General features: G+C 45.1%; 1 protein-coding gene and 1 long non-coding RNA gene across 3 annotated transcripts; one reads left to right on the top strand and one right to left on the bottom strand.

Moving 5' to 3' along the window:
- Positions 1–41653: 41653 nt before the first annotated feature.
- AHDC1 (AT-hook DNA binding motif containing 1) lies at positions 41654–125359 on the top strand. 2 transcript variants are annotated; one of them, XR_005777549.1, is made up of 5 exons: positions 41654–42098; positions 90736–90868; positions 91953–91999; positions 94301–99117; positions 124813–125359. XR_005777549.1 is itself a non-coding variant. In XM_040424273.1 (5 exons), exons 1-4 carry the CDS (start codon positions 42032–42034, stop codon positions 99064–99066), a joined length of 5013 nt encoding a protein of 1670 aa, XP_040280207.1. In that variant the 5' UTR covers positions 41654–42031; the 3' UTR covers positions 99067–99112; positions 124813–125359. The 2 variants fall into 2 exon arrangements, 1 of the variants encoding a protein (XP_040280207.1); XM_040424273.1 differs by having other exon boundaries at positions 94301–99112.
- LOC120995219 lies at positions 60257–64714 on the bottom strand. Its single transcript, XR_005777550.1, has 3 exons — positions 63957–64714; positions 62671–62797; positions 60257–60428 (listed from the first exon to the last, which is right to left on the bottom strand). It is a non-coding gene; the product is annotated as an uncharacterized LOC120995219 (long non-coding RNA).
- Positions 125360–144179: the final 18820 nt, after the last annotated feature.

Below are 144179 nucleotides of genomic sequence, written 5' to 3'. Positions count from 1 at the left end.
GCAGAGGCGAAGTCAAACAAGCAATAAGTCCGGCAGGCGGCACAGGTACAGGTCAGGTAATCCGGTTGGCAACAGGAGAGTCAAGGCAAGCAGGCAGGGATCAAACAGGTAGCGGAGTCCAGAAAGACAAGCTCGAGTCAGGTACACAGGAACACAAGCAGAGATAACAGCAACCTTAGCAGGACACAAGGACCTTGATGCTGAGGCCTCTGGGAAGGGGGCTGAACCAATTATATATGTGCAGGAGGGCTAGGACTGTTCAGCAAGGTCACATAATCTAAACCATAAAGCACAGGAAGTGACGAGTGTCCACCCTTAAGGAAGTGCTGCAGGGAACAAGCAGCAAGCGTACTGTGGCCAGGGCTGAAAATAAACTGTGGATCGATCCCAGAACAACAGTACCTACACAGACAGGGCCTAGGACTGCAGCGGTGAATGGGGAAGCACTGGCAGAACAGATCACCACTGAACACGGTGCCTGGGACCGCGGCGGTAAGCAGGGTAACAGCGGCTCACAGCAGCCACTGTTACAGTGCCCCCCCCCCCTTATGCCCCCACTTCTTGAGTCCACAACGTGACATAAACCTTTTTACCAAGTTTGAAACATGAATGTTCTCCTCTGGTTCCCAAGACCTCTCCTCAGGACCAAAGGCTTTCTAGTCCACAAGATAGTAGGTCTTCTTGCCACGCTTCTTGATGTCCAGGATGTCTTTGGCCCTTAAATATCTTGTCAGAATCTCCAGATACCAGAGTTGGAGTAGAAAGAGCCGTCGAGAAGCGATTAAGAACTACTGGTTTTAGTAAGGACACGTGGAAGGCATTAGGAATACGCAGAGATAGAGTCAGACGTAACTTATAAGTCACTTTGTTGATCCTCTTCAATACTTCAAAGGGTCCAAGGAACCTAGGCGCAAACTTGAAACTGGGAACCCTTAAGCGGATAATTTTAGAGGACAGCCATACCTTATCTCCTGAGGAGAACTGAGGCGGTTTTCTTCTTCTCTTGTCTGCATTTGTTTTCATGCGAATCACCGCTTTCTTGATGAAGTCCTTAGTGTCACGCCAAATCTTAAAAAAATCCCTAAAAGAGGAGTCCGCAGCTGGTACCCCAGAAGGTGTAGGAACAGGGAGAGGATTACAAGGGTGTTGTTCATAAACGACAAAGAATGGAGAGGATCCAGTAGACTCACTAGAGTGGTTGTGTCACGGATGATGTTGCAGATAGCTGGAGGTTATGGATAAACATCCGACTGGCTTGATCCCAAACTAAGGAGCATAAAGGTGACCCCTATAAAACCCTAAAAGCTCACCCTGACTGCTAAGCACATACAAGGGTCTCAGAGGTAGACGATTGCATGCCCTCCTACCTAGACTGTGTGACACCTGAAAACCCTATAATAGTGAGGGAACAAGACCACCGGCTCCCTGCACTTAATACTGAGGCAGTCAGGGTCACCTAGAATTAAGCCAGCAAGGAAATACAAAACATGAAAGGACTTATCTGAACAAGCAGCAACAGAAGTCTCCAGCAGTGGCCACTTCAATCCAGGAAGTAGTATAAACCGCAAAGTGAGGCAGTATGGGAGGGAATATAAAGGAAAGAGGATTAGTCTAAATAGGTGACACCTGGGAGAAGGAAATGAGATGACAAAGTGAAACCAAAACAAAGAACATCATGCAAGAGGTAGAAAAGGACGTCTGTCAGACCTTCTCACAGAAGTGGCGGTGACAGGTTGTTATAGGAGAACTCAGCCCAAGGTAGCAATTGTACCCAGTTGTCGTGTTGGGCTGAAACAAAATGCCAGGGATAGTTCTCTAATATTTGATTGACCCGCTCTACTTGCCGATTGGTCTGGGGATGATAACCGGAAGAGAAGTCCAGCTCAATTTTGAGCAGCTGGCAAAGAGCTCCCCAGAGCGATCGGAAACAATATGCCAATGTAGACCATGAAAGCGGAATATGTGTTTCATGAACAGTTTAGCAAGTTCAGCAGCCGAGGGCAGTCCAGCCAAGGGAAGGAAGTGCACCATCTTGGAGAACCGGTCCACGATCACCCAAATAGCTGTACATCCGGCAGAAGAGGGCAGATCCGTAACAAAGTCCATGGCAATCAGGAACAGGAAAAGGTAACAACAGCCCAGGTGGTTTGGTCCTGGAGACTTTATTCTGAGCAAAGACAGTGCAGGCAGACACAAAATCACGCACATCCTTAGACAGTGTGGGCCACCAGCAGTGGCGAGACAAAAGTTCAGAGGTCTTGCCGATCCCTGGGTGACCAGCCAGTTTGGAGTTTTCCCGGGAGGGATGTCTTTTACCAGGACAGGAGCCACTGTGATCAAGCGAGCAGGATCTACAATGTACTGGGGCTCCTCCTGCTGGTCGGAGAAGTCAAATGACCGAGACAGACCATCCACCTTGATGTTCTTCTTGGCCGGGCAAAAGTAAAGCTCAAAATCAAAATGGGAAAAGAAGAGTGCGCATCTGGCTTGGCGAGGGTTCAGACACTGGGCCGTCTGCAGATATATAAGGTTCTTGTGGTCGGTGAGGATTATCACCGGATGCTGGGCCCCTCCAATAGATAACGCCATTCCTCCAAGGCAATTTTTATGGCCAGAAGAGGTGTGGAACCAGGCAGAAGGTCAATCGGACAATCATATGGACGATGAGGAGGCAGGGTCTCGGCCTCTTTCTTATTGAAGACATCTGCAAAACTGGCATACTGCTGCAGAAGTCCAGGCAGGTCTACAGGTACAGTAGACAAGGAAGCAGGTCAGACCTCCGATAAGCAGGTGGACTGACAAGATGATCCCCACCGCAGAATCTGACCGGAGTGCCAGTCCAGAACTGTAGTGTCCTGACGCAGCCAGGGAAGACCAAGGATAACCAGATTCACGGACGCTGGCAGCACATAGAAGGAGATCATCTCTGAATGCAGAACCCCTATTTGCAACTTAAGGGGCATAGTAACAGAAAGCACAGGTTCAGGAAGTTGCAGTTGATTTACGAAAGCCACTGACAGAGGCCTTTCTAGATGGATGGTAGGGAGCCGGTACTGATGGACCAGAGCTTGCTGAATGAAGTTACCGGCTGACCCAGAGTCCAAAAGTGCAGGCACAGACAGTGTGACTCTCTTGTGAGAGAGAGTTACCGGAACTGAAAGTTTTGTAGAGGACTTCTCCTTGTCTAGGACCCCCTCTCCAACTGATCCTAGACATTGACGTTTCCCGAGTTCTGTGGACAATTATGCACAAAGTGGGCCTTGCCTCCACAATACAGACACAGGTTCTCTGCTTTGCGGCATAAACGTTCCTGGTCAGACAATAGAAGGCGCTCTATTTGCATGGGCTCTTCAGATGGGGTGGACACTAAAGGAAGAACCGGCCTCTGGAAGGATGGAGCCAAACGAGGTGGTCTTCTGGTGCCTGCGATCTCCTTAGAACGTTCCCTGAAACGCATATCTATGCTTGTGGCCAAGGTCATCAGGTCATTCAGAGTAGACGGACGGTCGTGACCAGCTAATTCATTCTTAAGCTATGGGTAAAGAACAGCGGCTCACCACAAACACTCCCAAAAGACCAGGTGCTCACTCCACGGATCCACCCGAATCCAGAGAAAATGGTGCAAAAAATATATAAACAATAGGAGGGCACTAAAATATCTGTCACGGATGGTGTTGCAGAAAGCTGGAACTTATAAATAAACATCCGACTGGCTTGATCACAAACTAAGGAGCATAAAGGTGACCCCTATAAAACCCTAAGAGATCACCCTGACTGCTAAGCACATACAAGGGTCTCAGAGGTAGACGATTGCATGCCCTCCTACCGAGACTGTGTGACACCTGAAAACCCTATAATAGTGAGGGGACACGACCACCGGCTCCCTGCACTTAATACGGAGGGAGTCAGGGTCACCTAGAATCAAGCCAGCAAGGAAACACAAATAAAGGAAAAGGACTTATCTGAGGAATCAGCAGTAGCAGCCTCCAGCAGTGAACAACTCATCCAGGAAGAAGTATAAACCGCAAAGTGAGGCAGTATGGGAGGGAATATAAAGGGAGACAATTAGTGTAAATAGGTGACAGCTGGGAGAAGGAAAGGAGATGACAAAGTGAAACCAAAACAAAGAACCTCATGCAAGAGGTAGAGAAGAACGTCTAACAGACCTTCTCACAGAACTGGCGGTGACAATATCCGGGACCACCAAAGACAATTGCCTATGACCACATTTAATATAAAAAGTTAATTACATAAAATTGTACATACATGAGATAAAATATAATATAATACAGTACAAGTGTGGTATAAATGTGCCCTCTTGGGCATAAAACGCCTGGACGGCACCAAGCAAACAATGTGGTGGTACCAAACAGGTAATGTAGTAGCCGCTCTTGCAAACTGAGGGCTTGATCCTAGGCAAGCACTCTGAGTCCCAATGTAATGTCCTCTGGTAATCTACACTGGTGTTGATCTACCGTATTGTTCGCCCCATAAGACGCACTTTTTCCCCCCCAAAAAATGGGGGGGAAATGCCCCTGCGTCTTATGGGGCGAATGCTGACATTTTAACATGGCAGTCTACGATGTACGGATTGTACGAACGAGCGGGGGAGGGACTGGGAGGAGGAGCTGGGGGCCGGCAATAGCGGCGGGGCGGTGCAGTCACTGTACTATAGCCCCGCCCCTCCAGTGCTTCACAAATATAATATGTCTTATTGAATTAAAAGGTATTACACATGCCCCCCAAATCCTGTAGTACCGTACATCCTAATAGCTTCTGTACAATGCCGGCAGGCAGGCCGGGCGGGCGGCAGCGTAACTCCCTGATGTCACGTGCCTGCGCCGCCTACTTTATGAATGAAGCAGGCGGCGCAGGCAAGTGACGTCATTGAGTGACGCGCCGGCTGCCCGGCCTTCCTACCTGCATTGTACAGAAGCTATTAGAAAGGATGTACGGTACCATTAGGAGTTGGGGGGCATGTGTAATAACTTTTGTAATAACTTTTAATTGAATAAGACATTTTATATTTGTATACTGGGGCGGCGGGGGGGGATCTGTGGATAACATCCGTGGATGGCACAGTTAAGGGGTGGGGCTCTGTGGATGGCACTGTTATGGGCTGAAGGGGGGGGGGTCTGTGGATGGCACTGTTATGGGCTGGGGGGGGTCTGTGGATGGCATTGTTATGGGGTGGGGGGTCTGTGGATGGCACATATATAACAGTGCCACCCACAGATCCCTCCTGTAACAGTGCCAGCCACAGATCCCCCCTGTAACAGTGCCAGTCACAGATCCCCCCTGTAACAGTGTCCATCATCCACAGATCCCCCCATAACAGTGTCCGTCATCCACAGATCCCCCCATAACAGTGTCTGTCATCCACAGATCCCCCATAACAGTGTCCGTCATCCACAGATCCCCCCATAACAGTGTCCGTCATCCACAGATCCCCCCATAACAGTGTCCGTCATCCATAGATCCCCCCATAACAGTGTCCGTCATCCACAGATCCCCCCATAACAGTGTCCGTCATCCACAGATCCCCCCATAACAGTGTCCGTCATCCACAGATCCCCAGTAATAGTGCCATCCACAGACCACCATTAGTTCCAAACCTACCAAAAGCACACCTTTTGGTTAAAAATATATTTTTTCTTATTTTCCTCCCCAAAAACCTAGGTGCGTCTTATGGGCCGGTGCGTCTTATAGGGCGAAAAATACGGTATATATTAGACCGCACTGCCATAAGTAACGTAACGATGGTATATCGATGAGTATAGCCCCATGGGGCAAGGTACATTACCCCTCTTCTTTTGCTTGGCAGAGATGGAAAGCAGTCTTTGCTTCGCCGCCCGGACTCACCTCGGCGTCCCGTGTGGTCTCTAGGTCTAATACGCGGCGTCCCACGTGACCTGGCGGCACACCACGTGATACACGCGGCTCGTTGGGAAACAGCTCGATTAGTGCTATGTTGGGTCCTAAGGTCCGGACCATGCAGTTATCCACCACTCCAGTCAATAGAGATCCAGGGGGCTACCTATTGGTATCGGCACCTCAGGAACTCGACAGGGGGACTTGAAAGAAGAAGAAGAAACTAGCTGTCTCGAACCGGACGCGTTTCAGGGATCACACCCTTTCCTCAGCGGTAATCATTAGGTTCAGGAAGCCACAACAGGTTTTTGGATCTCCACCATAGGGTAATGGCAGAGGGAGTTGCACACCGGCGACACACAAATCCGGATTCACCGGTGTGGGTATTGTAGGGGTAGCAGCAACTGGCGAACTCAAAGTAGCTGGAGAAGAGATGGCATCCAGACGAGCAGCAACATTTTGCATGAACTGCATCATGAAATCCTGACGTTCACTCTGACGCCTCACTTCATGTAACAATTCCTGAACAACAGGCTTGGGGTGACCAACTCGGTCCATGGCCTCTGTGTACTGTCACGAACTAGCGGGAGTGAACCCACTATGCCACGTGTCTTACTTCCTCTAAGGGCGTTGTTTACGTGAACCCCTCGATCTTCACAGTACCCCTGATAGTGGGGATAGACTTTCCCAAGGGGAACACCAGGTTGCTACCTCTTGAGGAGGTTTGGCACACGAGGCAGCTGGTCCAGGCGGACCAGGAGGTACCTGAGCTAGGTACCAGAGGTACAGATGTAGTCAGCAGGCCGAGTCATAAGCAAGAGCAACAGTGCAGGACCGAAGTATGAGGCAGAGGCGAAGTCAAACAAGTAGGGATGAGCAGACCCAAACTTGACCCGAACTCGAACCCGAACCCCATTGAGGTCAATGGGGACTCGAACTCTGATGCACTAAAATGGCTGTAAAATAGTCGTGGTAAGGGCTAGAGGGCTGCAAAAGGAAGCAAAATGGGGGTTAGAGCAGGACAATTGCCCTGCAAACAAATGTGGATAAGGAAATGACTAAAAATAACATGGAATAGAAAAAAATAAAAAATTATAATCTTGAACTAGGAGGCAGATGTCAAAGTGGAGTAGGAGGTTAAGGAGGCGGTGGATGTGGCAGTGTAGGTGGAAGCGGTGGTGGAGGAGGAGGAGGTAGACAACACTGTTTTTGCTATTATTTTTTATTTTATTTCCCTTTATTTATTTTTTATAAATATGGGAAGACCCCAAAACATTGGGAAATAGAAAAGAGAATGCAAAGAGAAAGTGTGCTGGAGTATAACAATGGCTGGGTGCGGTCGGTATATTTATCTACTCAGCACAAGGTACGGACAAGTCCTGTGGGATCCATGCCTGGTTCATTTTAATGAACGTGAGCTTGTCCATGTTGGCTGTGGACAGGCAGCTGCGCTTGTCTGTGTTTAACCCCCCCCCCCCCCCTGATGTGCTAAACACACATTCGGACAATGCACTTTCTGCAGGGCAGGCCAGCACCTCCAAGGCGTAAAGGACAAGCTCAGGCCATGTGCCCAATTTGGAGACCCAGAAGTTGAAGGGGGCAGACCCATCAGTCAGTATGTGTAGGCATGTGTGTACTGTTCCACTATGTTGCTGAGATGCTGCCTCCTGCTAATACGTTCCGTATCAGCTGGTGGTGCTGGTTGTTGTGACGTGCTGACAAAACTTTTCCACATTTCAGCCATGCTAACCCTCCCTTCTGAGGTGCTGGCTGTGCCCCAGCTGCATTGGCGATTTCTTCCTCTTTCTTCTCTGCCTTCGCCTTGTGCTTCTACTGAGCCCCGACTGTTAGGTGTGAATGAGCAGCGCATCTACCAGCGTGCGCTTGTACTTGCGCATCTTCCGATCACACTCCAGTGACGGAATTAAGGACAGCACGTTGTCCTTGAAGCGGGGATCCAGCGGGGTGGCAACCCAGTAATCAGCATCAAAATATGGGCAACTTGGCGGTCGTTGCGCAGGCACTGCAGCATGTAGTTGCTCATGTGTGCCAGACTGCCCAGAGGCAACGGCAAGCTGTGCTCTGTGGGAGGTGTATTGTTTGTGTCCTCTGTATCCCCCCAGTCACATTCCATTGATGCCTATAAGCTGCTTTGGGTGCCACGCTGCTGTGAACATGGTTCCTCCTCCTCATCATCCTCCTCCTCCTCATCCTGCAGAACTGTGCCCTGGCTGGACAGTTGTGTACCTGGCCTCTGTTGGTGCAGGAACCCACCCTCCGAGCCACTTGTGAATGACTGGCCTGATAACCGTGGAAATGATCCCTCTTCCTCTTCTTCCTGTGCCACATCCTCTTTCATCATCGCCCAAAGTGTTTTTTCAAGGAGACATAGAAGTAACGCTAAGGACTGCGTCATCGGCACTGATCATGTTGGTGGAGTACTCGAAACACGGCACACACGTCCCGAATGGAGGCCCACTCGTTGGTGGTTAAGTGGTTCTGTTCCACAGAGAGCCTCACCCGTGTGTGCTGCAGCTGAAACTCCTTGCACAGTCTCTCCAGCATGTGCAAGGTGGAGTTCCACTTTGTGGGTATGTCACATATGAGACGGTAAGCAGGAAGGCCGAAGTTACGCTGCAGCACAGACAGGGGTTGAGAAAGCCGAAAACGGGCACAGACGGCCCGCACTTTCTGCAGCATATCGGGGTACTTTTTCAGGAACCTCTGCACCACCAAATTCAGCATATGCGCCAGGCAAGGGATGTGCATCAAACTGGCTAGCCCTAGAGCTGCTACGAGATTTCACCCGTTATCGCACAACACCAGGCGAGGCTTGAGGCTCAGCGGCTCCAACCACTCATCGGTCTGTTGTTCCATGCCTGTTCACAGCTCCTGCGCGGTGTGGGATTTCCCCCCCCCCCCCCCCAAACAGATGAATTTCAAAACAGCCTGCTGTCATTTACCCCTGGCTGTGCTGAAGTTGGTGGTGAAGGTTTTTACGCTGACCAGATGAGGAGGTGGTAGAGGAGGAAGCGGAGTAGGAGGAGGAGGCAACGAGAAATGTCCTGCAATCCCCGTGGCGGCCACAGATGGCGTTGCGCAGTGCACACCTGATTTTGTCCACCACTTGGTTGTTCAGGGCAGGGATGGCTCGCCTGGAAAAGTAATGGCAGCTTGGAACCACGTACTGTGGGACAGCCACCGCCATAAGGTTTTTAAAAGTCTCTGTGTCCATCAGACGGAATGACAGCATTTCAAAGGCCAGGAGTTTTGAAATGCTGGCATTCAGGGCCAGGGATCGCAGGTGGGTAGGGGGGTACGTCCTCTTTCTCTCCAGTGTTTGGGGGATGGACAGCTGAACACTTCCATGGGACAGTGAGGACATGCTGGGTGACGGTGGTGGAGGTGGTGGTGTTGCTGCCACATCATCTGCTTGTGGGGTGGAGGAGGAATAGACCGAGACCGCAGCAAAAGAGGGAGCAAGAGGAGACTGAGATCTTTGTGGTTTTTCAGGTGTGTACTCCACTGCAGCTCGTGCTTTGCATTTAGATGTCTGGTCATGCAGGTAGTGCTCAGGTTTAGAACATATATGCTTCGCTTCAGGCTCTGATTGCACAGCGTGCAAACCACTTGCGTCTTGTGGTCAGCACATTGTCTGAAGAACTGCCACGCCAGGGAACTCTTTGGAGCTGGCTTTAGTGTGCTCAGTCCCTGGGTGCGGTGGGCAGTAGCAGGCATACTGGCTAAGGGACGATCACTCTGCTTTTGCACCCTGCTCGCTCTTTTGCTGTGCGGCTGGCGCTGTGTGACCACCACCTCTTCCTCCGAACTGCACATGACACTCGCATGGCCTTGATTCCATGTGGGGTCTAGGACCTCATCATCCTCCACATCATCATCCACCCACTCTTCACCCCTGCCCTCCTTGTCGGTCTGCACATGGCAGAAAGCCGCAACAGTTGGCACCTTTGTTTCGTCATCATCATCAGAGACGTGCTGCGGTGGTCCTCCCATGTCCACATCCTGAAACATAAGTGGTTGGGCATCAGTGCACTCAATCTCTTCCACTTCTGGGGCAGGGCTAGGTGGATGGCCCACAGAAACCCCGCCAGCAGAGTCATCAAAAAGCATAAGACACTGCTGCATGACTTGGGGCTCAGACTGCTTGGCTCATTTGCAAGGGGGTGAGGTGAAAGACAGATGCCCATAGGCTGCAGGTGCCAACTCTGCGGTTTCAGCAGGGGACTGGGTGGGAGACAATGTGAAGGAACTGGAGGCACTGTCAGCCACCCAATCTATTACCGCCTCTACTTGTTCTGGCCTCACCATTCATATACTGGTATTTGGGCTTACAAAATGATGCTGAACGTCCTGTCGCCTACGTGCATCTGAGGAAGGTGTTTCACCAGGAACTCCACCAGCACCAGCAGAACCACGACCAGGGCCACACACCTTATTTGATGCTCTCCTCATTCTTTGAGGTCACCCACCGAACTAACAGACAGATTAACTATATTAATTTCCCTGTCACAGATGCAGTGCAGGTGTACCTCACACCAAAAATGGGAATATGTCACCCACTGAACTAACAGATGGATTAACTATATTAATTTCCCTGTCACATATGCAGTGCAAGTGTATCTCACACCAAAAACGGGTATATGTTACCAGCCGAACTAACAGTCAGATTAACTATATTAATTTCCCTGTCACATACAAAGTGCACATGTATCTCACACCAAAAATGGAAATTTGTCACCCACCGAACTAACAGACGGAATAACTATATTAATTTCCCTGTCACATATGTAGTGCACATGTATCTCACACCAAAAATAGGTATATGTCAACACTTACCTTTACAGCTTTAGAAAAAGTGAAGAAACATTGGAGGGGAGGAGACCATATAGCATCTATGTCAAGAAGGGAATCCAGGAGAATTTTTGAGTTTGATACTATAATTGGGATGGGTGCTACATCAAGGTCAGGCTGTTTACCAGCACCTTGATCTCGCCTCCGTGGAAGGCCCCCATCCCCAATCTTCCTTCACGAGAAAAAGTTCCCTCTAGAAAAGAAAAGAATAAAAAAGGAGAAGAGAATGAAAAAGAAATGAAATAAAAATATAAGCAGAAAATAAAGAATAAAATAGATAGAAAAGAAAGGAGAACAATATTAAATGAAGGTGTTCTTCCTGTGGGAAGTCAGAAATGTTAACTTTATGTTGCTCATATAATTATTCAGTCATAGCAGTGTGAAATGTCCTTATTATATGCTCTTAAGAATTAGAATAGGTAAATCACCCATTTTTTTTATATGAAAAACGCATCAAAAACACATCAAAAAAGCATGTGCGTTTTTTGATATATAATGTGTTTTTTTGAAACGTGTTTTTTTTATATTTGATGCTGATGGGTGCCATAAAATTGGGAAGTATTATATAAACGATTAATGAATGATCCAATTAAAATATAATCTGAAGGAGAATATTGATAATATTTTATGTTTTATGTTGTATATTATTGTTTTACAGAGGTGCACTATCACTACTTGTTTAAAAAACACTGGATACTTCCTACTGACTTATTATGGGCAATGATTATATACAGGCAGTGCAGAATTATTAGGCAAGTTGTATTTTTGAGGATTAATTTTATTATTGAACAACAACCATGTTCTCAATGAACCCAAAAAACTCATTAATATCAAAGCTGAATATTTTTGGAAGTAGTTTTTAGTTTGTCTTTAGTTTTAGCTATTTTAGGGGGATATCTGTGTGTGCAGGTGACTATTACTGTGCATCATTATTAGGCAACTTAACAAAAAACAAATATATACCCATTTCAATTATTTATTTTTACCAGTGAAACCAATATAACATCTCAACATTCACAAATATACATTTCTGACATTCAAAAACAAAACAAAAACAAATCAGTGACCAATATAGCCACCTTTCTTTGCAAGGACACTCAAAAGCCTGCCATCCATGGATTCTGTCAGTGTTTTGATCTGTTCACCATCAACATTGCGTGCAGCAGCAACCACAGCCTCCCAGACACTGTTCAGAGAGGTGTACTGTTTTCCCTCCTTGTAAATCTCACATTTGATGATGGACCACAGGTTCTCAATGGGGTTCAGATCAGGTGAACAAGGAGGCCATGTCATTAGATTTTCTTCTTTTATACCCTTTCTTGCCAGCCACGCTGTGGAGTACTTGGACGCGTGTGATGGAGCATTGTCCTGCATGAAAATCATGTTTTTCTTGAAGGATGCAGACTTCTTCCTGTACCACTGCTTGAAGAAGGTGTCTTCCAGAAACTGGCAGTAGGACTGGGAGTTGAGCTTGACTCCATCCTCAACCCGAAAAGGCCCCACAAGCTCATCTTTGATGATACCAGCCCAAACCAGTACTCCACCTCCACCTTGCTGGCGTCTGAGTCGGACTGGAGCTCTCTGCCCTTTACCAATCCAGCCACGGGCCCATCCATCTGGCCCATCAAGACTCACTCTCATTTCATCAGTCCATAAAACCTTAGAAAAATCAGTCTTGAGATATTTCTTGGCCCAGTCTTGACGTTTCAGCTTGTGTGTCTTGTTCAGTGGTGGTCGTCTTTCAGCCTTTCTTACCTTGGCCATGTCTCTGAGTATTGCACACCTTGTGCTTTTGGGCACTCCAGTTATGTTGCAGCTCTGAAATATGGCCAAACTGGTGGCAAGTGGCATCTTGGCAGCTGCACGCTTGACTTTTCTCAGTTCATGGGCAGTTATTTTGCGCCTTGGTTTTTCCACACGCTTCTTGCGACCCTGTTGACTATTTTGAATGAAACGCTTGATTGTTCGATGATCACGCTTCAGAAGCTTTGCAATTTTAAGAGTGCTGCATCCCTCTGCAAGATATCTCACTATTTTTGACTTTTCTGAGCCTGTCAAGTCCTTCTTTTGACCCATTTTGCCAAAGGAAAGGAAGTTGCCTAATAATTATGCACACCTAATATAGGGTGTTGATGTCATTAGACCACACCCCTTCTCATTACAGAGATGCACATCACCAAATATGCTTAATTGGTAGTAGGCTTTCGAGCCTATACAGCTTGGAGTAAGACAACATGCATAAAGAGGATGATGTGGTCAAAATACTCATTTGCCTAATAATTCTGCACGCAGTGTAAGTTACCATACACTGTATATAGGATGTGAAAGTGAAGCTCCATGCCAGTTTTTAACAGAATCCCAAAGAGGAATTAAACCTACCCATTTTCAGGGTATAAATTGCCCCAACATAAGGATTACTAGTAGGAGCCACTGAAGAAGGAGCTTGTTGCTCCGAAACGCGTTTGGTACTACTGTAATCCAGAGAGACCCCGGCCGAACTACTATGTACTGTTCGATACAACAGCGCAACCTTTGAACCTCTATGAATATCCAAAGCTTACAGCACGATACATCGGAGATCAAACACAGTGCGACCACGTGGGACGCTGAACAGAGATACGTACCAGTTATACTAAGGAGAGTCAGAAGATCTTGCTTGTGAATGGAATATCGCTAAAGTAAAAGGCGTATTCCAGAGCAATCAACAATGTGGTAACATTTTATTTCTTACAACAAAGAAAGTGAGATAATACATAAAATATAGCAACAAAAACAGATCAAGTTAATATCCATACTGCCACCCACATTGAATAAGGAATATGATACATATACTGTATACTGATCAACTATACCCAGATTATGTTATTGAATTATGAGATATACAGATTTATGAATGAAATCGAACACTTTCTATTTTCTAATAATAATCATGGACATTAATTTTTCATTTTTCCACTGATAATCATGTGCATTGATTCATAAATGTTTGGACTTTATTAACTATACAATTGCGTCCATTGATTAGAAATTTTAAGGGAATCATGAAATACTGACATCGTTGTGCAATATTGATGACTATTGTATATCAAGTTTCTTTAAAAAGGATTAATTTCAGTATATTTTTCTAGACTAAATAATAGTGATAGGAGTATATAAGCTCCCTACCCTCTGGATTTAATAACAGGGCGCACATTTGATGTGGTGGGTTCCTGTCCTCCTTGGCCATATTGTCATTTTCTCAGCAAATACCACCCATAATGAGTTGGACAGGAAAACATAATATCAATATGTGTATGGTATTCCTTTGATAAAGGATATATTGTTTTGATGTACATATTTGCTGGAAGAAAGAAGAACGGCTTCCTCTCTTGGACTCACTAACAGTGTGGATAAATGAGATGAGTTCCTGTCCTCCTCAGTTATAAAAGCCATTTCACTGAATTGAACAGGAAAACACAAAATCATCTTGTGTGTCGATTTTAATAGTATATATATTTTATATTGCTACCGTTTTTTTATTTTAATTTATATATATTTTTTATTTTCTTATTTTATATATTTTTTGTTTGGATATTTGTGCAGAAACTGATATGTTTATATGTATTTGGATATAATAAACATTTGTCCTTGGTTCAGTTCCCGGTGATTGAGTGCCTGTTAGCTTATTCAATATACAGGGTGGGCCATTTATATGGATACACCTTAATAAAATGGGAATGGTTGGTGATATTAACTTCCTCTTTGTGGCACATTAGTATATGTGAGGGGGGAAACTTTTTAAGATGGGTGGTGACCATGGCGGCCATTTTGAAGTCGGCCATTTTGAATCCAACTTTAGTTTTTTCAAGAGGGTCATGTGACACATCAAACTTATTGGGAATTTCACAGGAAAAACAATGGTGTGCTTGGTTTTAACGTAACTTTATTCTTTCATGAGTTATTTACAAGTTTCTCTTTGTTTACAGCCATTGACATGTCGCTGAGGTTAACACGTGAGGAGCGGATAGAAATTGTGTTGATGTCTGGTGAATGCAGTAACCGGGTCATTGCAGCAGATTTCAATGCAAGACACCCTACGAGACCACCCATCTCCCATGCTACAGTTAGCAAACTGCTTGCTAAGTTTCGTGAAACTGGTTCAGTGTTGGATTTGCCAAAATGTGGACGCATGAAATCTGTCTCTAATGAAGAAACATCAGTGGCTGTCCTAGCTTCATTCAGCAAGAGCCCACAGCGTAGCACTCGCTGCATGTCACTAGAGTGGCATTAGTCGAACATCCCTTCGGCGGATATTAGCTACTCACAAATGGCACCCTTACAAACTCCAGCTACTGCAGCATCTCAACGAGGATGACCCAGATCGGCGCACTGAATTTGCAGAATGGGCAAAACAAAAATTGGAACAGGACCCTCAGATTACGCAGAAGATTTTGTTCAGTGATGAGGCAAACTTTTATGTGAATGGTGAAGTTAACAAACAAAACCACCGCTATTTGTCTGACACTAACCCACATTGGATAGATCCCTCCAAGACTGTTGGAACAAAAAAATTTATGGTATGGTGTGGTATATGGGGTACAAAGATAGTGGGGCCATTCATCATCAATGGAAACCTCAAGGCCACTGGATATGCGAAATTGCTACATGATGATGTGTTTCCCTCTTTATGCACTGAAGTTGGCACGTTCCCTGAGTTTTTCCAGCAAGATGGTGCACCACCACATTATGGGTGTCAGGTCCGAGCATTCCTAGATGAACAGTTTCCTGGAAAGTGGATTGGCCATCGTGGGCCAGTTGAATGGCCCCCCAAGGTCTCCCGATCTGACCCCCTTAGACTTTTATCTTTGGGGTCATCTGAAGGCAATTGTCTATGCTGTGAAGATACGAGATGTGCAGCACCTGAAACTACGGATACTGGAAGCCTGTGCTAGCATTTCTCCTGCGGTGTTGCTATCAGTGTGTGAAGAGTGGGAGAAGAGGGTTGCATTGACAATCCAACACAATGGGCAGCACATTGAACACATTTTATAAGTGGTCAGAAACTTGTAAATAACTCATGAAAGAATAAAGTTACGTTAAAACCAAGGACACCATTGTTTTTCTTGCGAAATTCCCAATAAGTTTGATGTGTCACATGACCCTCTTCCTATTAAAAAAACAAAAGTTGGATTCAAAATGTCCGACTTAAAAATGGCCGCCATGGTCACCACCCATCTTGAAACGTTTTCCCCCTCACATATACTAATGTGCCACAAACAGGAAGTTAATATCACCAACCATTCCCATTTTATTAAGGTGTATCCATATAAATGGCCCACCCTGTATATTAATTTCCCTGTCACATATGCAGTGCACGTGTGTCTCACACCAAAAATGGGTATATGTCACCGGCCGAACTAACAGTCAGATTAACTATATTAATTTCCCTCTCACGTATAAAGTGCATGTGTATCTCACACTAAAAATGGGTATATGTCACCAACCAAACTAACAGACGGATTAACTATATTAATTTCCCTGTCATGTATGCAGTGCAGGTGTACCTCACACCAAAAATGGGAATATGTCACCCATCGAACTAACAGACGGATTAACTATATTAACTTCCCTGTCACATATGCAGTGCACGTGTATCTCACACCAAAAATGGGAATATGTCAATGGCCGAACTAACAGACAGATTATTATATTAATTTGCCTGTCAAGTATAAAGTGCATGTGTATCCCACACCAAAAATGGGTATATGTCACCCACCAAACTAACAGACAGATTAACTATATTAATTTCCCTGTCAAGCATAACGTGCACGTGTATCCCACACCAAAAATGGGAATATGTCACCCACCGAACTAACAGACAGATTAACTATATTAATTTCCCTGTCACATATGCATTGCATGCGTATCTCACACCAAAAATGGGTATATGTCACCCACCGAACTAACAGACAGATTAACTATATTAATTTCCCTGTCACATATGCATTGCATGCGTATCTCACACCAAAAATGGGTATATGTCACCGGCCTAACTAACAGTCAGATTAAAGAGGACCTTTCATGGGTCCTTTCATACCAGGCGGGAGAATTTAACAGGACACAGCGGGTGAACGGAGCGGCGCCCAAGAAAAATAGTAAGCACTATTAGATCCCTGCTTTATGCCTTACATAACGTGCTACTTATTTAATAATGTCTGGACCCATGAAAGGTCTAACAATATTAATTTCCCTGTCACGTATAAAGTGCACGTGTTTATCACACCAAAAATAGGTATATGTAACCCATCGAACTAACAGACAGATTATCTAATATATTTTTGTGTCAGGGGTACAAAAATGGTGCATTGCACCCACAAAAAAATCGCTGTAGGTCACCCACAGAATTAACAGCCAGAAAAAGCTGGTGTATTGCACCCACAAAAAATCATTATAGGTCACCCACAAAACAAATAGCCAGATTCCTAACACTCTCGCTTCAGCTGCCTGCTTCCTGTTCCTGCACTACTCAGAGCTGATGGGCGGTGCTACACTTGATCCAGCTTGTATAGAGGCTGGGACACTTGATGCACCGGCCAATCACAGCCATGCCATTACTAGGCATGGCTGTGATGGCTTCTAAGTGCCCACAGCCTAAAAGCTTGTTGATTGGCTGCCCTGCAGCCTTTCAAAAGTTTTATTAAATGCCTGAACGAAGCTCTTCTTTCAGTTTTTCCGGGCAGAATCAAGAGAGTCAGAAAGGGCATCCTTAGATTTTTTGTCATAGCAATGCGTCAAATAATTCCTCGAGCCTGGCGCTTATCAGATAGCCCCCTCAGAGTCACTTGGGTTGGTGCTTTGGATTCCCTGGCACGACTGGAAGAGCTGGGTGCTGAAGATCAGGGTCTTGGAGTTGCTCACTCTAAACAATGGGAGGCCTGGTACCAGTTCCGTACGTCAGCAGGTTTCTCGGCTTGGTTGTCCTCAGGTTCTACTACTTAATGTACTCTGTCTAATCTGGATGCAAATAAATCTTGTCTGGACTACTAGTCCAATCCCTCCCTCCTCCTCCCCTCCTTGCCCTCTCCCCTTGATTCTTTGTCTTGTCTCCCCCCCCCCTTCTCCTTTCATCTGGTATTGATGATAGTTGACTTTATCTCTGTATGCCGATTTGATATGTAATTTTGTAACTTTCTCATATTGCATATACTCAATTGTATTTGGTTTTCAATAAAAACAAATTGAACCATAAATGCCCGAACGAACTCGAACCCAAACCTTTCCGGCAAAGTTCGGGCTTGGGTCCGGGTACCTGAACTCACAAAGTTTGGTATGGACCCGAACGTTGCAGTTTGAATTCGATCAAAACTACAAACAAGCAATAGGTCCAGGCAGGCGGCACAGGTACAGGTCAGGCAATCCAGCTCGGCAAAAGGGGAGTCAAGCAGTCAGAGATCAAACAGGTAGCGGAGTCCAGAAACACAAGCATGAGTCAGGTACACAGGAACACAAGCAGAGATAACAGCAATGTTAGCAGAACACAAGGACCTTGACGCTGAGGCATGATCTAACCCATAAAGCACAGGAAGTGACGCGTGCCGGCCCTTAAGGAAGTGCTACAGGGAAGAAGCAGCAAGCATACTGTGGCCAGGGCTGAAAAGAAACTGTGGAGCGGATCCCAGAACAACAGTACCTACACAGGACTGCAGCGGTGAATGGGGAAGCACTGGCAGCAGATCACCACTGAACATGGCGCCCAGGACCGCGGCGGTAAGCAGGGGAACAGCGGCGCACAGCAGCTGCTATTACACAAATGACCAGAGATAACAGTAGCATCACTGGATGACCAATTACTGCAAAGCTTGCTGACCTATATATTTTTACATTTAAAGGGGTCTCATGAACTGGTACACAACCAAGCAGCTGCATCTTCCAGTTCTTGTTAACCTCTTCTCCCATCTTCTTCCCCTGCATTGAACATACTCCCTAACACACAGCACCACAAATTCCACTAATACAAAGCAATAATGTATGCAATGGCCCCCAACTTCCTAATATACAGTAGATATAGATATATATATATATATATATATATATACACTCACCTAAAGAATTATTAGGAACACCTGTTCTATTTCTCATTAATGCAATTATCTAGTCAACCAATCACATGGCAGTTGCTTCAATGCATTTAGGGGGGTGGTCCTGGTCAAGACAATCTTCTGAACTCCAAACTGAATGTCAGAATGGGAAAGAAAGGTGATTTAAGCAATTTTGAGTGTGGCATGGTTGTTGGTGCCAGACGGGCCGGTCTGAGTATTTCACAATCTGCTCAGTTACTGGGATTTTCACGCACAACCATTTCTAGGGTTTACAAAGAATGGTGTGAAAAGGGAAAAACATCCAGTATGCGGCAGTCCTGTGGGCAAAAATGCCTTGTGGATGCTAGAGGTCAGAGGAGAATGGGCCGACTGATTCAAGTTGATAGAAGAGCAACGTTGACTGATATAACCACTCGTTACAACCGAGGTATGCAGCAACATGCACAACCTTGAGGCAGATGGGCTACAACAGCAGAAGACCCCACCGGGTACCACTCATCTCCACTACAAATAGGAAAAAGAGGCTACAATTTGCATGAGCTCACCAAAATTGGACTGTTGAAGACTGGAAAAATGTTGCCTGGTCTGATGAGTCTCTATTTCTGTTGAGACATTCAAATGGTAGAGTCCGAATTTGGCGTAAACAGAATGATAACGTGTATCCATCCTCTGATGGCTACTTCCAGCAGGATAATGCACCATGTCACAAAGCTCAAATCATTTCAAATTGGTTTCTTGAACATGACAATGAGTTCACTGTACTAAAATGACCCCCACAGTCACTAGATCTCAACCCAATAGAGCATCTTTGGGATGTGGAGGAACGGGAACTTTGTGCCCTGGATGTGCATCCCTCAAATCTCCATCAACTGCAAGATGCTATCCTATCAATATGGGCCAACATTTATAAAGAATGCTATCAGCACCTTGTTGAATCAATGCCACGTAGAATTAAGGCAGTTCTGAAGGCAAAAGGGGGTCCAACACCGTATTTGTCACGGCCACGGTTTTGGCCGTGACTCCTTGGGAGCTGCATACAGTTGCCCGCGGTTTGGGTTGTTGTTTCAACCGCAGCTTGAGGCTTGATGTCGTTTGCCTCAAGTGCGGTTGCCGCGGACAACAGGTATGTGTGCGGTCCCTTTGGAGTTTGTGTGCGTGTATGTATGCACTGTCGTTTGTCTGTGTGCACTCTGTGTAGTGTGTGGTGTGCACGGACACCTTTCCTGCACTGTGGTTGCCCGTGGCAACGTTTGGTTGTAGTGTGTACATGTGGTGGCAGTGTCCCGGCCTTCGGGCTGACTCCCAGGACATGGTTGCCACCCATGTTGTTGCCTGCGGCAACAGCCACAGTGTGTTACTGAGTTGGACACTTTCCCTTTTAATTTATGTTTCCCTTCCCTGGTGCTGGAAGGGTTAACTCCCTTCCCAGTGTGTCTGTGAGTCACTGGGTGTGTCCGACTGTTGGGTGTGGCTTCTTGGCCTATATAGCCTCACTGTTATCCCAGGTCTGGAGGTTGCTTCAACCATGCTTAGCTGGAGCAGCCTCCTGTTGTATTCTACCTGCCAGTGAGAGCCACCTTTGTGGTCATAAATATTATGTCACATTAAGTTTATGTGTGATGTCTATGTGATGGTCTGTTGGGATTTTCCTATGTTGTTTAGTGCAGCTTATGGATCTGGATTCCTGTTTGCACAGGGATCCAGTCAGCAAGGCTGTGGCAGGTAGGTGGAACTCGGATAGTTCACCTGCCTGTCACGGAACCATGAACCAGACGTACAACAAGGGATAAGTGAAAATAAGAAGGCTTTATTGAATATAAAGCTGTAAAGCAAAAGTCCAAACGGATGGTGAAACCGAGCAGAGTCTTTGCGAAGCCAGAGGTCAGGAACCAGAAGGGTAGTCAGACGAAGCCAGGATCAGGAACCAGCAGGGTAGTCAGACGAAGCCAGGATCAGGAACCAGCAGGGTAGTCAGACGAAGCCAGGATCAGGAACCAGCAGGGTAGTCAGACGAAGCCAGGATCAGGAACCAGCAGGGTAGTCAGACGAAGCCAGGATCAGGAACCAGAAGCAGCAGCAGTCTTAGAAGCATGTGAACACAAGAGGACCAAGCAAGGAACTGAAGCCACAGACCTCCTATATATATGAGCTAGGCATCCAGCTCCTCCCAGGGGAAGGAGGAGCCGCAGGGTGGAAGGCTACAAGAAACCCAGAAACCAAGATGGCCGCCAGCACATGTCAAACGAAGGAGAGCAGCAAGCAGGTAAGACCATGACAGTACCTCCCCCTCAAGGGCCCCTCCTCCGCGGAGCCCAAAACGGTTTCTGAGGGAAGCGTGCGTGGAAGGCTCGGAGCAAGGCAGGAGCATGGACATCTGCGGAGGGAACCCAGGAACGCTCCTCTGGACCATAACCACGCCAATGGACCAAAAACTGCAACCGACCGCGGACCAGGCGTGAGTCCAGGATATTGCTCACCTCATATTCCTCACGATTGCCCACTTGGACCGGACGAGGCCGAGGAACCGAGGAAGTGAAACGATTACACACCAGTGGCTTCAACAGGGAGACATGAAACACGTTGGAGATCCGCATGCCAGGAGGAAGCGCAAGGGCATAGGCTACCGGGTTTACCCTGCGAAGCACTCGGAAGGGACCAACAAAGCGAGGCGCCAGCTTGGGAGTGGGCACTCGAAGGTTGAGGTTGCGGGTGGACAACCATACACGATCTCCGACCTGGTAGGAAGGAGCAGGCGCTCGTCTGCGATCAGCCTGGAGTCTCTGGCGCTGCGCAGAGACCTCAAGGGACTTCTGGATCTGTACCCAAGAAGCACGTAGGACGGAAAGGTGATCCTCCACAGCCGGAATATCCTAGGGAGAGAATACCTCCGGTAACACGGCAGGTTGGAACCCATAATTGGCCATGAAGGGAGACGTCCCAGAGGAAGAGTTCACCGCCGTGTTCCTGGCAAACTCAGCCCAAGGCAGGAGGTCAACCCAATTGTCTTGGTGATCGGAGACATAGCAACGAAGTAATTGCTCCAAGGCCTGATTGGATCGTTCTGCGGCCCCATTGGACTGAGGGTGGTAGGCCGAGGAGAAGGAGAGATGAATCCCCAACTGGGAGCAAAAGGCGCGCCAGAACCTGGACACAAACTGACTCCCCCGATCCGACACAATCTCCTTGGGCAAACCGTGCAACCGGAAGACCTCCCTGGCAAAAATCGTGGCCAACTCTTGTGCAGAGGGTAACTTCTTGAGAGGAACACAGTGGCACATTTTGGAAAACCGATCCACAATCATGAGAATGACCGTATGGCCTCGGGATGCAGGGAGGTCCACAATGAAATCCATCCCCAGGTGTGACCATGGGCGCTCCCCGGTGGCTATGGGTTGCAGAAGGCCCAACGGAAGGTGCCGAGGGGACTTACTCTGGGCACAAACGGAGCATGCCGCTACATATGCGGCGATGTCGGAACGTAGGGAAGGCCACCAGAACAGACGTGAAACAGCCCAGGACAGCTGATTCTTTCCAGGATGCCCCGCGGTCTTGGAGTTATGGTAGGTTCGCAACAACCGAGTGCGCAACTCCTCAGGCACAAAACATCTGCCGTTGGGTCTCCCAGAGGGAGCACCAGATTGAGCCGCCAAAATCTGCTCACCCAGGGGAGAGGTCAGGCTGGTGCGAATGGCGGCCAGGATCTGATTCGGAGGTATGACCGAAGTTGGAATCGACTCCTCCCTGGACAGCTCGGAGTACTGCCGTGATAAGGCATCCGCCCTGATGTTCTTGGAACCGGGTAGGTAGGAGACCACGTAATTAAAACGTGACAAGAACAGAGCCCATCTGGCCTGATGTGGTGTCAATCTCTTGGCCTCAGAAAGGTAGGTCAGATTCTTGTGGTCCGTCAGGATGAGAACCGGAACCACCGAACCCTCGAGCAAGTGCCTCCATTCTTTAAGGGCCTGCACGATGGCCAATAACTCCCTGTCACCAATCTGATAGTTGCACTCCGCGGAAGACAGTTTCCGGGAGTAAAACCCACAAGGAAGCAGAGGACCCTCTGGTGTTCTACGCTGAGACAGAAGGGCGCCTACTCCCGTCTCAGACGCGTCCACCTCGAGGACAAAGGGCAACCCAGGGTTGGGATGCGACAGAATCGGAGCCGACACAAAGGCGGACTTTAGGGCCTCAAAAGCTCGGATGGCCTCGAGCGGCCAGACCTGGGAATTACTGCCCTTCCTGGTCAGATCCGTGAGAGGCTTGGCCAGCATGGAAAAGTCCCTGATGAACTTCCGATAATAATTGGCGAAGCCCAAAAAGCGCTGCAGGGAACGAAGACCACTGGGCTGGGGCCACTGTAAGACAGCCGAAACCTTCTCAGGATCCATGGAGAACCCCTCAGCGGAAATGATGTAACCTAAGAAGGTTACCTGGGATCGGTGAAATTCGCATTTCTCAAGCTTACCGAACAGCTTGTTCTCTCGTAACCGTTGCAACACTCGTCTGACATCCAGAATGTGGGCCTCCATGGATTCAGAATATACCAAGATGTCATCCAAATAGACTACCACACACTGCTGCAACAGGTCACGGAAAACATCGTTGATGAATTCCTGAAAGACTGCGGGCGCATTGCACAACCCAAAGGGCATAACCAAGGATTCGTAATGACCGGTCCTGGTGTTAAACGCGGTCTTCCACTCATCGCCCGCCTTGATCCTTACCAGGTTATATGCCGCCCTCAGGTCGAGTTTGGTAAAGACCGTGGCCCCTTTAAGGCGATCGAACAGCTCGGAAATCAAGGGTATCGGGTAAGCGTTCTTGATCGTGATGCGATTGAGACCCCTGTAATCGATGCAAGGCCTCAACTCACCGCCCTTCTTTTTCACAAAGAAAAATCCAGCCCCTGCCGGGGACGAAGATTTGCGAATGTGTCCGCGTGAAAGCGCCTCCCTCACGTACTCCTCCATGGCCTCATTCTCCGCTACCGACAGTGGATAGACTTTGCCACGAGGAGGAACGGCACCAGATTGTAACTCTATGGCACAATCGTATGGGCGGTGCGGAGGTAGGGCAACCGCGCGCACCTTATCGAATACATCCCGGTACTCCTCGTATTCAGGAGGCAACAGAGAGTCTGAGGAAGTACACAGCAACTTGACAGACCCATGGATGCAACTAGCCCCACACTGCGGTGACCACGAGAGGATCTCGACCGATCTCCAATCGAAAGTCGGATTATGCTTCTGGAGCCAGGGGTACCCCAAGACCACCGAGTAGTGTGGAGACGAAATAACCTGGAGGCAGACCGACTCTCTGTGAACGGCACCAATGGCTATCCCCACTGGAAGGGTCTCATGAGTCACGTGTGGCGGCAGAAGGGGTCTGCCATCTATCGCCTCAAGAGCCAGTGGGGAACCTCGAGCCTGCAGAGGAATGGAATTGGCGGCAGCGAACACACTATCAATGAACAAACCACCAGCACCAGAGTCCACCAACGCCTGGGTCGTCACCGAGCCCCCGACCCAGGAGAGGACAACAGTGATCAGTGGTTTGTCAACACGGGAAACCGGGGACGAGGAGACTCCACCCAAGATCTGCCCCCGACAGGATCTCAGGGTACGAGCGTTTCCCGGACGGTTCGGACATGCCAACCGAAAATGCCCACCGAGACCACAGTACCTGCATCGGCCCTCGCGTCTCCGGAGTGCCCTCTCCCCCTCGGACAGGCGAGCAAACCCCAGCTGCATGGGTTCACCCCCAGACAAGTCATCCCCAGGAGGCGTGGGAGGAGAGGGAGGCACGGGTGGGACAGCAAACGTAGGCACCAATCTTTTAGAAGACCTCCGCAGGTTCTCCTTAGAGGAAGGTCTCTCCCTGAGTCTGGTGTCAATCAAAATCAGGAAAGAAATAAGAGACTCGAGCTCAACTGGTAGGTCCTTAGCTGCAACCTCATCCTTCAAGGCATCCGAGAGACCATGAGAGAAAGCAGCGACCAGAGCCTCATTATTCCAGCCCACCTCTGCTGCCAGGGTACGAAACTCAATGGCGTATTCAGCTACGGATCGTGAACCCTGTCTGATGGACATAAGGAGCTTCGCAGCAGAGGCAGCACGAGCCGGCACATCGAATACCTTCCGAAGAGAAGCAACAAAACCGGAAAACTCGGCAACCACCGGATTGTTGTTCTCCCATAAAGGGCTGGCCCAGGCCAAGGCCTTGTCCGAGAGCAGCGAGATCAAGAAGCCCACCTTTGATCTCTCAGTAGGAAAGGCATGTGGCAGCAACTCAAAATAAATGCCCACCTGGTTAAGGAAACCTCGGCACTGAGTTGGCTCTCCCCCAAAGCGCTGTGGAAGAGGGGCAGAACCGGTCATACCCCGAAACACCGCAGGCGCAACAACAGGTGTCTGGGTAGACTCTGGCGCAACAACCGGAGCGGCAGTAGGAGCGAGCCCAGGAGCGACAACCGACCCATCGGCAACGGGAGCGAAATGAGCCGTGCGTTCAAGCAGGGTTTGCAACGCCACAGCGAACCGACCCAACAGGTGATCCTGCTGATCAAGTCTGGCAACCAGCGTGGGTAGCGAGGATGGCCCTGTACCGTCAGAATTCATCGCTTGGTCCTAATGTCACGGAACCATGAACCAGACGTACAACAAGGGATAAGTGAAAATAAGAAGGCTTTATTGAATATAAAGCTGTAAAGCAAAAGTCCAAACGGATGGTGAAACCGAGCAGAGTCTTTGCGAAGCCAGAGGTCAGGAACCAGAAGGGTAGTCAGACGAAGCCAGGATCAGGAACCAGCAGGGTAGTCAGACGAAGCCAGGATCAGGAACCAGCAGGGTAGTCAGACGAAGCCAGGATCAGGAACCAGCAGGGTAGTCAGACGAAGCCAGGATCAGGAACCAGCAGGGTAGTCAGACGAAGCCAGGATCAGGAACCAGAAGCAGCAGCAGTCTTAGAAGCATGTGAACACAAGAGGACCAAGCAAGGAACTGAAGCCACAGACCTCCTATATATATGAGCTAGGCATCCAGCTCCTCCCAGGGGAAGGAGGAGCCGCAGGGTGGAAGGCTACAAGAAACCCAGAAACCAAGATGGCCGCCAGCACATGTCAAACGAAGGAGAGCAGCAAGCAGGTAAGACCATGACACTGCCATATCCGTAAGTCTGTTTGTGTTCCCCTTTTCCCTGCAGCTTGGCCAGTGAGACCCCTGTTCCTCCGTGTCCAGTAGGAACAGGCCGTCTTACCTTGACTCCTAGTCCAGGGACCGGTTGGAGGGTGAGTTAGGGATCCGAGGTTCCTGCTCATGGGTCCTCCTACCATCAAGGTCGGCCCATGCAGGTAGGAGACAGGGTCAGGTTAGGGACGCTTTAGGAGGTGACCTGCTCCCTAATCCTGTTGTCCTGGCCGAGCAGCCATAACATCACGTGGCATCGCACGGCTGAGGATTTTCCCCATCCTCAGCCGTGACAGTATTAGTATGGTGTTCCTAACAATTCTTTAGGTGAGTGTATATATATATGTTTAGTGGTAGGAATGAATGTATAAAAGGTGTGTGGGCCAGAATTTCTGAATTATTGGCAGAGACAAAAATGTAATGTACAAACCGGATTCCAAAAAAGTTGGGACACTATACAAATCGTGAATAAAAACTGAATGCAATGATGTGGAGGTGCCAACTTCTAATATTTTATTCAGAATAGAACATAAATCACGGAACAAAAGTTTAAACTGAGAAAATGTACCATTTTAAGGGAAAAATATGTTGAATCAGAATTTCATGGTGTCAACAAATCCCCAAATAGTTGGGACAAGGCTATTTTCACCACTGTGTGGCATCTCCCCTTCTTCTTACAACACTCAACAGACGTCTGGGGACCGAGGAGACCAGTTTCTCAAGTTTAGAAATAGGAATGCTCTCCCATTCTTGTCTAATACAGGCCTCTAACTGTTAAATCGTCTTGGGCCTTCTTTGTTGCACCTTCCTCTTTATGATGCGCCAAATGTTCTCTATAGGGGAAAGATCTGGACTGCAGACTGGCCATTTCAGTACCCGGATCCTTCTCCTACGCAGCCATGATGTTGTGATTGATGCAGAATGTGGTCTGGCATTATCTTGTTGAAAAATGCAGGGTCTTCCCTGAAAGAGATGGCGTCTGGATGGGAGCATATGTTGTTCTAGAACCTGAATATATTTTTCTGCATTGATGGTGCCTTTCCAGACATGCAAGCTGCCCATGCCACACGCACTCATGCAACCCCATACCATCAGAGATGCAGGCTTCTGAACTGAGCGTTGATAACATCTTGGGTTGTCCTTGTCCTCTTTGGTCCGGATGACATGGCGTCCCAGATTTCCAAAAAGAACTTCGAATTGTGACTTGTCTGACCACAGAACAGTCTTCCATTTTGCCACACTCCATTTTAAATGATCCTTGGATTGTGTTCACTGACAATGGTTTCTGGAAGTATTCCTGAGCCCATTCTGTGATTTCCTTTACAGTAGCATTCCTGTTTGTGGTGCAGTGTCGTTTAAGGGCCCGGAGATCACGGGCATCCAGTATGGTTTTACGGCCTTGACCCTTACGCACAGAGATTGTTCCAGATTCTCTGAATCTTCGGATGATGTTATGCACAGTTGATGATGATAGATGCAAAGTCTTTGCAATTTTTCGCTGGGTAACACCTTTCTGATATTGCTCCACTATCTTTCTGCGCAACATTGTGGGAATTGGTGATCCTCTACCCATCTTGGCTTCTGAGAGACACTGCCACTCTGAGAAGCTCTTTTTATACCCAATCATGTTGCCAATTGACCTAATTAGTGTTAATTCGTCTTCCAGCTCTTCGTTATGCTCAAATTTACTTTTTCCAGCCTCTTATTGCTACTTGTCCCAACTTTTTGGGGATTTGTTGACACCGTGAAAATTGGAATCAACGTATTTTTCCTTTAAAATGATACATTTACTCGGATTAAACATTTGATCTGTCATCTACGTTCTATTACAAATAAAATATTGGCATTTGCCATCTCCACATCATTGCATTCAGTTTTTATTCCCAATTTGTTTAGTGTCCCAACTTTTTTGGAATCCGGTTTGTACTTCCAAAGACCTAACAGTATTCTTAACTGAAGTTCCCATAAATATAAGATTTATGTTAAATCAGGTTTACCCTGGAGATGTATCTGGCAGCAACTTATCATCTACTGCCTATTAGAAATGAAATGCATGGTATGCCAATATTGCTTGTCAGTGATCAGATTAACAGAGCACATATCTTACTTCTCTTTTGCAATATACATTGAGTTAAAAAAAGTTATCCCTATGAGCAGGGAGAGTCTGCACGGTGGTACATAGACTAGTTTGTATAACTCACCCATACATACACATTCATACATGTCCGGCAGTGTACATAGATTTACTTTGGTTGGTAATAGTGGACTCTAGATCACAAATAGTAAAAGCCAAGCCATAGAGTCCCAGCATCTAAACAGCATAGCTAAGACAAGGCAAACTGAGCGCTGTGGATGCAGTGTAGGGCACAACCTTAAATACCTGTCCATTCTAGGTGAAAGGTTTTGGAGCTTGTCAGTTGTATCCATTGTGGACAGCTTGATGCAATTTACTGGGACAGCCCTTTTTATATTTGGGCAATGAGCCAGCGAACAGTAGTGCCCTGAAACCTTCTGCTCTGAAGAACGGTAGCACCAGATGGGGGAGGTCATTGCTCACTCACTTCAATTCCATATTAATAATGCACCATCTGTAGAATGAGGAGTTGTACACTGTGCACTATTACAGTGATCCATTAACCCATGCATGCACCATGAACTCCCTCCCGTCTGTGTAGGCAAACCTCCAGCAAATGTAGTGGTCTGATTGATGAGAACAGTCACTGACCACTAGGCCAAACAAAACACTGTGTTCTGAGCTTGCATTCGGCAAGTATGTCTGAAGTGTGCTGCTAAACGTATGCAACTGTATCTGACATTGACTCCATTAGGCACAATACAGTCAATACGGTTAAAATAAAGGAATAGCAAAATATAATGACCCAAAGTATGCCACATGGGCATGGATAATGAAAGTCTATGTCAGAAAGCCTGCATACAGCAGGATGTGCTTCTAAAATATTTATGGAACGTATATGAAGAGAGTGCAGGCTGGTCTCTGACATCAGCATCGGGGTCACACGTTACACACAGTTGATCAAAACAGACGATTCTTGGGTGAAATTTAACAACTATCGATTGTTTTTGATGACAGGCCATCATTTTCTGCAAAGTCATCAGTGATTTACATTTCTGCCTGACTTTTGGAAGAAAGATCTTCCTTTGAAAGAAGGTTTCCAGAAAAAACTCTTGTCCATCACCTAATGTGATTTAACATGTATGACCAGTTTTAACATTTGCAACGTCCAATTTGGACTAAAATGTTTAAGGCTGAATCTCCAAAACGATCATTCACAAGATGATTGTTTAGTTCAATTGCTGATCAACCATTTTCTATGTAATGTCATGTGTATGACTACCTTAAAGGGGTTATCTGGGAATTTATACTGATGACCTATCCTCAGTGAGGCTGAGCTGTAGTAACAAGCACAGCCACTATAAAATGTACAGCGCAGTGCTAGAAAAGCTGCCAGGAGCCAGCTGCACTCACCAGAGCCCCGATGCGCACAGTGGCTCAGTGAAATAGCGGATCAGTGGGGGTCTTGATACTCAGACCCCTGCAAATTTGATAATGATGACCTATGTTGTACATAATGTACAGTAACCAGACCCCTCTAGTCTTCATTTCAGATACACTAACAGCTTGGCTTTATATTGATTTGGTCATGGAACCAGTGGTATGGGCATTTCTCCAAAGTGTCCCATGAGCTGTTTTTTAACAGGACAACTCCAGACCGCATGTGGCTTGTGCTATCGTGAGCGGTCTGGGACATCATTGGTTGGCAATTGCAATGGAAGCTGCTGGCAGTGGATCTTGATGATTTGTGTGCCCAAGTGCATTCAGTGTGGCAGAACATTCCTCAGAGAACCATTAATAATCTCACTGATAGCAAGCCAAGGCATGTGTGTGTATTTCTGCGGGTTGTACTCATACTCGAAGCTGAACAAATTAAGATCTTTTGAATACTTTCTTTCTGACTTTTATCATTTGCATATCATTAACAGGCATCAATCCTGTGATTTCCATAATTCCTTTTTGTTCTTGGTGTGGCGATTTCAGTGTTGAGGAGTATAATAAATGCCATATAGTCATCTTGATATCATGATATTCACTATATGCTAAAAATGACATGACCTCCTTATTCTGTGGGTCAATACAATTACAGCGATACCAAATTTGTACAGTTTTTATTTTGTTTTACTACTATATACAATACAATACAATATAATAATTACAATATAATAAAAACCTATAAAAAAATCTAAATTTTCTTTGCCATTTTCTTTGCAGTGCCATATTCTGACAGCCATAACTTTTTTTTCTGTCTACAGAGCTGAATGAGGGCTTTTTCTGCGAGGTGTAGTTTTTATTGGTACCACTTTTGGCTCCCTTTCCCAATGTTCCTTCTAATAGACCTGAGATCTATTAGAGGATGGACCAGCGACGCAGGCTGCGCAATGACTTTATAGCGACCGTCTTCGCCAGAATACAGAAAGCGCAGGTCAGAAGAGGACTGTATTTAATATGGCAGTGAAGAGTGGCAGTGAGGTATTCGATTTTTTTTGTATTTTTCACTATAGCTATAGATACTACTCAGGGGCATTACAAGTTCTGGTGCACTACAGGAGTGATTGTAACTACTGAGGCACTACAGGGAGCAGAGCCATTTTAACTACTGGGGGAGCTATAGGGGGCATTTTAACTATTGGGACACTACAGGGTGCCTAATTCAAACTTGGGGAACTATAGAGCGGCCTTATTATCACTGGGTGCACTATAAGGGGCTTCTTAACTACTAGGGCAAAACAGTGGGGCATTTTAACTACTATGGTGCCATTTTAAAGGGGTTGTCGCACTTCAGTAAATGGCATTTATTATGTACAGAAAGTTACTACAAGGGACTTACTAATGTATTGTGATTGTCCATATTGCCTCATTTGCTGGCTTGACTCATTTTTCTATCACATTATACACTGCACGTATCCAGTGGTTATGACCATCCTGCAATCCAGCATTGGTGGTCGTGCATGCACACTATAGGAAAAAGCACTAACCTATGTGTAGTATTTGGGGGTATTGGGGTTATCAGGGGTATAACACTGTTGGGGTGGGGTGAAAGAAAAGTGAGGAACCTAGGATGTCTGTGTGGAAAACTCTGCAGAGATGAGAAGTGGCTGAAAGAAGTCATCGTGGACTGAAAGTAGAAGAGGAAAAAAAACTTCTACATCAGAGGAGATGCCACCTGTGGGGGGGGGGGCTGTTTGCTGGGTTAGAATTTGGCACACATGCATTGGGGCTTCTGCCCCAGATGTTTTAAGACCCTATCAACACCCCTGCAGAATGGTCCACAAAAATAAAATCCTGTTACCCTTGTGAGGTTGGTGCAGGCTAAAGGAAGAATGGTGTACTTACCCGTTACAGGAGATGCTGGTAGGGTTTTTCGCTAGTGCAAAGCCGTTCAGCAGCACTTTCTGCAATACTATGTGTTCTATAATTTTTACATGAATTTACAGTAAATTTCTTCTTTCAGTTTGGGCACTGTCTGATCATTTAAGCCTGATGCACTTTTTATCTGTCAACATCAATAGAAAGGACTATTGTCATCCACAAAAGGGACAATAACATGAGCTGTGGTGAGATTCTTGAATCAGACATATGGATCCTCAAACGGGTGTGCAAAGCTCCACTGTCTTTTTTGGGTCTGAGTGTTACCCGTTTTAAAAAACAGAGAGCACATCAAAGAAAAATACTGTTGTATGCATGACCAGTTAGTTTCATAAACCCTACCCTTTAGGAAACCCCACTGGTAAAATGTACACAATGTTAGGTCTGGTGACCGTGGAGGCCACATTCCTTGGTCCACGTTATGTTCTTGTGTGAACTCTCAATAAAATCGGCCAAGGAACATGTGCGATGTATAGCAAGTGGCCCTATATTGCTCAAAGAAACAAAAACTTGCTAAAATTGCTTGAAGATGTCCATAAAACCAGCTACGTTCACATTTTCATCAAAGAATAAAGAACCTACATTCCCTGTACCAGTTCCCAGTTTGTGAGTCATGAAGCGGGTATTGGTGTAGCTCAGGTGAATTTTATGTGTGTTGGTACCTGTCAGAGGCGGATTGGCCATAGACCTTACAGGGAAATTTCCTGGTGGGCCGATGCTCATGGGGGCCACCTGAGCCCTCCTCACAGCCTCTCAGTGGAAGTTTTTGGGGATATATTTTGTGCTGCTAGCAGTACTTTGTGATGGACTGTGGTATTTGGCTCTGTTGAGGTGGTATAATGTGTCGCAACATCGTACTGCTGGCCCTGCCTTCAATCAAGCTTGGACCCAACTACAAAATGGGGCCACTTTTAGTATTTTTTCCAGAGCCACTTTAAGTTCCCAGTCCGCCCCCTGCCTACTGTTTTGTGAATTAACACACCCTGCTTCATCAGACATCTTTTATTCCAATGGGTCCAAATGTCTTTCTACAATCACATCAAGTAGTTGATAGCAATACGACACACACTTCTGTTTAACCCCTCCTTAAAATCTTGCCCAGCTGACATTGCCCAGCTTCAGGCTAAGGCTACTTTCACCCTAGCGTTTAGTTTTCCGCTACTGAGATCCATCATTGTCAATGGGGACAAAACTGAATTGAACGGAATGCTCCAAAATGCATTTCGTTCCGTTTAGTTGCGTTTCCATATCGGAGAGCAAACCGCAACATGTTGTAGTTTGCTTTCCGTCCTGGGATACAGAGCAAGACTGATCTGGCATAACCCCCAATGCAAGTCAATGAGGACAGACCCGTTTTCTCTGACACAATAGAAAACGGATCCGTCCTCCATTGACTTTCAATGGAGTTAGTGACGGATCCGTCTTGGGTATGTTAAAGATAATACAACCAGATCAGTTCATAACGGATGCAGATGGTTGTATTATCAGTAACGGAAGCCTTTTTGCTGAGCCCTGCCGGATCCAGTAAAGACTAGTGTGAAAGTAGCCTAAGGGATGATTTACATAATCGTGATTGGTCCAGGATACATGGTCCATGTGTCAGCCGCATCTTCCGGACTAGTTGCGACTCCCCTGATGGCATCATTGTGTTTTATGATGCAGTCAGTTGCTCCATCATCTTGTGAGTACAGTACATTAGACCTACAATCATATGGGAACTGACTGCTTTACAAAACACTATGATCCAGTCATCTTGGGTCAGGGGAGCCGCAGCCAGTCTGGCAGATGTGGCCAACACATGGACAGAGCACGGACATATGAATCAGGCCTAAGCGATTTCAGTACATGTTAACATGATTTTTGCTAGGATATGTAGGAAGGCGCAAGGGTCCGTCATTGACGGAAGGTATGTGTCACCGAGATTGTTGGCCTCGGTGAGGTAAGAGCCGGTAAATTCATGTGTCAGCGGCAGCTAGTGCTGGCTGACATGGTTTTGCTATTTAGTATGGCTATAAAGCCGATACTGGGAGCAGCCAAAGTGCAGGGTGGGTGGCTTCTCCCCATGTTCCAGGCCGGGTTTTTGTTTGGGCTATAAAACAAAGGCAGCACTGTCAGGTGGTGGGAATTGACTCCTCTCTGACAGTGAAGCTCTGTGTTGGGACCTGGGAGTTTGGGCCTGCGTAAAGGCCTGCTACCTTGTTGGCGTGAGAGCAGGTGGTTTATGCTATGTCCAAGGACTTCTGCATTGCTGCAGGGTGTGAACAAACATCAGACTCAAGGTGACAGTTTTCCTTGAAAATGAAATTTTTTTTTGCTTATCCTTATGTATGAATAAACACCAAACTGTTTAAGTTAAAGACGTTGTCATTGCCTCTGTACTGTGTCCGCAAGCCTGTCTACCAGAGCAAATCCCCACAATTGGTGTCGGATGTGGGCAAACGCAGTGAGGCAGGCCTGAAGGCTGAAAAGTTTTTGTTTTCCCCGGCACAAGTGCATGTCCTACATTAAGCCGGCAAGGTTACGACCCGTGTCCCCTGACAAAATGGAGGCGGTCGTGAAGGTCCTCGTGGAGGCTAACTTGCAGCAGCGGGAGGCTAACAAGCAGCAGCAGGAAACTAACCAGCTGCTATTACAACATGCAAGCGGCAGGAGCGTCCCAGAACGTCCACGATGTACCGAAAGCTGTCCGTGCGGCGATCCCTAAGATGACCCCCTCGGATGACGTCAAGACCTATCTGGCAGGGATCGAAAAGGTGGCCATGAGGGAAAAGTTACCCCGAGACTAGTGGGCTGAGGTAGTTGCTCCGTTCCTGGCATCTGGACCCCAGCAAGTTTTTTTCGATGTCCCCGATGATCAAGCGGCCGACTACCTGACCGTAAAAGGTGAGATCCTGGTGAGACTGGGGGTGAATGTGTTGGTCCGCGCCCAGCGAGTGCATCAGTGAGAATTTAACCCGGCTGAACCCGCCAGACCGCAGTATTATGACCTGTTACACCGTTTGCAAAAATGGCTGCAGCCTGACGTACTGACCTCCACTGCTATGCTGGACCATCTCTTGGCGGATGTGTTCTGGAGGGCTTTGCCGTACCCCTCCAGCACTGGATCGGCCAGGTGTCTCCGGGTAATGCTTTGGAGATGGTCGACCTGGTGGAGCGCTACGAGGCCACCAGAAATCTACAGTGGGGTTATTTTGGGAGGGGGCCAGTAAAACCCCGGAAATCTCCACCCCAGACCCGTCTGCCAGTGCCAGCCGAACCCGCCCGGGACGTACCCCCTGTAGACCCAGCCCCGGTGGTCTGCTGGCGATGTCAGGAGCCTGGACACATAAGGGCCGACTGTCCCCATGGGGTGGACCCATGGACACCAACTATAGCTACCGCCACTCAATATAAGCCAGGAAGTTGTGTGCCACAGGGACCTCCGAGACTATAGACAATAGCCACCTGTTGCCGGTGGAAGTGGGGGACACTCTGGCGGTGGCTCTGTTGGATTCAGGGAGCCTGGTGTCCCTGGTAAGAGCTGCCCTGGTACGGCCCGCCGAGTATACTGGCCGAAAGGTCGGCGTAGTGTGTATTCATGGACACTTAAAGGACTATCCCACCGCCCTAGTCTCTCTATCAACGGTGGCTCGCAGGTGGACTCATGAGGTGGCCGTCGCCACAAAATTACAGTATGAACTCATAATTGGGAGAGACTTCCCCGGTTTCCCGACACTATGGCCGGATAATAAAGTTACCGATACCTGGCAGACAGAAGTAACCCTAGCAGAGTGGCCCGGCTCAGGGAGGAGACCAGAACCCTGGGAACCTGAGTCCGAAGGGCCAGCGGTAGGGGTGACCGCCACTTTGGTGGAAGACGGGGAGACAACCCCACTAAGTGTGATGGTGGGAGACATGGAGGACTTGCCTCGGGGGCAGGATTTGGCAGACCTCAATGTCTCCGGAGATAATTTTGGTACAGCACAGCACCAGGTCCCGACTCTATCCTGAGCCTGGGAGAATGTGGTAGTACTTGAGGGTGAGCCGCAACAACCGGGGGCCGAGTCTATGTTCCCCTGTTTTGTGGTTCAACAGGAGATGCTGTACCGGGTAAATCAACAACGGGGTGAGCATATTGAACAGCTGGTGGTGCCCAAGGCGTATTGCAAGCTTGTGTTGGAGTTAGCCCACCAACATGTTCTTGGGGGACACCTGGGCCAGCAGAAAACGCAGGATCGAATTCTACAGTGGTTCTACTGGCCCAGTGTGTTCAGAGAGTTGGAAGAGTTTTGCAAGTCTTGCCCAACCTGCCAGATAACCAGCCCCCAGCCACATTTCCATAGTCCTCTGATCCCTCTCCCGATTATTGAGGTTCCATCCGAGAGGACCGCTATGGATCTCATAGGCCCAGTACCAAAGTCGGCTAGAGGCCACCAACACATCTTGGTCATCCTCGACTACGCCACTCGGCACCCGGAGGCGGTGCCACTGTGTCATACATTAGCCAAACTCATAGCTAAGGAGTTAATGGAGATGTTTTCTCCAGTGGGTCTGCCTAAGGAGGTTCTGACTGACCAAGGGACCCCGTTTATGTCCAAGGTCATGAAGGAACTCTGTAAGTTTCTCCACATAAAACAGTTACAGACGTCCGTGTATCATCCGCAAATGGATGGCCTGGTAGAGAGCTTTAATCAAACATTAAAAAAATATGTTAAAAAGAGTGGTGTCTAAGAACAGCTATGCGGCAGACACCATCGTGGTCTGTTGGACGTCGCCAAAGAGGCGTGGGAACACCAACCCACACCACACAAAAGTGTTGTTGAGTACGTCCCTCAGATGCAAAAACGGATGGAAACAGTGTTACCTCTGGTTAGGGAGCATATGGAGGCAGCACAGTGAGCCCAGAGTAGGGTCTATAATCGGAACTTTAACCCGGGTGATCGGGTGTTGGTTCTGGTACCGACTGTAAACAGTAAGGCCTCTTTCACACGGGCGTCATGTTTTTGGCCCGGATAAGATGAGGGTGTGTTGCGGGAAAATGCACGGTTTTTCTGCGCGAGTGCAAAACATTGTAATGCGTTTTGCACGCGTGTGAGAAAAATCGGCATGTTTGGTACCCAGACCCGAACAGAAGTTCGGGTTTGGTGTTGTGTAGATTTTGTTATTTTCCCTTATAATATGGTTAAACTGGAAAATAATAGCATTCTTAATACAGAATACATAGTACAATAGGGCTGGAGGGGTTAAAAAAAATAAAAATAAAGTTTAACTTGCTCGCGCAGCCCGGCTTCTCTTCTGTCTTCTTCTTTGAGGAATAGGACCTTTGATGATGTCACTGCGCTCATCACATGGTCCATCACCCTGGTGATGGATCATGTGACGGACCATGTGATGACCGCAGTGACGTCACCACAGGCCTTTTTCCTGTGCACAGCAAAGAAGAAGACAGAAGAGAAGCCAGGCTGCGCGAGCAAGCTATTGTACTATGCATTCTGTATTAAGAATGCTATTATTTTCCCTTATAACAATGTTATAAGTGAAAATAATAATGATCGGGTCCCCATCCCGATCGTCTCCTAGCAACCGTGCGTGAAAATCGCACCGCATCCGCACTTGCTTGCAGATGCTTGCGATTTTCACGCCGCCCCCATTCACTTCTATGGGGCCTGCATTGCGTGGAAAACGCACAAAGAGGAGCATGCTGCGATTTTCACGCAACGCACAAGTGATGCGTGAAAATCACCGCTCATGTGCACAGCCCCATAGAAATGAATGGGTCCGGATTCAGTGCGCGCGGAAATCTCGCCCGTGTGAAAGGGGCCTAAGTTCCTAGCTAGGTGGCAGGGGCCCTACGAGGTACTTGAAAAAATTGGAGAGGTAGATTACAAGGTTCACCAGCCAGGGAGGCGAAAGCCGGAGCAGGTGTACCATGTGAATCTGCTCAAACCATGGAAAGATAGGGAAACCTGTACGGAAGGCAGCCCACGACCATGGTTCTTAGGGGAAGCGGTTTCGGCCCCTCTGTCTATAACAAGGGAAGCGGCTGCCACAGTGAAAATTGCTGACAGCCTCTCTTCTAAACAGGCTCAGGAAGCCAGGGAGTTCATTAGTCCGAACACGGATGTGTTCTCAGACCTCCCTGGACGCACGTCCATAATCTGGCATGGCATTATCACTGAGCCTCAGGCAAAAGTCCGGTTAAAACCGTACCGGGTACCCGAGGCTTGGCGACAAGCCATCGTGGAGGAAGTGTAGCTAATGCTCCAGCTAGGTGTCATCGAGGAGTCAAAAAGTGAATGGGCCAGTCCGATAGTCTTAATACCCAAGCCGGATGGGACATTGAGGTTCTGCAACGACTTCCGCAAACTGAATGAGGTGTCCAAGTTTGACGCATATCCCATGCCTTGAATAGATGAGCTTATTGAGAAGTTAAGCCAAGCCCAGTATTTTTCTGTGTTGGACCTCACCAAAGGGTATTGGCAGGTACCCTTGACGGAGGCTGCCAAGTAAAAAACGGCTTTCATCACACCAGAGGGGCTGTATCAGTACAAGGTATTACCCTTTGGTCTACATGGCGCTCCTGCCACGTTTCAAAGGCTAATGGACATTGTACTACACCCACATCGTCGGTATGCTTCGGCGTACCTGGACGATATCATTGTCCATAGCACCGACTGGGAAAGTCACCTATCTAAAGTACAGGCTGTAGTGGACTCCCTTAGGAAGGCTGGCTTAACCGCTAACCCATAAAAGTGCGCGATAGGGTTAGAAGAGACCAAGTACCTGGGGTATGTAATTGGGCGTGGAATGATCAAACCTCAGGTGAACAAAATTGAGGCAATTAGGAATTGGCCCCGACCTGTCACTACTAGTAAATTCGTTCCTGAGTATGGTGGGGTAGTATATGAGGTTTGTCCTCAATTTTGCTACAGTTACCGCACCATTGACAGGCCTTTTGAAGGGACGCAAGTCAGTGACGGTTCAGTGGAATGAACAGGCGGAAAAGGCTTTCTCCGCTTTGAAGTCTGCCCTTTTTGGGTCCCCGGTATTGGTGACACCTGATTTCAAGAGGGAATTTGTGGTACAGACCGATGCCTCTGAAGTAGGCCTCGGAGCTGTTCTCTCTCAGGACATCAATGAGGAGGAACATCCTGTGGTTTCCCGAGCCGAAAGCTTACCCCAGCTGAGTCTAGGTACAGTATAGTGGAGAGAGAGTGCCTGGCCATAAAATGAGCACTCGAGTCTCTCCGCTATTATCTGTTGGGGAAAAAGTTCCGTCTGGTGACCGACCACTCCCCTCTCAAGTGGATGAGCCAAGCCAAAGAGAGGAATTCTTCGGTCACCAGATGGTTCTTGTTGTTACAGAACTTCAAGTTCTCAGTGGAACACAGGGCAGGCCACTTACATGGAAACGCGGATCCCCTGTCCTGGGTACACTGTCTGGCAAGTGTTCACCCCCGCAGGGTTGAGCAAATGGGGCAGGATGTAGGAAGGCGCAAGGGTCCGTCATTGATGAAAGGTATGTGTCACTGAGATTCCTGGCCTTGGTGAGGTAAGAGCCAGTAATTTCATGTGTCATCGGCAGCTAGTGCTGGCTGACATGGTTTTGCTATTTAACCGATCCTGGCCGCCTCTTACTGGGTACAGCCAAAGTGCAGGGTGGGTGGCTTCTCCCCACGTTCCAGGCCAGGTCTTGGTTTGGGCTATAAAACACTGGCAGTTGGTGGGAATTGACTCCTCTCTGACAATCTCTGTGTTGGGACCTGGGAGTTTGGGCCTGGGTAAAGGCCTGCTACCTTGTTGGCGTGAGAGCAGGTGGTTTATGCTATGTCCAAGGACTTCTGCATTGCTGCATGGTGTGAACAAACACCAGACTTAGGCTACTTTCACACTAGCGTTCGGAGCGGATCCGTCTGATGTTTCATCAGACGGATCCGCTCCGATAATGCAGACGTTCGCATCCGTTCAGAACGGATGCGTCTGCATTAAAACTTTGAAAATTTTCTAAGTGTGAAAGTTGTCTGAGCGGATCCGTTCAGACTTTACATTGAAAGTCAATGGGGAACGGATCCGCTTGAAGATTGAGCCATATTGTGTCATCTTCAAGCGGATCCGTCCCCATTGACTTCCATTGTAAGTCTGGACGGATCCGCTCGCCTCCGCACGGCCAGGCGGACACCCGAACGCTGCAAGCAGCGTTCAGGTGTCCGCTCACTGAGCGGAGCGGAGGCTGAACGCTGGCAGGCGGATGCATTCTCAGTGGATCCGCCTCCACTGAGAATGCATTGGGGCCAGACGGATGCGTTCGGGGCCGCTCGTGAGCCCCTTCAAACGGTGCGCACGAGCGGACACCCGAACGCTAGTGTGAAAATAGCCTAAAGGTGACTGTTTTTCTTGAAACTGACTTTTTGTTTTGCTTATCCTTATGTGTGAATAAACACTGAACTGTTTAAGTTAAAGACGTTGTCATTGCCTCTGTACTGTGTCCGCAAGCCTGTCTACCAGAGCAAATCTCCACAGATAACATTCACGGCTTCTCATGATCCTCGGTTGGATGTCTGCAACACTGACGGTATCTGAACATGTGGTTCTCTATTTTTGTGGCATCCTCCATGGATCCTCTGTTATACCACTTTCACAATAAACCTGCTTTTTTGCTGTAACGAAAAGCTCTGGAAATTCAGAGCTTTCTGCGACAGTCTTGATAAATCTCCCCCTATATGTGGTGGGTGCCGGATGCATAATATCAGGATCGGAGATAACTTTAATTCAGTCACAGAATAAAAAATTTAAATGTGCAATTCTATATTTATTTCTACTACAGTTCAGCCTTCAAAATGCAAGCCCTTACAGAGTACTACAGATAGAAGTAAGTATAAAAAACACGTATGGGTGTCAGAATATGACAACGTATTGAAAATTTTTATTTTTCTTTAATTTCTTTTTCTAAGCAGTAAAACATAATAAAAACTACTTAAATTTGATATCACTGTAATCATCAGTGACTGCCGTAATATCAAGACCCAAAAAACTAAGGAGAAATACATTTTTGTCAGTTTCACCCCACAAAGAATTTTTTCCTGTTTTCTAATACAAGATATGGTAAATTAAGTGGTGCAATTAAAAATAAAATTAGTCTGCAAATTGTGGATCCGCAAACTACCGGTCGTGTGCATTCTTCATTTTGTGGAATGGAAAGTCTGGCCCTTAGTAGAACAGTCCTATCCTTGTCCGTAATGTGGACAATAGGACATGTTCTATATTTTTGCGGAACGGCCATGAAGAAATGGAATGCACATGGGCTATATAACATTTTTTTTTATGCAGACCCACTGAAGTGAATGGATCCGCATAGGGGACGCCCAAAAAAACCCATGGAAATGGATAAAAAAAATACGTTTGTGTGCATGATTCCTAAGCCGTTATAGGGCGATGTGAGTGGAAAATTTAAAAACGTATGGGTCTTGGAAAGTGTGGGGGGAAAAAAAAGCAAAAATAAAAATCGGCACAGTCCTTAAGGGGTTAAGGATGAGGCGTGATGAGTATTATCCTGTACAAACCACACAAAGGAAACAGGGTCTGTTTTTTGGTGGTCCACCCCATAGTTACAATATCCTCCTGACAACCGCTGCTGGCTACAGCCTCAACTACTATAATGACTTCCTAAAATGCACAAAATGTAGTTTTAAAAAAACAACAACTCACAGACAATATAGAAATACTGGAGTACAAATATCAGTGCCCATAAATAGGAGTCATAGGACAAGCAGAGCTGAGGGCAAATCCGTCCTGGTACACTACAACTTCCAATATGCATTGCTGCTCAGGCACCAAAACTACATATACCATCAGCCATGACTACTGTAATGGACTACATATCCCATGATGCACAAATAAAGTTAACAGAATTAGAGCGGATTAAGTTAAGGGGATTGTCTAGCGGTTCTTGTGCATTATTTATCCAAATTCTTAGAATACTTCGCGTTTCGATAATAAAAATTCCGCAAACGAAGTGTAAGGAAAAACTACATCTCCCGGCAAGCACCGGGGTTACCAAGGAGATTGCGCTCTATTTCCCGGAAAATCAAGCGAGCGCATGCACGTAGAGATCAGTTGCTCGCATGGACTTCAGTTCCCGGCATGCCTCACTTCTCCTGTGAGAGGCCCAGCGGGGAGGACTCCATGTCCCAACATGCTCCGCGGCACTGAGGGAGAGGGGGCGGTGCCAGCGGCGGGCGGAGGCGGCTCAGAGGCACTCAGCGCAGAGACACGGAGGAGGAGAGGGGAGAGCGGCGCTTAGACCGGGGATATACCGGAGCGACAGCTACAGCGCCAGAAACATATACTCGGCGGACAGACGGTGCATTCGCGGGCGGAGAGGAGCGGCAGAGTACCGCGGGACTGGCTGAGTTCACCAGGGGAATACCTGGAGACAGAAGCGGAGACGCAGCCAGAGAGAACCGGCGCCCACCCGGGACACGCAGGGGTCCAGGGGAGAGTTCAGAGAGCGCCAGCAGCTGAGGCCGCCTCTCACTTCACCCCCCGGGGAATCTCCGCTTACTGAGGCCCCGGGGACTGCACGGCCCCGTGATGATGTGACCATGCTGAGCGTGCCCGGACCTGGATCAGCCATGAGCGGCAGAGAACAGCCGGAGCCGGCAGGGAGCGGTCAGTGTGGGCACCGGGCACAGGGGACACGTCCAGGGAGGGAGGGGGGAGCGGCTGGTGCCAGGGGGTTATCCCGGGGCATGTCTATGCTGTGCGCGCTGTCGGAGGGGCCCCCGGGGACGGTGCTGGCTCCGCCGGCTGTGTGCGCCCTGCAGCTGGGCTGTAGATTGGTAGTCGCCCCCTGTGGTGATTCATCTCTGGTGAGTTCTCGGGGGGCTCGGTATATACCCTGGGGGTCGTCTCATCCAGCACACACCGCAGGCGCCCCCGGATCCCCCTCTCCATGCATGTCTGTCTGTGCCAGGCTGTGGGCACCCTTCTGATCAGTGGCTAGGCCTCTCTGCATGGCTGTCCCTTTAAATGTCTGCATGTATGGCATGTATTAGTTGTGTGTGAGTTGCTGCCAGTCACACCTGCAGCCAGTCCCCTCTCCTGGGTGACATGGCTGCGAGATCTGCTGTCATGTGCCCCCCTCACGTCACCATTATCACCCTTACACTTGCTTCTCACCTTGCTACCAGTGTTTATTACTAGAGTTATAATTCACTTAGTGCCTAAAATAAAGGATGACACCATGTCAAGCCTGCTATCGCCCCCTCCCTTCCCCCTTTCTTCTAATTAAAAGGTGCCATTATACCCTGGAAGAGGTGGAGGAGGGGCGGAGGGTCAGGGGACATATGTCCCAGCTCAGGTGACAGTCATTGTCTGAGTGCCTCTGGTTTCTTCCTTTTCCCTTAACCCCTTTGGTCAGAACAATGGCCGGTCTGTGCTGCTGCCTAGCACTTGGAGGCTAATGTCCTGCCTGCTCTCCATGGTGTGCCCATCCTTCATTGTTTACCAAGAAGGGGCTGCATTCCTCCGCCTGGTGTCCAGGTGACATCACAGCCGGTGTCACATACATTGTTTATTATTTTTTGGTGTGTATTATATAAAATGTGTGTGTCCTAGGCAAAAACAATGACACTGGGAGTGCAGCAGCCAATCAGGGCGAGGGGGCGGTGTCTGGGAAAATATCCCACTCATATATACATATTTACATTTACACAGTAGTCTGGAGGAGCTGGAGGTGGCAGAGAGAAGGGAGCAGGGTAAGTTAATGTAAGTGCACGTTCTCCATCCCTCCAGGCTCATTATAGCACCCTTATCTGCCGTATCGATTTGTAGTAGTCATGCTTCTGTATACTGGCTGCAGATGGCTATAGCTCAGATACCTGGCTTCTGGCTCTGTGCCTACAGAGATGCTGCTCATTGCATTGCACATTGATCTCAGTGGACAAGTTCTACCCTGGACCCTCTGCTGAGACATTGTGACCACCTATATAGTCCTTTTCATTTACATAGCCTTTGTGGTGTGTTATTGTTCTTAGTGGGGTAGGACATGGTTGTATACCAGTTGTGTTGCATTTCAGATTTTTTACTAAAAATGCCCTAAAGTTAAGATTTGTGACCACTGCTCTGAGATTATCAGAGATTTAGTATTCCATGTAAAGGCATTCCATCTATCCATCCATCTATCATCCATCTATCCATCCATCTATTCATCCATCTATCTATCTATTATCCATCCATCTATCATCCATCTATTGTCTCATGGAGACCTTTCTGTGTTTTATATGGTACAGATGGTTTGGCATACTTCTCTCTATACCAGTGAATGCTACAGCTGGTAGTTTATTGCCAGTGTTATTGGTGTTTGGCCATTTTTGGAGTCGGATGATATCTTTGCGATTGTCCTAGATTCTTCATATGTATTGATCTATTGTATGGACTATAGTTTCCGTATTCTCATGAAGACATGTGTTTTATATGGTGGTGCATGATGCATACCTGTCTGTACCAGTGAATACTACAGCTGGTAGTTTATGGCCAGTTTTGTTGGTGGTTGGCCATTTTTGGCTTTGGACCTTATCTTTGGGATTGTTCTAGATATCCATTGATCTATTGCATGGACTATAGTTTCAGTATTCTTATGAAGACATATGTGTTTTATATGGCGGTGCATGATGTATACCTGTCGGTACCTGTGAATGCTACAGCCGGTGCTTTATGGGCAATGTTGATGGAGCCAGACCATTTTTGGTCAGCTGAAGATATCTGTAGCGGTGTCCTAGACCTAGATTTTGATACATATATATATATATATATATATATATTTTTGCAGTCCTGGCACTGGTAATTAGGGACTGCAAGCTTGTGCTGTTCCATGGCAGTAGATTCAGGACACAAGTCCGCTTTGTGTTGGTAATAGCCATTTGGCAGTCGTTGATCAAAATCAAATAATTAGAAGAGTTATGCCAAGATGACATGGAGGAGGTTGGTGACATAGGATCGGTAATGGTGATGTGAGGACGTTGTGGTACCAATGTTGCACTTTTTACAAGTTTAGTTGTCCAAAATATTCATGATTATTACCAACTGAACAAAGTATACCACTCTGACGTGGACATCAGACTCACAAGCTTGGTTCGTTTCCCTCCCAGATAATGTGGAGGTCTAGCAGACTTCTTTATAGAATCCAGTTGTCCGCCTGGGACTTTCCAGTGTGAAGGTTCTCTTCGGTTACTTTTTGGCATATGTGTGTGAGGGTTGGTGTCATATTTTAAAGGCTGTGTTCCAGGCGGGAACAAAGCAGCATGCTAGCAGAGACATTAACCATTCCTTCGTGTAACGTCTTGTTTGTTTTGCAGGTGTAATAACCCAAGAATAATCATCTACCAGACTATTTCAGTCATGGTCATGGGATTTTGAAGATGTGTGGATATAAAGTCATTGCTTTTTCTGTTGTTTAGTAGTGCTCCCCCCCCCCCCCCCCCCCCCCAACTCATCAGTTGTATTACGTTCTCTGGATTCTTGGATGTTCTAGTCCATATAGCTCCAAAAGCAGACCTGCAATGTGCTGGAATGACCATTCCCTTATATATATTATATACTGTATTTTATAGGGAAACCTTCTTTTTCATTCTTTTGGGGGTTCTGAAACTGATGACCTGGAGGTTTGTGAAATGTAGAGTCCCTGTGGTTTTCACTAGTCTTCTCTTAAAATAAAACTTTGTAGGCGCCACATAATTGTCAGGCAAATGATCTCATGAAGTACATCTATGACTTATATTCTTGAAATGCTATCATCGTCTGTTTGGGGCCTGTCGACTGGGACCACGCGCCCATCCAGAGGACTAGGGTGCCTGCTCTGTATTCCCACAGAGCTGTGAAGAAAGTGTGTACCCGTTATTCTGCAGTCTTATTGCCGGTGACTTGATCTGTCTGGATGCTGTGGTGGAGTCATTGACTGTGGTTATTGGCAGGTAACATAACGTTGATGTATATTTGTTTTCTTGCTGTCTAAATCTTGGTTGGATATACTGTGCGCTGTCTTTGTTTCAGAGCTTTTTCCATTTGTGCGTTACCTTGGAACGTCAGTGTATAGTTTTTTTCTTTTTTCTTCTTGTGGGTATGTATATGTCATTCACCTGTGAGTCATGCAAGTACTTACTCGGTCACAGCTTGTCCATGACAGAACATTCTGGCTGTAGATTAAATTCTGTAAAACAATAACCCATATATCAGAATTACCATTCACATTTTATAGGTGCTCACACAGGGTGTGAATATATAGCTTATGGGCATTGTTGAGGACACCTAACCGGCCTTTTGGCCAGGATGACCGAACAAGCCTGATGTATTTGTAATAGTAATGTCTGTAAAGTTAGCGTTCAGGGTAATAGATTATCTCAGCACTTCTGGATCTTTCTCCGAGATTAGGCCTCATGCTCACAACCGTATTGTTGGTTTGCTTGGGCGCAGACCTGGTAATTTCTATGGGACTGCAAAAAATGGAGACCGCACATGGATGTCATCTCTGTTTCTGTCCCACAAATTGTAGAACATGTTCTATTCTTGTAGAGTTTTTTCCCCACAAGAAATGCGACCTACACGTGGCCGGTGTCTGTATTTTGTGGTTTGCAGACCGCAAAATACATACTGTTGTGTGCATGAAGCTGAAATAAAACACACAACCTATAGGTAAAGGTAGTTTGTATCAATGATGAGAATGATTTCGGACATTAGTATGGATGCTAACATGGTAAAAGTAATTCTTGTATCACTGATACTTGCAGTCTCCTATGAGACTGCACATTCCTAGGAGGGTCATATTAGAGACCCCTTGTATTATTCATTGTCTGGTAGAAAAGTTCATCGGCAGATTTGCAAATTTACAGCTCCCCCACAAATCCCAACGGCCTTCAGATGCTTATTCTGCACTTGTCGACCCTGTAAATTTAGCTTTTAGGCTAGGTCTACACGACGACATTTGTCGCGCGACAGATAGGGCACAACTACACTGCAACATTTGTCGCGCCAATTTTTATAATGGTAGTCTATGGTGTTGAATGGATTTTTTGCGACTGTCGCATGTTGCAGTGCGACACCATAGACTATCATTCTAAAAGTAGTCGCGCGACAAATGTTGCAGTGTAGTTGTGCCCTATCTGTCAGGTGACAAATGTCGTCATGTAGACCTAGCCTTAATGTCATTTCCATGTGCACGTCGGGCCCCCGAAAATGTTCAAGTTGCTGCATGTGCTCAGGTTCTCTTGTTCCACGCGCCCACCTTCCACTTTTATTTTAGTACGACTGTTTTGTGCTCGCGTTGCACAGCTCAGTCATGTGTGGGTTCACAATGAAGGACGACCAGGCTGTCAATTCAAAGTCTGTGTGGTAATAAAGCAATGAAGCAGAAAAGCAAATTCCTGCTTACCTTGGATGTGTGGTTTTGACGTTCTGCTGTCCCCCAAAACAACAGGTGGTGAATAGGAGTCTTATGCAGCCATCCTCCGCCACCCCAGATCACTTCCATAGCCTCTTGCTTGCAGCTCAAAATGATTTCTTCCGCTACTAAATTATTAGTCATCCAAGCAGAGAGAGACAATGGTGAAGTTGGGTATTGTTTCTTTGGGAAGGATTCAGGGTTCCTTTGTTCCTGTAGGGGTTGTATGTATAGTAGACAGGAATGGTGACTACAGTATATATATATTCATCAAGGACACTCGCAGATCAGCAGCATCTATAGAGGAGAAGTAGCGTGCAAGTCGAAATGCATTCTGTTCAATTTCTCAGTTCTTAATGATGAAGTCCACATCAGTCATGCAGAGCCTCCTCCTATGGATACTTATTACCACTTTTTGTGTGTTATCTGCACAGGAAGGGAGAGGTGCCAGCTTAAGCTCAGTTATCAGATCGATGGTGGAGCCCTGTCGGATTTCTTCCCCCTCCTCCCCCCACCCCTCATGCCCTGAAGCCTGTGCTGGCGCTCGCTCTCTCTCCCACCTCCCTCCCAAACTGCTGCAGCAAGGAGCGGTTGGGGGTCAGCGGAAAATATGTGGCAAGGACCTGACAGACAGCAGGCATCAGAGAGTAGGCCGCATCCCAAAGGAGAGGGGGAGGAGAGAGACAGGGCTGATATTCCTGAATAAGGCAGAAGGCTTGGAAAGGGAGGAGGTAATGGGGGATAAATTGGAACAGGGGAGATGGTAAAGACACGAGGAAAGGGGGAGTTGACAGGTAGATTAAAAGTGGTTATATAGCGAGGGGTGGAGGGCTTTCAGCCTAATGAAACGAGGAAATAATTGAAAGCAAATAATTTTCGGGGTGGCTGGAATGGGAAGCTGAAATCCAATTAACAACTATAAATGTCTAAGGTGTAGGATTTTAAGATTTGCTTTCATTACTTGTGCGCTGAATGTCACCGACGCCTGTTTGTAGTCTATAGCCTGTTGCATTTATTTACAGAGCGTAATAAAACTTGGAACTCATTTTTTTTTTATTATTACTTCTCAGCTTTCCATGTGCGTTCTGTCAGTAAAAGCCCCAAACTGAAATTTACTCTAAGTTGGAATTTTTCTACCCTTACAGACGTTTACAATGAATGAAGTCCGCGTTTTAGAGCTTTTTCGTGCACAAAAGGGAGAGGCACGTCATTTTGGTGGTGAAGCTTCGAGGTTGTAATAGGTTGTCCTCATTTGCAGTTTCCTATAGTTATTTCTAGATGTTATTTATGGCTAAGGATCTATATGAGTAACATACAGTGAGGAGTGGGTGCTGCTGTGATGCACCATCATGAGCCGTGGCTTGCCAGTGCCATGACATTTGCCCTTTAGTGTGCCTTCTCGTGTGGCAGATTTTTGCAACTGAAAATCTGTTCCTTTCGCCCGAATGAAAGAAATCCATGTAGTTCCCACAAAAAGAACCCCAGTCAAGTGAATGGAACTAATTTTCAGTCGCAGAAATTTTCTGCAACAAATTCTGCCACGTGTGAAAGCTCCCTATGATAAAAAAAAATGTTAGAATCCGCCATGTTCCAAGGGGCTTTTGTAGTGATTCTGTAAAACGTGCTGTCGCTGTTTGATTAAATAGCAGTTTCTCTAACCGATGCTGATGGCTGAATCCCTCCCATTAGCTGTTGTAATGATCTGAAACGGCGACTGGGAAATATCATCTTCCTATCCGTTTCTTTGGGTATCATTTACCAGGCTATAGACATGGCCCTCTACATGACTGTGGGGTGCGGTTGGGATACAGTTTCCTAGATTTGTATTCACGTCTACATACAAATATGTATATATTCTAGGTCCTCCCCTCTGATCGCCATTGGTTACAACCAGTTTCCGTATGTTCCTCGTCTTATCCCATGTTGACGGCTTGTAATTCCCTGCTCAGCTCTGGCTTTCTTTTTAGTTTCATATGTGAAGTTGTTTAAAGGGAACCTGTCAAGTATCTGAACTACAGGCAGTTTATTATAGAGCTGGAAGAGCGGAGCAGACTGATAAACTTGTAATGTATTCATTTATATCTGTGCTCATTCTGGGCTTTGAAGTGAAGGAGGCGGTCCTATCGGTGATTGACAGTCTTCCTCTATGACTGTGTATACAGAGATAGCTGTCAATCACTGACAGGCCCGCCTCCTTCACTTCAAAGCCCAGAATGAGCAGGAATTTAAATGTGTAAAATACAAGTTTTACAGAATCTTTACCCATAAATCTATATATCAATCTGCTCGGCTCCTCCAGCTCTATAACATGATGCCTGCAGCTCAGAAAACAATGTTCAATCTGACAGGTTCCCTTTAAGGAGTAACTAAACCGTTGTATTAAAAATGAAGGCGGTGGCAGCTGTTTTAAAAGCGATCTGCCCCTTTGGCTTTCATTGATTCTGCTTGGTTTTTCAAGCGTGTACAGTATGGATCCCATATACCTCTATGGATCGAAAAGCCAAGCAGAGCCAATGAAAGGGACAGCTGATGCAATATGTCTGTCGCCATTACTGGCATGTCTGGTTTCGTGAATACCTGTTTTCTCAATCTAATATGAATTCTGGAACATCTATTCTCATAACGCTACTTTGTGCTGGTCCTCTGTTGTTCTTCCTAGAAATGTATAAATATATTGACATCTGGGTGTTACCGTTTCCCTTGTCACTACATTCTGGAAGTTGACACGGATTAGATGGACAGTGACACAACTGGTAACACCCCTTTATCATTCCTGGCAGGATAACAGAGGGACAGCACACCACAAAGCTCTAAGAACAGATGCTCCAGTCATTGTTTCATGGGGAATGCAGTTCCTTATTACAACCGACGTGTTAGAAGTGGTGACAGGTCTTCTTTAAGAATTTGATTTACATTTTTTGAGAGTTTATCTATTCATGCATCCTGAGACGTTACATAAAATTGGTAAAAAAATCATTTTTGGAATGCAGGATTTAAGAGAAATGTACATTAACTCCAAAGATTGCATACAGCGACACCCGTCTCACCACCATCGACCACTTTGTAACAGTGCTGCCACTGCACTGCATCAGGGAGCAGCACTTTTTGCAAGTTTCTTCAAACCTAGAAACCACAGAAAATCCAGCAGTCGTGGCAACTTGTGAATTGCTGTTCTACTCCATGAAGTTCAGTGCAGATAAAGATGGCATTGTAGCCCCAGCCTTAAATTTTAACAGTAGTACCCACTACAGAGGTGTACACAGGTCCATGCTTAAGGATGATGTATTGGCTTCAGTGGTGGTTTTCTGATTCATAATGGTAAGCCCAGACTAAAGCAGACTGGTGTGACTCATTGGAATGGCACGCTCCATACAACTACTATGTACAGCATACACTCATGGTGTAGCCTCCAAATGCGTTGGCAAATGTGTAACTTAAAGGTGTATTCTGGTTACTATGGCATAGGCTATAACTAATCAGTGGGGTCTAATTGATGGAGTTGGGGGTCCTGTTTCCCATCTTAATGGAGTGGTAGCGTTCATGTTACTGTTTATCTTCTTTTCACTCTATCTCTTTCCCCCCTTTTTTTTTTTTGTTTCCTTACAGCAGCGGGGAGAAAGTAAAGTACTGCAGTATGAAACTTGCATATGAATAAAGCAGCATAAATTCTAGATCAGAAAACTTTAAGTGGATTAATATTGGTACACAGGGAATCAGGTGTGTAGTTCCCCAACTGGCACTCTAGTGGCATGGAACTATCCATTCCAGATTAATACCCCTGTAATAATTACTCGTTAGCTGCTGATGTTGCCAGCGCACTATCCACCAATCCGAGTAACATGTCCTTTGAATTTAAACTGAAAACATGCTGCATCGTTCTCCTCCTCCATTACTTGAAGGAATTATGTGAACAGGTATTCTTGTATACAAAGTAATGCATTAGAGGAGGTTTCCCGTTAACAACATTTGGCACCTATCCTCGAGATGGAGGTCCTGAGTGTGAATGGAGCACTGCTGCGAATGTGTGACCGCTGCATTCACTACTATGAGATAGCCGTGCACTCATGGAAGTGAATGCAGCACTATTGCTTAGGGGGTCAAAGTGGTTGCACCCCCCCCCCCCCCCCCCCAGTGATCATCCATTTAATACCTGTTCTGTGGAGTGGGAAACCTTGTTAATAACTTATGAAGCTGTTTAATGACAACCTCTCCCTGCTGCTCTATGGGCTGTATACAGGCTGCAGTGAACAGCAGTTAATTCTCCCGACTTGATTGCAGGGAAAATTATTTTGAAAATCTAAATTCTGGAACTTTTAACTTTTATTCTTAAGGTAATGGTAAATAAGAGGAAGACTTGGCTATTCTTTTATTAAATAGAGTAATTGTTTTTTTTTTTTTTTTGCGTTACTTCAGCCAGAAATTATATTTCTAGATTTAGGTCAAAATCATTCCAGATGCCTGTAGATGTATAAATGTCATATGTACAATAAGAATATCCCACCCCTAGTCCTGTAAATATGAGAAACTAAGATACCTTTATTCAGACATACATTTTACTTTATTTTATGTCATTTTATTTAATTTCTTCACACGGTCACAAGCTCTGCTGCATGTGTTGCTTTAAGCCAATAGCTAAACATTGCGATTCCGCGTTTGTCAGCATAAGGGTACTTTCACACTAGCGTTATTCTTTTCTGGTATTGAGTTCCGTCCTATGGGCTCAATACCGGAAAAAATCTGATCAGTTTTATCCTAATGCATTCTGAATGGAGAGCAATCCGCTCAGGATCCATCAGGATGTCTTCAGTTCAGTCCCTCTTATGATATTTGGCTGGAGAAAATACTGCAGCATGCTGGCTGCGGTATTTTCTCTGTCCAAAATTCCGGAACACTTGCCGGAATCCTGGATCCGGCATTGTTTTCCATTGAAATGCATTAATGCCGGATCTGGTAGCAAGTGTTCCGGAAAACAGAACCGGTTTCCTGGTCTGCGCATGTGCAGACCAGTAAAAATGTGAAAAAAGTAAATACCAGATCCGTTTTTTTCCAGATGACACCAGATACTGATCCGGTATTGCAATGCATTTGTGAGACGGATCCGGATCCATCTACAAATGCTATCCGTTTCCATACGAATAAATTTCTTGCAGTCCAATAATTGGCATAACCAATGAAAAAAGTCTGTCAGAGCCAATTGTCTTGGCACTTATGGTTTTTAATAATAATTAGGTTTCTGGGCAAGGGCTCATGCACACAATTGTATTTTGTGTGGATAGTGCACAGACCCATTCATTTCTATGGGGCCATGAACACATCCTTATTTTTTTGCGTATCTGTGTTGCCGTTCTACAGGCTATCAAGCGGGTCCTATGTTTGTCTGTATTTCTGGACAAGAATAGTTCTTTCTGTTGGGGGTGAGAAAAATATGAAATGGCCATGGAAGGCATTGTTTTTTTCTTTGTTTTGGAGCGTTTCTTAATGATAAAGCTTACACATCCATTTAGTACCACACAATCACAACTGCTTTATTAGTGTTTATGGTGGGTTCACACCACCTTTTATGCCTCTGTTTGACATATACAGCCAGGTCCATAAATATTGGGACATCGACACAATTCTAACATGTTTGGCTCTATACACCACCACAATGGATTTTAAATAAAACAAACAAGGTGCTTTACCTGCAGACTGTCAGCTTTAATTTGAGGGTATTTACATCCAAATCAGGTGAACGGTGTAGGAATTACAACAGTTTGCATATGTGCCTCCCACTTGTTAAGGAACCAAAAGTAATGGGACAATTGGCTTCTCAGCTGTTCCATGGCCAGGTGTGTGTTATTCCCTCATTATCCCAATTACAATGAGCAGATAAAAGGTCCAGAGTTAATTTCATGTGTGCTATTTGGAATCTGTTGCTGTCAACTCTCAAGATGAGATCCAAAGAGCTGTCACTATCAGTGAAGCAAGCCATCATTAGGCTGAAAAAACAAAACAAACCCATCAGAGATAGCAGAAACATTAGGCGTGGCCAAAACAACTGTTTGGAACATTCTTAAAAAGAAGGAACGCACCAGTGAGCTCAGCAACACCAGAAGACCACTAAAAACAACTGTGGTGGATGACCGAATAATTCTTTCCCGGTGAAGAAAACACCCTTCACAACAGTTGGCCAGATCAAGAACACTCTCTAGGATGTAGGTGTATGTGTGTCAGTCAACAATCAAGAGAAGACTTCACCAGAGTGAATACAGAGGGTTCTCCACAAGATGTAAACCATTAGTGAGCCTCAAAAACAGGAAGCCCAGATTAGAGTTTGCCAAACGACATCTAGAAAAGCCTTCACAGTTCTGGAACAACATCCTATGGACAGATGAGACCAATATCAACTTGTACCAGAGTCATGGGAAGAGAAGAGTATGGAGAAGGAAAGGAACTGCTCATGATCCTAAGCATACCACCTCATCAAGCATGGTGGTGGTAGTGTCATGGCGTGGGCATGTATGGCTGCCAATGGAACTGGTTCTCTTGTATTTATTGATGGTGACTGCTGACAAAAGCAGCAGGATGAATTCTGAAGTGTTTCGGGAAATATCTGCTCATATTCAGCCAAATGCTTCAGAACTCATTGGACGGTGCTTCACAGTGCAGATGGACAATGACCCAAAGCATACTGCAAAAGCAACCAAAGAGTTTTTTAAGGGAAAGAAGTGGAATGTTATGCAATGGCTAAGTCGATCACCTGACCTGAATCCGATTGAGCATGCATTTCACTTGCTGAAGACAAAACGGAGGGGAAAATGCTTCAAGAACAAGTAGGAACTGAAGACCATTGCAGTAGAGGCCTGGCAGAGCATCACCAGGGGTGAAACCCAGCGTCTGGTGATGTCTATGCGTTCCAGACTTCAGGCTGTGATTGACTGCAAAGGATTTGCAACCAAGTATTAAAAAGTGAAAGTTTGAATTATGATTATTATTTTGTCCCATTACTTTTGGTTCCTTAACAAGTGGGAGACACATATGCAAACTGTTTTGGATGTAAATGCCTTCAAATTAAAGCTGACAGTCTGCAGTTAAAGCACATCTTGTTCGTTTCATTTCAAATCCATTGTGGTGGTGTGTAGAGCCAAAAATGTTACAATTGTGTCGATGTCCCAATATTTATGGACCTGACTGTACATTAGGAAAATGTTCTTGTATCCTGTAGAGTCCAGTAAAAAAGTTACTTTTTTTTAACATTGTAAAAAAAGTTTATTTTTTATTTTTATGGAACTCTGTATGTCATCAGTCCGAGGCATCCGTTTAACGTATATATATTTTTTTTGTATATGTTAAACGGATAGGAAAAACATGATGTTAACTCACCCTTAGGCCTCCTGCACACGAACGTGTGCACCCCGTGGCCGTGCTGCGGGCCGCAATGCACGAACACCGACCGTGGGGCAGCCGCAGCCGATCGTATACCCATTCACTTTAATGGGTCCACGATCCGCCCGTTCCGCAACAAGATAGGGCATGTTCCACACTGGTGGAATAAGTATAACCTGTATGAGAGGTCCAGGCATTAGGGGGGCGTTATAGAGGTTGGATAACCTAATTAATTTATACAAAAACAGTGTATGTTAACGCATTCCTCAGACTGATGCCATACAGTGGCATTTCTTCACCATAGAGTTATTTTTGTAAAAATCTGCTGCAGATACAACCCCATTCAGATGTATGGAAAGAATTTTCCTTTGCAGAAATTTCCCCAACAAATCTGCCCCATAAAGATACCTTACAGTTGTGCACCACTTCCATTGACTTCTGTAGCTTTTGCCTACCTCTTTTTATAGTGAACCTGCACATGACAGGTTTTGTGGTGCATGGACTGTGTTTTTATCGCATATATGTGTTCCCTTAGGACTGGGGGTATGGAGATTCAAATATTCAAATATTTTTTTAGCCGTTTTGCCTTGGGATGTTGAATTAAAGGCTGGTTCTGTGGAGGACACCAGTGCATTGTGTGTTGGCCATATATGTGAATACGAGTTGTTTTCAGCCCTCCTAATGATTGTACATTATTGTACCTGCTCATGTCTTTAACTGGGCAACAAATGTGAAGGTCTTGAGGGTTTAGAACCATTTCAGTCTTGTACTTCTGAATACATTGACTTTGGCCTGGGAATAAATATTGTCACAACAATGCATTATGTTACGGAAGGCAATACAAGGGACTGCGAAGTCTTACAAACACGTTTGTCTACTTGGCTGTTTAGGAAGGCTTTATAGACAGCATTAGGTTTCTATGGAAACACCAGAACGTACAAAAATCCTGCAAATCAAACAGAATTTAAATACTTTTTGAAGGCGCCAGTCCCTGAACCGTTTTGGTACATACAGCATGGAGTGTGCTAACTTAATTTTATTCTTTTTTTTCTTAACTCTGTGTTTTACAACAAGGCTGCATGTCCTTGACCTTTTGTGTTCTACCCTTGCCTACTCTACAGTCTGTGGACGTGGACTTTAAAGAGATTGACTCGTCTTGCCCTAGTAACAGCGAGATGAAACAATCCCTTTAAAGTCCATACTAAGGCTGGGTTCACACTTGAGCGTTTTACAGCGCGTTCAAACGCGCTGTAAAACGCTCAACACATGAAAACCAATGCTTCCCTATGGCCCTGGTTCTCACTTGAGCGTTTTACAGCGCGTTTGAACGCGCTGAAAAACGCCCTACGCTCAAACAAGTTCTTGAGCTTCTTTGGGGCGTTTTGACGCGCGTTTGTGGCCATAGGACACTGCAGTCAATCACTCAAACGCGCGTTTACTATTGCAAAAAACACGCATAAAAACGTGCGACAAAAACGTGCGTTAAACGCGCATATAAAATGCGCTAAAGTGTGAACCCAGCCTAAAGGCTTCTTTACACTGCCCTATATTCGGGCAGATTATCGCTAACAAGTGTTTATACGAATCTGCTGGTGTAAAGGTGCCTCCGATTACTCGAATGAACAAGCGAAACGCTTGTTCACGCCATCACCTAAATCATCGTTTGGCGGTAAACAGGGATCCTTTATGGAGACGAATGATGGCGTTAGCGATCGCTCCTTCCCCTACTGCCATACTGCATGTAAATGCAGCAGTCTCCTACACTGACGAGCAGGTGATTGTCACAATCGTCTGCACCATCGGGCCATGTAAAGGGGCCTTAATAAGCCCTTGAGCATTATGTGCCGGGAAACAGTGGAGCAGGCCGGCACATTGGTGTGCATGGGAGCTGCAGAAAAAGTATAGCAAAGCAAACTATCCCAGGTGGCTACTGGTTGAGGCTTACCCTAGTAATGACGAGACAACCCATTTAATGCACACCTACTTGAACCTGCCTTCTGTTTTATGCTTTCATCATTGGTGCCCAACCTTTCAAAAAAGTTTTCATAATTGCTGTGCTTAATTGTACAATCATAACTGAGAAGGAAAAGGTTTTTGATGGGCTTCCCTGATATATTCCTCTGCCAAATTATTCCCCTCTTCAGCTGCATAATTAGGTGCATTTCTCTCACAAGCAGGAGGCGTCTCCTTTTTGTGGAATCTGCCAGCACAGTACTGCAGTGACCTCACTTCCCTTATTTCTCACTGTTTAAAGCTTCAGAGCTCACAGAACTGATAGAGGTGGAGATCACACCTACATCACACAGGACTCTCCGATAATCTTCAAAACCTTTGTAATAGCAGTTTTATCATGTGCAGAATCTCAGCTAGCTCTGACACTCCCCCATTTTATATGGGCTGTCTGTTACTAGGGATGGATCTTGCCTAACAGGCAGATTACCACAAATTATGTGGAAATGGGACCTTATGACTTTAAAGGGGTTATCTGACCTATGAGAAAAATTAGTCTGTTTATAAAGTAAAAATAAAATACTTGCCTAACTCAGGTCCCCCCCCCCCTCTATTTTTATAAGCAGCCTCAGTGGTCACGTGCCATACTGTTATCATGGCTTCCATCCCTTCCCACTACTGTGCTTATTGATATTTTAATACTTTCAAGAAACCATTGGCAAGGGAAGCAGCTCAGACTGAGTTTCTGAATCTCTTGTGAGAGCACACCTGGGTTCCTGGGGATGGACTGAAGTGCTGAGGTTTTTGTAATTTCCATTCACTTCTTGTGAAAGAAATGGCCCCTCTTGGTATCAGGCAGCAAGTGAAGATTACATGCTCCTAGATTATTTATTTCACTTAATTTCTTAATGAAATATAAAACAAGCAATAAAGTATGTACATCAATTATCACTATATTGGCAGGTGCTAAGAAATTTAGTGTGTAGTTCTGTGCCATGGTCCTGCAAAAAAAAAAAAAATATATAACCTGTTTTTGTCTGCAATTGCGGACAAGAATAGGCATTTTCTATGATAGTGGCGGCATGTGCGGTCCGCAAATTGCGGAACGCATATGGGCCGGCATTCATGTTTTGCTGATCTGCAATACACCATGTTCGTATGAATGTAGCCTTATACAGAGAATTCTATCAATCACTGATGACACCTCCCCTGTGTACTGAGGGGTGGTCTTAGAAAAAGCAGAGATTTAAATAGATAAATTAGATGTTTTATGCCTCATGCACACAACTACTGTATGTATTTTGCGGCTTGCAAACTGTGGCTTCACAAAATACGGATACCGGCCATGTGCATCCTACACTTTCCTCGGTCCCTCTTTCACACGAGCGTGGCGGATTAGGTCCTGGTGGGTTCATAAAAAAACCGCACAATTTTGCAAGCAAGTTCATTCAGTTTTGCCTGCGATTGCGTTCAATTGTTTTTCAATAGTTTTTATCGCGCGGGTGAAATGCGCATTGATGCGTTTTTCATGAGCGTGATAAAGAACTGAAGGTTTACAAACATCTCTTGGCAACCAACCATGAAAAACGCATTGCATCTGCACTTGCTTGCGGATGCGTTGCTATTTTCACGCAGCTCCATTCACTTCTATGGGGCCTGCGTTGCATGAAAAGAGTATAGAACATACTGCGATTTTCACGCAATGCACAAGTGATGAGTGAAAATCAACGCTCATGTACACAGACCCATTGAAATGAATGGGTCCGGATTCAGTGCATTGCACCCGCGTGGAATACCCGCTCGTGTGAAAGGGGCCTTAAAAAAAAAAAAAATGCCTATTCTTGTCTACATAACATGTGCTGTCTGCATTTTTTTTTGAGGCCCTAAAGAAAATAATGGATCTGCTACTGCAAAAAAATGTGGATCGGACACGGACCAAAAATACAGTTGGTGTGCATGAGGTCTTACATAATCTTTTCCCACAAAAATGTATCATTATGCTCACCTGCTTCTGCTCTATAACCGACTGTGGGCATTGCACAAAGTATAATTATTACTGGAAAACCACTTTAAAAGGCCCATTTTAGTAAACCTGTTCATATACCCTATTTAGGGAATTCGCAGTAAGTAGTGTACTCTGTCCCATGAGCCTCTTCGCTTGGAGAGTGGTAACAAACATTTTCTCACTCTGGAGGCTTGTCCTGTCCTGCATTAGGCCGAATGCACACGGCCATGGAACACGGATGTGAGCGGTCCGTGACAGCAGGAGCACACAGCGTCATTGGTTGCTATGACGCCATACGCTTCATGCCGCCGCTGCGCTACAGTAATACACTCGTATAGATCATACAAGTGTATTACTGTAGTGCAGCGGCGGCATGAAGCGTATGGCGTCATAGCAACCAATGACGCTGTGCCCTCCTGTGGTCAGCAGGATTCCAGGCCGGGATACCACAGACCGCTCACGGCTGTGTGCATTCGGCCTTACACAGACAGCCCATTGATTGCAGTAGGACTGTGTAATGCACAATTTCCCCTGTGGTGGTGCTGTAGGGGAATTGAACACTTTCTGCCAGGTTCCTCTCACTTTCACACTAGCGTTATTCTTTTCCGGCATAGAGTTCCGTCCTAGAGGCTCAATACCGAAAAAGAACTGATCAGTTATATCCCCCTGCATTCTGAATGGAGAGTAATCCGTTCAGGATGCATCAGGACGTCTTTAGTTTAGTCTTTTTGACTGATCAGGGCAGAGATAAAACCGCAGCATGCTACGGTTTTAGGCCTCTTTCACACTTGCGTTGTTCGGATCCGGCGTGCACTCCACTTGCCGGAATTACACTCCGGATCCGGAAAAACGCAAGTGTACTGAAAGCATTTGAAGACTGAACAGTCTTCAAAATGCTTTCAGTGTTACTATGGCACCCAGGACGCTATTAAAGTCCTGGTTGCCATAGTAGGAGCGGGGAGCGGTATACTTACAGTCCGTGCGTCTCCCGGGGCGCTCCAGAATGACGTCAGAGCGCCCCATGCGCATGGATGACGTGTCCAATGCGATCACATGATCCATGCGCTTGGGGCGCCCTGACGTCACTCTGGAGCGCCCGGGGAGCCGCACGGACGGTAAGTACACTGCTCCCCCGCTCCCCGCTACACTTTACTATGGCTGCCAGGACTTTAGCGCCCCGGCAGCCATGGTAACCATTCAGAAAAAGCTAAATGTCGGCTCCGGCAATGCGCCGAAACGACGTTTAGCTTAAGGCCGGATCAATGCCTTTCAATGGGCATTAATTCCGGATCCGGCCTTGCGGCAAGTGTTCCGGATTTTTGGCCGGAGCAAAAAGCGCAGCATGCTGCGGTATTTTCTCCGGCCAAAAAACGTTCCGGAACTGAAGACATCCTGATGCATCCTGAACGGATTTCACTCCATTCAGAATGCATTGGGATAATCCTGATCAGGACTCTTCGGGCATAGAGCCCCGACGACGGAACTCTATGCCGGAAGACAAGAACGCAGGTGTGAAAGAGCCCTTATCTCTGGCCAAAAAAATCTGGATCCTGATCAGTCTTACAAATGCCATCAGTTGGCATACGTTTCTGGCGACGGAACTGCTTGCCGGATCACTCTGCCGCAAGTGTGAAAGTAGTCTTAGGAGACTGGTCTGCTTATTGTAAAGAGACCTTTCGGTTGATTGTCCTCCTAGTTTTTATTTACCATCTTTTAATATAAACTTAAAAAATTTATCCACATAATGAAATTGGGGTTCCTTCATAAAGACCTGTCAGAGTGTACCTAAGCCTTCAAAGAAACTTTATTAAAATATATTTAGCATGTGATATATATACATACCGCTGTGTGTGTGTGTACGGATTACCCTGCAGCCACACTGAGCACTGTACAGGCCGGAGCATGGCGCCTCTCGCCTGTAACAGCTTTGCTCTCTAAAGCCTGGTGTGGCTAACCATGTATGCCAGGCCAGCGCCAATACCAGCAGGAGCAGCCTTTCTCTGATCTGTAGAGCGCTCAGTACAGTCGCAAGGGAATCTGTAGTCCTTTACAGTGGTGTATGGGAATGCAGATTGCAGGTACCTCATTGTTTCAATGACCCTCATTGTTTCTAGGCAGCAGATCACAGTTTACATGGTACGATCTGCTGCCCAGAAACAATGATTTAGGTGTCAGCAATGAGAATCTGCTCGTTCATTGGGCGATTGGCTCGGTGCCTCCTTCCGTTATTTTCATTCTTCTACTCCTATAATGGAACAGAAATAATAAGCGCTGATCTGAATCCAGCTGAATAGCCTTGGCATTGGGGCAATAACCATGAATGATGCCAACCAGTGCTGTGCCACCATCAAACTGTTGACCAAAAATGCAGATAACCTGTTGATATACAGTGTACTTTTGGATTATCTCCATTAAGAGTAAATGGTTGAGTCTAGTCTTGATGTACACATTTTTTTTTGCTAATATTATTCAGATATGGGTAGCTATCTTTCCAAGTTTGTTATGCAGTCGATTTGTTAATAGGATTAGCTCCAAGTTAGCAGAATTTTCTAAAAACAAAGTAGGGAGTCGGATGAATTTTAATTATGTGCAAGTTAAAGGGGCTATCCCTCGAACACAAGACTAATCCCCTATCCACAGGGTTCCCAGAGGTCAGAGTTTTAGATCAGATACTTATTCCCCTTCCTGTGCCCAGGTGTGGTGCTGACGTAATGCAAAGTATATGGGGAACAAACCATCATGGTAACCACTATTTTCCCCAACCTGGCTAAAGATACTTTATATGAGCACCAATGGGACCAGGCGATGTAAAAGCACCCTTAGAATCCCGACTGGGTCTGCGGCACAGTAGACGGCATACAGGCTGCAACAGAAGGCCAATTTGCAGAGCGATGCTGAAAGCTTTGCTTTCTTTGGGGTCATGAGTCTGTGTCGTTGGAAGAGATCCCACTGGTAGAAGGCCAGTTTTCTTGCAATCTATAGATGAGCAATTGGAGTTGAGACAATACTTTTTAACGTTTTAGTTGATATTTTTGTGCATTTAGGACTGGCACCAATTCCTAAGATTGCCTGAAAGTGAAGATGAATGATTTGTAGCTGTTATTGCCAAGTTTGAATGGGCGATTTCATTCAGGAAGTTTATGAATGCATCTGACCTGATTCTTTAGCATATAGAAAGGAACTTATCAGACATATTAAAGAGGACCTGTTAGCTCTCCTGGCTTGTGTGTCTTAGTAGGCACTTGTATTCTCCATGAAATAACCATTCTGGAACAGCTCTGAAAAGAATAGAAAGTTCTCCAGCATCCATCAGTGTTGGTCGTCTTTATTGTAGATCGGTATAAAAGTACATACTGCAATCTTCACCACCCTCCACCACAGGTTAACATGTTTCAAACTGGAAAGTTCTTAGTCAACAACTCTGCTCTGCCATTCCTCTATTATTCCTACTGATCACATAAAAAAACACTAGTGAAACCAGGAAAAAGCTTTTTGTCTCGTCCTGTAGAGATAAAGATGAGGTGATGTAGATGCTGTAGATCAGGCATGCTCAACCTGCGGCCCTCCAGCTGTTGCAAAACTTCAACTCCCATCTTTCCCAGACAGCTATCAGCCTGGTGGGAGTTGTAGTGGTAGTTTTACAACAGCTGGAGGGCCACAAGTTGAGCATCCCTGCTGTAGAAGGTCAGTTTGTTTTTGAAGTGTTTTTTTGGGCTGCACTTGTGACATTCATTTTCCCGGCCGATGTGAGTGAATAAACCTTCTCTGTCCTGAACGGAATAATTTGGTTCTAGATAGAGGAGTGCACATTGTTGGTAACGCATTAACAAGCCTCATCTTGTTAATAAGATTGTCCCAGAATTTCCTGCTCCAAATCTACCACGTGTGAATAATCCCTAACATCCACACTCTGCTCATGTGTACACTGATTGCTTGTGTTGGGCTAGTTTCACACTAATGGTGCATTCTTCTGAAAGAGGAACCAGCTGCCTAAACCATAGCCCCATACTAGTGCATTGACTATAAGGGTGCTTTGCAGAATTATCTGCCGCATGTGAATACACCTTAATGAGACTTGTGGGGATCCAGCCTGTTTCCAGCATTAGTGCCAGGATTTGGCTGGACTAAAACCACTGCTTGTAGTGGTATTTGTCCGGCCAAATCCCGGCACTAATGCCAGAAACGGGCCCCCTAACTGGTAACACCCAGTTGCCAATGTGTTCATGCATTTTCAAATCAATGGTGTTGATCGTTGGGGTCCAGAGTTCTGAGCATATTGTCTCTATTGAGTCCGTCTTGCTCCCTTTCCTGCATTAAAGAGAGCGTGATATGCGAGTGCTTCTCTGTCCTCATTCTAGCGATCAGTGGGGGTCTCGGCACTTGGACCCCCACTGATCAAAACCTTTCATGTGTCTCTATGACATACCAAAAGTTTTATGGAAACTGGGTGAACCTTTTGTTAGTGGACTTCCCAGATACTTTCATACCTTATTCCCCATTCACATCTGTAGCTGCTTCCAAAATTCTGCTTGTTGCTTTTGGAAACTGACATTGGTTTATCTGTAGTCCACTGTCAGCCTTTTAGCTCTGTGTAGCGAACGTCTGCGCTGTGCCCTGTGGTAACAGGAAAGTAGAATTCTGATAAGTCTTTGCCAGTTACTGAGCCAATTTAGTGAAATTTAGCTTAAATGTGGGGTTTTCCTTTGTCCAAATATATGTAAGTCCAGCGTATTTTTTTATTCTTTTTTTTTTTTTAAGCATAGGCTCCCGTAACAGTATAACATATGTGCCGATTACACCTCTGTTTGCCCTTTGCCAAACCTACAATACGGGCGCACAGGTAGAGGGTGTCATTTTTACATGGTCCATAGGCTCTGACTGTAACCTGAAGGCCAAGTGAGAGACCATAGAAGAGCTTTACATGACCACTTACATATGACCCGTCCCTACAGTTACATGTATGGTTGTTTGATCCAGTCTCTACATGGTCCATAGTATATTAGTTTATGGTGTGTGGGGACATGGTCTAGCGTTATCCCCCACCAATACTCTCCAGATCATCAGGGCTATAATTCACTGCGGGGACATGGCCGTGTAACTTGACTAATGTTTACTCGGGTCCCATTTGTGCCTGCATGCTGTGAGGCTATTCTGGGGGTTGGTTGAGGAGAGCACATGTGTTGCACAGTCAGAGCCTCCCTTCTAGGGGGCTGGCCAGCTGTGTCCTACCACCTCTTCTCCTCCCCCCTACAGCCGCTGGTGTCCTGGCCTCTTCTCCCCTGGTTGTGCATGGAGGGAGAAGTAGCCAGCCGCATTCCTGGAGGCTGAGGGATGTGCAAAAAACCAGTGGAAAATTCCAGCCCTGCAGCCGGGGAGAGAGGGAGCGAGAGAGTGAGGAGAGGAGGAGGGGGGAGTAGGATTTGGACGCTGAAAGGAGATTGAACAACATGCTATTCCTCTCTCCTCTCTCTCTCTCCCCCCATCTGTGCTCTGTTACATGCTGAGGGCTGGCACTGCCAGGTCCCCTGCCTGCTGCTAACTGCTGCCTCTCTAACTCCTCTTTCTGTGCCTCCCTCCCCTGCTTCTGCCTTTTTAATGCATCCCTTACAGCTTGATTATTTTTTTCCTATTTCTTTGCCTATTAGGAATCTGTACCCCACCAGTGTACCATCTGACTCTCACTTTCCTGACTTCTGTGCTCCCTGATCTCCCCTACTTTTCCACCACCCCCTCCTCCTCCTCCTTTTCTTCTGTCTGGCCATGTCTCCCACACCTTTGCTGAGCTATTTTTTTCTCGCAGGCTTTTCACGCTCATTCTCTCTGCTTGCATCGCCAGCTCTCTCCCCTCGGTCTCATCTCTGCTGTTCACACTCCTTGGCTTCTTTCTCTGAAGCTTTTTTCCTTCCTCCCTTTCCTTTCGTTTCCACTCTGTGGCGTCTGCACTTTTCCCCCTCACTCCCACCCCTTTCCTTCATTTTGCTCTGTCCTCTCCCCTTTGCTGTCTCCCTCGCTTCATTTTGCTTTTCTTGCTCTTTTCCTTTTTGTGCGCTCTCTGCACTTTTCTCATTTTGATTTCATTGCACTCAGCTTTTCTCTCCTGTGCTTGCTCCATGATGCGTTTTTTTACCTCCAGTCTCTAGATTTTCTTATCTTGTGTTTGCTCTTTTATTATATACTTAATATATTGTATTTTTCCTGTCCGTTGACTCCTGTTAGCTTGCTCCAGATTATAGGGACAACATTGCTTCCTTCTTCACTCCATCCTTTTTCAGCCCATCCTGGTTGTATGAACTCTGCCACCCCTTTCCTTTTTCAGCTGTCTTCCTCCTCCTCTGCACCCACCCCTTTTTCCTTTTAAACTTCATTGCTTGTGTATACCATGTACAACCTTATCCGGCACTGTCACCTCTGTCACATTTACTGCTGAATTTCCTTACTTATTTTACTTGTTTGTTTTTACTTATGTAGCTATGTATAATTGCGTAGCCATGTCAGTATGAGCTGCTAAAACCCATCCCGGGCGTGTTGAGTGCAAGTAAGTATGCAGTTCAGCAGATGGTTAGCATGTGGCTTTTTGTCCCCCCTTGGGGCAGAGTCTAAAGGGAGGAAGTGTTTATTTGGAATTCCCACCCTGTAAATAGTGCCAGGAAGGGAAGGAATAAAACCGCTTTGTGAGTGCGAGGATACTTTCTTATACATACAGCTCCACCTGACATTTATATGTGTATGTGTTATATTTTTCTTATGTATATGCCGTATATAAGTCCTTTTTAGACTGGATTGATATTTCCCATCAGACTCAGGTGAACGGAGCCGGAATAAACAGCATAGCAAATGATCTGTCCAGAGCAGTCTTATGTATTTCTTCACAAAGCAAGATCCTCTTTTTTTATTCCTGGTAGGCTATATTGGTTGTCAGAGGATCTGACACAGGTCCCTCTGTGTCTTCTTCCTCCCCCCTCCTCCTTCCCGTGTCAGGTCCTACACAATGCTGCTCCTGTGAGCTGAGAGCTGCATTGTGAAGCCTAGCTGTGTCCTGCCAGGTGTGCGCCGATAGGAGGGGGAGGAGCAGCCAGGCCTGCAGCTGGGAAGGAATTCGGTGTACCCCCCACCACAGCCGCCAGTGTCCCTTAACCCCTGGGCGCAGGATGGTATATCTGGAAATTCCTGTAGACTTGATCCATCTTATTGACTGAAGCAAAAAGGTTTGAAGAACGTCAATGCTGACTGGTATTATAGATGGAATCTGGTTGGCGGCATTGTGTAGTACTAAAAATACTCACCAGCTTTTCCAATAATTCCGAATATTATTTAATGGTTATTTTATTTCTTGTCAAAGAGGTTCCGTATTTGTCAGATTTGGTCAGGTTGTATGTAATTGATGTAATTGTGTCGACGCTATAAAGAAGGGATAATGGGGAGGGTGGGGGGGGGGGTTTCAAGAAGTTGCAGAATGGTGCTTTGTGACTTTTTGAGCTTAATTGTGAAAAACGTGTGCTGTATTTAGCATTTTTACACCACCCCAGTCACTTAAATAGTTGCAGTTTTACCCCACTCGTTTACTGGAGCAGTATATCAAGACACACGGGCAATTTCAGTTTGCAGTACGGCAATTAAGCTCTGTAAGAGCAGTATTTCACAAACTCGCAACATCATAAGGATTTATAATGCTGCGTGTTCCTGCCTGACTTTGGCTGTACAGAATTGCACTCGCGTAATGCCGTCAGTACAGTTCAGTGAGTTCTCGTCACAGGAGCAATGTTCAGTCTGGGAAACACTGCTGTCACACGGAGTGCATTTCCCACATTGAATAGGCCCTTTTAGATGCACCAAATGTATCAAACGTGCGGTGTTTCATAAAATTTGGCATAAATTACAGCAACACAGATTCCTGCAAAACAGACTTAAAAAATTCCCTGCATTATAAATCTCCCCCTATGTGTGAGATGTGGAAGATGTGCCTCCTCTGCGGCACTCATTTTATTACAGGGGCCCGAAAGTTAGGGATTAGATGGAACTTTATAGGGGTTGTCTGAGTTATAGTATACTTTGCCCCATGCCCAGAAATCCTCAGCACCGCACCTCTGGTCCTCCTCGTGTGGTTTGCATAGAGCGGTGAGGTGTATACCATACGACCACTGTAGCCTATCACTTGCCTCAGAGCAATACACCATTGAGGCTAGCGATAGGCTGCAGCGGTCACATGCAACCTCAATGTCACCGCTGCAGTCTCGTAAAACTGTTAACGGTTTTCAGGTATGAATAATCAATTGCAAGCAAAATGTTCCGTTGTCAGAATGTGTTTACTATCGATGATTTTCCATGTGGGCGTCATATAGTTCACTGTGAATAGGTAACCTTAGAAATCAGTATAATGCATATGTATAGTTTCTAGAAGTACATAGGAAATGCCACTAATGGGCATAAAGCAAATAAAAATATCAGTGTGTGATCAACCTGTGATAACCCTCTGCTCTTTTTATGCTTTATGCTTTTTAAGCTTCAGTCATGTGGGCGGTCCTACTCAATGATTGACAGCCTTCCCTGTATGCTTAGTCATGCACAGGTAACGGTCAATCAACGAGTGGCTCCGCCCACATGACGCCAATGCAGAAAACAGCAGTGGTTTAAATGAATAAATAACAACTTTTACTAAATCTTTACCCACAAAACTATATAACAGTCCGCTCAGCTCCTCCTGTTCTATAACATACTGCCTGCAGATTGCAATAGACTTCGTGGTGACAGGTTCTCTTTAAGGCACATTGTAAAAGCATACATAGTCCAAATGGACATGCACAGATATGATGCATTGTTAGCCACTCCCATACAACCGGGCAAATGCTGTTCCAAGTATTGGCGGCCGCTTGCTGTTTACAGTGTCATTGATGTTAATGGTGGTGCCTATTTTGCAGTTAAAATGACTGTTTACTTGTAAAATTTAGCGATGATTAATAAGTCTGAAAATTGCACTGGTGTTTTGCAGCCACCAATTTGTGGAACCGTACCCTACGGCTGGGTTGACAGAGCTGCTGAACCCACGCCAACATGTGGTTTTACATTGTATAGCGGTTGTGCTTGGTATCGTGCTCAGCCTCATTCATTTCTGTGGGGCTGAGCTGTGCCTAGGCCACGTGACCGTTGAACGTGTCATCACAGGCCTAGGGAAGGCCTCGGAGCTCCACTGCCTTCTCAAACAGCTGATTGGCGGGGGTCCCTGGTGTCAGACCCCCACTGATCAATTACTGATGACCTATGCAGAGGATAGGTCATCATTAAAAAGAAAAGTCTCGGAAAACCCCTTTAATCTTCCACTAGTCAAAAAAAGTAAATAAAAATACGTGTATGTACATTGCAGCACCAAACTGGAAGGCCAGCTGCCATCACTGCCCCTATGAGGCAGACTTATCTTTCACTGTAATGGCTGATACTTTCTGGGGCTTTGGTGGAATGGAGAGGAACGAAAGGGGGGGGGGGGGGGGGTTATACTGTAGAGTGAAGGGGGGTTATACTCTTAGAGGGACATCAAAGAGCCTGTGTTAACAGCATGGCTAAGGCTTGTGACGGAATTCTTCAGGAAATGTTGAGCTAGTGCATATGCCATAACTTGGAAGGAGACTACAGAGAGCAAGGTGACTTCTAAACAACTAGTTGTGGATGTAGTTGGCATTGTATGTGACTGTCACATAACTGGCATAAGCATGCTTGGCTATTTCCAGAACTCTTATAGCAGTCAATAGAGATTGCTGCATGGCCAAGTCTGGCCACTCCTGCTCATTAGATAGGTGTGGGTCCAAGATGTGGCATATCCTGGAAAGTCGGTTGTCCACGTTGGACATGTCTTGTTTCTTTTTCCACTGTGATTTAGAAAATGGAGGGTGACGTGTGGTCTCTGTGGGAGAAAAGGCCACTCTTCCTATGAATGGTGTCTTGCCTTGCACTGCCCATTACATACTGTATTGCAGCTCCTCTCCTGATGGGGTGCACTGTCTGCAGATTTGGCTTTTCGTATGTATGCACACAGGCTGACTTTATATGAATTTGCTTGTGCACAAAGCCCAAGTTTCAAGGGTTTGTCACCTTCTGAACCTGTTTCACAAATGGCTTTAAAAATGAAATAAAAAAATAACTAAAATGCAGTTTTTGTGGTATTTTTAAAAAAATTTTTGGAGCCAAAACCTGTATATTTACCCCACCTTTTAAATCCACTGCATGAAAAATGCTGTGTGTGTGAGAAACCACCCTAAAAGTAGATTCCCACAGGGTTTTTTTGTGAAGGTTTTTCAGCATATTTTTTTTAATTTCTTTTGCTGAATTTTCTGGATGCTTTAGGGTCCATTCACACGTCTGTAGTGCATTGCGGATCCGCAATACACCCGGCCGGCACCCCTATAGCAATGCCTATTCTTGTCCTCAATTGCGGACGAGAATAGGACATGCTCTGTTTTTTTCCGGAGCCGCAGACCGGACGATCGGCGGCGCGCCCCAGAAATACGGATGCGGACAGCACACTGTGTGCTGTCCGCATCCATTCCATCCCCATAGAGAATGAATGGGTCTGCACCCGTTCTGCACAATAGCGGAACGGATGCGGACCACAATTGCGGACGTGTGAATAGAGCCTTAGTGGTAAAAAAACAAACTCCAAAGCAAATTTGTGTGTGATGGACACCTAAGGGTATGGTCACATGTTCATGTGTTTGTTTTTATTTTTTGTTTTTTAATTTAGTTTTTGAAGCAAAAACCAAGAGTGGATTTAAAAAAAGAAGTCTCCTCTGTGTTTATGGGTACGACAACATGTCTCACATAAAAATCGAGTGACACAAAAATGTGTGGCTTGTCTGCAAATTGATGTTTTAGAACTATGATTTGGCTATGAAAATACAGCCAAGTTGTACTTAAAGGGATTCTGTCATGCCATTTTAGGCCTATAACCTAAACATATGGCCAGGTCCGTCCAAATAGCATGAGTCCGAAACTGTACTTATTAAATCTGCCTGTGGCTCTATTAGCACATAAAACAGGTTTTTATAACCTGTCATTCACCTACCTAAGGTGTCCAAGGGGATGTCGCTTCATACTGGGTGCCCGGCTGCAGCCATCTCCGTCTGGTGCCCAGCGCCGCCTTCCCAGTTGAAATCGCCGCCTCCGCAATCGTCCTGTCCCTCAGGTTATGCCTAGTGCGCACGTGCGGGATCTGGCAGAGGGGCCTGGAGGCGATTTTGGCTTCAAAAACTGCATCTGGAAACCTGACCATGTGGCTGTGCCCTAAAGGTCAATTCTTTTTGAAGGGATGCACCATTTTCCATGTATGCAGGTCTTTTCAACATCAAGATCTTATTATATAATTTTACCTACCTTAATGAACCCCTTATAGGACAGTGAGAATGACTGAGCTCAAACTTCAGAATTTAAGGCTATGAATCCTTTTGGTTTTAAGGCTACTTTCACATCATGGCTCTGCACAAACGCATCCGTTCAGATAATACAACTGCATGCATCCGTTCAGAACGGATCCGTTTATTGTCTTTAACATAGCCAAAACGGATCCGTCTTGAACACCATTGAAAGTCAATGGAGGATGGATCCGTTTTCTGTTGTGCCAGATTGTGTCATAGAAAACGGATCTGTCCCCATTGACTTAGGCCTCTTTCCCACTGACGTGTGCGCCCCGTTGCCTTATTGAGGATCCGCAATACACGGGCGCCGTTCCGCGGGCATTCCGCATCACGGATGCTGACCCATTCACTTCAATGGGTCCGCAAATCTGGAGATGCAGAACGGAAACACGGAACAGAACCCTACGAAAGCACTACGGAGTGAATGGGTTGGCTGCGGCTGCCCCAAGGACTGTGCTCGTGCATTGCGGCCCGCATTTTGCGGGCCGCAGCACAACCACAGGGCTCACACCCCCGTTGGAAAGAGGCCTTACCTTGTGTGTCAGAACGGATCCGTTTGGCTCAGTTTCATCAAGCGGACAGCAAAACGCTGCAGGATCCTTCTCCATTCAGAATGCATTAGGGCAAAACTTCTCCGTTTTGGACCGCTTGTGAGAGCCCTGAACGGATGCCGATGTTGGAAAATAATTTATGGCACAGATGTACTCGATATCATGGGGATAACTGCTACAGTGTAGAAACATTACTGCAACAGCAAGAAAGTAATCATGCCCCGCAGAACTTTGGCTTTCAAAAGTCAGTGACTTTTTGGGCTTATTTGTACAAACGTTTGCGACATTTGCGTTTTTCCACCACTCGCTCCAGTTTTGAAAAGTGGGTGTGGTTAGCTTTGGTAATTAGTTTCACTCCAGATTTATCACTGTGGATGGCGGAAATAAACTGAGGTGGCGTTTGTAGACAAGTGTTTGGTTTAGGAATGTGCCAAATTTAACAGACAACGTGCGACATTTGAGAAATTTAGTGCAAAGTACTCCAATGTAGACTCGAGCAAAAACTAAATTTATTATTTATTAAGCACCATTCATTCCTTGGCGCTCGGGTGCACATACAGACAAATGCAATAAGGAGAGAGGGCCCTGCCCGCGAGGGCTTACAATCTACAAGAGAAATTTCCCCCACAGAATACTGAACCCAGAACTGAAGGAAACCTGTCTGCAAGGTTATCCTCATGCTCTTAAAACTATGTCTTGTAGAGAATTGTCCAGGATTCTTTTTAATTCTGTGTCTCTCTCTCCTTAAAGAACACCCATCCCTTCTCCTGACTTGTCTTGGTAAATGTATTCCACATGAAATTGCAGTTGTGGAGCATTTTTTTATACAACTCTGTTCTGCCATTCATCTTTTATTCCTGCTGGAAGTTTTGGAATAATGGGTCAACTGGGTGTTACCGGGGTGTGTCCAATAAGTGCAGGCAGAGTCACCCCCCCCCTCCCCCAACAGATAACACCCAGGTGGACCTTATCCATTACCAAACAGTGACAGTATGGTGATTTTCTGTAATGGGTAGATGCACTGAATATTAACATGAGCAGTAAGTTGGCAATGACGTCAGGCACCAGCGTGTGACATCCAGCTGTATGTTGAGAGAGGGCTAAGACGGCACACGTCTAATGAGCAGATAGATTATTTGTGTTTTCGTCAGGGAATAGCCTGTAAGCCGGGCTGTAGTGTGGACCTCCTGCTAGCTTCTACCTTGACTCATCTCTGGATTCAAAGCAACATTGAATTGCTCCTTAAATAGCCCAGCTTTCAGCCGGTCATTACTTACCAGGCAACTGGACTGTCCTTTTTCACTCTACTGGCCTTGGTAACAGTCTTATCACCTCTGCATGTTTTCTTGGCTTAACCCTCCCCAGCCCCCAGTAAGATCACTGAGGGCATATGGTGTGGAATTTAAATCCCCATTGGGAGCTATGCAGCATGACCCTTCCTGGCCATAGTCCTTTAGCAAGCACTGCAGTATAACCCATGCCGCGCCACATAGATCCGTGTAGTGTCAGCGCCTGCTCCCCTCCTCCCTGTTTCCCTCCTGTGTGCCTGTGTGGTTATTCCTGGTCTGTCTCAGATGTTGGAAAGAGGTGATAATGTCTTGGCGGATCTGTCTCCCTCCCTCTGCTCTTCCTCTCCCACACTCCCCCCTTCCCAAACCTCTCTGCCACCCCCCCTCTCCGCTCTGTTTATTCTCTCCTGTCTGTGTCTTGAATTCCACCCCCAAGCTCCCCTGTTTTTCATCTTCTCACTTATTTCTCTCACCCTTCTCTCCTTCTTTAATCTCTCCCAAGTATATTTTGTTCACGGTGTCTTTTTATCTCTTTCCTAACCTCCTTTATACTTTTATCCCCTCACTTTTGCGCTTTCTCCTAGCCTATTCATGTTTTCCAATTTATTTTGTCCTTTTCGCCAGTCCTATAACTCCCCTTTCTCTGTCTACGCCTTTTCGGCATCCTCTCCCCTCCCTCCCTTCCTCTCTCTGGACATTGCTTCACATATGTTTGAGAAGACAGTATCCTCTCTGCTCCCCCCTCTCCCCAGGGCTGGAGGCCTGGAATCCCAGCTCTGCCCTCTTCTGCTCCAGGCCGGATTAGATGGGGGTGGCGTGATGGCCATGTGGTGTTAGGGCAGAAGAACAAGCAGGGTGTGAGATTACAGAGGCTTGTTTATCCCTTCCCTGACCAGTTTTCAGCTTTTAAAAGTCTCCTGCTACCCCTGTCTCTAGCGGCAGCAAATAAAAACTGATGAGAAGTCCTCATTATGTTGATGTATCTCTGCCTGGCATGCTGTGGAGAGGTGTGCGGTGCTGCCAGGTGAGACACTGTGCAGGATTTATAACCTGCGATTGCTGGGAGAGTGAGGACATAGTGCAGGTGAGGCAGGAATTCTGCAGGGACAATGATGGTATTTTCCAGCTGTAGTATGTGTTCTGTGGCTGTATGGCCGAGGGCATTCTCCTCTCTCCTCCCTCTCTCCTTGGCCTTATCTTCCTGCCTCCTAATCTCTTTCCCTCTGTCTCTCTCCCTCTTGGCTCTCCATAATTACAGGGTGGAACAGATGTCCCTGGATCTGTTTCAGATCCAACATCCATTAGAATAACCTTCAGCACCATGCCTGGAGGGAGGCCCTTATTCTTGGTGCAGTATATACCGGTAGTGAGCACATTACCCAGATTCATTATACATTTTATGTTCCTTATCCCAGTGAAAAAAGAATGCTGCCTAGTGCTACATTTCTACCGGGGTGATATTCTGCTACAGGGTGCAAGTAAAGGAGCCTACAAGAGTTCCATGCACACAGCTAACACTAGAAACGTCATTCTTCCCCTGAAAATGCGACCTCAAAAGTCTAAGTCAAAACGCATCCGTCTTGACTTACATTGAAAGTCAATGGGGGATGGATCCGTTTTCAACTGCACCATATTGTGTCAGTGAAAAATGGATCCGTCCCCATTGACTTACATTGTAAGTCTAGACGGATCCGTTTGGCTCTGCATAGTCAGACGGTCACCAAAACGCTGCAAGCTGCGGTTTAGTGACTGTCTAAAAAAACGCAACAGAGACCAAACGCAGCCAAATTGATGTATTCTGAACGGATCCTTATCCATTCAGAATGCATTGGGGCTGAACTGATCTGTTTTGGGCCGCTTGTGAGAGCCCTGAAACGGATCTCACAAGTGGACCCAGAAACGCCAGTGTGAAAGTAGCCCAAAAAAAAAAACTGTTTGCAAGGGGAAAAAAATATATATTTTGCAAGGAGGGCCTTCTAAATATTTCTATTGAAACGTCATATTGAAAATATCACAATTTGCTTCTCGTCTGACGCTGATGTGGCTGCATCTGATGTCTTCATTGCTAATATTTGTTAATATTAATTGCTGTACCGGCACAACAGGCCTGTCCTGTATTTCAGCCATCCTACCCAGGTGAAGTTGCACAAATATATGGCATGCAACCATTTGGCATTATATACAGTTCTGTGTTACAATACAAACACCTTGGGTAGCATGACCTACATATAGATACCTGATGTATACTTCCCCATCATCCTCGTATAGCATCTGGCGTATCCACCTGAAGAGCTGAGCAGCAACATGAGTTTTCTCGTTATTCTGCACTGGAGAAAGGAAAGCTGTAATGGGACTAGTTAGTACGAACCACACACACACTTTGGGGGGTCATTTGCGACCATTTTTATGCCAGTTTGTGACGTAAAAATGTTGCACAGTCCCCTTTTTTGCAACTTATTTGCACACGCGTGCGACAATATTTTATGGCGCGGGTGTTTTTGCACTGCATTAAGCACATAGGAGCGATGAAGGTGTGGCCGGGGCCTGCAACTTCGCCACTGGCAAATTTATCAGCATTTACTTACGCCTGGGAACTAGAATAAATGTTGGCGAAAAAGTACTCCAAATGGCTGGTCTAGTTTTTCCTCCTGGTGCATGGTCTATTGAAGGTGCCGCTAATTTATGACAAGGGGCACACTCCTTTTAATAAATTAGGCACATCTTCCGGCTGCAAAACCAGGGCAAAAGTGGAGAAATAGACTGGCGTCAATGACCCGCTCTGACTGCACAGGTTTTTGAGCAGGAGTGTAGAGTGGTTCCATTTTTATGGTGTTAAACCATTTATTACCTTATCAGGTATCACCACAGAACATACTCAGATTAGGCTACTTTCACACTGGCGTTTGGTGCGGATCCGTCATGGATCTGCACAAACGCATCCGTTCAGATAATACAACCGCATGCATCCGTTCAGAACGGATCCGTTTGTATTATCTTTAGCATTGCCAAAACGGATCCGTCTTGAACATCATTGAAAGTCAATGAAGGACGGATCCGTGTTCTATTGTGTCATAGAAAACGGATCCGTCCCCATTGACTTACATTGTGTGTCAGAACGTTTGGCTCAGTTTCATCAGACGGACACCAAAGCGGAATGGAGACTGATTGGAGGCAAACAATGCATTCTGAATGGATAAGGATCCAGTCAGAATGTATCAAAGGGCAAAACTGATCCGTTTTGGACCGCTTGTGAGAGCCCTGAACGGAACTCAGAAACAGAAACCAAAACGCCAGTGTGAAAGTAGCCTTAGGCGGTAAAATAAATCTAGTATTTTTTGGCATTATAGCTCCATTCCATTTATGCGCAGGTTAATAGGGTTATCCAGGATTAATAAAGCATAAGGGTCCATTCACACATCCGCAATTCCATTCCGCATTTTGCGGAACGGAATTGCGGACCCATACATGTGCGGCCCCGATCGGAATTGCGAACCCGCACTTCCGGGTCCGCAATTCCGATCCTGAAAAAAATAGAACATGTCCTATTCTTGTCCGCAATAGCAGACAAGAATAGGCATATTCTCTTAGTGCCGGCAATGTGCGGTCCACAAAATGTGGAACGCACATTGCCGCTGTCCGTGTTTTGTGGATCCGCAAAACACACACTGATGTGTGAATGGACCCTAACTGCTTTCGTCCAAAACACAGCGCCAAGCCTTGTCCAGTGGTAGTGTGTGGTATTGCAGCCCGACTCCATTGACTTCTGAGCTCTTATCTTGTATTAACAAAATTTTCATAACCTACTTATCAGGCACAAAAGCTTTCGTGTGTTAGTATGAAGCAATGTCCGTTCCCCAATCTCAAGTCTCTGTGGCTATGTTCACACAGTGCAATCAACTTGTGGCAAATAACGCAGTATGACTTTACTGTGTGAATGCAGCCTTCACATCCACTGGATCAGACCACCTAGTGGTCGCAGCAGGCTATTGAGATTTGCAGACAGAAAATCAGCTGAATTTTCCAGCAGTAGCAAAGTGGATGAGATAAAAAAAACAAACAAAAAACTCATCCATGCACTGTGGTGAAAAATGTGCATACGATTTAGGGTCCATTCACACGTCCGTGTGTTTTGCGGATCCGCAAAACACGAATATCGGTGATGTGCGTTCCGCATTTTGTGGACCGCACATCGCCGGCACTTAATAGAAAATGCCTAATCTTGTCCGCAATTGCGGACAAGAATAGGACATGTTCTATTTTTTTTTTTTCAGGAACGAAATTGCGGACCCATAAGTGCAGATCCACAATTCCGGATCCGGGCAGCACATCGTGCGTCCCCATAGAAATGAATGGGTCCGCAATTCCGCTCCGCAAAATGCGGAACAGATTTGCGGACGTGTGAATGGACCCTTAGGCTACATTCACACGTCCGTGGTGTGTTGCGGACCCGCAACACACCAGCCCGTCACCCCCATAGAAATGCCTATTCTTGTCCACAAGCTGCGGACAAGAATAGGACATGCTCTATCTTTTTGCGGAGCTGCGGACCCAAAATCGGGGCAGCGCTCCGCAATTGCGGCTGCAGACAGCACACTGTGTGCTGTCCGCATCCATTCCGTCCCCATAGAGAATGAATGGGTCCGCACCCATTCTGCAAAATTGCGGAAAGGATGCGGACCCATTTTGCGGACGTGTGAATGGAGCCTAAACATGTGGTGTGGGTTTTAAATCTGCAGCATTTTGCCAATTTGTCATGAATTTTCCCTTTGCGGCGCATAGGGTGAATCTGTATCAGATATGTAACAAGGTTCCATATTCTAATTTAGCTGCAAGTTCCTCAACAGATTTTTGTGTGAACGCAGCCTTAGGGTACTTTCACACTAGCGTTTTTCTTTTCCGGCGCTGAGTTCCGTCCTAGGGGCTCTATACCAGAAAAGAACTGATCAGTTTTATCCTAATGCATTCTGAATGGAGAGCAATCCGTTCAGGATGTCTTCAGTTCAGTCTTTTTGACTGATCAGGCTTTTCAGAAAAACGTAGCATGTTGTATTTTTACCTCCGGCCAAAAATCCTGAACACTTTGACTGAATGCCGGCTTTTGCATGTTAAACCCGAAAAATGTGAAAAAAAAAAGTTAAAGTCCATAAATGGCGGATCCGTTTTGTCCAATGCATTTTTTCATTGTGATCAAAATCCTGATCAGGATTCAAATGTAATCCGTTTTCACACGTTTTTCCGGATCCGGCGGGCAGTTCCGGATTCAAACAACGCTAGTGTGAAAGTAGCCTTACAGTTCCACAAGCAGTCGCCATTCAGTGGACTGTGTGTACAAAGATCAATGTGCAAAATGTCTCTTGGCAGCATTTGTCATTGAGACAAACCTGACAAGGCGCAAATACATTTTCAATATAATGTATTTTTTCATATTCTTCAACACATTAAATGGAGCTTTGATGAGTGGTGATCATGATTTCACTTTTGTTACAAATAAGTTAGTGTTTGTGTATAATTTATTTGTTTTTGCTATTTGTGAGTTGCATGCTCCACAGAGAGTTTAGGTTAAAGAGGACCTTTCACCGATTCTTACCCTATGAACTAACTATACAGATAGGTAGAGCGGCACCCGGGGATCTCACTGCACTTACTGTTATCCCCGGGCACCGCTCCGTTCTCCCGCTATGTCCTCTGGTATCTCCGCTCACTAAGTTATGGTAGGCAGAGATTCCAGTCCCTAAGTTATGGTAGGCGGAGTCTGCCCTTGTTCTGCTCTAGCGCTGGCCAATCGCAGCGCAGAGCTCACAGCCTGGGAGGTTATTTTCTCCCAAGCTGTGAGCTCTGCAATGCGATTGGCCAGCGCTAGAGCAGACTCCGCCTACTATAACTTAGGGAACGGAGATACCGGAGGGCATAGCAGGAGAACGGAGCGGCGCCCAGGGATAATAGTAAGTGCAGTGAGATCCCCGGGCGCCGCTCTACATGGCAGCATACTTAGTTCATAGGGTAAGAATCGGTGAAAGGTCCTCTTTAATGTCTGTCCCTATACCCCAGGTTTGCTAATGCTGTATAGAGGGATTCTTGGAGAGCCCTGTGTCCGGTCATTATGATTTAGAGTGTGGAGAACAGATAAACAAAATTTGGGTTTTCCATTTGAACATAGAGCATTTTCAAGTGTCAGGTACAAGTCCAAATTTCTAGAAATCCTGGGTACAACTGCCTGAGGACTTAAAGTCAATAGGTTTCTGGATCCTTCAGTGTTAGTGATTCCACTACTTACTACGTGTGTTCCAGGAGGTTCTGAATCTTTCAAGTCAAAAATGGTACTTTTTGTGAGTATAGAGTGAGCAGCGTTGGACAGGGTGTTTGGAAATGTGTCCTGCAAACTGTATGGCAAGAATCTTAGTCCCATGCAACAAGCATTGTGTTTAACGCAGTGATGTCTGCGATGTGAACAGGTACCGGGAGATTGGATCGCACTCGGACCGATTAGAGTGCAAGCTAAAATCATGTCTAGAAGATGAATTTGGACTTGGCTAAGGTGCCAATCTGCCTCGATCTAGTTGATCTGTTTTATATATTCTCATCTTCTTTGTTCTTGACAAACCTATGTTATTTTAATTGTACCACTTGTCCTCTATCTCTCCAGTTTGTATTTTGCTGGTTCAGACAGGAGAGGAAATTTTAGCTTTTTTTTTCTTTTCCCTTTTTTCCACCTAGACTAGGTTATTGCACAAGCCAAGAGCTTCAGATGTATAGCTTGGAAGAAAGACGAGACAGAGGGGATATGATAGAAACTTTTAAATACATAAAGGGAATCAACAAGGTAAAAGAGGAAAAAATATTTAAAAGAAGAAAAACTGCTACAAGAGGACATCGTTTTAAATTAGAGGGGCAAAGGTTTAAAAGTAATATAAGGAAGTATTACTTTACTGAGAGACTAGTGGATGCATGGAATAGCCTTCCTGCAGAAGTGGTAGCTGCAAATACAGTGGAGGAGTTTAAGCATGCATGGGATAGGCATAAGGCCATCCTTCATATAAGATAGGGCCAAGGGCTATTCATAGTATTCAGTATATTGGGCAGACTAGATGGGCCAAATGGTTCTTATCTGCCGACACATTCTAGGTTTCTATGTTTCAGATAACGTCACCACTGTACGTTACCGCTGGTCATGAATGTTACAAGATATTGTACCATCCAGTATTTTTGTATGCCATCTCGATGGGGCTGGCCTGCAGTACGTTTTCTAAGCGCTACACAGTGTATGGAGCTGTGCTAGTTTAAAGGGATTCTGTCACCAGGTTTCACCCATGTCAGCTAAACATATGCTGATGTTCAGGGCCTCATCACGATTCCTAATGTGGGCTTCTAAATGTGATCCGTAGCCTTATTTTGCTAAAAAAACAGCTTTTACTAACCTGTCACTCAAAGAAATAAGGTGCCCAAGGGGATGTCAAGTGATGCAAGGTGCCCGCCGCACCCACCACCGTTCGTGCCAGCGCCGCTTTTCCAGACTTCTGCACCGCCTCCTAATCCTCTGTGCCGCCTCTCGCTCTCCCTCCCTCCCCCCCTTCCTCCTGCTGTAAGATCTCACGTGTGCGCACAGGGCTCTGAGAGGCTGGCGCCAGAGTGCAGGTCATACAGGGGGTTGAGCGAAGTGCCGGCGCATGCGCACTTCGCTGTAAGAAGCCAAATGGAGAAGTCCGCATGGGCGCATCAGGCAGAGCCCTGTGCGCACGCGCGAGATCTTACAGGAGGGAGGGGGAGGGAGAGCGAGAAGTGGCACAGAAGTCTGGAAAGGCGGCGCTGGGCACGAACGGCGGTGGGTGCGGCGGGCACCTTGCATCCCTTGACATCCCCTTGGGCACCTTATTTCTTTGAGTGACAGGTTAGTAAAACCTGTTTTTTTTAGCAAAATAAGGCTACAGATCACATTTATAAGCCCACATTAGGAATCCTGATGAGGCCCTGAACATCAGCATATGTTTAGCTGACAGGGGTGAAACCTGGTTACAGAATCCCTTTAAGGGTACTTTCACACTAGGGCTGTTAGAATCCGGCAACGCCGTGCGCTTCATGCCGCTGCTGCAGTACAGTAATACACTCGTATAGTGTATTACTGTAGTGCAGCGACGGCATGAAGCGCACGGCGTCATAGCAACCAATGATGCCGTGCGCTCCTGCTCTGAACAGGAATCCAGCCCGGCATACCACGGATCGCTCTCTGCCGCGGAACACGGCCGTGTGCATTCAGCCTTATACCTATGTCTGTGGAGGCTCCAGTCCTGGTTTTGTATCACAGTCGCTGATAGAAATGACTGACTAAAACGCTGACGTGTGAATGAGGCTCAAGGCTAGGTAATCAATATTTTAAGTGGGTTTCCAGTAACAAGTTTCCCTAACCTGTGTATAGGGAATAAGTGCCTTGATTGCTGCCACTGTGACTGCTGGGATCCTTGGCCATTATAAAAAACTGTTGCCCCAGAGTTCCATATGAGTATGGAGCGGTGATATGCATTTCTGACCGTCGCTTCATTCACCTCTATGGTATTGCCACAGATGGTGCAGAGTGCTGTACACACCAGTCTCGTAGACATAAAAGGATCAGCAGTCATTCATGTCTACCATCAGCCCATTCTTACCAAGAATAGCAGCTGTGCTTGGACTTGCAGCCCAGACCCATTCACTTGAATCGGGCTAAGTTGTGTCTTGGCCATGTTGACCGATAAACTTGACGTCACATGGCCTAGGAACAGGCATCAACGATCACTGGAGCGTGCGGACTCTTCAGCGAGCTGATCGATAGGGGTGCAAGGAATGGGACCCCCATCAATCTGATATTGATAGCCTATCCCGCGGAATAGGTCATTAGTGTTAAACTCACGGAAAACCCCTTGAATTATTTGTTGTCATCAATTTCGTGTGTTCAAGGACTTCTGACAAAAACAGTGCGTCTTCATGTTGAGCCATTGAATATATGTCAAAAGGGCAATAGGCCTTAGTAAACTGCCTAATAGCAAGGCTGTATTTGTCGCCCATAGCAACAAAGCAGAACTCTGCTTTCATTTCTTAAACTATTCCTGGGAATGAGCTTAGCTCTGGTTGCTACGAGCAACAAAGACAGCATTATTAGACAGTTTTGATGAATGAGGCTCATTGTTTTCTGCCTTTTGGGCTCCTGGATGTGGTTGGATACATTTTCCGTACCGAAGTGTAGCTTCTGATGTAACCACAAATGGGATGAATATAGCTGTGGCGCCCAGCTGGTAGGTACAGCTTATTTCGTAGCATAATGATGAGACATGGAAGCTTGTGTACCCAGAATGCACTGTCCAAGAACAGAAGAGGAGCTCTGTTTTCTCCTATCATTGGATGCATCTTTTCAATCTCTCCATTTTGTATTGTGTATAATCTACGGTTTTTATATATATATAATTTTTTTTTTTCTCTACTCTCCACTTATATAGCGCTACTATATTCCGCAGCGCTTTACAGACATTAGCATCAAGCTGTCCCCGATGGGGCTCACCATCTAAGGTCCCTATCAGTATGTCCCTGAGGAAACCCAGGGAGAACATGCAGACTCCATGCAGATGTTGCCCTTGGTCAGATTCGAACCTAGGACCGCAGCACTGCTAGGCACCAGCGCTTACCACTGAGCCATCGTGGGATATGTGTATTCTCTGCATGCTAAAGTTTCCCCCAAATTCATTTTTATGGCCAAAAATAGTCATTGAGGCCCCCACACTCTGGTGGGATAAACATTTCAGGAATAGATAGATGTTTTGTTTTAACTTTTTTAACATTACAGTTTTTGCAACTGTCATTTTTCTTACATACATTTACTGCAAGTGGGATCCACAATGAACTCATAAGTGACTACAGAAAATTCACTCCTCAACCCGTTGTTTTTGTTTTTCTATTTATAATTATTGGTCCCAGTACTTTATGCTTATGTTTTCGGCCTGATTTTGGCCAGAACATGTGAAAAAGCACAAACATCAACTTTGCAATTATGTACCGTCTTTTAAATGCTTAAGATATGTTCACACATGGCATAAGAACTGGTGCCTAAATGAAGGGTACATTCACATGACCGTATGTATTTTGTGGATCCGCAAAACATGGGTACTGGCAGTGTGCATTCTGCATACCTTAAAGGGGTTGTCTCACTTCAGTAAGTGGCATTTATCATGTAGAGAAAGTTAATACAAGCCATTCATTTTTCTAGCACATTATACACTGCTCGTTTCCATGGTTATGACCACCCTGCAGTCCAGCAGCGGTGTTCGTGCTTGCACATTATAGGAAAAAAGTGCCAGCGCTTTTTCCTATATTGTGCAAGCATGACCACCACTGATGGATTGCAGGGTGGTCGTAACCATGGAAAACGAGTAGTATATAATTTGATGGAAAATGAATCCAGCCAGCAAAAGAAGCAATATGAATAATAAAAATACATTAGTAAGTGCGTTGTATTAACTTTCTCTTCATGATAAATGCCACTTACTGAAGTGAGACAGCCCTATCCTTGTCCATAATGTAGACAATAATAGGACATGTTCTATTTTGTTGCGGAATGGCCATATGGACACGCAACGTACATGGAGTCACTGGAACGGGACACGGGGGGGTAATAAGTTTGTGTGCATGAGCCCTAAAGCAGAGGACGGAGGCAGAAGCACAGCTCTGTCCATGGTGTAGTGGCCATGCCGGGTTACTGCAGCTCAGCTCCCATTCTACTGAACAGATGACTGGTGGCGGTGCCTGGTGTTGGACCCGCACCGAGCTGATATTCATTAATAAATATCTAGAACCCGGACAACCCCTTTAATATAAAATGGGTTATGTTTAGGGCTAGGCTCGGTGCTCCTAAAGTTCACTAGTGTTATTTTTTTTGTATTCGTTTTTTGCTTCTTTAAGAGTAGTACATCTGAAACTGCCATAGCAGCTACTAATGGGAACGGTTTGTGAGCCAGTAACCGTATACAGGAGGGCACCAGTGCAGAGACAGGATGTGGTACTGCAGCATCCTGACATTACTACGTAGTATTGATGTTATCAAGGCGCTGACCGCTTGCTGTGAACACAAGTGCCGGCAGTAGACAAGTGGTTAATATTAATGTGCCTTGTTTTCGATACCTAAAGCGCATATAAAGAGGATGAAAGTGTAACCATGCCTGAATACAGTAGAGTAAATTGCATTGTTCCCATTAGTTTTTGGGATGTGCACATGCAAGCTGCTATTGTAATTTCATATTCATGGTTGTAAGCTTGAAGTTTGTGCAAATAGAACAGTGCATGGTAACATATTTCCATCATGCAAGCAGCTCCCCAATTTGTGTTTCGTAAGTGGTTGACCTGTTACTGAGCCAACGGTAATAACCCTTAATGATCTGATCAGTGCTCTGTCTATACCTAACTACAAGGACTGTAGGAGATAAAAATGTATTTGAAAAAAAAGTGTCGGGACTATTCTAGAATAACAGTATGAGGGTACGCTCACCCACTGTCTCTGCTGTCCTACAGTGGCTGAGTGCTGGTAGTTGTGATGTCATCAATGCAGGACAGCGGCGGCAGATTTTCCAGTTGAGTATTAATTTGTTATTTAAATCCCCTTCTTTCTGCCACAACCCCTTTAACACCATTTTACAGTATGACATTAGTGACCGTTAATTACAGAATAAATATAACCGTATAATAATGGTAATCTCATTTCATGATATCAATTCTTCATGGATTTCAGGATCTCTGCTTTCAGTCATTTATTGGAATCTTCTCTGTTTCTGTCCTGGTGATGTGATGGACGTGCATTGCAGGATTGGTTATAGTATGGTTGTCATGGTAGGGCCAGCCAGGAGATGTTAGAGTTGTGGCTGAGGTGCAGGTTGTTTTTCTGTTCATTAAAAATTGATTGTTAATAGATTAGCTGGGATGTGCTGGAGAACCTGGCAGCACGTGTTTGGCCGGGGTCACACATCACGGAAAAATCAGTTACGATTTTTGTTGCTTATTACATGCAGTGTTTAATGCAGAAAAGCTTGCAGAATTCATCCTTTCCTTCAGAAGGGAGAAATCCACTGCATAAATAGACATGGTTTGGATTTTAAATTCTCAATACCGCAGCTTTTGTGCTGTGTTTTTTGTTTTTACGTACTGTGTGGATGAGAATTCTGAAATTCTTGTCCACTTTGCTGGTGCTGTACAACTGTGGATTTGCCTCCCAAAAATCCACAATGGCAAATCTCTAGCCATTCTGTCATGTGTGACCCCCTGCCATTTACCTATACCAGGAAGCTGTGGAAGTGCTTGGTTATTTCTGTGACACTATAGAGTCTGAAGGGAATCTGTCACCAGTTTTATGGGGTCCTAACTAAGAGCAGCATAAACTAGTGGCAGGTCTCCTTAGCAGAATCCTGGGTCACTCTCTATAACTGACCCAGCCTTTTTGCAAAAATCTGGTATTAAACAGCTCCAGCGCGTTCCAAACGAGTCCTGATATTCATGAGCGCCTGTCTCTCCCCGCCCACCAGCTGCTGATTCTTATGGGAAAAAAGCTCAGAGGCAGGTGGGCGGGGAGAGCCAGGAGCTCATGAATATGGGGACTCATTGGCACGCGCTGGAGCTGTTAGAACCTAGCAGCAGAAAACTGCTGACAGATTCCATTTAAATGGAACTTCAAGGCACATGCTCGATGCCTCATTCAGGCTCCTCCTCAAGGCAGCTGTGCCTATAGAAAGAATGGGGCCTCTGAACCCCCTCCTCTTGTAATCAGTGGAGAACCTCAACAGTTAGGCCCAACTATCAAATATTTAATACCCTAATGGTGGGTATGTTCACGCTTGACAGACTTGCCGCCATGGGCAGAAAAACCAAAACATATTACAGCAGCAGCGAGTGGATAACATTGTTTAAAAAAAAAAAAAAAAATACTTATTCACACTCTTCAGAAAAAAAGCAGCAGCAGGATTTTTAATCTTCAGAATGACAATTTATGCTGCGGATTTTCACCCTTGTAAGGTCTCATGCACACGAACGTTAATTTGGTCTGCATCCGAACCAGTTTTTGCGGCTCGGATGCAGAGCCATTCACTCCGTGTGCTGTCCGCATCCGTTGCTCCGTTCCGTGGTCCACCAAAAAAATATACCTGTCCTATTCTTGTCCGTTTTGTGGACAAGAATAGGCAGTTATATCAATGGCTGCCCGTGCCGTTTCGCAAATTGCGGAACGCAAAACACACAACGGACGTGTGCATGTAGCCTAATGCAAAGGGTGCCTTCTGCAGCAAATGCTCAAATCCACATGTACCACTTAGATTTTTCCACAGGTTTGAGGCAGATTTTGTTGCAGAATCGCAGGTCATTCTGCTGAAGATGCACCCCCCGTGGCAATACCCTTATATGCATTCCAGTCCCCATCTCTAATTGAATTAGTATATGTTTGGTAAATGTTGAATCATGTAAATCTGATTTCTGTTGCTCTTGTACCAAAGTAATAAGGAATGTGGTAGCAGTATTCTTTAGTATTTTATGTTCATGCTCTCCTAGATACATTTCCATGTGTGCAGTCTTCCTCTTCAGCACACGCTAGAAAGATGTCTTGCTGGATGAGGCTTAGACACATCATTTTGAAGTAATTGATCCCTATGTGAAAACGTAGGATTCATTTGTACAAGCTGAAGCTCGTCCATGTAGCACTCAAATGTACGCACACGATTGTTGGCAATGCGTAAAAGAAATCTCAAGCATACTTGGCCACTAGGGTTGTGTGGTCCTATCTAAAAGTAAAGAAATGTACAACCATGATGGCAGAAAAGGACCACATGGTCTATGTAGCCCTCCCTTACCGAGGCTCAGAAAACGGAAGCCCGGGTGTATTTATCTGTTTGCCTTCACTGTCAAAATACCTTTTTTATTCATGTACAAGCAGTGGATATATTGGTTGTCCATAGTGATAGGAGTATGGTTAGGTTCCACCAGGGCATCATGTACATGATGCATAGTTCTCCTCACACCTTCCAAAAACATAATGGGGCTCATAACCCTCTAGTGACCTTAGCATCTGCTGGTGTCTCAAAGAAATTAGGTTGTCATCCTTAGAGGGGACGTGGACTGATTTCAGGGAATATACTCTCTGTAAACCTCTGCAGTGGGATAGAAAGATAACAAATTGCCAATCTTTTCCAAGGCTAATATTAATAATCTACTAAACGAAAGAAAGTGTGGATAAATCGGTAACCCCAGGGGGTCCAGGAACATCTGCATTCTGTTTTTTCTTGGTTGATTTGTCTAGAGACTCTGATTTCTTCCAAAAATATGCTGGAGTCAGTTGGCTTCATGTAAAAAATGTGAGTAGAGGAAGCTGCCACCAATGTCTGCTAACCGCAGTGTGAATAGGGGGCGCTATATTAATTCCAGGAAATAAATACTGTGTAATCCTGTATGTTTGTGCCCCTTAATAGGTGGTGTAAATTGGGGTGACCACTTTAGCTGTTAAAATGCTGTAAAAGTCTGTTCTGAGAAACGTGCTTCCGTGGCTTTGTTCTCTGTATCAGCGCTCACTGGCCAAGTCAGCTATACTGGGGCCCATCTGCTCTCTATTTAGAAAGCTCCAGCAGCCATCTCTAGCCGGCAGAGTCCGAATCACTGAACTGATTACACTGAGAGAGGTCAGACTGTGAGAGACCATTCACTGCAGTGTGGCAATGTGTAACCCTTTCCTGTCAGCTGGCTCATCCCAGTCGTCTTCCTGCCTCCGAAATCTGTAGAGCTTTGCATCAGAGCACCCTGCCGAGCACAGCGATGGAGTAACACTTTCCTTGCTGAGCGCTGTACCTATGGTAACCAGCACCTTGTAAGTAAGAAGACACCCCTCCCTTGTCATATGATGTCACTGTCAGCTCTGGGGATAAAGTGACCTTGTCACCTTCCAGCCAGAGACAGCTTGGAATAAAAGCTTCCTGCGCACATAATGTGTCTATAGATGTACAACGTCTGGAAAAAAAATTCACTTAGCTGTGCTAGAATTGGGAAGGAAAATCAATCGTCTTTAAGAGATGCTATCCACGCCTTGTACCGTACGGAACAAGCCCCCGATATAGTGGCATGTGTATGTGATAGTATTACAGGTTGGGGTCATGTATCATTTGTGGGGCTCGAGCTGCCAAAAAATGGCGGTATCTGCGACGTATCATCTTATCATTACACAACCGCTCCTAAATTTGTTGTAACTTGATTTCTAGTGCCCACCTGTCTAATCCACTGTACATGAATACTGCGCTATAGCTGCTGTACTAATGTGTAAAGACCTGTGCTGGTATGTAAATGTGTGTATGTAGATCTCAGCCGTGACCACTTATATTTAAGGGATCATAAGGGCCTTCTCTCCATGACTGGAGATGGTAGTCACTGGTGGTCATAAAATATCTATGCTTTGGTAATTTGTATAAGCAGTATGCGCTGAATGGAGAGTGCTTAGTCGTCTGATATCTGTTTGAGTTTTTCTTTCAACTTCTGGACTTCTTTAGTTAGGACCCCCTTTCCCCCACCCAATGTAAAACTTGGTAGTTTCAGGCAAATTTTGCTGCAAACATCAAGATTTATGTGTACTTACACTAGACCGACCTGGCCAGTACTAGTGCGGAGTGTCGTTCCCGACACAACAGGTCCTTGGCACTACATGGGTTAATGGTGAGCACTCCCCGTTCGGATGTCACTGTGTCCCCACTGCTGCATGACCCACTTCCACATTTGGTATCCAGGCAACATGCTCCTGCTCCCTCTGCCCTACCACATGTAACGCCCGGTACAGCGGCATCCTGTTAGAACAGAGAGTGGCACTCAGTATCTGTACAGAAAATGCACACGCTGAGCTGTATAATGATGCTGAGTATCTGCACACCCCCTCTCTGTTTGTAGCTGTGTATTTTATCTGCCTGTCTGACAGATCCTGGATCCAGCGGGGAGCAGCTAATCTGTGCACACAGGAGGAAGCAGATAAATAAAGGATGAGAGAGACAGAGGAGACAGGACAGACAGGAGAAAGGGAGGGAAGGAAGGAGTTGGTGTGCAGGTCTTTGTAGTCGGAAAAGAAGTAAAGAGAGACATCTGCTGGGAAGAACACATTTTTCTGCATTGGCCGGAGATGCGATCACTTACCAATCACTAGTGTGGATGCTGGTAAAAATGTCGATATTCATGGCCACCATGTATGAGGAGCAGGGGCCAGTGACTGCAGACGAAACTTGTGCAGAAGGCGTAGTTCACCTGGGAAGTCCCAAAACCTTCCTGTAATGGCATGAAATCTGCAGATCAGCCGTAGGCCGGTAACCTGACGATATCACTAGAATGTTCCGCATCCTACTGTAGTGTCTTGTAGAGTAATGGTGCCCCAATACTACCATCTACATAGTCTGACGGTATCACTAGAATGTTCCGCATCCTACCGTAGTGTCTTGTAGAGTAACGGTGCCCCAATACTACCATCTACATAGTCTGACGATATCACTAGAATGTTCCGCATCCTACTGTAGTGTCTTGTAGAGTAATGGTGCCCCAATACTACCATCTACATAGTCTGACGGTATCACTAGAATGTTCCGCATCCTACCGTAGTGTCTTGTAGAGTAACGGTGCCCCAATACTACCATCTACATGGTCTAATCTCACACCTATAGACTTCTGGTATTCAACCGGCCACACAATACATATTTAGGAATGGCCTCTTTGAGTTCCGGAGTAAGGCCAGAGTCTGTTGTTGCCTGATAAGTGCTGTATCAGGCGGAGGGTTTCATCTTGGTCAGAGAGGTTTTAGAGCGTGGTGTTGGAGCAGAAAGGGTTATACTGTCACATGCTGCTCTCAGGCAAGAAAGAGGTTGGTCAAAATGCCAAGGTCTGCAGGGCTTTCTGGCTGGAAAGGGAATGCTTTGCCAGGATGTGGTTCCCTGGCTGAGTGCTTTCTGCCTCAAAGCATTCTGGGAGGAGGGCAGCTATAATTAGTCCTGTGCCTGGAATCCAATGCCTGCTCCCTCCTCTTATCACTGCACCATCTGTCTGCCCTCTACCCTCCCCCACATACACTCAGCTGTGACACAAGCTCACTTCCTGATGTCTGACTATATAGGTATATGAGGAGAACCTCATTGCAATGTCAGCCTATGTCCAAGGTGCAGTCACGCTCAGGGCACGTTTGAGTGTATTTATATGTAGTAATGTGAGATCGTTCTCATTTAGCTCTGGTTTCCGATAACCCATCCTCTGAATCATGTGGGGACAGGGCAGAGCCAATTAGTGGTGGTTGACCTCCAAGCCAGTTTGTTGGATGGACATCCATTCGCCCACCTTACCATGGTTGTTGTATACAATGTCTATTTAACATCTCCTTTTAGTTTAGTTGTTCTACAACTTTTAGACCTCATAATGTCCCCTGCATTCTATGTCAGCCGGTGGTCCTACTCGTTGATCATCCGAGGTTATTTGCATAAGGAGATAGCTGTCAATCACAATGTAGGCCCGCCTATTGGACTCCTAAGGTGTCCTGAATAATTTCCTATAAAACGCTGCTCATCTCCTCCTTCACTATTCATTGCTGCCTACAGGTCAGACCTTGTGACTGCAATATGACAGGTTCCCTTTAAGGGAGATTTTACCCTACCTAGCATATCTCTTAAATTTTGGGTTTAAAGTTATTCTGTGTTCTCACTTTTCCACTTCTATGTTATTTTTGCATGTCTTTATTACCATTTTATCCCCAAAACTTTAAGGCTTTCCATTGCTTTCCCAGTCTATCACATTGCTATAGGTGGGCATAATCCATTTTTGTCATTGACCTAATGATTTCCCTGTTTTTTTTTAAAAAGGGGTTGTCTAAATAACAAAAGAAGCATTTTCTGTCCTTTTCCCCTGCCGTTACCAGCTCTATGCTCTGGTCCTCCCCACCTCTGATGTCAGCTTTATGGCTTCATCTGCAACGTTGCGTGCACACAGCTCAGCTGCAATCATTGTCCTCAGCAGTGATCTCCCGTATACTGCTGAAGCCAGTGATTGGCTGCATGGTGAACTGGGTCACCGCTGCTGTCAGGAAGATGACATCAGCGGCCGGGAGGACCAGTGCTTAGGGTTGGAAGCAGCAGTGAAGAAAAGGGGTGCGTATCACTTTTTGTTATTTGCTGGAGCTGCCTGGGTTACCTCGGATAGCTTCATTAGTCTTGTAATCCCCTTTTAGTACCGCCCACTGGACTCCAACACATTCAGCAGGAATGTGAATGAATAAAGACTGAGATGTTTCCCAGGAAACTGTCAATCTGCTCAGCTCCTCCTGCTCTATAGCCTGCTGCCTGCAGATGGGACTGCCTGTGCGATGCAGCATGTTGCCTTTAATTTCTTTTGAACTTTAACATTGCTTTAGTACAGACTAAATAATGGTGTTTTGTGTGTTCCTCCGAGGCAATCCACAATTTTTGGTGTGGTGGATAATGCTGCTTCTCTAGAGAGAAACATTGTTTTGCATGTTTGGAAGATGCTTCTAATTCGGATAGGAATGTTTCTAAGTGTGTGCATATTGTTTGTGAAAGCACTGGTTTTGCAGAGGCAAAGACACCCCTGAATAGACAGGTGCTGCAAGGCCACAGGTGCACACATGCGCACATAAAGGTCCCTCAGCACATAGGAAAGGTTGGCATAGTGCCTGCAGCCAGAGAGGGCATAATTCAGTATAATAGCTTGTGGAATGTATTGTCAGATATAGAAAAACAACAAAAGAATGGGGATGAATGGCTAGGCATCTAGCGAGGCATCCTGCTCTTGTAGGCTAAGGTGAGTTATAGATGGCAGAGCGGAGGATGCGGGAGAAAGCGTGAAGCCTTGAGGAGAGGCGTGAGGAGATCATGGGATTAAGTTGAAGAGAGGAGGGGGAGAGCATGCAGCCCGAGGTGTGAGGACTTGTGTCAGTATGTGGAGAAGAGAGACACATTATATATACACCACTCTGCTGGATACTGAGATCCAGATAACAGGAAAGAGAGAAAGGAGGAGAGAGGCAGGAGCAGAGAGACAGCAGGGGAGAGAAGAGTAGAGGAAATAGGGGGAGGGAGAAACTGGGGAATAAGGTAGAGAGGGACACGAAAGAGCTAAACAAGTCCAATGGTTGGGCAAGAGAGGTATGTTCAGTGTGATCCAATGACACTGCTAAATGTTTAGGTGCCTTGTCCTTGGTGGATGTACTTGCATGAATGTACAGAGACTGATTACACTAATGTCTAGGAAAAGCACCACTGGACAAAAAGTGCCACAAATGTGATGTTTTCTTTATTTTACAGATGTCAATGCTGCTGGCCTTGTCCCCCCTAGCCTGGAAAATGGAGATACTCCTGCCGAAAAGCGTCCTCCACATTCAAAGGAGGCCGAGAGGGGCCGCAGAGTGACTCTAGTCTGTAGACACCCTCGTTCAAGGTGAGCATATGCATGTCACCTGTATGGAAATAGTCTGTAAGCTTTGCACGGCCACCTTTTTTAGATACTGCCATGGCATGTTCCCTGATCCAGAGACCTCTGAAATCTTTCTGCAGGAGGTTACATATAATGGCAGATTTCGCTTTCTAGGCACCAAAGATGCTTATTGATATTATTCTCAAAAAGCGTTCAGCCTCCTACTTGCTTAACATGGAAATGTTGCCGGGCCCTTTTTGAGAAACTTACACCTGAAAACTGCTTTAGTGGGGTATTTTTACAAGTTATTTCTCTAGCAACATTTACCACCCAAGATGATGCTGATGACCTTAAACTAAAAGCAAAAGAAAGGTCTTGATTTTCTATCATATTGTCGTTTTGTGATATCTAAATGCGTCAAACACTTTGAAAGGGGTTGTCCAGTCTTTAAAATGGCATACTCCCTCTTACCCTCTACTTCCATCCTGTAGCAGGTGGGTCACTGCTACAGCCAGCGATTGAACACATTTCCTTTGTGTCAGGAGGGACCAGATAGCAGAGACCAACAGGGATCTGGAAATCAGTGGAGCATAAGCTGTGGGGGATTAGTCAAGTGAGCGTGACTCGGTCTGAAGACAAAAAATAGAAACCAGACAAGTCTCTTAATGTTTTTCATATTTGTATGGATATAGACTTAAGAAAAACCTAAGAATCAATCAGGTCATTTATTCCTCTTAGAAGCTCCTTTCTATTGGAAAGGGCAGAGAGCAGCTGCAGAAAATGGCTGTTGCAGCAGCTCTCAGGGAGTTGTGCTGCCGACAAATCAGGATTTTTGGTGCTGCGTTAAAGATGCAATCACCCAACAAACGACAAGAACTACCAACATCTTTACACAGGACTATTCTTGGGAACATGCGTTCATACGAGCATTTGTTTCTGATCATTGTCCAAATCCTTGGCCTGTGTAAAAGCATGCTTTTAGTTTTCTGTCTCATTTTTTCAATCTCATTGTCCTGTTTGCATATATTTCTCTTGTCTGGTTAAGACTGTCATAATTAGTGTTACGGTAATTTAAATAAATGTTTTTTTTGTTTTTTTTTTAATACAGAGACCACAAGTACAGCGGGAGAAGTTCAAAGCAAGACAGGCAAGAAAGTAAGCACATTTGCATCAACCACATGATTCATTTATATGTTCCATCTGATTTACCCTAGTATTTAGTCATGATGAATTGTAGAGTGCATTATGATAAAGTCTTAAAGAAGCCCTGTCATCACATAATGAAGTGCAATGTGCTGGCAGCATGTTGTAGATCAGGAGAAGCTGAGCAGATTTTATATAGTTTTGTGGGAAAGGCTATTGGCCTTCAGTAAGGGTACAGAGCAGAGGGAAGGTAAGCAGTTGGGGGTGTGTACCTGCACAGTGCTGCCATTGTCAGACCCCCCCCCCCTCCATCCCAACTTGTTACCTCCCCTCTGTACCCTTACTGCAGACTGCTAGCAATTCATTAATAACTTCTAGTAGAAATAATAAAGGAACGGCACAACATAGAGCCATAAGAATAGATGCTCCAGAATTGTTACATGGGGAATGGATGAAGCTATTAAAACAGGCATGTCAGGAGCGGTGACAGGTTCTCTTGAAGAGCACCCTTCTCCCATGAACAGCTATCAGTGACTGACAGCTATCGCTGTATACTTAGGCACCAGGCACACAACCATATTTTTAGTCCATATCGCAGTGATGGCCAACCTGTGGCTCTCCAGCTGTTGTAAAAGTACAACTCCCACCGTGCCCTGCTGTAGGCTGATAGCTGTAGGCAGTCTTGGCATGCTGGGAGTTTTAGTTTTGCAACAGCTGGAGAGCCTCCGGTTGGCCATCCCTGCCATATCCGATCTGCATTTTTTTTGTGGATCAGATCTGGAACCATTCATTTCAATGGGGCTGCAAAAAATGAGGATAGCACACCATGTGCTGTCCGCATCCTTATGCCTGTTCCACCTTCCCACAAAAAAGATAGAACATTTGCTATTCTTGTACGTTTTGTGGGCAAGAATAAGCATTTTTAACATAGGTAGGGACATGCGGAATGTGCATGGCAGGGATCTGTATTTTGTGGATCCTCAATTTGCTAACCGCAAAACCGATAGTCTTGTGCAAGGGGCCTAACGCAAAGAATGCTATTCATTGCCTCACTGCTGAGAGAACTGCATTTTTATTCATATGCAAGTGATTTAACTGCAGCATTGAGGGGCCAGCCAGAGCTCTCGGAGCACCAGCTTGTTAAACCCTTACAGCTTCAGTCCTTCCCCTGGATTTGACAGGGTTAGATAACTCGCCTGGTCATCTTGCGCCTACACAGTGTATCCCAGTCTTGGCGGCTGCTCAGTGGATCTCCTGCTGTGCTCGAGGCAGTGTAGATTCCAACTGAGCAATTGCTTAATTGGAATATGCAGTGCTTGGAGAGCAGCAGGAGATCCACTGAGCCAGGAGACAGTCTCAGCTCTTGGATAGTCATAATCGGGGCATTTATGTATCGATGTATGCCTGATTTAATAGGGTTGATCATGTTGACAGATGCTCTATAAATGTATAAATTACAAGTTTTGCTTAATGTTTCCATATAAAACTATATATCAATCAGCTCGGCTCCTCCTACTCCATATCGTGCTGCCTGCAGATTGTGCTGCATTTTGTAGTGAGAGGTCCGCTTTAAATTAAGAATTAAAAGCTAGATATAGTTACACACATAATTAAAGCTTTACATACCTTGATAATCTTCCTATTATTTGGTCTTGCTGCTTGCCATACTAGGTTACATTAAGCTAGCCAAGCTTTACCTTTATTGACATGTGTTAGCTAAAGATGGGGACAACAAAGTGTTAGAGGACCTGTCACCTTCTGACAATTCTAATTCACTGCATAGTTTAATTCTTCCTGAAATAATAGTTCTGAAGGGTATTTTCTTATAACTCTGTGTTGTGCCTTTCCTTTATTATTCCTCTTGGAAATTTATCAATACATTGATAACTGGGCGTTACCAGTTGAGGGAGTGTCACTAATTGAAAGGCAGGGAGTCCATACACCGGCTGACACTATCCAGCCAGTGCTTGAACGTATCCGATACTGCACTGACATATTCCTTTGACAAGGGGACAAGTTGTCCATTCATATATTTCTAGGAGGGATAACGTTATCGGCACAGAGTTCTCAGAAAATATGCTCCAGAATGGTTATATTATGAGGAATACAGGTATTTATTAAAACAGACAATATCAGAAAAACTGACAGATCTTTAATTGATTCCTGTTTTCTTGCTCAAAGTCTGACAAATGGTGTTTTCATTCTAAGTAATTTTGTTAGGTTAGGAAAAAAGCTATGCTCGTGTAAAGCCAGTGGAATTTCAACTACATTCATCCTTGTTGAGTTTTATACTAATCTGGGTTTCTCTTACAGATTCTACATCTATCCAGCTTGAACACCAAGGAGAAGATAGTCGATCCCAGCATTCTTGCAGCCGTTCAAACAAATCTTTCTGTCGTACATCTGCAGGAACCACAAAGCTAGGTGTTGATGGAATTATTGCTCTACTCAAAAGCAAATGTGGCAATGGCCGTGTCAATCTACAGCCAGTTGTACGTTTGATGGATATTATGAAGGACCTTAGCCAACTTTCCAATGACCTACGATCCAGTGGTGTCCATCTTGATTATACTCATGTTGTTAGCCCTCCATCTGAGAATGAGGATGTAGAGCCCGGATTACAGTACAGCTTCTTCTCTTCTCAAAGTCTTGCATGTGGACTGCGGAGCCCAGAAGAAAAGCCTTCTGAAACAGTTGATACCAAGGAGCCAAGCCCTGAATCACCCAACCCAGACTCAAATGAATCTGCCAGCTCAAATGTTCTTAGAGAGTTAGCAGCCCTTGCCTGGATGGAGCCACAACCATTACAGAGTACGCAGGAGAGGGAACAGGAAGAGTTAGGCAGCAACAATTGGGAGGACAGTGCAAATAAAAAGCAGGCAGAGCAGAAAAATGAAAATAAAGATGAGTCATCAGGGGATGAGCAGGGCTATGATAGGCAAGAAATGGAGGAGTCTGGGGAGGAGCAGGAAGAAAATAAACAGGAAGAGGAATATTGTGAAGAACAAGAGCCAAGTAAGCAGGCAGAGAGTTTTAGGCAAGAGCAAAGGAAAGGAAAACAGGCAGAGGAATCGGGTGAAGAACATGATGACAATAAACAGGAAGAGGAGTCAGGGGAGGATCAAGTTGATAGTAAACATGAAGAGTCGCCAGATGAGCAGAAAGATGAATTAGGAGTAAGAATGATAAAGGAAGACAAGGAGGAGATAATACCTGAAGTGGAGCAGGGTAATGCACTTCCGAATCGAGAGAGAAATTTAAGAGTTAAAGATGTAGAGAGGACAGAGAATGAGGATGAAGGGGAGTCATCAGATGATGAAAGTAGGGCAGAGCAGTGTAGAAAAAGGTTGGAGAAACACAAAGAAACAGAAGTTATGGCAGAGCCAACAATGGAAGAAATGCCCTGGATGCTACCTCTCTTTTCTGCAACATCAGAAAGCCTGAGACGAACCCCTTTTTCCACTCGTGGAGGCCACAGGTTTGGTCTCAGAGGCCGTCGGGGGGATAGACCTGGTAGGGGTCGGAGAAGAAGACCTGGAAGACCTCGAGCATCTGAAAGTCTTTCTCGAGCATATGTGATGCCTCCTTACCAACAAACACCTGAGGAGCCTAGCGCATATAGAACTCATGAGCAGAACTCGGTATTTCCACTTCCTTCTTTTAATCAGAAAACTGCAGTTGATGTGAATGCAGAGCAGGGCCCACCACAAAAACCAAAACGTAGGGGTATACGCAAAATGGTAGTTCGGATTGCCAGAATCCCAATGCCAATGGGGAGGAGAAATAAAACAAGCTATAAAGTATCTTCATTTAGTAGCACTCTTAGTGTTGAAGGAGGAGAACTGATTGGTGGTACAGGCCCCGGACCCACCTCTCTACTAAAGATGAAAAACAATGGCCGGAATGTTGTAATGGTTTTCCCACCTGGTGAGCTTCCAATCATCCTTAAGAGGAGAAGAGGGCGGCCACCCAAAAACCTGGTTCTGTCTAGAGACACTCCACCTATGATGCCTCAGCCCTCTCCTATTGAACCATCTTTACCACCTCCACCAACTCCCCAGCCAGCTTCGGCAGTCTCCGATGGAGAATTAATAAAGAAGAGAAGAAGAAGAAAGCAAAAATTGGCATCTCCTCAACCTTCCTATGTAGCTGACACCAATGACAGCAAATCTGAATACAGTGATGTCCTGGCAAAGCTTGCTTTTCTGAACCGTCAGAGTCAAGGGACTGGACGCACTTCTCCACCTCGCTGTTGGACCCCAACACTGCCCGATTCAGTACACCAGGCTCCTGAAACTCATAATATCTCACAATACCTACACCGAGTCCAGGGTTATAGGAGAAGAGGTGGACGTGGTGGAGGGCCTGGTCGTCGTGGTGGATGTAATAGTCATAATGCAGAACTGTCTCGCTGTTCATTTAGTGACTTTTTTGAAGGGATTGGAAAGAAAAAATCCAAACCAAGACCTGTTGACCCTTTAAAGCCAAGAAAACGTAGACAACCTAAGGCTGAACCAGATCCCAATGCCAAGCCCAAACGCAAAAGAAGATCTAGAAAGAATGGTGCTTTGCTTGGCGAAATAGGAGGAGAGTCTGGTTTAGGTTTTCAAGGCATGTCTGAGTGGGGAAGTGAAGGCAAAGGTGGGCCTTGGATGACACAGGTATCACATAGTCAGTCAAGTGGCAGGCACTGTAATTACCAAGGATCTGAGCACAGAAGCTTTTCTTCTTTGCATAGTGGGTCACCATCCCGTCAAAATTATTATACTGGAACAGGCTCTTTGTCTCAGGCTGAAAGTGGAGGGCAGGATCATCATGGGCTTTTTACTGGCTATTTCCGGTCTCTGTTGGACTCAGACGATTCCTCAGACCTTGTGGATTTTGCTTCTGTTCAGAGACAGGAAGCAAGAAAATCCGCATCTGCATTTTCTGGGTCATCTGCGTCCCCAAACCCAAGGGCACTCCAGCCCTATTCGAATTCTCGCGGTGCAAAATCTGGTACCCAAGAATCACCATACCAAAGTTCAACAGCTGCCAGGCAACCATTCCCTCCAAACCGGGGAAATGCAAATTTTGTCTCACTTTCTCAACAAGAATGCCGTGGTTCAGATGCCTTTCAGAAGCTGCTGTCACGTTCTCCTAACTCCCAAAGTGCTGGAGGCTTTGGCCAATTTGGAGGCTTTTCTGGATCTAGTGGACAGAATTTGCCTGGTCATGGTATATTTGCACCAAACAAGCAGTATCCAGCTCCTCCTGACTGTTTAGGTAATAAGGACTGCAGCTTTTCCTTTAGTGGTGGAGGTAATAGCCTCCCTTCATCACCAGGCAGTGCCCATAGCAGCACAAGTTTCAGCCAGCAACAACAATTATCAACAGGGACCGGTACTAACACAGCTAAAACTCCCTTTTTCAACACCACAGAGTTGCCACCCTTCCCACCACTTAGAAGTGAAAGTCGTTCAAGTACCTCTTCACCAGCTGGGTATATGGTGCCCAAGGTCTCTGGTCCGATGTTTCCTGGGGAGAACAACCGCAACTTTACAGGATCTGTAGGTACAGGTCAGTGGGGATTTCGTCAAGGTTATGGCCAGTCAGATTGGGGTAATGAGAGCTTTGGTCAGCTTTATGGGCCAGGGTTTGATTGCCACATGACAGAATCCAATGTTATCTTGGACATTAGTAATTATACGCCACAGAAGGCTAAGCAAAATACTGACAACATGTCAGAGTCATCATCTGACAGCACACAGTACACGCAACCTAGTGCTGGTTATCGAAGGGCCAATAGTGAAGCCTCCTCCAGTGAAGGTCAGTCAAGTCTCTCCAGCCTTGAAAAGCTAATGATGGACTGGAATGACACATCATCGGCACCAGGATATAGTTGGAACCAGACTGTCCTCTTTCACCAATCTGCTAAACCTGGTAGAGGACGCAGGAAGAAAGCAGACGTATTTGAGCAATCACACCAACAACCCCATCACCTAGGCTTCTCATCATCCTCCCCATCATCTTCCTCATCATCAGCAACTGCTCCACCAGCAGGTTTTCCAACCAAGAGAGGCGGTGGCCCCAGGGGTCCAAGAGGAGGGAGAGGTGGTAGCTGTGCAGCCAGCAAGAAAGAGAGAGGTTCAGGCAAAGCCAAATTTTCCCCCAAACCACCTGCTCCACCACCTGTTTCCTCAGTCAGTTCCCTCTTTCAGGACACCTCAGACTTAGGACTGGACTGCTATAGTGGGGACAGCAGCATGTCCCCTCTGCCCTCCCACTCGCGGGCGTATGGGGTGGGTGAGAGGGAGCCTACATGTGATTTCTCTGGACCTTATTCCATGAACCCATCTACCCCTTCTGATGGCACATTTGGCTTCCAGAGTGACTCTCCTGGGCTGGGCCCTCCGTCTACAGAACTTGATCCTGGTAAACACTTTCCCCATCTCCCTACAGTTGGCAACACCAGTACTGGAGCACCTCATCCACCACCACCACCACCTCCTGGCTTGGGATATGATCACCCACTACAAGACTCTCCCTTTTCCCCTAATTGCTCCCCTACTCTTGAGCTACGGCCGGGGGAGGGAAGAAAACTTGTGCCGCCTCCCCACTCATCCTGTGATTCCCTGAAACATAGCCTCACTCCCCACTTGCCCTCTTGTAGGGAGCAGCTGCCTCCCCAGCCATCAACGCACCACCGCTATGATCCTCCCAGCTGCAAGAATGCTGGCTACTGGTACCCACCCCGCAGTCCCCCCTATGATGGAAAGGGTGGGTTACTTTCAGACTTCATGGGTAGGCGGGGAGAAGTAGTATCTTGTCTGAGCCCCCACATCCCAAGCCCCAAAAGAGACAAAGAGACGCTGGACATGGTAAGGGGGCATCATAGATCATCGTACCCCTGCCCTCTGCTCAATGATATTACCCATTCCCCCGTGCAAAGAGACTCAATGGTGCAGCTCCAGGATTCCTATCGTTACCCGGCCTTTCCCCCCCAGGGTCCCCCAGTCCTGTCACCCCCAAATCTGAAGGGTGGCTTTCTGGGACCCGAGAGCATCCCAGAAGACAACTTCACAGTCACATCCCTCTAGGGGGAGTGGCACATCCAGAGTCATCAGGAGCAGCATAGTCAAAGGGGTGAGGTGAGAAGCTGCAGATAATGTTTTTTTTGCTATAATTTTGAAACTAAATGTCATCTGCATTCTAAGCATGTTTGGTCATTCTTTGCCACTTACTATTTCTACTTATTCAGAGTCATTTTTTATTTTTATTTAATCTCATCTCAGCATTCAGATCTCTGCTGGGGATATGTGACCTCATGGCTTTTTTAAAGAAGTATTTTGCAGACATACCTTGTCCATAATGTGTGACTCTTGAAAACGTCAGAAATATTTAATAAAGCAGTGCAAATTTGGCTATATTGAAGTACATAGCCTCTTTACTATGATCAATGTGCTTTTTCTAATTTGCAGCTAGACTACTTGATTATTACAATGCCGAAAAAAAGATTTGTTTGGGGGAAAATACTGACAAAATAATGTCAGTAAAAGAAACACAGCAGAAGGATTTTATACTATTGGGAACTGAACTAATGAATGGTAGGATAATAGCTTATAAAAAGTTATTAGCTTACCATTGCACCCTGTGGCAAATCTATTTTATTATTCAGTTGCTGTAGGGTTACCTCCTGCATTGGAGCCTTGTAATGTACAAACCGGATTCCAAAAAAGTTGGGACACTATACAAATCGTGAATAAAAACTGAATGCAATGATGTGGAGGTGCCAACTTCTAATATTTTATTTAGAATAGAACATAAATCACGGAACAAAAGTTTAAACTGAGAAAATGTACCATTTTAAGGGAAAAATATGTTGAATCAGAATTTCATGGTGTCAACAAATCCCAAAAAAGTTGGGACAAGGCCATTTTCACCACTGTGTGGCATCTCCCCTTCTTACAACACTCAACAGATGTCTGGGGACCGAGGAGACCAGTTTCTCAAGTTTAGAAATAGGAATGCTCTCCCATTCTTGTCTAATACAGGCCTCTAACTGTTCAATTGTCTTGGGCCTTCTTTGTTGCACCTTCCTCTTTATGATGCGCCAAATGTTCTCTATAGGGGAAAGATCTGGACTGCAGACTGGCCATTTCAGTACCCGGATCCTTCTCCTACGCAGCCATGATGTTGTGATTGATGCAGAATGTGATCTGACATTATCTTGTTGAAAAATGCAGGGTCTTCCCTGAAAGAGATGACGTCTGGATGGGAGCATATGTTGTTCTAGAACCTGAATATATTTTTCTGCATTGATGGTGCCTTTCCAGACATGCAAGCTACCCATGCCACACGCACTCATGCAACCCCATACCATCAGAGATGCAGGCTTCTGAACTGAGCGTTGATAACAACTTGGGTTGTCCTTGTCCTCTTTGGTCCGGATGACATGGCGTCCCAGATTTCCAAAAAGAACTTCGAATCGTGACTCGTCTGACCATAGAACAGTCTTCCATTTTGCCACACTCCATTTTAAATGATCCCTGGCCCAGTGAAAACGCCTGAAATGGCTTCTTCTTTGCACTGTAGAGTTTCAGCTGGCAACGGCGGATGGCACGGTGGATTGTGTTCACTGACAATGGTTTCTGGAAGTATTCCTGAGCCCATTCTGTGATTTCCTTTACAGTAGCATTCCTGTTTGTGGGGCAGTGTCGTTTAAGGGCCCGGAGATCACGGGCATCCAGTATGGTTTTAAGGCCTTGACCCTTACGCACAGAGATTGTTCCAGATTCTCTGAATCTTTGGATGATGTTATGCACAGTTGATGATGATAGATGCAAAGTCTTTGCAATTTTTCACTGGGTAACACCTTTCTGATATTGCTCCACTATCTTTCTGCGCAACATTGTGGGAATTGGTGATCCTCTACCCATCTTGGCTTCTGAGAGACACTGCCACTCTGAGAAGCTCTTTTTATACCCAATCATGTTGCCAATTGACCTAATTAGTGTTAATTGGTCTTCCAGCTCTTCGTTATGCTCAAATTTACTTTTTCCAGCCTCTTATTGCTACTTGTCCCAACTTTTTGGGGATTTGTTGACACAGTGAAAATTGGAATCAATGTATTTTTCCTTTAAAAGGATACATTTACTCGGATTAAACGTTTGATCTGTCATCTACGTTCTATTACAAATAAAATATTGACATTTGACATCTCCACATCATTGCATTCAGTTTTTATTCACAATTTGTTTAGTGTCCCAACTTTTTTGGAATCCGGTTTGTAGGACATAGCAAATGTCATTGGTAAGAACAAGAGGTGTGGTTAGTGTCATATGTTCTGCAGGACACATCAAACTGCCCTAAGGCAAGAAGGGACACCAGACACATGACAAACCAGGAAATAGGATTCAAGCATGGATAAGTGAAAACTGCAAATGAGGTAACTTTGGGGAAAAAACTACCCAAGGTATGGGAGCTAGAGTAATTGCTGAAAATACACTTGAGTGAAAAGTATTCTATGGCACAACCCCTCATGCTGTATATTCAAAAAGCATCATTGCTGCAGCCAAATTTGGGGAAATAGATGGGTAAAACTTAGGCTACTTTCACACCTGCGTTTAATGCGGATCCGTCATGGATCTGCACAGATGGATCCGTTCAGATAATGCAACCGTCTGCATCCATTGAATGGATCTGTTTGTATTATCTTTAACATAGCCAAGACGGATCTGCAGCGCTTTGGTGTCCGCCTCCAAAGCGGAATGGAGACGGAACAGAGGCAAACTGATGTATTCTGAGCGGATCCTTTTCCATTCAAAATACATTAGGGCAAAACGGATCCGTTTCGAACTGCTTGTGAGAGCCCTAAACGGATCTCGCAAACGGAAAGCCAAAACGCCAGTGTGAAAGTAGCCTTACTTTATAACATTTTCTCCCTTGGGAGAAAACGCTTCTGAATTGTAAAAACAGGTTGTAATAACCATAAGGCCACTTGAAGTTAAAGGCCCAACTAATAAGGGTGCAGTGATGACTCTAATGACAGTATTGTTGCCATGGAGACTATGTGGATCCGGATCACCATTCACATCAATATCTACACCCTAAGACCACTTGCACATGCTGTTCTTGAAATCTGTATCGCTCAAATCTGCTTTTGTGTGAGGGTAAAACCTTTTTTGGCATGCAAGATTGCATTGCGAGATTTAGGGTGCCTTTGCACGTGGCAGCAACTTCTGCCTAAAAATACAGTCTAAAGACTTCCCCCTGGTTAGCGCTCATGCATAAGACCGTTGGCTGTTTTGTGGTTCGCAAATTGTGGATCCACAAAAAAAAAACCTGATATGTGCATTTTGTGGAACGGAACTGCTGGCCCCTAATAGAACAGTCCTATCCTTGTCCATAATGCAGACAATGATAGGACATGTTCTATAATTTTGCCGGCAGCAAGGAATGGACGTGCGGATGCAGACAGCACACGGGTATCCTTTCTGCATCTTTTTCGGCCCCATTAAAGTGAATGGGTCCACATCCGAACCACAAAAAATGTGGATCTGATACGGACTCAAACAACGGTCGTGTACATGAGCCCTTATCCTGTAGGGTTGAAAAGTGTCGATCCCTGCCCTGTGTTTGCTGTGAAATAACATTCTGCAGCAAAACTGTGTTATGGTTTTACTGAAGCAGACTATCTCCATCTGATGTCACACAGCGTCAGGTCATAGTGTGTGCTTACGTGCACTATATCTTGACGAAGCGTGTACGTCAGATGAACAGTGCATCGCGGTGCCGGCTGGACACCACGGAGCTGTGAGTAATAGCAATCGCTTGACTCCTGCGCCGTGGTCACATGGTACAAACGAGTCCTTGATGCCAAAAATTTGCATCCTTATGTACAAAGTCTGTGCCGTTGCTGTGAAGCAAATGTGATAACAGTGATGTGGATGCTGGTTTGAACCCAACATAATCTCTTAGTTATGCTGCTAGACCTAGGCGTGCAATGTGATTGATAATGTGCTACCATCTCAGGGATTTTTCATATAAAATTTTGCATGCCCAGTAGTTTTTAAATGTGCACTTGAGCTCCATGTGTGTAACGATGTTGCTCAAATGTCTCCACTATGTGCTTAATGGATGTGCATGCATGTTGCTACATCTCTGTAGGATGGTTGCAACCATCTGTTGGTCAGCTACTTACATGTAAATGAGGTCTCCCATTAGCCTTTAGTGGAACAGAGCATGGGACTGGCAGGTTCATTATGGAGTGTGGACCACATTATTTGCCCCTTATAAAACCAATGCAAAGCATATGGGATTTACTCATTGGTTGCACAGCTGAGTCACTAATGTAGATGGAGTTACTGTAGATTAGTGGATATTGCTGCATTGTCTAATTGCCGGGAGTGTTCTTCACAGCTCAGTATACCTGCAGCACAACTTGTAGAAAAGTAAAGCTGATGAAGAGCGGTCATTGTGATTGACCTATCGGTCTTCTGAATAGACTGTCCAATATAAGGTCAGCATATTACGTAGACAGGTCTATTCTATTAGAATTGCAAAAGAAGTGTGCCATTTAGTTGATACGAGCAATAAAAGAATAACTGAGTTAGCTGTATTTGTGATTGAAGCGGTTTCACACCCTCCTCACAGTGATCAACCGCTCTTCCGCCATGAATCTAGCTGTACAAGGCAGAATATTTAGGTGACAGATTTAATGAGGTTCTCTGATCTGGACAGTTTTTGCGATCATGAATATCTTGCCTCTAATCCCATTACAAAACACTATAGGCAGCAAATAACTTTGCATTCTATACCCAACTATCATTTGAGTCATTTGGTAGTAGCCTTTGTCCATCTTTTAGTTTGTTGCTGTTACTATCCATTGCACTATTTGTTAATATTCTAGGCTACCTGCAGTTTTGTTTTGTTTTTTTAATCCAAACGTAATACAATACTAGCTAACTAGAAGAGATTTTCAAAATTTTGTCTATATTGTGTGAAATTTTCCAAGTCCGTAGCATGTCAATTTTATACTGCCGATCTAGTGGAAATTTCATGCAGAAAATTCCCATTGAGACAGGAATAATTGCTTATGTGGAATTGTCGCAGATCCTCCCAAATTTATAACTAAAAAAATGACAGCATAACGGATCTGTCCGGTTTATGTTACGCAGGAGAGGAATCCTGCATAACTGAAACCGTGCGGACCAGTTATGCTGGCCATAGACTTCTATTATGATGGAATGCAATTCGGCACATACTCTAACTCACAAAACTGAGGTTCAGGCAACACTATTGATGACCTATGCCGAGGATAGGTCATTAATATAAAAAGAAAGCGGACAAACCCTTTAAGTGTATGGCTAGCTTTAAAGAGAACCTTTTTATTGCTCTTTTCCGCAGAGATCAAGCCACAACCCGGCAAATATGGCAAGAATCGGCCAGACTAAAACCTGCTGCCCACACCACTTCCCACAATTCTCTGTCCACTTCTTGGAAAAGTCGCAAGCACGGCTGAAAACGCGCAAAATCTAAAAATTATGCACAAGCGGTTTGTGCTCCAAATTATGCACCTTTTTTTTATGACTGTTTTCTTCCGAAAAGAGGTTAGTCAGGGTGGGTACTTTCACACTTGCGGCAGAGGATTCCGGCAGGCAGTTCCGTCGCTGGCAATCCGGACGCAAACTGGCATTTGTCAGACGGATCCGGATGCGGATCCGGATGCGGATCCGTCTGACAAATGTATTGAAATATCGGTTCCGTCTCTCCGCTGTCATCTGAAAAAACGGATCCGCTATACATTTTATTTACATTTTTAAAGATCTGCCGCTGGAACACTTAATGCCGGATCCGGCACTAATACACTTCAATGTAAATTAATGCCGGATCTGGCATTCCGGCAAGTGATCAGTATTTTTGGCCGGAGAGAGAACTGCAGCATGCATTTTCTCGGTCCAAAAAACGTAAGGGGGACTGAACTGATGCATCCTGAACGGAATGCTCTCCATTCAGAATGCATTAGGATAAAACTGATCTGTTTTTTCCCGGTATTAAGCTCCTGTGACTGAACTCAATATCGGAAAACAAAAACGCCAGTGTGAAAGTACCCTCAAACACTCCCATAGTACAGGGATGTAGTTTCTATATAGAAATTGACAGACAAAAACACATTCCACCCTACTAAGAGGTCATACATGCTTATTTAAGCTACATTCTTATCAGTAAGGTAAGGATTGAGCTTTGAGTGTTTATAATGTCAGAGAGCAGAGATAATGAGTTGGTCTGTTCCCCAGATGACGGAAAAGACAAAAAATCTAAAGGCAGCTAATAGAGCATGCCAGCTCTGTACACAAAAAAGATTCCATATTTTTAATAAACACCAATTGAAAAAGATTTTTAGCTCAAAATCACAACTGGATGCTACTGAGGCTCTCTGTAGTGCTGTGTGGGGGGAGAGAAGGCAGGAATATTCTGTTTTCTTAGCATACTTAAGAGCAAAAAAAGGGGTTAATAGGTTCCCTTCCCTGTATTCTAAGCAGGGAGAAATTGTTGCCCGTTGGTATTGCTCCTGGGGATCCAGTTTGACCACTGTCAGTGCAGCACTCAAAAAAATAAAAAGTAGGACAATGAGAGATGAACGAATTATACCAGAAGCTGAAAGAAAGGAAACGCCCCTTGACTGTGGAAGAGTAATGCAACCTGTAACTCGGCGCCGATAGTATACCCCAAAGGCAGGCCCAGACTGCATGTACTGTGTGATGGTCTCATTACTAATTGGTACAAATTTCCTTATAGGGTTCATATGTCAACTATTGTCATTGTGCAAAGAGGGTGGAAAACGTGTGCCAGAATAGTACAACCATATTATACAGATGTTCAGGAAATGCATTGTAGCCTAGGTAAATGGTCATCTTTCTCTACCATAGAGAAGGCACTGTAGTGGCATTTATAATGCAGCATCTGTAATTTCAATTTTCAAATAAGTAACCAAGGTTGGAATCGGCCAGGTATCATCAGATTTTATGTTCATGGAAGTACACATCCCTTTTTCAATGTAACCTTTGTACATTTCCCATTAAAGTACTCGCTGTATGTATGGAGTAAGGAATGTCATCTTTTATCTGTAAATCTTGTCTTCACTTAGGGTAGGCAAGACTGATTGATTTTATTTTTTCAAAAGATCTGTAAATGTTGAAATTAAACCCCTGTATCCAAAATGTACAGATGCTCTCCTTAATGAATTACAATAGGAATTTCCATCGTCTACCATGCAATTCCCACTAATGAAAGTGTACAAAATTAAATATCTACTTTTTCACAGTAGAAATATTCAGGCTTTCTTCAACAGAATGTTTGTGGGTGGTCAGTGTTTACTTAGCTCCTGCGATGTGGTGCCTTTTTGACATGTGGCACAGTAACTTATCACTTGCTGCAGTGCTTGACTGCAGCAGGCGTATGACACGCCATATTATCTATCTCAACAGAGACCAACATGGAAGAGCAGTGGGGGATTGGTAAACTTACTACTGTGGTGTTTTATCCGATTTTAAACTGTAAAAAAAATCTTGGGGGTGGAAAACCCACTTTAAAGAGAAACCGTCGCAATGAAAAGCAGTACAGTTTGCAGGCAGCATGTTAGAGGAGTTGCTGAGCAGTTTGATATAGTTTTGTTGGAAAATATTCAACAGAACTTGTAATTCATTTAAAGTGGTTTTCTGGTTTTAATGATTACATTTAAAACCAGAGAATAGGATATATAACAATTTAGAATTTAAAAAGATATATACCTATTTAAAATGTTTGCAGACCTTTTATTATATCCATATAGTAGCCCCTCAAAAGAAACTAAAAAAAGAATTATGGCCCATTTTAGTCCTGTAAAATGCCCCTATAGGAGAGCTGGATAGGACCAAATACTATCAGTCAAGTGATCTATTTATATGTCACATGATCTGGCTTTCAATTAACTGCCTAAGTATCTAACAGGTGAAAATGGTATACTGGGAAGTACATACATACAAGTGAAACTCAAAAAATTAGAATATTGTGCAAAAGTTGATTTATTTCAGTAATGGAACTTAAAAGGAGTTGCATTAATGCCACTTAAATTAGAATATTGTGAAAGGGTTCAATATTCTAGGCCAGTGGTCAGCAAACCGCGGCTCTTTAGCCCCTTGAATGCGGCTCTTACAGGTGACCTGTGTGGTGGCGCTGCTAAGTTTTTTCTAACTCCGCTACTGTCGCTACGCTAAGAGCAGCTGCGCATGGAGTCCTGGGCGGCGTGCGGTCCGGACTCATATGGAAAGGAGGGGGCCCCCGCCGCTGGCCTCTCTGCCTGCCTCTTTAAGAGACTCGACGAGCAGTGGCTGTGAGTGAGCGTGCCGCGTCTGTCTGACGTTGCCACAGCTCCGCCCCCAGAGCAGAGAAGAAGAACCAGCCACAGCCCACAGACTCTGCCAGGGAAGGCCCGCCGCCCACACACAGAAGACTCTTCTGAGACTGTGACAGGAGGCAGCCAAGTTCCAACAGTTACTGGTAGGTAGGTTGGTTAATTATAACAACTTAGTTACTGGATCCCATTCCCACCATCTCACCCGTCCCAGTAGTGCCAGCCAGTGTACTGTAACTAGCCCGCCCTGGTTCTGTTTGAACTGGAGAAATGTGCATGGGGGGGCGAATGACTCAGTCATGAGAGAGATGTGTCAGAACCAGGGCGGCCCCATGGCACATTTCTCCAGCACATGCACAGACATCTTTCTCATGACTGAGTCATTCGAACTCTTCCCCCCCCCCCCCCCCCATGCTCATTTCTCCAGTCCAGTCTAAACAGAACCAGGGCGGGGGCGGCCCCGGCCGCGGCCCCATGGCACATTTCTCCAGCAGTGCCAGCACATGCACAGGCATCTCAGATTCATGGTTCTGTTTGTACTGGACTGGAGTAATGTGCATGGGGGGGGGGGGCCTTATTGTTTTTCACCTCAGGGCCCCATTTCACCTAGAACCGGCCCTGCCTGTGGAACGCATTTGCGTTCCGCAAAGCTGGAGAGGGCGTGTACATCTCATATCGCCCATATTTCCTCCCACTATTATCACACAGGAAGCCGGAGTAATCGAGGATGTACACACCTTCCAAACGTCGGAACGTGCTGCGTCACAACAGGAAGTGACGAGGGTACTGAAAGGTAGTGGGAAAAAAATTGGCTCTTAAAAGAAATTTCAATCATGCTTTTGTTGATATTTGGCTCAGTTGACTAAAAAGTTTGCCCACCACTGTTCTAGGCTCAAAGTGTCACAGTCTAGTCAGCTAATTAATCCATGTCCCCTGAGTAAAGGGTACCTCTAAATTGTGATTTGGGGTTTTCATAAGCTATAAGCCATAATCATCCAAATTATAACAAATAAAGGCTTGAAATATCTCCTTTTGCATGTAATGAGTCTCATATGTTAGTTTTACCTTTTAAGTTGCATTACTGAAATAAATGAACTTTGCACAATATTCTAATTTTTTGAGTTTAATCTGTAGTATATACACTACTACATACAGCATCAGCTCACCATCATGTTTGTCAGTTTAGAAGCAGATCTGTGGGGGTTTGTTTTACACTAAACTTTGTTCACAATATGATACACCACTTAGAGACCGGCAGTCATTTTACAAATCACCTAGGGACAATCAGTCATGTGAATGCATACTGTGATATATTTAACCACAATAAAATTATTCCACCACTTGTCCTATTTATCACATGGATGTGTGCTGGCCCAGCACATGTATGTTATGCAACACTGTTGTTCACTGAATGCCATGGTGCAAAGAGTGTCACATAATTGTCACATGTTTCACTTAAGCCATGGATATATTACCTAGGACTGATCCATGGGCTATACCATTATACTGCATGTAGGGGTCCACTGCCTGATATAAGAAAGATATTTGTGCAGAATTTTTTCATTTACTTTTTATAAGATTTTCTGTAGTCAAGGTGTAAGACAGGGGTCACTGTAGAAATTCTCTACATAAATTTACATTCACAGAAGTAGTAGGTGAGGTGAGATGCAACAGTCATCAGAGAAGAACTGCAAAAGAAGCCCATGCAAATGCTAAAAAAAAAAAAAAAAACACTGGCGCTTTTATGTGGTTATACCGTATTTGCCAAAAGTTGTGCATGTAACTACAGTAATATTTAGTATATCAGTTTACAGCTGGGTGTACATGACTTGCCATTTTTGGTTTGATAGGCCACCAGTCTATGTGCATGTATACAGAGATTTATTAACCAAAGAGCATTACAGCATAGTAAAGTCCATAATATCCCTCACATAAAATGTGTTAATTCAAAGTGCAAAGCTATGAAGTGCAATGAGAATGTAAAAAATATATATACTGATGTGTAGCTATCGATACATAATCCATGTGAATATGTGACATCTAAGGACAGGAAATAAATTATACACAACACCAAAGATGATGAATGACAAGGAAAAGTTATATGCTATACCTGATTAGACAAAGTGTTACCGATGTACTGTATAGCCCAGTGTTTTCTAAATCTTGAGAATCCCTATAAGAATTTGGGTTTAATCTGCTGGATCTAGTAGGATGGAAACTAACCTCAGAGGTCCAAGGGAAATGAAGTGAATATGAAGGGCCAGTAACTGTCTACATGTAGATGGCAGTGCACGTCCAAACAACAAAATGCGAAATTCTTGACCAGGACTATACACAAAATAAAATATTTAATAGAAGCCATTCCAGCATCAATAGAAGCCAGACTAGCTGGGGGAACTCTCCATGGGATGAGTATGTACAGCACATGTAGAATGTGACAAAGAATCAGGAGGCTTACCTTTGAGATGTGCTGCTATAGGCGCAATGCTGTTGTGTGCATCAAGGGTCCTTCTGGGTTAGGCTACTTTCACACTCGTGTTTGGTGCGGATCAGTCATCAGATAATAAAACCGAATGCTTCTGTTCAGAACGGATCCGTTTGTATTATCTTTAACATAGCCAAAACGGATCTGTCTTGAACACCATTGAAAGTCAATAGAGGGCGGATCCGTTTTCTTTTGTGTCAGTGAAAACTGATCCGTCCCCGTTCACTTACATTGTATGTCCGGACGGATCAGTTTGGCTCAGTTTCGTCAGACGGACACCAAAACGCTGCAAGCAGCGTTTTGGTGTTCACTTCCAAAGTGGAATGTAGGAGGAACTGAGCCAAACTGATGCATTGTGGGCAGATCCTTATCCATTCAGAATGCATTAAAGGGTTTCTATAACTTCATATGACATAATTAGCTGGCAGACACTAGCGATCTGCTAGTGTCTGCTCTGGCCAACCATCCTACTATAATCACTTGTGGGGCAGCGGTTTTGCTAAAAAACTAACTTTTATAAATATGCTAATGAGCCTCTAGGTGCTATGTGGGCGTCATAAGCACCTAGAGGCTCCGTCTACCTTCATACACAGCGGCCGCCCAGCACGTCCCTCCAGCCCGCCCATGTCCTCCTCCGTGTGACGCAGCGGCCGAATTCTCGCGCATGCGCCGTGCGCGGCTGTATTCGGCGCATTAGAGATGTCTGAGCTCGGAGCGGTCAGACATTCAATGCGCATGCGCGGCTGTATTCGGCGCATGCGCATTGAATGTCTGACCGCTCCGAGCTCAGACGTCTCTAATGCGCCGAATACAGCCGCGCACGGCGCATGCGCGAGAATTCGGCCGCTGCGTCACACGGAGGAGGACATGGGCGGGCTGGAGGGACGTGCTGGGCGGCCGCTGTGTATGAAGGTAGACGGAGCCTCTAGGTGCTAATGACGCCCACATAGCACCTAGAGGCTCATTAGCATATTTATAAAAGTTAGTTTTTTAGCAAAACCGTTGCCCCACAAGTGATTATAGTAGGATGGTTGGCCAGAGCAGACACTAGCAGATCGCTAGTGTCTGCCAGCTAATTATGTCATATGAAGTGATAGAAACCCTTTAAGGGCAAAACTGATCAGTTTTGGACTGCTTTGTGAGAGCCCTGAACGGATCTCGCAAACTGAAACCAAAACGCCAGTGTGAAAGTAGCCTTAGTGTGCTGCCGGTGTCCATATGACTTTGCAGATAGTTGCCCACCTCTCAGGGAAGACCAGTCATACCTGAAAAGTGTTGGATATAAGACATTCAGTCAGATTACATTAACAAGACATTCTCAAGGAGCAGGAGACCACCAGAGGATCCAGTAGTTTATTATCCATTGTTTATTAGCAAAGATCCAAATGTGTTTCAGGGCAGTTTTGCTAATAAAAAAGTGACTAACTATTTGATTCTTTGGTTGTCTCATGCACATCGAGTATATCAGATTGTAGAATCTGACTTAAATGTCTTATATCCACCGCTTTTCTTCCATTACTCTATCAGCAACTGCAGCTTTGACTCTGCTTGCGTAGGTCTACACTAGTTTTGTATGAGTGCAGTCACTGTACTTATTCTTTGCAAGTTTTAAAGGTTGGTTAAGTTGCATGGTGACTGCATGAATAGACCGTACACAAATTACCAACTGGTTTGAAGCCTGTCTCTCCCTAGGGTTTATTCTAAGCCGGAGTGGACAGGGTACCTTTTCCCTCGGCACCAGTCTGTCACACCAGAGTGAAACTATTAACAGACTGGTTGCTGAGGGGGAGAGAACAATCTACAAAGGAAAGGAGACAGACACAGTAGGTAAGAGTAACAGCTGCTTATCTGGCTGTGTGGTGGCAGCATACTTATTGAAGGTGGTAGGCTTTCCTGAAGTGGTGGATTTTGAAGGTTTGGATGTTGGGGGGAGAGCCTGATATGTTGGCATAGGGAGTTCCAGAGTAGGGAAGATGCATGGGAGAAATCTTGTAGATTGTTTGAGGAGCAGACGAGAGGAAAACAAAGAAGGTCTTTTGAGGATCGGGGATTACATGTGGGAATGTATTGCAAAAACAAGTCAGATGTAAGGAGGGGACAGATTGTGGACAGCCTTATATGTAGTTAGTATTTTCAACTGAATTGGGGAGCCAGTGAAGGGATTGGCAGAGGGGAGAGGTGGGTTAATTGCAGCAGAGTTTCTGATAAGTTGTAGGGGAGCGAGAGTGCTAGATGGGAGGTGCAGAGGAGAATGTTGCAGTAATCCAGGATGGAGATGACGAGAGCATACACTTGCATGTGCTCGAGTGAGGAAGGAGGGACTACAAGAGATGTTCTTGTGTTAAAAGCGACAGGTAGTGGTAAGGGTTTGGATGTATGGCTTGAAGGACACGGCAGAATCAAATGTCATCCCCAGGTATCAGACCTTTGAGACTGAAGAGAGCAGGGTGCTGTTTACTGGAATAGATAGGTCTGGTAGAGGGGCTGAGAGACATGGGGGATATATGAATTTTTGTTTTCTCTATGTTGATGTTTAAGAAGTGTAAGGAAAAGAATGAAGGTATACTTGTTGGACAGGCTGTGATTCTGGCTAGAAGGGAAGTGACTGGACCAAAGAGGTAGATTTGAGTGTCCTCCTCATAGAGGTGGTAATGGAAGCTATGGGATTCTGTGGTGTCGCAGACCAAATGTTTAAATGGAGAAAAGTGGTGGACCCAGGACAGAGCCTTGAAGAACACCAACAGAGAAGGCGTATTAAAGAGGTGGTGTATGAATGGGTAACGCAGAAGGTTCTGTTGGTGAGATACGAGGAGATCCAGGAGATGGCCAGGTCTTTGATTTCGAGGGATTAGAAGGTTTGCAACAGGAGAGAGTGATCGACAGTGTCTAAAGCAGAGGACAGTACAAGAAGGAAGAGCACAGACTAATGATGGTTAGCTTTGGCAGCTAGCAGATCTTTGGCAAGGGCTGTTTCGGTGAAGTAATTGGGTTGGAAGCTGGATTGTAGAGGAGAGTTTGGGAAATTTGATAGGGAGCAGAGGTGCGTGAAGAGTAGGGCTTGTGTGTGTCTCTGTGGGGAACATTGTGTGAGGCCAAAGGAGGAAGTATGGCCTGTATTACACTGAACGATAGTCAACCAGATCATCACTAACCAGTGTTTGTAGGAACACTCGTTAGCAATGATCTGGCAGTGTAATACTTCCGGTGATTACCAATAAATGAGCAAACACTCGTTCATTGGGCAATACAGATTTTTTAAAGCATGCTTAAAAAACTTGCCGGTGGTAGATCGTGCTGTCCAATCATAATCTGCTGTCGGCAGACAAGTCAGTATGACTATGGAGGAGGTCACTGCATGGATCGAGCAGCGCTCTCCTTCACTAACAAGCTGGCAATTGCTGGGAAGGAATGCTTCTCTCCCAACAATCGCCTGCCTGATCACCTGGTGTAATACTAGTCTAAGAGACAGGAGTGTGGAGGCAGTTGAGTTGCGTGTATCAATAGGGACAGGAGAGTGCAACAAGGATGACTGTCAGGGTGTTGGCCAAGGTTTAGCTAGAACAATGATGGTACGTTTTGGGAAACAGAGGTCTTGGAAGTAGGAAAGCTTGTTGCAAATGGAACTTGCGTGTATTTAGATGAGAAGGTTTTAGTGCTTAGGAGGTCAGCAAAGATGTCAAGTGAGAGGATAGAAGGGATGGAGAAATAAGTATCATTGCTGTGTAAAGGAATAGTGGGATACTGAAATATTTTGAGGGATATAGTGCGATAATTCTGACTACAGAAAGATGCATAATTGGTTAAAATATTTAGGAAAAATGACAGGATGTGTATTGGTCCTAATAATGTCTGTTCACTACTTGTTCAATTCCTGGTATATGTCTTGCTGTGCACTTATTATAGCTGCACTTAGAATTAGTTTCACAGAAATGACAACGGTCAGACATGGCCAGCTATCTTACATTTTATATGGTTTTGAGTTACTGAGGAATGATACCTGGTGTGAACAAAAGGTGGGAGGAGGATCTCTAGGTCTAATCAGGACAGTCTCAGAGATGCAAGCAAATACAGATATATACAAATTGCCTCTATATACAGCGGGGAATACACAGGGACATACCAGAAAGATGTTTGCATGTACAGTTAGGTCCATATATATTTGGACACTGACAATTATATTTTTATTACCCATTTACTAAAACATATTCAAGTTATAGTTTAGTTTTTTAATGGACATAAAGTCCAGACTTTTAGCTTTCATTTGAGGGTATCCACATTAAAATTGGATGAAGGGTTTAGGAGTTTCGGCTCCTTTTACATGTTGCACTGTTTTTTAAAGGGATCAAAAGTAGTTGGACAATTGACTCAAAGGCTGTTTCATGGGCAGGTGTGGGCAATGCTGTCATTATTTCATTCTCAGTTAAGCACATAAAAGGCCTGGAGTTGATATGAGGTGTGGTGCTTGCATTTTGAAAATTTTGCTGAGAAGTAAACATGCGGTCAAAGGAGCTCTCCATGCAAGTGAAACAAACCATCCTTCATCTGCGAAAACAGAACAAAACCCATCCGAGAAGTTGCTACACTATATTAGGAGTGGCAAAACCTACAGTTTGGTACATCGGAAGAAAGAAAGCACTGGTGACCTCAACAATGCAAAAAGACCTGGACGCCCACGGAAGACAACAGTGGTAGATGATCACAGAATAATTACCATGGTGAAGAGAAACCCCTTCACAACAGCCAACCAAGTGAACTACACTCTCCAGGATAAAGGCGTATCAATATCCAAATCTACCATAAAGAGAAGACTGCATGAAAGTAAATACAGAGGGTTCACTGCACGGTGCAAGCCACTCATAAGCCTCAAGAATAAGAAGGCTAGATTGGACTTTGCTTAAAAAATAAAATAAAAAAAAATCTTAAACCAGCAAACTTCTGGAAGAACATTCTTTGGACAGATGAAACCAAGATCAACCTCTAGTAGAATGATGGAAAGAAAAAAGTATGGCGACGGCATGGTACAGCTCATGATCCAAAGCATACCACATCCTCTGTAAAACACGGCAGAGGCAGTGTGATGGCTTGGGCATGCATGGCTGCCAGTGGCACTGGGTCCGTAGTGTTGATTGATGATGTGACACAGGACAGAAGCAGCCGGATGAATTCTGGGGTTTTCAGAGACATATTGTGTGCTCAAATCCAGCCAAACTGATTGGTCGGCGTTTCATAATACAGATGGACAATGACCCAAAACATAAAGCCAAAGCAACCCAGGAGTTTAAAGCAAAGAAGTGGAATATTCTTGAAAGGCCAAGTCGGTCACCTGATCTGAACCCAATAGAGCAGGGATTTCACTTGTTAAAGACTAAACTTCAGACAGAAAGGCCCACAAACAAACAGCAACTGAAAACCGCTGCAGTAAAGGCCTGGCAGGGCATTAAAAAGGAGGAAACACAGCATCTGGTGATGTCCATGAATTTAAGACTTCAGGCAGTCATTGCCAACAAAGTGTTTTCAACCAAGAAATTAACATTTTACTTACAATTATTTAATTTGTCCAATTACTTTTGAGCCCCTGAAATGAAGGGATTGAGTTTAAAAAGAGCTTTTAGTTCCCCTCATTTTTATGTAATCATTTTGTTCAACTCACTGACTTAGCTGAAACTCTGAACTTCAACTGTATCTGAATTGTTTTGTTCAAAATCCATTGTGGTAATGTACAGAACAAAAATTTGGAAAAAAAAAATCTAATATATATGGACCTAACTATGTACATTAACAAGCCATCTGAGGGTTTCACTTTTTTTTTTTTAGGGGGGTGCGAATAAACTATGCTTTTCTGTGGTCGCACATACAGCTTAGAATCTTTTTAGTACAATCTGAGTGCCCAGTAACCGGGAAAATACTAGGGCAGCAGTCACTATGTGGACAATCTCTCCCATATTTTCATTATTTAAAGGGGTTTTTCTAGGTGTTTAATATTGATGACATATCCTCTTGATAGGTCATCGATACCTGATTGAGGGTCCGACACCCAGTATCCCCATTGATTAGCTGTTGGAAGAGGCCGAGGCGCTCTAGTGAGTGCCGCTTACCAAACACTGTCATCCACTTTAATGTTTAATGGGACTGAGCTGCAGCTAGGTCATGTGACTGATGTCTCTGGTCTAGGAAGACGCCGTGGTGCTCACAAGGTCACCATGACCTCTTCAAATAGCCGATCAGCAGGGGAGTCAGACCCCCACTTATCTGACTTTAACGACTTATCCAGAGGATAGGCCATCAATATTTAACACTTGGACAATCCCTTTAAAGGGATTCTGTCACCAGGTTTTGGGCTATAGAGATACTGACATGCACGGCTAGATCGCCGCTAGCATGTCCGCAATATATCTGTCCTATAGGGCTGTGTGCTTTTAATTTCTTTAATAAAGGATTTTATAGATCTGTAAATTAGTCTTAAATGTGTCCAAGAAGCTTTACTAACCTTCCTGTAGCCCAGCCACGCCCGCCTGTGAAGGAGCCCAGCACCGCGTATGTCCTCCGAATCGCCTCCTTTCATCACCGATAGATTGCCGTAATCTCGCGATGCGCAGTGCCGGTATAGTGTTCTTTCCCTGTGCTGGCATCAGCCTCAGGGAAAGAACTGAGCTCATCGCGAGATTACGGCAATCTATCGGTGATGAAAGGAGGAGATTCGGAGGACAAAGGCGGTGCTGGGCTCCTTCACAGGCGGGCATGGCTGGGCACCAGGAAGGTTAGTAAAGCCCCTTGGACACATTTAAGACTAATTTACATATCTATAAAATCCTTTTTTAAAGAAATTAAAAGCACACAGCCCTATACCACAGATATATTGTGGACATGCTAGCGGCGATCTAGCCGTGCATGTCCGCAGCTCTATAGCCCAAAACCTGGTGACAGAATCCCTTTAATATCCAGGTCATATTCACTGCTTATTGCTAATGTGTAATGGGTGCTGGCATTTTGTATGAATTAAAATTGAATTGAGTCTGGAGGAAAAAAATAAGCTGTAACATCCACCAGTTTGTGTCTTGAGTCTCAGATAACAGCTCTTTTTCTGAAAGATCCATGCTGTGCCTACTATATATTCAGTTCTCAGAGGGTCCAAAAAGGTTTCCATACACCTTACCAATAGGCTCAGTGCAGAATGAAGAAATTGTGTGGAGTGTTTAGCCAGCCTCCAAATGTCACCAGTGCTGTTTGGCCCAGGTAAATGGCTTCATTCTTGCTATTGGCATAAATAATGTAAGCTGGGCCATTGTTCAGATTCATACATTTCAGGTTCACTGAATCTAAATCTACTTTAGATTTACTCTTTCATCACATTGGTAGAGACAGTCAGGATTTGACACTTTACTGCGTCAGAATACTGCAGATTTTTCAGTGTATTCGCTGCAAAAACATGCTCTTTGTGTTATGGAAATGGCTGTGAATTTCCCACTCTCCACTGCAAAGGGTGAAATCCACTGTGGAGATCCACAGCATAAATGGACAAGCTGCAGATTTTAAAGGGGTTGTGTAAGAACTGGGGCGGGGGTTGGATTGGCAAATCCTACCATTCAGCCTGACATGCAAAGGGAAGATGACTCACCTGCTTTCTAGAGCCATGTCCCTGCTCCTCCTTCTGCATCAGTCAACATCTGGTTTGACATTACTGCAGCCAATCCTGATCCCTGCACAATACTTTATAACAGTCTTCCTTCCGATGGAATTGGGACCTGTTTTTCTGCCAAAAATATATGGTCCTCACATCAGCATGTCACGAAAATGGGAAAATTTTTGTTTTGCTCTCATGAGGACACTGCAATTTGAGAATTTTTTCATTGTATTTAGAATTGAAATAGAATAATTTTCCTTTTATTATGGTAATTTGACACATGCCATTATGATTCAGTTTTTGATGCCCATTCCTGTATACCTATACTTCCTGTATAAATCATTTACGATCCACTACTAACATTGGCTCCAAAAAGTGCATTAAAATACAATTGGTGTACTCACTGCTAAAAGGTAATAAAAAAAAAAAAAGTAGGTATAAAGTGAAATTTTGTAACCTCATACAGCCCACTTAAGGATGTGTTTGGACCCTCAACTTTTTTGTGGTACATGAAATCCAATATGTCCAGTCCTAATTCCGATGTTGGGGGAATATTTGTGGGCCCACTTACACATTAAACCATTCACCAGGCTTGATCTAATATGTAAGGACAGCTAGATGGAATTTACAGGTACAGTTAGGGCAGTTTATACTTTTAATGATTTATAATGCTGTACTGATGGCATTATGTCAGTACAGTTAGGTATATCTGAGGTCAGGCAGGAACCCATAGCGTTATAAATCATTGTAATGTCCAGCCCAGGAAATACTGCTTTCACATCGCGCATGTGAATACGCTCCTGTGAAATTGCTCTTAGACCTGCAGCTTGAGCTAATGGTGACTGCAGTGTGGTGCATGCAGTGTCTACTGGGGTTCCTGGGACCCGTAAAATTAATTCTGGAGGCCTGCTGTAGAGCAAATAATAACAGGGCAAATACTAACTCCTCATAGAGCGGCAGGCAACAAGATGATTGGTTATGGGGGGATTGCGCCAGTGACTTTGAGAAGGCGGGTCTGTGGGTAAAGAGGATAATGGCTGGCTTGCCCCTGTACTTAGAAGGCATCTCAGCCACCTGTTGCATCTATAATACATTGGGGAGTCTGATAAATAATTCTACCCAGTTTTTATATGGGCATAGGCTGGTTGAGACGCTGTATGCATGTGTATGTAGTGCAGCCAATCTATTGCGCTATGTGCCACTTGTGCAGGGGTTTGGGACTAGGGGTCCACCTGGGAATTCACCAGTTTGCCTGTGGGCGAGTCTGAACCTGATTGCATGTCTAATAGCATCTTTAGGCCTTGTTCACATTTCCTTTTTTCATTGACATCTGCTCTCAGCATTTTCTGGGGCAGCACACGTACCCATTGATTTTAAGGTGTTCGTTCACATACCAGTGCTTTTTTTTTTTTTTTTTTTTTTTCTGACTGTGGGTCGGCGAAAAATTCTTTATGCTTTACTTTGGTCCGTGATGCCCATTATAGTCTATGGGTCTGTGAAAAAAAACACAGGCACAGCACGGATGGTGTCCATGTTTGGTCCATTTTTCCACTGACTACTGAGAGGAGAAGCTTTGGAAATAGATTTTCAGCTGAGCAGTCTCTGTGGATTACGGATGACACATGGAGAGTAAAAGCACACACACGGACCAAACACTGATCCTTCACGGATGAAACGCAGATATGTGAACCAGACCTTAGGATTAGTTTTCACGTACAGGCTTTGTGCAGTTTTTGAAGTCAAGCCAGGAATGAATCATAAACCAGGGACACATATATAAAGGAAAGACAGAGGGCCTGGTTCATCATAGACCGGTGGCGTACACTGGTCTATGATAAACCTGCGTGCTGACGGAGACTGCACCTAATTTATGACCAGGTATACACCTCGTCAAGGTCCAAGCACCTGGACTGGCTAACAGATTTCAGTCTTCTAATACGCCAGAAAACTAGCACAGGCCCCACCGTCTCCTGCTCTTGCCATGCCACCTTTTCAGGAAAGTCAGTAGATTTATCAAAACTGGTGTAAAGAAAACTGCCTTAGTTGCCCATAGCAACCAGTCAGATTCCACCTTTCATTTTTCAGAGATCCTTTGCAAAATGAAATCTGATTGGTTGCTATGGGCAACTAAGCCAGTTTTCCTTTAAACCAGTTTTGATAAATCTCCCCCATTTGCGATGTTTTCATGCCAGAAAACTGGTGTATAATAGTGATATATCCGATCTAGCCGCTTTCTTTCAATCCATTCCTGGCTTTGGCTTCTAAAACTGCATCAAAAAAACAATGTGGAAACCCAGCCTAATTATTTTTTAAATTATTGCCACCACCTAAAATTCTAACGCTTTAAACAAATGTTGGTCAGCCATTTGTATGGTTGCTAATGATAACCAGTCTGGAGACTGATGAAAGGCAAAATTTCTTCTGGTTCTTTCAGAAACGAGCAAAGAATTTTCCCCTCTTGTGCTCGCAATACTCCAGTATAATGAACAAATCAAATCTGGACCTCTCTTAGGGAACTGCCATACTTTTAGGTTACGTGATGCATTTTTGAAGCCAAAATCAGATGCGTAGAGAACACATTGGGGCACATTTAAGAAGACCGGCTTTTTCTGCCGGTCTTAGTTTCCCCCTTTGCGCTGCCGTTGGATTCATCTAGTTTATGACTAGGCTTTCTCCTCATCATAAATTAAGTGCATCTGTGGCAATCCTTGCACCTAGTGCAAAAACTACCTTAGCCGAAGGCTGAGGTAGTTTTTTTGCTAACATTTATGCCCGTTTCCAGGTATAAGAGTTAGTAAATTTGCCAAGGCACTGAAAGCGCCATAAAACATAACCTTTATTTAAGTGTGAAATCAAAACCTGCTACTGAAAAGATTAGGGGCCCCAAGTGAAAACATCTCAACCAAACAAAATATTTTTTATATAAGTCAAGCTAATAAAAATAAAATACACGGACAGGAATGGGGTTAAGGGAGGATATCTTTCCCTATTTACACCCTAAACTAAACAGTCCTCTGAGTCGCACCCTGATGGTGGATGTACTCCGTGCTCGTGCCTATCATAAGACATCCTGTATAGCCCTTCAAATGAAAGGTAGAGCAGAGTCCACTACTCTAATGCCCAACAGTAATTGAAAATCTGCCCAATGCGTTTCTCCTCTATCCGGTGGGGGTGGGGGGCTTAAAGCAAGCGCAGCCATGGGATGATGGACACTATGGCTAAACGAAAGCAAGACTAAAACAAAACCACAACTGGCATGGATACTGTAGCAACCACACATGGATAGATGACACTATATACAGGCTACTAGACACACCCAACTATTGTTCCAAATGTATATGGTCAGATCAGTACCACAAGTATATTGGCATAATGCTCAGACAGCCATTAGATAATGAGAAGCATACATGTAACAGCTCATAATAGAGCCACTCGCGCTCTCCTAGGTCACAGAAGATGAAAGCAAAGGGCCGATGCTGGCAGCCGTCTGATAAGCAGAGGCATCATGCTATGGTGAGCGTCCAGAAGCCAGAATTGAATACCTGCAAATAGTTGTTCTTGGCCAGTATAGGTGATGAATCTCTTTATAGCTCCATTCCCCATAAGGGTACTTTCACACTTTCGTTGTTGGGATTCCGGCAGGCAGTTCCGTTGCCTGAACTGCCTGCCTGATCGGGAAAACTGTATGCAAACGCATGTCATTTGCAGACTGATCAGGATCCTGATCATTCTGACAAATGCATTAAAATACCTGATCCGTCTTTTCAGGTATTTATATTTTTCACATTTTTAAAGGTCTGCGCATGAGCAGACTAGAAATCTGGATCCGTTTTACAGGATCAATTGATACCGGATCTGGCAGTAATACAGTTCAATGGAAATTTATGCTGGATCCAGCATTCCGGCAAGTATTCTGTAATTTTGGACGGAGAAAATCCCTAGGACGGAACTCAATACCGGAAAAGAATAACGATAGTGTGAAAGTACCCTAAGTGGGGTCAGTTTGAGGCCTCATATTATCTTCGGACGAGAAGAAACTATTTTGCTAGACATAAGGAGTTTATGCTTGCTCTCACTGAATTCATACTTGCCCATAATTACTTGCTGTTTGATTCCTGCTTCTACCACCAGCGATGGGGGACCGTGATTGGCGGCCCTTGTGCACCCACTTAAGCTAATCTCCTCATGGGCTCGTAGGAGGACAGTGTGGCATTTCCGTTAGAGGAGGTTTGGCGGAATGATAAGATCTCCTTCTGGGCGAGATGTCTGTCATTTACATCTGAAATTAATCCCAATACATTAACATTTTTTGATGTTAGATTAACTAATACAGACTGAAAACTTCCTCCTTCGATCTTCTGTAAGCCCACAGCCACAAATCTCCTCCATGGGTGGAGTTTCCATCCCCCTTCTCTCCACCAAGGCATCCCTAGGGGCCAATACATGAGGGTTCGGAGAACTTGCTCCACCTTACCTGTTTTCCACATGAAGACTAGGAGTTTGCACAACTGGTTTAAATCATGGGATACCCCTCATCTGTTCTCCATTCTGACTTTTAGTCGGCCTTACAACCAGAAAGGGATCATCATTTGATCCCTAAGTAGAGAGTGGACTCAAGTCATGTGACAAAAATCATAGGTACCTTTTTATGGCCGCAATCGGGAGCTGCGTGAAATAATATCTAAATATTGGCTTATCTTGCATATGGATAATGATTTATCAGACTCCATCCCTCTTTACCCTGGTATCGCATACAAATATTTGAGAAGCATTAGGGACAGGCTTATTCATGGTCATTATTCACAACCTCAAGCATTAGGCACATGGTTAGACAGGTGTCCCCTAGGCACACTGTCAGAGTGGGCAGCGTGCGCCCCATATCTTTCCCTTCTAGGTAGAGTGAGCCCAAGGTGAGTGACCGGAATCCTGGCCTCACATGGATACATTATATTTAAAGAGGAGTGGTCTTAGCCATAGCATGATGCCTCCGCTTATCAGGCGGCTGCCAGCACCAGCCCTTTGCTTTTATCCTCCGTGACCTAGGAGAGCATGAGTGGCTTTATTATGAGCTGTTACATCTATGCTTCTCATTATCTAATGGCTGTCTGAGCATTATGCCAATATACTTGTGGTACTGATCTCTAACCATATACATTTGGAACAATAGTTGGGCGTGTCTGTTAGCCTGTATATAGTGTCATCCATCCATGTGTGGTTGCTATAGTATCCATGCCAATTGTGGTTTAGTTTTAGCCCTGCTTTCTTTTGGCCATAGTTTCTTTAAAATACCACGACTGCACTTGCTTTAAGTGTCCCCTGATGAACCCGGCTAAGGTAGAAACGCATTGGAGCCGATTTTCGATTGCTATCACTATGCATGTGAGTAGTGTACTCTGCCCTAACTTCGTGTATCTTTTTCATTTGAAGGGCTTTACAGGATGTCTTGGGGTCAGCACGAGCACGGAGTACATCCACCATCAGGGTGCGACTCCAAAGACAGGGTTTAGTTTAGGGTGTAAATAGGGAAAGATATCCTTCCTTACCCCCATCCCTGCCCGGTTATTTTATTTCATTTTATTTTATTTGCTTGACTCATCCAAAAAGTATTTTGTTTATTTCGGATGTTTTCACTTGGGGCCCCTAATCTCAGTAGCAGATTTTGATTTTATACTTAATAAAGTTTGATTTTATGATGCTTTCAGTGACCTGATGTCTCTATTGACCTGCCATAAAAGTCCACAAACTCATATGTTCAATAGGAACTCGTCCAGTTGGAACGTTATTGTACATTTTGAGTCTCATGTATCAACATTGGTCCACATTTATGTGAGTGGGCCTACATTTTGGCTTACATTGTGCCAAAATGTGTCGAAATTTTATCCATCTTGGTTTAAAGAAACTATATTCGCCTAGCTCAATGAGGGGGTTGACTCGATGGGACATTTGGCTCCACAATTTTGGTGTCAAATTCTGTCTCGCACTAAGCCAACTAATAGTTTCCATGGAGCTAGACAAGTGTCTATCCATGCAAAAATTAATAAATCATACAGCCGGAGCCCCTCAAACAGCCTGTCTGAGTTTACGCCATCTACAGGATTGGCAAATTATCTTCTTGCTGCACATAGCCTCTAACCAGACCAGTCATTTTTCTGTTGCCATTCAGGATGGTGAACATGGCCTTATTGCTATTGGCTACTTCCTACTGCTGTACTATGTGACGAACTTTATGTACAGGACCGTTTATAGGTTACTGCACAACGGCAAAGTAGTTTGTGTTTTGTTCTTAATTTTAATCCAGCCAAGAAATGTATATAATAATAATATTGTATAGCCTGCAGATGTCACTGTTACTACTGCCGTCTCTGCTGATCTTGCAGGTTTGTCATATACTGTACTTTGAATAGACAAAAGTTTGAATACTGACACCTGCTGGGTAGCTGGAAATACTACACAATTTTCACTCTAAATTATGCAGTTAAATTGTAATAATGAAACCATTTATAAGGTTTAATGTCGTTATGTGACGCATGAAATTTCAATATATTTAGTAATTTCCACATCAAAAATGTTGAATATTTCTCATTTAACTGTGAACAATTGTGCATTACACAGATGCCGCACTCACCATGTACCTACTTATTTAAAGGGTTTATTCCAGCATTACTACTATTTTTCCCAGAAACAGCGGCATACCTTTTACTCTTGTTTTCAGGGGTAAAAGTAAGTAAAATAGATTTAAAAAAAAAATATTGTTGCATGGGTGTTAGTCGATTAAACATGGTCCTAAGAACTTTTTGTTTTTATTCACACCAAAAACTTTGGCCCACTTTGTAAATGACCCCCTGTCTAATGGCAGCCATAACCACCTGATTCTGCTCTTCTGTGCTCAGTGACTAGATTAGTGAACAGTGGTGCCAACTTATATTCTTAGGTCTGCTGCCCGTTAGGGTATGGCCACACGGTGCGTTTGGGATACAAACCTGCAGCTGGATCAAATTTATTAGAACTAAATTGTTTATTCAGTGTTCATTGTTAATTTGATCTCGCTGTGGCTGGTATGGCTGCGTGGTACTCTGCCTCAAGACGAACGTGTCCACAGGACGGCTGTACCCTTAATACCTAAGCTAATAGAAAATGTGTGACTGGGATCACCAGGATAACACTTTGTATCGGCTACATTTTATGCTGCCTGGATTACTGTAGTCATATTTGGGCTGTTGTATATCGTACACTACTGTGCACACACCCAGTGCCATGAGTCATGTCTGTCTATACTGTTCTGACTTCTCTCTGCTGTTCGTGGCTTTTGTTATTAACGTTCTTTTTCTATTTGTTAAAATCCACAGCTGAGACCATTCCCCTCTACTGAAGCCAGAAGAAACGCTGTGGGATCCCCTTCTGGGCATGCACCACCTACATCATGAGTGCACTCCCTCTATCCTCCTTGAGCTCTGGAACCTCCTCCCCTCTGGTTCTCCCCGAGAAGAAATTTGTGTTTTTGTTAAATTTTTTCTTGTTTTACTTTCTTCACAAAACCAGCAAAAATTGTACATAAGAAATTTTTTTAAATGTTTCAAAATGTAAAAAAAAAAAAAAAAAAAGAAATATGGGTAATGGGGAGTATGTGAGGGGGAGGTAGGGAATGTAGCAGGGTGGAAGTCTGATCTTATTCCCATATGATCTGAGTTGCCTGCAGTGCACTGGCACCTCTGTCAAGAAGATGGTTAAACAGTCCCTTTCCCTCACATACCCCCAGTCCTGCACCACCACCCTGTGTCCCCCATCTACCGGCTGCACTGAAATTGCGTATGTTAAAAGCCCTACCACCACCCTCGGCGGTTAAAACTATTTATTGTAAATAAGAATTTCTCATAAATTGTGTATTGTCCAAAATCTGCCTTGTGTTTTCAATATGCGAGAATGAAGGTGACTGACTGCGAGTGTGTTCATGTGCACTTTTCTGGAATTTGTGTGCAGGAGTGTTATTTGAGCAGTGCGATAATCCAAGGTGACAGTGATCAGTCTCTGTTTCCATTAGGCTCCTTTGTGCTTCCCCTCTTTCATCAGCACTCCTATCTGTATTACTGCTCACAAACAGTTACCCTGCTTTCTCCCTTTCCCGATATCTTTTCCCTTCTTTTTTTCCTGTCTCGTTTTTTATCTTTTATCTTGCATCATCTCTTATCTCTCTCACACATTCCGCCTTCCTTTATGTTATCTTTTATCATGATTATTTCACTTTTTACATCATCATCCTCTGCTTAATCACGACAACTCTCTGCCTGGACAACTGCCTTGTCAAAAATCCTTCCTGCCCATAATCTGCATGCGCATTAACTTTTAGACCTCTGTGATCTTTCTCCTCTCAGCTGTTCCCTGCTATCATCCCCTTCTCTTTCCTGACCTTGCCAATGCACCTACCATTTCCTGTCATCGACACATTTCCATCCCTTCCAGTAATGATCATTTAAGCATCTATCCAAGATCTGTCTTTTGCGTTCTCATCTTGCTGTTCTATGTTTGGGGATTTTGTGTGTATTTATTAGCCTTTTTCCTCTCCTCAGCAGTTGCTGTACCCTGCTCCCCCCCCAGTTCGCACCAGGCTCTTGATGTCCCCATCCTCAGTTCCTCTCTCCTAGCTGTGCCAGCAGTGTGACAATCTCCTGCTGCTCTATGACCCTTCCTGCTCAGAACAGACTGTCCTCCCACAATCCCCCCAGGCCTACACCGCCATCGCCCTCCAATACTAATTATCCCAGATACACCTCATTGCTCGTCGAGAGCCTTCCACATACTGCGGTAGCACAAAACATCCACATGTAGAGCACATATCTATACATACATGGATTGTGTAGGTCTGAATACATGTAGACACTATTGCAAGGTTCCATGTAGCTGCTGTAAATGCTTTGACTGTTTTCTCAGGCTTGGTAGAGGTTCCGCTGATACGCTCTGAAGGGTTTATTACATTGCTATGCTTTGTATGTCTTTCCCTGGCTTGGGAAGGGTTACTTTTCAAAGCTCTGCAGGGTTCTCTCTGGCAGGGTGCTGGTTAATCCTCTGTTCTGGCCTTGCTGTAGATTAGTGGGGGGGTGGAGGTCACTGCTGCTCCTCCAGATTTGCCTGCAGGGGGGTGTCTCACTGCCAGGTAAGTGGCGAGTGGGGGGGCTGCGTTGCCCAGCAACAGCCCAGATGTCTGACCCTGTACAATGTGCACTGACACAGCTGTGTGTGAGAGGTGTGCATGCAAGAACGGGAAAGGGCTGTTTGTGAGATGGATGTGTTTGTGTGAAAATGCGAAATATTTCTGAGATCTTTGTGTTTGATTTGAAATCTGTTATGTGCATGAGAATTTGTATGTGTAACAGCTTAACATGTGTGTAGCTGAGGAGCATGGGTGTGTGCAAATAGACGCTGCTTCATTGATCAAGAAAGGGAGATTTTTGATAAGCAAGTCTTTGTAGAGAGCCGTGCTGGGAAGTATTGCGCATATGCATATATATATTATATATATATATATATATACACACACACACACAACTGAACGCTATTTTAGGTATGACTAGTGCATTTTCTATAAACCTATTAATTAGACATGATTAATGTAATTGTATCTAGATTTCATATATACAGTATTAATTTTAGGCTGTGTATATACACTGAACAAAAATATAAACGCAACACTTTTGGTTTTGCTCCCATTTTGCATGAGCTGAACTCAAAGATCTGAAACCTTTTCTACATACACAAAAGACCCATTACTCCCAAATATTCACAAATCTTGTCTAAATCTGTGTTAGTGAGCACTTCTCCTTTGCCAAGATAATCCATCCCACCTCACAGGTGTGGCATATCAAGGTGCTGATTAGACAGCATGACTATTGCACAGGTGTGCCTTAGACTGCCCACAATAAAAGGTCACACTGAAATGTGCAGTTTGATGCCACACATGTCGCAACGTTTGAGGGAGTGTGCAACTGGCATGCTGACTGCAGGAATATCTACCAGAGCTGTTGCCCGTGCAATGAAAGTTCATTTCTCTGCCATAAGCCGTCTCCAAAGGCGTTTCAGAGCATTTGGCAGTACAGGCAACCGGCCTCACAACCGCAGACCACGTGTAACCACACCAGCCCAGGACCTCCACATCCAGCATGTTCACCTCCATGATCGTCTGAGACCAGCCACCCGCACAGCTGCAGCAACCATCGGTTCGCATAACCAAAGAATTTCTGCACAAACTGTCAGAAACCGTCTCAGGGAAGGAAGCTCATCTGCATGCTTGTCGCCCTCATCGGGGTCTGGACCTGACTGCAGTTCGTCGTCGTAACCGACTTCAGTGGGCAAATGCTCACATTCGATGGTGTCTGGCACATTGGAGAGGCGTTCTGTTCACGGATGAGTCCCGGTTTTTGCTGTTCAGGGCAGATAGCCGACAACGTGTGTGGCATCATGTGGGTGAGCGGTTTGCTGACATCAATGTTGTGGATCGAGTGGCCCATGGTAGGGTTATGGTATGGGCAGGCGTATGTTATGGACAACAAACACAGGTGCATTTTATTGATGGTATTTTGAATGCACAGAGATACCGTGACTAGATCCTGAGGCCCATTGTTGTGCCATTCATCCACGACCATCACCTCATGTTGCAGCATGATAATGCACGGCCCCTTATTGCAAGGATCTGTACACAATTCCTGGAAGCTGAAAACATCCCAGTTCTTGCATGGCCAGCATACTCACCGGACATGTCACCCATTGAGCATGTTTGGGATGCTCGGGATCGGCGTATACGACAGCGTGTTCCAGTCCCTGCCAATATTCTGCAACTTCGCACAGCTATAGAGGAGTGGACCCACATTCCACAATCAACAACCTGACATCATCCCCCCCCCCCCCCAAGTAGGCTAAACTGCACATTTCAGAGTGGCCTTTATTGTGGGTACTAAGGTGGTCTAAGGCACACCCTAATCAGCACCTTGATATGTCACACCTGTGAGGTGAGATGGATTATCTCGGCAAAGGAGAAGTGCTCACTTACACAGATTTAGACAGATTTGTGAACAATATTTGAGAGTAATGGGTCTTTTGTATATGTAGAAAATGTTTCAGATCTTTGAGTTCAGCTCATGGAAAATGGGAGCAAAACTGAAAGTGTTGCGTTTATATTTTTGTTCAGTGTATGTGGGACAAGCCTTCTTAACCAGGAGTCAAGCAATGCTGATAAGATGTAACCTTTGGGGGAGGTCAAGCAGCTAATCTCTTAAAGGGATTCTGTCATGAGATTTGAGGCCTATAACCTAAACATCTGGCCAGGTCCCTACTAATACCCTGAATCCGAAACTGACCTTATTAAATGTGCCTGTGGCTCTATTAGCATATAAAACAGGTTTTTATAACCTGTCACTCACGTACCAAATGTGTCCAAGGGGACGTCTCATCTTGCAGGGTGCCCGGCTACAGCCATCCCCGTCTGGTGCCCAGCGCTGCCTTCCGACTAGAAATCGCCACCCTCCGTTTCAATAGAGCCGCCTACCTCATCTCATCGCCGCCTCCGAAATCGTCCGCTCTCCTCAGCCAGATCCCGCGCGTGTGACTAGGCATAACCTGAGGGACCGGACGATTGCGGAGGCGGGGCTGAGGTGAGGAAGGCGGCACTATAGACAGGGAGGGCGGCACTGGGCACCAGACGGGGATGGCGGCAGCCGGGCACCCTGCATGATGAGACGTCCCCTTGGACACATTTGGTACGTGAGTGACTGGTTATAAAAACCTGTTTTATATGCTAATAGAGCCACAGGCACATTTAATAAGGTCAGTTTCGGAATCTGGGTATTAGTAGGGACCTGGCCATATGTTTAGGTTATAGGCCTCAAATCTCATGACAGAATCCCTTTTAAAGGGGTTGTCTCATTTCAGTAAATGGCATTTATCATGTAGACAAAGTTAAAGGGGGTTTTCCAAGATTTTTTTTAACTGATGACCTATCCTGTGGATAGGTTATCAGTATCTGATAAGTGGGGGACAAACTGGGTTACCCTTGCCCATCAGCTTTTTGAGGAGACATTAACAGTACAGCCTTAGCCTTCTTGCAGCTTTGTCTAGGCCAGATGGCAAACCTTTTACAGACAGAGTGCCCAAACTGCAACCCAAAACCCACTTATTTATCATGAAGTGCTAACACGGCAATTTATCCTGAATACTACAGTCCAGTATAGTATATCTTCCATGTACCTTATCATGTAGCTGTAATAGCCTGCCTACATTCAGTGCGCTGCCTGTGCTGTTCATAGTGCGCCCTGCTCTGATGGATGGCATGAAAAGTCTAAGGTATATCGGTACACTATAGACTTTTTTGCAGGTGCCCACAGAGAGGGCTCTGAGTGCCGCCTCTGGCACCCGTGCCATAGCTTCACAACCACTGGTCTAGACCATGTGACGTCTCGTTCATCGGTCACATGGCCTTGGCGCAGCTCAACCCAATTGAAGTGAATGGGGCAGAGCTGATATACCAAGCAGAGCCGCTATACAATGTAAGGCCTTGTACTTGGTGATCTTGTACTGTGATCACCAGTGCCTTCTCAAACAGCTGATCGGCTGGTTTCCGGGTGTCGGACCCTGATCAATCAGATACTACTGACCCTAGAAAACCCCTTTAATACAAGGCGCTTAATAATGTATTGTGATTGTCCGTATTGCCCCCTTTGTTGGCTTAATATATTTTTCCATTGCATTATACACTGCTCGTATCCAGGGGTTACGGCCACTGTTGCGTGCCTATGTGTAGTTCCACAGTCCCAGCCAGCAGAGAGTCCGGAACTTTTTCCTATAGTGTACAATCACGGCCACCGCTGCTGGATTGCAGGGTGGTCGTAAGTAGTGATGAGCAAAGCGATCTTTAGATCCGAAGTCGTTTCGCTAAAAACTTCGGATTAATGCTGTACCGAGATCTGTCTCTGTACAGCAATAAAACTTACGGCCTCCAATAAGGCGAAGTTAGTTATAAGCGAAGTCTCGCAAGACTTCATTAAATAACTTCGGCATTTGGTTTTTAAAGTAGAAACCCACTTTAAAACTTGGATCCGTACTCTGCTTTCGTTCCCAGGTACCAGTCGGAACCGAAACAGAGTGCGGATCCAAGTTTTAAAGTGGTTTTCCACTTTAAAAATCAAATACCGAAGTTATTCAACGAAATCTTGCCAGATTTTGTGAATAACTAACTGTTCATCGTGGGCCGTACATTTTAATGCTGTACTGAGACAGATCTCTGTACAGCATTAATCCGAAGTTTTGAGCGAAGAGACTATGGATCTAGGATCCGAAGCTCGCTTCGCTCATCGCTAGTCATAGCCCCTGGATACAATCGGTGTATAATGTGATTAAAAAATTAATCAAGCCAGTAAAGGTGGCAATATGGACAATCACAATACATTAGTAAGTGTCTTGTATTAACTTTCTCTACGTGATAAATCTCATTTGTTGAAGCAAGACGAACCCTTTTAAGTTACTATGGTCAGCAGACTACATACAGTACTGAATGCAGTTGGTTCTTTTCAGTTTGTTTTCCTATGATTATTGAAAGTCCCTGTCAGTAGTATGATATCTGCTGAGACCACAGAGTCGTGTGCATACTGTAGCTTCTTGTGTGGGTGGTTTTGCAATTCTACGGTTAAAGTGCAGGAACATGCAAGTAAAAGCCACAAAAGTGTATGCAAAATCATAAAAGCTGGGCAGGAACGGTCTAAAAATTGTCCTGGTACACTAATGTATACCCCAATGTTTAGGATATTTTAGTATCTAGTTAAGGGAACAGACTATGTACAGTTTTCACACCACCATCACATTTGGCCTTTTCCCCTCATTCATAAGGAGATGTATGTTTAAAATATGGAAACCTACTTCTGTCTGATAAAGCAGTGTGAAAGCCATCTAGTAGTAAGCAGCTGGAATGGACAGGCATAAGAGTCCCGCAGTAGAGCTCTTACTGGAGGTCACAGCTGTTGTCACCATTTTTATCCAGCGCAATTTATGAGCCTCTTGGACACAGGCTTATTGTCTTGGGGGTCGTCGTTTTTTTTTTTCTTCTCTCTAGATCATCAACAAAGCATACACGCATATTCCTTCTCTACCCAGACCAATCCAGTTCTAAAGTATCTCTGTACCTTTGTAAAAATAACTTATTTTAAAATGAAGGTTCTTTCTCCGATCTCTCTCCAGCATGAGAGGTGATCAGGTGTTCACAAAGAAATAACGTGGCAAGAATTACCTTTCTATAAGGGTAGGTTCCCACATGGCAGATTTGAGTGACATTTTTGGGGTTATAATAGATTATTATTATTTTTTTTACCCCTGTAAATTAGTCACATGTGGAGGACGCCATTTTTTGTGTGTTTTCTCCCTATTATATGAATAGCTTATGCAGATGATCAGAATATCCCTGAGGTTTATGATCTTGGGGGAGGTACCAGAAGCAATGCCATGAATAATTTTACTGAAAGTAGTAGATGCCTGGGAATAAACTACCAGCATATGTGGTTGGAAAATCCACATTTAAGGTCACACATCTGCAAAATGGGTCTGCATCTGTTCCGCAATTTTGCAGAATAGGTGCGTACCCATTCATTTTTAATGGGGCCGGAATGTGCTATCCGCTTTTGCGGATCCGCACTTTTGTTCCGCAAAAAAAATAGAACATGTCCTATTCTTTTCCGCAATTGCGGACAAGAAAAGGCATTTTCTATGAGAGTGCCAGCGATGTGCGGTGCGCAAAATGCAGAATGCACATTGCTGGTGTCCGTGTTTTGCAGATCCGCAAAACACATACGGACGTGTGAATGGACCCTAAGACTGGTCAACTCTCCAAATGGCAGATGGTAGAAAAAAAAAAAAAAAGGGTCCGGCTTGTTGAATTCTAACAGGTCCAAAACTATTGCTCTCCAAGGAGATAAGCTGACAAAGATATCTGGCAGTGACTTAAGGTGGCAGATTATTAGGAATGACTGTAACTGCAAACGCTCGTTCCCAACAATCTGCCCATCTAAATGTGCTGCCAATCACCTCATGAATGAGCGAAACGTTTGTTTATCGGGTGATCCTGCCATTGGTGCAGACTCATCAATCATCGTTTCTGGGCAGCAGATCGTGTGGTCTAAACAACGATCTGCTGCTCAGAAACCATGAATCTGTAATGGGGACAAGGGATCACAATAAGGGCTCATGCACACAACAGTATTTTGCGTTCAGTATACTGGACGTTATTTGAGTTCAGTATGCGGAACATATACTGAACCATTCATTTCAATGGTTCAGCAAAAAATACTGAAGTGTCTCCGTGTGCATTCCGTTTCAGTATTTCCGTACCGTGAAAAGATAGAACATGTCCTATTCTTGTCCGCAAATCACGGTGCTTGGCTCCATTCAAGTCAATGGGTCCGCAAAAAAAAACGGAACACATACGGAAATGCATTCGTATCCGTTCCGTTTTTGCTGAACCATCTATTGAAAATGTTATGCCCAGCCCAATTTTTTCTATGTAATTACTGTATACTGTATATGGCATACGGAAAAACAGAAAGGAAACAAACACAACGGAAACAAAAAACGGAACAATGGACCCGTAAAAAACGAACCGCAAAACACTGAAAAAGCCATACTGTCGTGTGCATGAGCCCTAACTATCCCTCATACTGTGAAGGAGATTGCTGCATGTAAATTCAGCGGTCTCCTTCACTGAACAAGCAGCTGACTATTGGGAAGGAACACTTCCTTCTAACTATTGGCTGTACATCAAAGCGTCTAAACCAGTCTTTACTCACCTCTCACCAGTGCAAACACATTGGGTTTGCATCTGTATTCGGGGTATAATTTGTCCAGCTATTGGAAATGTATGGCCAGCGTAAGTGAATTTAAACATGGAATAAAGCTACATTATATGGCTCAAAGTATTGGGATGTCTACACTTTACACCTACAGGACATCCCATTCTAAATCCACAGTAATTAATATAGAGTTGATATTCCCCCTACACACACACATTGTTCTGGGAAGGCTTTCTACAAGATTTTGGTGTTTGCGTGTGAGATTTTTTTGCCCATTCATCCAGAAGAGTATTTCTGAGGTCAGACAACGTTGTTGGATGAGAGGGCCTGGCCTTTTCTTAGAGCGGCACTATTCTTAGGGTCCAATCAGACATCCGTAGTGTTTTTTGCGGACCGCAAAACCCTGACACCGCACATCACCGGCACTATATAGAGGATTCCTATTGACCGCAGCTACGGACAAGAATAGGACATGCTCTATTTTTTTTGCAGATCCGCGGACCGGAAATGCGGATGCGGACAGCATACTGTGCTGTTCCCATCTTTTCCGGCTCCATTGAAAATGAATGGGTCTGCCCCTATTCCGCATAACCCATTCTACGGACGTCTGAATGGACAGTTACTCATATTTCCAGGAGGAATGACATAATGACTTTTTTTTATTATTGCTACATGCTGTGATTTCACAGCAATTTCCAACCTACTTTTTTCTCCATAGAGTAACATGATCATCTCTTGGCAATAAAATTGCTGGTTAAAGCGCTTTTCCAAGCTCTTGATATTGATCACTGATCCTCAGGTAAGGTCATCAATATCTGATCAGTGGGGGCCTGACCCCCTCACCCCCTTGATCAGCTGTTCCCTGCAGCCTCTGGCACAACTTGGTTCACAGTGTAGTGGCCGTGCTGGGTTACTGCAGCTCTGATCCTATTCATCATAATGGGAGATGAGCTGCAGTAACCCAGCATGGCCACTACACTGAATGGCACTGTGCTTGCTGCTCCATTCAAAAGCTAGTTCCTATTCTGGGGATCAGGAGCCTGGAAAACCACTGTTTCCCTATTTATCAATGAGCCCCACCCCCATCAAAATGGTGTATTATTATTGATCCTTCTGCTCATACATGCCCAACCCAGCACACTGAGTGTTTGAACATCAAAATGGTTGATTATTAATCCCTGTATCATACCGGGATTAATAATCCACCATTTTGATGTTCAAAAACTTGGTGGGGCCCGGCTGTTACTGCAGCAGGCAGCGCGTGAGTGATGTGTGTGCCCTGCTGCGCAACTGAGTGCTGCAGAGTCAGACATACTAATTTGTACAAATTGGTCTGTTCTTGAACTTTGTGGTGGAGCAAATGGTGAGTTTGGAATGGCGAGTCGCCGATGGGCCCTTCACTCACCCTGGGCCCAGGGATGCCGACCCAAACGCCCCTATTATAATCCGCCACTGTCCGTCATAGGGTCTCAATACCTGAGAAAAATGCTTCCGTTTTGTCCCCATTCATTGTCAATGGGGACAAAACGTAACTGAACAGATCGGAATGCTCCAAAATGCATTCCGTTCTGTTTGGTTGCATCACCATACTGGAGAGCAAACAGCAGCAAGCTGCGATTTTCTTTCCGTGATGGGATATAGAGCAAGACGGATCCGTCATGACCCACGATGCAAGCCCATGGGGATGGATTGTGTTTTCTCTGACACAATAGAAAACTGATCCGTCCCCCATTGACTTTCAATGGAGTTCATGACTGATCCGCCTTGGCAAAGTTAGGCTACTTTCACACTCGCGTTTGGTGCAGATCCGTTCTGATAATACAACCGTCTGCATCCGTTCAGAACGGATCCGTTTGTATTATCTTTAACATAGCCAAGACGGATCCGTCTTGAACACTGTTGAAAGTCAATGGAGGACAGATCCATTTTCAATTGTGTCAGACTGTGTCATAGAAAATGGATCCGTCCGCATTGACTTACATTGTGTGTCAGGACGGATCTGTTTGGCTCAGTTTCATCAGACAGACTCCAAAATGCTGCAAGCACCGTTTTGGTGTCCGCCTCCAAGACGGAATGGAGGCAGATCGGAGGCAAACTGATGCATTCTGAGTGGATCCTTTTCATTCAGAATGCATTAGGGCAAAACTGATCCGTTTTGGACCACTTGTGAGAGCCCTGAATGGATCTCACAAATGGGAAGCCAAAACGTCAGTGTGAAAGTAGCCAATCTGTTCATAACGGATGCAGATTGTTGTATTATCAGTAATGGATCCAGCAAAAACGTTAGTGTGAAAGTAGCCTTAGCTTGTTCATCAATGGCATCTTTACACAAGGCAATTACTGGGAACAAGCTTTCATACGAGTTTTCGTTCCCGATAATCGGCTTGTGTAAAAGGGCCTTAAGCCGCTGTTAGACACCTGCCATCAGCTTATGAAAGCAGATTAGGTGTTGAAATGCAACAGCCATCTAATGTATATGGCAGCCTTCTAACTCTTCTCTGGCATCATGGCAGGAGGCCTCTCATAAATAGTGATGAGCGGCAGGGGCAATATTCAAATTCGAGATTATTTTCTTGATCGCCAAAAAGCGGCAATGTAATATTCGCATGAAATACAGGCGTGGGTCACTATAGCTACATTTTTCAAGCGGCTAGAAGTTTCCTGAGACTGGAGAAAGTGGTTGGCACGGCAGAACATTACAATAGCTTTATATGCAGATAGAGTGCGCCAATATATTCGCGATTGTGAAATCGGCACTAATGATGCAAATATTTAACATGTCTGACTACTTATTAGTGATTGATGCACTAAGTATTGTTGTGAACTTGTGACATCACAACACTATATATGTATGGACAGCCGAATCTATCAGCTACACTATATCACTATCTAACCTACACTGACTATCTCCCACTAACTATCTGTAAAAAATATATACAGGGTGGGCCATTTATATGGATACACCTTAATAAAATGGGAATGGTTGGTGATATTAACTTCCTGTTTGTGGCACATTAGTATATGTGAGGGGGGAAACTTTTCAAGATGGGTGGTGACCATGGCGGCCATTTTGAAGTCGGCCATTTTGAATCCAACTTTTGTTTTTTCAATAGGAAGAGGGTCATGTGACACATCAAACTTATTGGGAATTTCACAAGAAAAACAATTGTGTGCTTGGTTTTAACGTAACTTTATTCTTTAATGAGTTATTTACAAGTTTCTGACCACTTATAAAATGTGTTCAATGTGCTGCCCATTGTGTTGGATTGTCAATGCAACCCTCTTCTCCCACTCTTCACACACTGATAGCAACACCGCAGGAGAAATGCTAGCACAGGCTTCCAGTATCCGTAGTTTCAGGTGCTGCACATCTCGTATCTTCACAGCATAGACAATTGCCTTCAGATGACCCCAAAGATAAAAGTCTAAGGGGGTCGGATCGGGAGACCTTGGGGGCCATTCAACTGGCCCACGACGACCAATCCACTTTCCAGAAAACTGTTCATCTAGGAATGCTTGGACCTGACACCCATAATGTGATGGTGCAACCATTGTTTTTCTTGTAAAATTCCCAATAAGTTTGATGTGTCACATGACCCTCTTCCTATTGAAAAAACAAAAGTTGGATTCAAAATGGTCACCACCCATCTTGAAAAGTTTCCCCCCTCGCATATACTAATGTGCCACAAACAGGAAGTTAATATCACCAACCATTCCCATTTTATTAAGGTGTATCCATATAAATGGCCCACCCTGTATGTGTGTGTGTATATATATTATCTAATGTAATGAGAGCACAGCATTAAGGCCTCTTTCACACAGGCGTTGCGGGTGACATGCGGGAAAAGATGCGGGTACGTTGTGGGAAAATGCACAATTTTTTTCCCCGCAAGTGCAAAGCGTTTTAATGCGTTTTGCATGCGCGTGAAAAAAATCGGCATGTTTGGTACCCAGTCCCGAACCTCTTCACAGAAGTTAGGGTTTGGGATCGGTTTTGTGTATATTATATTATTTTCCCTTATAACATGGTTATAAGGGAAAATAATAGCATTCTTAATACAGAATGCTTAGAAAAATATGGATGGAGGGGTTAAAAAAAAATTTTTGGAACTCACCACATCCACTTGTTCACGCTCCCTGGCTTCTTTTCTTTCTTTTTCTTTGATGACCTGGGAGGAAAAAGACCTTTGGTGACGTCACTGCGCTCATCACATGGTCCATCACCATGGTGATGGATCATGTGATGAGCGCAGTGACATCACCAAAGGTCCTTTTCCTCCCAGGTCATCAAAGAATTAGAAACAAGACGAGCCGGGCAGCGCAAACAAGTGGATACGGTGAGTTTAATTATTTTTTTATTTTTGTTTAACCCCTCCATCCCTAATTTACTTAGCATTCTGTATTAAGAATGCTATATATTTTCCCTTATAACCATGTTATAAGGGAAAATAATAATGATCAGGTCCCCATCCCGATCATCTCCTAGCAACCGTGCGTGAAAATCGCACCGCATCAAAACTTGCTTGCGATTTTCACGCAGCCCCATTCACTTCTATGGGGCCTGCGTTGCATGAAAAACGCACAATATAGAGCATGCTGCAATTTTCATGCAACGCACAAGTGATGCGTGAAAATCACCGCTCATGTGCACAGCCCTATAGAAATGAATGGGTCCGGATTCAGTGCGGGTGCAATGCATTCACCTCACGCATTGCACCCCTGCGAAAAACTCGCCCGTGTAAAAGAGACCTAACACTGCTGTCTCTCTCAGATCTGCAAAATACTGCATACAAGGGCTGCTGGGGAGGTTCTTATATAGTAAGGGGTAGGCAACTTTCCTATTGGTTGCTAGGGATGTTGCTAAGCTCAGACAAAGACATTGCAGCCTTCTTATTGGCCCATAAGCAAGAAGGGAGGTTACTGATGAGAGAATAAATCTAGAATATTCAAAATTACGAATATATGGCACTATATTCTAAATATTCGGGAATTCTCGAAGTGCCGATATTCGCGATTAATATTCGAATATTCGCGCCCAACACTACTCATAATCATAAATTGGTTGGTCCACAGACAATTCTATTAACTACATGGTGACTTTTATTCACACAGTGCAGACACTTGCTTTTTCTTTTCATAAACAGAATTGGAAGAGAAAGGAGTACCACTCCTAGTTTCCAGGGACAAAACAAAAACTACACAGCATCAAATCTGTGCTGTGTAAAGACATCAGTACAGTGCTCAGTCTATGTTACGTTGTATTCACATAATTTTCAATATCGTTTGTGGCTCAGAAAATACTTGCATTGCCCATAAAATAATTCTGGAGTCCTCTGCCTTGCAGCACTTCTCCTGAATGAAGTGATTATTGTTTTTTACCATCTCCCTTAGGCCTCATGCACACGACCATTGTTTTGGTCCGCATCCGAGTCGCCGTTTTGGTGGCTTGGATGCGGACCCATTCACTTTAATGGGGCCGCAAAAGATGTGGACAGCACTCTGTGTGCTGTCCGCATCCGTTGCTCCGTTCCGTGGCCCCGCTAAAAAAATATAACCTGTCCTATTCTTGTCCGCGCTTTGCGGACAAGAACAGGCATTTATATTAAAGGCTGTCCGTGCCGTTCCGCAAATTGCGGAATGCGCACGGACGCCATCCGTGTTTTGCGGATCCGCAAAACACACCACTGTCTTGTGCATGAGGCCTTATCAATAGGATATATGCACCTACCTAGTATGGCACTATCAACACTAACTGGACAGTGACAGACTGTGTAGTAACATGCCACATTAACATATGGAATTTTGATACCCAATAGTAAATTTAAGCTGGGGCTCCAGGCTCCATCGCAATGTGTTAAACGACACCAAGTGTCAGAAAAGTTATTTGGCCAAAAAAACATTTTTTGATTAGTCTTCGGCTTGCTACCGCAGCTGTGATTTGACCTTAAAACAACCAAAATGCAGAGGAGTTGCCAGGTAGTCACATGCGACTTGCATTGTGGTCTATGATGGCAGGCATGTGTAACTTGCTACCAAAAATCTATGTGTATGATTTTTGGGGGGCCCTCATGGCATGTGGCACCGTGACCCCATTGACGATAGACAACCTTCTTGTCGCATGACACATGTACTGATGTCTTTACGCAGCTCAGATTTGATGCTGTGTGTTTTTTTTGGTCCCTGGAAACTAGGAGTGGTACTCCTTTCTGCTCCAATTCTGTTTATGAAAAGAAAAAGCAAGTGTCTGCACTATGTGAATAAAAGTCACCATGCAGTTAATAGAATTGTCTGTGGACCAACCAATTTATGGGAGGCCTCCTGACATGAGGGGAGAGTTAGAAGGCTGCCATATACATTACACAGCTGTTTTGATTAAAGGGGTTTTTCCATCTCAGACTATGGGGGCATATCGCTCGGATATGCCCCCATTGTCTTATAGGTGTGGGTCCCACCTCTGTGACCCGCACATACACTGAGAACGGAGCCCTGAAAGATATGGAGGGCGCACTGTGCATGCACAGCCAAAAATAGCACCGGCTCGGCTATTTTAGTCGGCCCCATAGAAATGAATGGGAGCGGTGGCCATCCAGACGCGGTGCACTCCCATTCACTACTACGGGGACAGCGCTTGGTGGTGCCTGGACCCCGGAAAACCCGGGGTCCTCCGGCCACCACCTTTCCCTCTCTGTGTAGGTGTGGGTCCCACACCTATCAGACAATGGGGGCATATCCTAGCGATATGCCCCCATTGTCTCAGATGAGAATACCCCTTTAATGGACAAGCAAATGTGTAACACCCCAGAGTTGTGTTACTAAACTTTTAACCCGCTACAACCTGTTAAGTGTATTAACATTGTCATCTGATGTAATTTCACATAATATTCTCACAAATTTGCATTGAAAGCCATGTATATTGCTGTAATTTCCATGTTCACCAGCAGGTGGCAGCAATGTGTTAGCAGGGACTTAGAGTCAGTTTAGTGTTTCTGAACTGGAATAGTTCATTCAAGTTTAGCTCCCCCCTCTGTGAGCAGAGTGGATTATTCCATATCCTGCCTCATGGGGAGAGAAGGAAGTTAAGGTAGTGTGCCAGTCACCCCTGCTAGGGGAAGGCTGTGCGAGTAGGAGCTCCCAGATATAGGGATCCAAAGCCAGGATCTTGTCTCGGCTGAGACAATTGATCATCATCCCCAGCCTGAGCCTTACAGCCTCAGCTGGAAGAAAGCAAGCAGCCACCTCCAGTTACAGGAAGAAGCATACCCTGAGACAATAGCTGTGAGTACCGTCCAGAGACCCAGGAGAAGCCATAATCCTCCTCAGCAAGTCAGTCCCCAGACAGCAGAAGATAGTAAGCACAGAAGCCAAATTCCTGCCATAGTACAGAGCTACTAAGCAGACGTCCTTTTCCTGCAAAAGCTCCAGGCACATGATAAAGCAGAAGCCAGATTCCTGCCACACATTGCCAATACCTGCTGGGACTTCAGACTAATGCTGTATTTCACTTGGATGAAAGCTGCAACCAGTAAAGACAAGTTTGAACTTTACTCAAGGTCTGAATCTCAATTACTGCTGCAAATTCCTCTATTACTCCTACTAGCACCACACTCATTTTATTGCAAGTGAGCCAGGATCCAAGAGTCCAGCCGTACCCAGGTAGGAGACACCGTTGACACTCTTGCCACTACCATACAGAGACATTACACCACTCTGGCATTCCTAACCTGGTACGTGAGTTACAACACCTTAAAGGGCCCTGTGTTAGTACCCTGCGCATGCTGCAATTGGCGTCACGAACAAAACTATAAACTATCATACCCATATCCTGACTCACTGCATAATTTGGCGTCCGTGTAACCGTACCACGGTCCTGCTCATTGCAAATGTTGATGATGTGGTATCCAAAATCATTGTTTCTGGGCAACAGATCATTCTGTGTAAGGCCTTATTCACACGTCAGTGTTTTGGTCATTGATTTCCATCAGTGATTTTGAGCCAAAACCGGTGCGGCTCTAAACACAGAACCAGGTGCAGATTAGTGATTCAGTTATTCATTCCGTCATAATAGAAGTCTATGGCCCGCATAACGGATCCGTCCGGTTTCCATTATGCTGGAGTTCTCTCCTGCATAACCGAAACCGGACGAATCCGTTATGCAGACCATAGACTTCTATTATGACGGAATGCCTCTTAAAGGCATTCCGTTATGCATTCCGTCATTGAATTGCGTTATGGTCCGTGGTAACGGTATTCATAACGCAATTCAGTAAATACCACAACACAAACCGAAAACGAATTTCAAAATATGAAATTTGCTCATCCCTAGTGCAGATCTTTCCCTCATACTTTGTGGAAGCTCCAGTCCTGGTTTTGACTCACAATCACATATGGAAATCACTGATCAAAACAGTGATGTGTGAATCGGGCTTAAATCTGCAGACCCAGGAAAAATCTGTATGGGAGGAGTGATTCAATCACTAGAGATTAAAGTGGTTATCCAGACTCCTGGTCCCTAGAATAGGTCATTAATATCCGATTGATGAGGGTCAGACACCATGCAAAAAACTCACTGAAAAAAGTGGCCTAAACGGGTGGAAATGCTCCAAACACTGTAGCGTGTCTATAACCGAGGGGGCAATTCCTCCGCATGCGGTCCGCAGATAACGGCAATCCCCAGAAAAAAATGTGTACAATGGAGGATGCCGGTGCGGACCGCATGCACCACAAGGACATCTTACACAAAATGATACATTGTGCAGATGAAAAAATATACATACACACACAAATAACTGCAGAAAATGCACCAAAATGATACACAACTGACAATACTAGCTAATTCCTCAGGTCGATGTTAAAAGCTGAGAACTTTGCCAATATCCTCCAGTCAGGAACATATCGGAGCCCCTCATGCACCACGTCACGGTGTCTCAGCACGCATGGGGACTTACCACTCAACTGCCCGTGGTGTGTGAACAGGGTCTGAATCAACTCACAGCCAGACTCTCACATGCCTCCATAGTGGTATCACCAATGCATTGTGAGGTAGGATAAAGCTGTGAGCCGCACCCACAACAGACCATGTGATACAGAAGCTGCACCCACAACAGACCATGTGACACAGAAGCCGCACCCACAACAGACCATGTGACACAGAAGCCGCACCCACAACAGACCATGTGACACAGAAGCCGCACCCACAACAGACCATGTGACACAGAAGCCGCACCCACAACAGACCATGTGACACAGAAGCCGCACCCACAACAGACCATGTGACACAGAAGCCGCACCCACAACAGACCATGTGATACAGAAGCCGCACCCACAACAGACCATGTGACACAGAAGCTACCAGGTGCAAAAGAATGTTACCAACAAAATAAAGTGGCACATTCCATACACATAAAGACAAAAAACTCACTGAAAAAAGTGGCCTAAACGGGTGAAAATGCTCCAAACCCAGACACTGTAGCGTGTCTATAACTGGGGGAGCAGTGATTTGTGTATGTATATTTTTTCGTCTGCACAATGTATCATTTTGTGTAAGATGTCCTTGTGGTGCATGCGGTCCGCCCCGGCATCCTCCATTGTACACATTTTTTGCTGGGGATTGCCGTTATCTGCGGACCGCATGCGGAGGAATTGCTCCCCCGGTTATAGACATGCTACAGTGTCTAGGTTTGGAGCATTTTCACCCGTTTAGGCCACTTTTTTCAGCGAGATTTTGTCTTTATGTTTATGGAATGTGCCACTTTATTTTGTAGGTAACATTCTTTTGCACCTGGTAGCTTCTGTATCACATGGTCTGTTGTGGGTGCGGCTTCTGTGTCACATGGTCTGTTGTGGGTGCGGCTTCTGTATCACATGGTCTGTTGTGGGTGCGGCTCACAGCTTTATCCTACCTCACAATGCATTGGTGATACCACTATGGAGGCATGTGAGAGTCTGGCTGTGAGTTGATTCAGACCCTGTTCACACACCACGGGCAGTTGAGTGGTAGGACCCCATGCGTGCTGAGACACCGTGACGTGGTGCATGAGGGGCTCCGATATGTTCCTGACTGGAAGATATTGGTAAAGTTCTCCGCTTTTAACATCGGCCTGAGGAATTAGCTAGTATTGTCAGTTGCGTATCATTTTGGTGCATTTTTTGCTGTGATTTCAGACACCATGCACCTCCACTGATCAGCTGTACCTTGCAGCCTCTGGTGCTGGAACTAGCTTTTGAATGGAGCAGCAAGCACAGTGCCATTCAGTGTAGTGGCCATGCTGGGTTACTGCAGCTCATCTCCCATTATGATGAATAGGATCAGAGCTGCAGTAACCCAGCACGGCCACTACACTGTGAACCAAGTTGTGCCAGAGGCTGCAGGGAACAGCTGATCAAGGGGGTGAGGGGGTCAGGCCCCCACTGATCCGATATTGATGACCTTACCTGAGGATCAGTGATTAATATCAAGAGTCTGGAAAAGCGCTTTAACCAGCAATTTTATTGGCAAGAGATTATCATGTTACCCTATGGAGAAAAAAGTAGGTTGGAAATCGCAGTGAAATCACAGCATGTAGCCATTTAAAAAAAAATAAAAAATACTCATCTGCAGTGATTTCACAACATTTTTTTTTAAACTAGCAATTAAATTGCTCCACCAATACTCAATTGGCTTCTCCAATTTAGGAGATATTTTCAAGCTACTCACTGTATTCCCTATGGACAGCAATTTCATGTAGTGTGACAAAAAAAAAAATAATCTAGTCTCAGCCTTAGTAACTTGGAAACATTCTTGCGTAGCTACTAAAATGGCTGCCGTAATGTAGCTACTTCCTGTATCCAGGTGCACGTGGAGAGGTCGGGGTCATGACTGGATGAGATGGGAAGAACAGCATACTAATAAAGCAAATACA

The sequence above is a fragment of the Bufo bufo genome, chromosome 3, assembly GCF_905171765.1.
Source record: "Bufo bufo chromosome 3, aBufBuf1.1, whole genome shotgun sequence".
NCBI classification, from domain to species: domain Eukaryota; kingdom Metazoa; phylum Chordata; class Amphibia; order Anura; family Bufonidae; genus Bufo; species Bufo bufo.
The sequence above is the reverse complement of the archived record's forward strand: the minus strand, read 5'-3'. Positions and strand labels throughout refer to the sequence as shown.

What these genes read in the sequence shown, in the direction of transcription:
- AHDC1 (XM_040424273.1), top strand. Translation starts at nt 42,032, where the DNA reads ATGCTGAGCGTGCCCGGACCTGGATCAGCCATGAGCGGCAGAGAACAG. An exon ending in GCCGGAGCCGGCAGGGAGCG is followed by an intron (nt 42,099 to 90,735) that starts GTCAGTGTGGGC and finishes TTTATTTTACAG; the next exon opens with ATGTCAATGCTGCTGGCCTT. An exon ending in AAAGCAAGACAGGCAAGAAA is followed by an intron (nt 92,000 to 94,300) that starts GTAAGCACATTT and finishes TTTCTCTTACAG; the next exon opens with ATTCTACATCTATCCAGCTT.